Consider the following 144,179-nt stretch of genomic DNA (forward strand, 5'->3'; position numbering starts at 1 on the left):
GTGAAGGATGACGGCTTGACCTGACCCTACTAGGCCAGTGAAGGATGATGGCCTGACCTGACACTACTAGGCCAGTGAAGAATGATGGCTTGACCTGACCCTACTAGGCCAGTGAAGAATGATGGCTTGACCTGACCCTACTAGGCCAGTGAAGAATGATGGCTTGACCTGACCCTACTAGGCCAGTGAAGAATGATGGCTTGACCTGACCCTACTAGGCCAGTGAAGGATGATGGCTTGACCTGACCCTACTAGGCCAGTGAAGAATGATGGCTTGACCTGACCCTACTAGGCCAGTGAAGAATGATGGCTTGACCTGACACTACTAGGCCAGTGAAGAATGATGGCTTGACCTGACCCTACTAGGCCAGTGAAGGATGATGACTTGACCTGACCCTACTAGGCCAGTGAAGGATGATGACTTGAGCTGACCCTACTAGGCTAGTGAAGGATATAATGGCTTGACCTGACCCTACTAGGCCAGTGAAGGATGATGACTTGACCTGACCCTACTAGGCCAGTGAAGGATGATGGCCTGACCTGACCCTACTAGGCCAGTGAAGGATGATGGCTTGACCTGACCCTACTAGGCCAGTGAAGGATGATGGCTTGACCTGACCCTACTAGGCCAGTGAAGGATGATGGCCTGACCTGACCCTACTAGGCCAGTGAAGGATGATGGCTTGACCTGACCCTACTAGGCCAGTGAAGGATGATGGCTTGACCTGACCCTACTAGGCCAGTTCAGCATGACCCTGCTAGGCCTTTGTAGGATGTTGACCTTACCTGACAGCCAAAATCGATCGAGGGGACCAGAATGATCTCGTCTCAGTGAGCAAATGAGTATACTGCTCCACTATGAGCTCTTCATATGATCTCTCTCACATAGGGTCCGGATTTATTAAGAACTTATGCATCTATTTACGAAACCTATACATCTTTCCTCAACTACTTTGGCTTTGTTAATATTTATTAAACAGTTTATGAGATCTAAAGCACTACAAGATTGTTTATAAGAATAATACCTTGGATTATTTCGTTTACAAGCTAGTAAACCGTTTCGTTAAATGTAAACAAAGCTGCCATGTTTGAAAACGGTTTACAAGTTTCGTAAGTGGCTGTGTAAATGCTTGATGAATCCTGGCCGTGATTTATATTAACACTTATTGTTAGTTACAATAGTGGTCCGGGTCCGGGTCAACCTAGGAACCTAGACTACTACTGACTAATATTAATTTACTTTTTTATGTTTATTTTAAATCTCTTGTTTAATTTTTGCATAGCACACAAGTGATATCTATGCCACATTACAGTCACTTTGCCATATGTATACTGGAAAATTGGTTTAGGTTGTAATGTTTGTAAACCAAATAATCGATTCGACTTGTGATTTTCTCTTCATGCACAAATCTCTCACTAATCTTGTCCTGAAGTTTCTTCGTGTATATTTGACTCTGGGCTTTTATTTTCCACTTGCGGCGGCCCCTCGTCCTTGTCCTTGGCTATTCCATATTAAAACTATACTATGGATAGCAAAATAAGCGATACTGTAGCAAGTAGCATCACCTCTTAGGTTTTCATCATGCCATTCCTATGATAAAAATGAGGAATCTTATGCATAGAGAACATCGGTCGGCTAACAAATATTTTTACACTGTATAGAAGCAGAAAAGTTCACCGAAAAGACAAATTGTTTAGAAGATTATGTGCCTATTGCACGAGCTACATAAGTCTTCCTAGTTTGGTGCCTTCTTTTGATAATTAAAATGGTACTTAAATTAATGATTCACTTAAAAGTTTCTTAATGTCTTTTCTACATCCAACCTATTGCAAATTTATTATTTCCTGCATGAGCAGCACTAATAAATCCTGCTACAAGCAAAGTCTTCAAGATTTTCAAGTAATTTGTTTATACAGTATGGAAGTAATTTATATTATTTCCCCAATCATCCATTGTATAGCATTAAAGTTGACAAATATTTGAAGCTTAACATGTCTTGCAAGAATCACTTTTTAATGAATATGCAGTACTGGTTCCCTCAGGACAACTGGAACTTGTGGCATAAGTTTCATGCGGTAAAGCAAATGATTAGAGGCCTTGGGGACAAAACATCCTCAATCTATTCTCAAATGTATTACATATTATAAGGTCAGGCTCAATAAAATATAATAATCATGTTTTAAGGAGGATTTATTTAATTTTGCAGTTTTCTTCAAAAAGTAGATAATGTGCGTGAAGATAATTTAGATATTCATACAATTTCTCAATCTATATACTCGCACACCTTCTTAATTTATATTATTCATACAGCTTTTCAGGAAACATGTATTATTCATATTCAAAATAGACAAACATAAATTATTTACCAAAGAAGACCTGCTCAATAAATCTAAGATGCATACCAATAAAATTACTATAACAACTTAAGTTTGACATGATAAATCATGCTATTATTGACAGTTTGACATGATAAATCATGAAAATAATGGAGAAATCATTAGAAATATTATTAAAGGAAAAACTTTCTTCTAGATGTTTCCATTTCATGTCTCTTGAGGGCCCACTCATAGTCACCTTCAAACGCCCCCTGCTGTAACCACTGGAGCCGTAAGGTGAATCTTGGTCCAATTTCTCTTAAGTTGACCTTCTCTAGATTCTTAAACTCATATCTATAAAACAAAATTAATACTCGAATTAATTCCCGAGATGCAATATCATGTATTTTCATAGAGTACACGGCTGTATATTTTCCAGTAACAGGACACTACAATTTTCAGTTAACATTCAGTTAACACACCTGAAACCATTTAAATTCATATTACCAACAAACCCTATACTGATTTCTCCCAGAAACCTGGGGCCAGATTCACGAAGCAGTTACGAAAGTACTTACGAATGTGTACATCTTTCCTCAAACTTTGATGGCTTTAGTTACATTTATTAAACAGTTTACAAGCATGAAAACTTCCCAATGAACTGTTGTTATTGTTATAAACAGCCTCCTGGAGCTTCTGAGCTCAATAACCGTTTAATAATTGTAAACAAGCCGCCAAAGATTGAGAAAAGATGTACAGGTTCATAAGTGCTTGTGTAACTACTTCGTGAATCTGGCCCCTGCTCTTTGAATTAAACCTGAAAGGTCATATGCAATCATCTTGAAATAATTAACACTCAAGATATGATTTATCATATTTGAGAAAAAAATGAACCTGAGCACAATAATAAAAATTCATTGTTACTGGTCTAAGATAGGAGTGCATCATTTAAATATATCTAGCTAACGAGCACATCTGACAGCACTATTACTACAGAGTTCATCAACAAACCATTAATTAATAACCACATCAGTAAAACCCACCAGTAAGCATGAATTCTTCACAAAACTATCCACCATTGTGAGGTACTGCCAGCTTTTACTCCAGTTAGAGACAATGTGGTTGTGTATTATCTGTGGCAATGCATGTTGCATGTCTTATACAAAAAAATATGGGCAAATATTATAAACTCTGGTTACATATTATATACTTAACAAACCGTGAGTTGTTATTTGGAGGTTCACATAAAGTATTGAATATAAAAAAAAATGCATCACACTAAGATCAACTTTTTAGCAAAAGGAACCTTACCTATGGTGCCGGAAGAATATGTAATCTCTCTGATTGTGGAAGGTACAAACTCTTCGTCCTTTGAACTCGGGTTCGTAATGAAAAAGGGCTCCCAACATGCGTGCCACTACACGTCCTAGCCGTGTTTTGAAATTATTTAGAATAACCTCAGGTCTGTTGAAAATTCAAAGGAAAATATATTGTAATAAAGTGCATATGAAACTAACATGTAGAGAATTAAGCTCAATGATGAGCATTGTTGGATGATTTCACGATGACTTAAGAACTTAGAAGTGAATAATAAAGTATGCAATTTGGAAGGTGCTATATTATTAAATCATTTCAAGTGGTAATTTAGGACAGTGTTTTTCAGTATTTAACAGGTTAAGACATTTCTTTAAACGAAATATTTTTGTAATTTTATTAACAGTAACCAGTCTTTATATAAAATTTTCAACAAATAAAGACCTCATGGGCACATCAACAATAGCACACAAAACAACATTCAATATTTATGCACATCGAAGACAATGGTAGTATGGTTATATTAACTAGCTAGAATCAAATTAGGAACAATCGTTTCTGCCACAGAAGAAATTTTAAATTTAAGGCCACTAAATTCCCAGCCTGTAATATAGATTCTAGGTACTGCCCAAATATTAACATAACTGAAAAATACTGCATTTATAATAAAAACAATCATATGGGTTACAATTAGAGACATTTAAATACTATATCATGGTTCTATGCTAAGAGAGATATAAGCATGGTTGTGATATATGTACATTCAAAATTTCCATTGATGGAGAAGCAGACTTGAATACTTAGGTGTTGAACTGAATAACCTTAGAACCTGCTGAACATGAAATAGAGGATCACTTTCCTTCATTTTGACATTTTCTTTCACTTGTTCATGTTCACCAGGTTCTTGATCTATGTGAATGATCTTCCCGAGGATGAAATTCTAACAAAGTTTGCAGAGAATGTACAACTGAAGAGAAGGGTTGGAAGAAACGATTTGCATGATTGGTCAAACAAGCAGCTACAACAAGGAGTCAATTCTTAGTAAATGTGAAGCAATGAAGTCTTGTAGTAAGGAAAGGAGGCCAGAAGAGCAATTACAGTACAATGTAAGAGGGATTTAGTTTAAAGTGGTGAGAAAATGAAAGACTTTGGTAGGGATCCACAGAAAACCTTAACTCAGTAGGTGCGTGTTAACAGAATAACACAACAAATGCAAAAATCGCGCACACACACACATGAAACTTTGAAACCAGCTCCGGGACAGGGCATATATCCCAGAGCTCAAATCCCAGGAGACCATGAACCAAGCAGACAGCCCAAGGCCCCATAAGGTCTTAACACACAGTCTTGAGGCCTCACAAGGATCCAAGCACACATCCCTGGGATCCCCATGGCACACAACCACATGTATATATATGTATGTGAATTGGAAATATAGTTTAAGTACTATTTAAGTACCTTTACTATTGTACAAACATCACATCTTACCTGTGAGCTGTGATTTCATGGTGATCTCTATGGATTTCTTTACAGAGTTTTGGATTGCTTATTCTGAAAAGTGCTGTGGGTCCCTCTGGTAAGTGGACTACTAAGAGTCCATCTGTAAAATTATAATACACAATTTAAAATTATTTTTATACTAATACATACTTAAATATTAAACATATTTTAATTTCCACTACTTTGCACCATACTCTTGAGCACTCCATTCTTTTCTAAACACAAGTTTCACTTCCATATGACAGGTGCTGGGAGAAGTATACTACAGAATTTCTAGAGTTCTTTTTTCCTTCCTTACTAAAATTCCTATTTTTCATATGCAATTCATCTATCCCAACACTCATTACTTTCTTAGTTGACCTTTCATTACTCAAATTTTTATCTAATACATTCCCCAAATATCTAAAACTCATCGACAGCACACATCTCCGGTGCCAGGTAAGTCCACTACGGGCTCACCATAGCCTGTGCTGCTTGGAACTTTATGTTCCGAGTAGCAGAATCTAAAAACATCTAAAACTTACAATATCACTTTCTCATTTTATCAAATAGGTCAAATTAACCTTTCCTTGTCAAAATACAGTACATACATAGAATTGTTAAGATCCTTAAATGACAGGGTTGAGACATTAGCAATAAATGGAGAAATAGAAAATATTATGATATCCATAAATTCATCTTGCCTGCGCAAGAATACAAGATTCTCGCCTTGTGTTTGGTAGCTTTTTCGAAAGTCATGAAAGGCCTGTTTATTACTGGCGGCTCCAATGAATCAGTGCTACAAGCCAAGGAGTGCCACTGAGGGGCTCAATAGAGAAAAGGAATAATTTGTTATTGAAATGTGCATGTAAAATACATAAACTTCCTTGGTGATTATGCTTACTGACTATATTCATGATGATATCCTATGCACCAAAAATGTATGGCCTGGCATTGAGCTATCTAGTACTTTTTAATAATTTACAATCAATGTTTTTTCCACTATTAAATCTGATTTTTGTTTAAGGAATTTTAATAGATTTGAAAAGAGCATGCTAGCCACTAGATAGCAATGAGAAATAATAAAAATTTTAGGAGAGAGAGTGTTAAGCTACTTTATATGCAGAAATTATTTGGGGTTTTCATTCTAGCATAAACCTCTAATACAGGTGATGGATTTGTACAATATTTTGAACATAGCACATTAACATTGCAGTGGAAAAAATCATATCTTACTTGGTAACCTCTTATCCTCATTAACAATCACCACATCCGTAAAGCCGTTATCTTTGGCACTGTTGATCATCTTTTTAATGCTCGATCTCTTTCTCCACATTGGTTGTGAATCGGGGATCATGCGACACAGCTCACGAATAAAAGCTATAGTTTTCTGAAATGTTAGAAAAGCCAGGTCAGTACAGGTACAGTGTAAAAACATTGAGAAAATGCAATATATAATTAACCTTAAAAGATGTTGATGGTTAAAATTAAAGAAAGCTGTGAATGGAAGCAAGACATTTTATAATTTCAAGTGTCAACTTATAACATGAATCTACAGTACTTGAATACTATAATTCCAAATCATCTTTAGTAATATAATATTCAGTGAACAAACATTATTAATTTCATCTTTTGCAGGGCAAAACACCTTCCTCCCACCACCCACCCAAAAAAATAAAAACAATCGCATGTTGTGTTCTCATCTTGTATTACACATGAATACATGTTAATACCTAAAGATTATGAACTCCAGTGTTTAGAGCACAAACATAAAATACTTTCCAAGCAGTATTTGCATTAGTGTGACTGATATGAAAATAAGCAGTTATCCAATAGCTTAAAATCACACCAAAACATGTTGAACACTTACTGTGTGTGGATTGTCACTGCAGGTAACAAGTACTTTGGGAACATAGGATTTAGTAAAATAAGAAGAGAAGGCATCTGTTGCTTCCTCATGTTCCAACTCCTCATCCTCTTCCTCGACCATAGTTTCATCCTTCTCTCGCAACGACTCAATGGTGTGAGGCTGTTTCTTTGGTGGTGCATCATCTCCAAGTCTTTCTAATTCTTTCCGTTTTGCTTTCTTCTCTATTATTTTTTGCTGGAAAAGACAAAATAAAGACAAGTTAAACTGAGCAAGGACAGAGTAGATGAATATTAAACAAAATATTAAATACAACATAAATAGACGAAACTTAGAAGTTGACTAGATTACTGAAAATGGAAACTGCCAAAGCTAATCTAATCAAACCCAACATAGCAGAATAAGATTTATTATTCACTTAAATGATTATACTGAATGTAAATTTTGGAGATATGCTCACTGGTTGATTCTTGTATGCACTACAAAGTAATAAACATTTAAAAATCTAAATTACCCCAGGATAGTAAAAATGCAGCACAGACATTTGTGCAGTGATTAGTATGCAAAATAACGACATATGTGCGTGTACGATAAAGTATAATGCATATATAATAGTGGTTATTTATGATAACCAGACTACACACTAGAATGTGAAGGGACGACAACGTTTCGGTCCATCCTGGACCATTCTCAAGTCGATTGTGATTATTTAGTAATTGTCTTAGGCATAAAGTAGTGTTCCAGGCATACTGTATAGGTAAAGTTACATTAAGTAACATTAGTTAAATAATTATTAAAATCTGTGTATGTGACCTGGAAATGGTAATTTCATACATTAAATAGTTCAGAACATTTTGGCTGTATTAATACTTATCTAATCTAACCTAGCATAATTTGTTTTTAAATAATATACAATACTATAAAGATCATATTAACAAATTTACATGGGAAAATACTACATTTATATATACAGTAGTTTATACACATCTCGGTAAACAATATCTGTATATCGATTTAAGTTACGCCCTTGTACATCCCTCATATTCCATAGGAAGAGGACAGGAAGCCGGCAGCTTGTCAAAGGTTCAGGTTATTTGTCCTGAAGATTTTATCAAGCTGATTGTTAAAATGAAGCAGTGTTTTGGCATCTACGGTCTCGGCGGGTAGGCGGTTCCATGGGTTTATTTTATTTTAAATTGTGTATAAGATACAGTATATAAAATTATGAATTATGTATTAATGACTTATAGTGTCTATAACAGCAGTTATGAAATTCCGTTTCTGCCCGAAACGCTATGCGTATTAGTGGCTTTCCAAGAATGTAACGCTAAAATACCAAATATTATATACTCTTACAACCCAATGGAACTTTTTGTATATAAATAAATAAAATAAAAATAAATGACTTCCCGACCCTATGCCACCCCAAACAATACCTTGTTCCTCTCCTTCTTAAACTGCGCGAAGGCCTTTTGCCTCCCGATTTTGTTCTTGATCCGGCTGATGCCGGAGTGCTTGGGCATACAGGGCATAGGCTCATCATCGCCATTGTCGCTGGGGCCGAGGTCCACCTCGGGCACGTTGTTGTTGCTGCTGGGCGCCGCCATGATGCTCTTGCCGGACATGACGTCACCTGTAAATATCATCTCAAAATATAACTGGAACCTCCCATATGAAACAATTTTTTCCCCTTGATTTCTATTAAACGACCTATTTATAAACTAGGGAAATATGTACGTAGACTCGTGGTATAATTATTCGTAGGCGGTATGGGTTTAGAGCGTTGTATATAAGGTAACGTGGAGGAGGATTGAGGGGTGGTGAAGGCTTCTAAAAGGTCAGAGTGGTGGAGGGTGAGGACGCTGACATCCAGCAGGAGCATTGTGCCAGGCGCTGTTCTAAACATCATTCACCATGCCTAAAGGTAAGGCCTAATTCGCTACACTCTCTCCTTATCATTGTTCTTAGCCTTTCAGGAGTATTGTGGTCTAGTTTGGTTTCACAGGCGCCTGTCGATAGACCCGAGGTGGAAACGTGTAATTTTGTGCAATCTTGTAACAAAAATTTGTGTTTTATATATTTTTTATTTTTATTTTTTGGTGCAGCATTGAACATGTATGAATGTTTATTGTATCTCGTCTGGTGCTGTTTTCGGCAGTATAATCGATGAGTCCTCGGATTATCGAGTCTGGTTGATAATTTCCACTGAAATGTGTCCATTAGTGGTCCTAGTACAAAATATTGGGTTATAATAATGCATTAAGTTGCTAGCATGACTGTTATTGTTATGACTACAGGACTGCATGAACGCAAACAAGCGGGCCGTGTAATTACCTAAAGCTCCTAGCATTGTTAGTAATGAAGAAATATGATATATTTCCTTGATATAATGGTGCTGAATGTAGAACATTGAAAGAACATGCTACTTAGCATGTTCTTGGCATAAAATATTTAGGAGTAAACATCTGTTTTTTCATGTTCTACATTCAGCACCTAAAATTATAGCGAGTGAATGTCATATTTCTTAGTTTCTTACCTAATACAATGAAGGCTTTTGAGTAATTAGACGGACCACATACAGGCTACCTAGGCCGCCGCCTCCTGATGGTCACGTTATTGTACTAATTGGCATAGTACCCTTGTCTTACAGTCTACAATGTATGATGCTTGTACGCTCTGACTCATCTTCCCACTGATTGCTATGTTCCACCATTAATAATAATAATGTAGCAGATGAGGAGTCATAACGTGGCTGAAGAATGTTGATCAAACCACACACTAAAAGATAAAAAGACTGTGTCGTTTCAGTCCGTCCTGGATCATTATAAAGTCGATTGTGTTATCACAATTGACTTGATAATGGTCCATGACGGACCGAAACATCTTCTCGTCATTTAGTGTGTGGTTTATTCAACAATAATAATAATAATGTTTATTTAAGCAAAAGGACATACAAAATCGGGTACAAGAAGAATGTTGGATTTCTAGATAGAGCAAGTACCATGCCTAAAGCCACTAATATATACACACAACATTTTGGACATTAAGGAAATATACTTTCACTGTCTTGTTGAACTTCTAACTGGCAAGATATTTTAACTTTATCTCCAGCTTTATAGTTAGACATACCTTTGGCTTATTTGTGGAATAATCCAAAATAACACTAGCATGATCCTCTTGCTTTGCATAAAGTGTTTTTTTATGGTAGGCATCTGTAAGGGATAATTTTATTTACTTAAATTTGGAGAAATTTTTACCTGTGTACTGTACACTAAAAACATTTTTAAAATGTAAACTGGGCTATGGCATGAAACTTGTTTTTTTAATTGTAATAAAAATTTTGTGAATTAATGTTTATTGATAAGTCATTGTACCATAGTGTGCATATACATTGTGAATGAAAAGTGACAGTGTATTTCTAGGAAAACATAAGGGTGGCCGTCGCCAGTTCACCAACTTTGAGGCGATGGAAGCACAGAAGAAGAAAGAAGAGAAAGAGCGTCAATGGAGAGTGAGTTGACAGTGTTTCGTGTTGAAATTTAGATTTTTAATACAGTACTTAAATTTTCTGATATTTTTCTTTAAAATATTTTCAATTAATTTTCCACTAGAAAATATGACCAAAATATCAAAACGAGACTATGCCTGTTTCAAAAACATGTAATAACTAATATTATTACATGTTAAAAATGACCAGTTGGCACAACCATAAAGAATTTTATATTTTGGTTTCGTGGTTTTCTTATAGGTTTCATTTGTATTACAATTCTGTTTTCATAGTAAAGTGCAAATATCAGGAATCTTGTATAAACTATATATGGTAAAAATGTGGCTAATGTAAATCATTATCAGGCGATGCATGTTCCCAAATTTTAATAAAATATAGTTTTAAGAAATGTGTTTTATATATTTACAAAAAAATCACTTGTATTGTTTATTTATATATATATATATATATATATATATATATATATATATATATATATATATGTATATATAAAATCTTATTTCTCAAGCTTATTTTCTTTATTCGGGTTATTGCTTCTATAACAAAAATTTTGTGACGTGCTGCCTGTAATTTTTGGCTGACAAGCTATCAATGATTTATGCACCAGAAAGCACTTATTTATGGATAATGGTTTAATGTGTAGGTAGTCCCTCTGAAATAAGGGTTTGTTATGCTTGGTTTGAATTTTTCAGAAAGATCAAGGAGAGACGGATAGTGAGGACGAAGATAAAGAGTCGGGGAGCGGCTCGTCTTCAGAAGAAAGCAGCAGTGATGAGGGCGAGACGAAAGAAATTAAGGCGAAAGGTGTTGGGGGATTGATTGAATGCGAAAACCCCAACAGAGTAATCAGTAAGCCCAAGAAAATTTCGAGTTTAAATGCTGAAAGTTCAGGTGGTGCAGCTGCGGCTGCTGCTGCCCCTGCTCCTACTAGCAAACCCCAGCTATCACGACGTGAAAGGTAATATACTGTATAATGCATGTTACTTTGACTGTTCTTACCTGTTCAGTGCCCTGAACATGTTAAAAATTGTATTTTGCATCCAGAAATTGATAAGTCAGTCATTCTGTTGCTTAAAAATGTTTTGAGTTTTATTAATTCTAATAGTGTACTGTTATTATGTTTTGGAAAGACAAAATCTTGTATGAATGAAGAGAGATGATGCCATAGACACCAATGACACCACAGTTATTTTGTATATTATATAATGTACTGTCCAACATAAAAAAAAAAATAACTAAGTTGTTGACTATAGCATTCGATAAGTTCTGCTGGGTAATAATTAGAAAGTATATACTATTACTTGTATTGATACAGCATCTTCTGCAGAAGAATTTAAATTACAAACATTATTTGGCACTACTGTATTACAAAAAATTCCTTTCCCTGAGGCATTGTAGACAAAAATTAAATATTGACTATAAGAATAACTTGATTAAGCTTGAGGAAACATAAAATTTCTACACCTACAAAATTCTAGGTGCAATCTAGAATCAAAATTCTAGATTGTCTGTGGTAACTGGTTGAAAAGGAAATCTTACTCCTTAGTGAATATAAAAAAAAGTAGGAATTATGGTCAAATTTATTTACAAAGTATTGACAAAATTTGGGACTTGGGAGTGAAGGGGGGGGGGGGTGTTGAAAAAGTTATGTACTATAAATTACCAGTGAATGAATAACTATTTTAGGAAAAAAGTTTTTTCAGGTTATAAAAATGTAGACAAACCTATTTGCTACCACTCAAAACTGTTGTATTGTCCAGTATTTCCTAAAGTTGCAATGAAGGCAATCCTGTTGTCATCATTAATAATTTATAAATCACTAATATTGAATAATTTGTGAATATCACTCTCCAGGCGATGACAAGGTAGTGGGGTGATGTAGCAGCAGGTGACATGTTACCTTTGCATAGGTTCTATAGGTACAGAGGGCTTAAATATTTTTTTCGTAACATGGTCTACTCTGTCCCACGAGAGACCATTGGTGGTTGGAGGCATATCCTTACGTCTGCTGAATAGTGTTCTAGTTTTCCACATTTCATGTTCTTCTAGTGATGTTGCCAACAGCAGAATTGCTCAATTTACAAACCTGTTGGTTCTCATTATTTTTGAGTAAATTCACATTATGTAAAATGTAACACCTTTACTGTACTGTGTATTGATTCTGAATATTTTTCCATTCTTAGTGGTGACTAAATTGAAGTTTTAGATTGGTATATGTGGAGTTAATTTGGGCAGAGAATTTACAAGTAAGAAATGTCTGTTGCATGATCTCTCATTTCTTTGCAGAGAGGAGATAGAGAAGCAGAGGGCAACAGCTCATTATCGTAAGCTGCATGCAGAGGGCAAGACTGAAGAGGCACGGGCTGATCTTGCTCGTTTAGCTCTAATTCGACAACAACGTGAAGATGCAGCTAAGAAAAGAGAAGATGAGAGGAAAGGTGTGCATTTCTTTGTTGCAAATTACTTAACGTTTCATTCTGTACATTATTCTCATCTATATAAAATGTGGTAGATCTATTATACTACAATAATTTTAACGTATATTTAGCACAGATAATGTAGAGAAGGAGAAATACAAAGTGAGATAGATATATACTAACATTGAGGAAAGAGTATTTAAATGGACTTGGCATGATGAATGTATGGATGATTGTAGACTGGTGAAGAGGATTTGAGTGAATTTAAGAATAGGATGAGGAAAGAAATCCTTGGATGATTGGTGGACATACTGAATGAAACTAAGCGTAGTTACAGCATGAGAGCTACGCTCTTGGTGTCCCGTCTTCCCAATACTCGTAACGCTTTGAAACAATTAATGTATTTTACCCTCCACGGCCACTGTACACACACAACTCCTAAAAGTGAATCTTTTATGTGCCATGTGTTACTGCCTCTTGCCCATGTCCAAAACATTTTATTATTAAATCCATGTTGAGAAAAATGTGAAAGTTGCTTGGCTGGGCAATGTACATCAATGCCCAGTTCAATAATCTTGCTCTTCTGTTAAATATTGTATTTGCAATGTGTGCCATTTTTTATTAACAAGATGACTTCACAGTAGCAGTCAATGCTGAATGTGGATAGAGAAAGCAGAAATGTATGTATTGAACAGGAAATTTGATACAAAATGAGGTGAAACGGCTAATACACCCATGACTTGTCCTTGCTGAAATTTCTTTAATAATTTTTTGGATATTAGCCCAATTAAGATCGTATATTTAGTACATAGGCACAATTGATTGCTGTCAATTGCTCTTATTGTGTGCAACAATCAGTCTTTGCTCATTTTCCAATCATCTAGATTATTTCCTCATTTGTCTAACATTGTACTCTGCCATGTGAATTTCTTTGCTTTCTGGAGATTGATTTATAAATTCACCCTAGTGAAATTTGCATATGGTTCGCAATACCCAATTGGAAAGTTCAGATAAAGCTAGTGAACCTACACACACATACTCTGGCATGCTTTCCAATATTGCTTGTTGGTATGGGAGGATTAGCTCTTAGTTTCTCATCTTCACTGTTGGGTATATGGTTTGGCACTTAATTTCCAATGGTGGTTGTATCTACTGTACTTGTATAGCTGCAGATTGAATTTGAATCGGGCTACTCTTCCTGTGGTTCACATGTTCACTGCTCATACATTGAAGGAATATACTGGTAGTTTAAATTGATTCTTTGCAGGGAGGTAGGTATCTGGAATATTGGCTTTATTTAACCAGTCATCTTTATCACTTATGCATTTTATTTATTTACAGCTAAAGAGGCGGCAGCATCTGTGAAGAGAGAACAAATAGCTAAGGCACTGAATAAGAAGAAAAGCTGATCATATATCGCTTTTAGATACGACCATGGTATAGACAGTCGACGCGTAAAAGCTCTTGCCAAGTGGCTTTGTGCAAGAATCGGTAACCTCCTACATATTATTGACCAGTATTTGGTGTTTGATCTTCGCTTCCACTTTTTCCTCCCTTTTTAAGAACATTCTTACGTTAAACCCCTGTTTTTGTCCAGAGCCACTTTGTAATGTTAAAAATTCCTTACTGAGTTTGGATTTCTTTCTATATTTTTCTTCCATTTTATAAATGATAAATATATATATATATACTCTTTTTACATGCCAGTATTGGTAGTGAAAATGTTTGTATATAAATTTTCCCAAACTTAAGTTTAATATACTACGGAAAAATTATTTATAATGAATAATGTGTTATTCAAGCTGCTTATTTAATTTTTGTTACCAAGAAACTTTTGTAAACTTACGAAGAATCCATTGTACGGTAAATTTTCCATGTTCTTGCTCAGTGTTGCTGATAGAATTCTTTTAATAAGGTTTGCCATGATGAATTGGCACAAATTCTTCTCAAAATAGTTATTTTTTGTGTTCCCACTTTTTTTTTTCTCCATGGTTTGAATTTCATTCACTATGCATTAATAGTGTGATAAATGCTGTCGTTAAGTAACTGATCACCATAAAATGCTCTTCTGTGCTTTGATATTAAGTGTCGGTACTTAAAGGAGAAATAAAATCTGCAATAAACTAGACGTTTGTATGTTTTAACCCTTAGAGATTGGGCTGTGCAACTGATTGTAGTAGTTGTAAGACGACTGGAACAGTTTATTTAGATATCGTTCACCTTCTGCGCTTTTGTTTTGGTATTGGCGTCTTTGGTGATCTCTAGTGCCTTTTGAACATCGAGCAACTTGGATATTGCTATTCACCAGGCATTAGCTCCTTGTTTTGATAATTACTTGCTTAATAGAAAATGTTTGCAACTTATTTGTCAAAAAAAGTGGAAGTGTAGGATACTATTTACAATCAGTGGGTCATAAAAATAGTATTTTTGTACTTTAAATTTTTGAGATGTATTTCATATAATTAAATAAGTATGTTGGTTCCAGCATCATTCATACTTAATATCTTGACAAGCAAAGATAAGTATTGATAACTGCTGCTGGTAATGTACCCCTTTCTTGAGGCTTATTGTGATCATTCATTTCTTTTTATATCCATCTTTGGTCAAGAATAAAACTGGCTTAGGAGGGGTTATTGTGGTTTAGGTTTGATTCATCAATGATGCTTACATAGTTGTCGAAGAGATGTGATGTAAAGTTCTTGAGCTCGGCCTTGTAGCAATGATACAGGTGCAGCATACCTGCAGATGCTCCAGTACTGTTGCTAATTGAAGCTATGAATAATACTTTCTACTACTACCATTACTGTTCCAGTCGTGCATCTCCCTTTGTTTTCCTCTTGCCACTTCTACTTTGACTCCATTTGCCAGTCCTGATACTAAAGCCCATATTTCAGTTGCTTTACTGCGGTCAAGGTGTATCAGGCCACATTTTTTCTAATGCCTGTTATCTTTGTAAATCTACCACACTAAAGGCACTCTTCTCCGTGATGTCCTGTGGTGGCATAGAGCTTCAATTTTGGAGGTCCCAGAGGACCAGGAATGAGCAAATATAGTAGATTAGTAGCTGGAAATTGTTAAGACTTTAATGTGAATACACACTGGCTGGGAGGGGGGGGGGAATTTCCGTTGTTTTCCTAGCATGCATTAATATAATTCACAAAAATCACAATACCATGATATATAAAATGAACAAATCCACAAGGGTCCTTGCCGAGGGTTCGAACCTAAGCGCTGGATATTCCCAGATGCACTCTTTAAGTCAACTGTACAACGATATGGTAGAGTTGTCTGGTAATTTCCAGCTCATAGGTTCGAACCCTCACCGAGACTCCTTGTGGATTTGTTCATTAATATAACTGGTGGAGACAGTTTGAAATCTTCCACACTCCAGATAGAGAATTTCGATCTGTATTAGATAATAACAAGGGGGTAAGTAGGATCTTGCTCTACAGAGGACAGAAGTGTCTTATTCATATTCAGTATTTGTACATATAAAGCGTGATATTTTTTTTTACATTGGTTATTTGCAAAGAAAACACTACCTAGTGATTTGGAGTAAGTCATGTAATATGTTTTCTTCGCTTTTTGTAATTGGTGGTACCCCCAATGTTGAACGTTCTAACAAGTTCAATATTACAGCTAGGCACAACAGGGATATTCTTAATCACTTCTTGTGTAAGGAAGACACTGTAGAACACTATACACCCCAAAATAACTAACGAAAAGGCTCATTCAAATACCGTAATTCAGAGCCCTTCGAATCACTACTTGACGTTGCAGGAACCACCAAGCAGCACTCGTTAATTGCTACCTTTGACCACCATTAGATGGCAGCACCCACACGTAACTATTGTTTACAACAAGATCTACTCTAGCTGCTTCTCGGAATCCTGGTTCACCCTTGACGTCGAGCAGACATTTTGTCCCCAACTGTTCCGCCTTGCGTCCGTCGGACAACCCGTGCAACGCGACGCGATGTTTATAACTGGATCCCGATACTGTCCCGTCAGTCATTCGTTTTTAACAGCACAGATTGATACGCCGCCTGGCGAACATTCGCCTTAAATCATAGGTAAGTTGATAATTGTGAGTTTTCCGGTTGGGTCTTTCGGCGGGAAAAACGGTGTCCGGCGACGGCTTGGCCCAGGAAGTTTTCTGTGTCTGGTTGGTTGGTGTTTGGCGATTTTCTCCCCTGGGGACGCCAGGGGTCATCAAGAATTAACTCGACAGTGCGTTTATCTACCACAAAGCACAGTAGTTTTCCGCCAACAGCCGACACGTAGCAATTATAGGCTTTACGCGTCTTTCCATATATAGGCCTGCGGTCGATAGGCCGCAGTCCTATCGACCTATCGTTAGGCCAAACGATGTGACATATCGTTTGCCAAAAAGCAAACGGAATCACATTTCTTCCTGACTGGTCTCCACAAGCTGGTCAGACTGGTGGTGACCAATACATCACAATGAAAATATACTTTAAATACAGAAACAAAAATAGTTGTTCTGTCCTTAGAAACTGTTTTATTGGGGGAGAAACTGTTTTATTGGGGGGGGGGGGGGTTAGGCATCTGATATAACTGGACTTTGTATGTAACACTATATAGGGTTCTGTAGTTATCTTTAAGGTTTTAGATCCGTTAATATTTCAACGGTGGTTAAGTCACAGAATGGTGCATAGGTAACATCGCCCGTAAATTAAAATTTGATATATTTTTGGGAGGGCGATTGATACTCGTGCTGAGCTAAATATATGTTTTATATAAGTAAAAGTAAAATTTAATAATTGAAAATAGTTAATAAGTGAATTATAAGGCTTACAATAAGTGTCATTTTAATTGAATTAACTATACCAAAGGAATAATGTATAACCCGTAAATAATGCATAACTATAATTAGCCTTCACGGGTGAACTAGCCTAATTTACAGTATTTAGTCCAGCAGGTAAAATAATATGAACGTCATAAAATTTATATATAACAGAGCAAGTAAAACAAGCCTAACATGAATACTCATAAAGCTTAGATGAGCCTAGTGTAATGTAGAGCGCTGTGAGTGGGGTGTCGGTGAAACTCCCCCCCCCCCCCCCCCAACTTCTTGTTCTTGTAAAACAACAACAGCCCTGGCTGTTGTTTTACATTCAGCTACTCAGAACAAAAAAATTCAAAGTAGCACAGGCTATGGTGAGCCCGTAGTGGACTTGCCTGGCACAGGAGCGGGGCTGTAACTCTACCCCTGGAGTGGACCCCCCCTATATAAGCAACTCGTCCTCCTAATAGCGCGTCGTATTTTGACGTATTCTCAACCCAAGGCCGAAATTTGTACTAGAAAATGGTGGCGGCTCGCGAAATTGACATACTGTCCCGTTTTCTGTTTTGGACCCTCTGGTAGGTTAGGATAAGGGCACTTTAATACGACAATTTCTTGACGTTAGGAAATCCTAGAAGGATGGACTGATATAAGACTTATACACAAAATTATAACGTCAGGATGAGAAGAAATTAATTATATATTTCCATTTCGTAAATTATATTATGTGACTTACAACTGTCAGTTTTTTCACTGCCATTCTAAATTAAACAAAAATATATGTCTGCAAAACAATAAAGTAAATTACTTTTAGCGGAAAATTTGATAGCCGAGCATCCTTCCATGGCGCCTCAATTTGACACAGCCTTCTCATGTGTAGGTTTCCGTAAACGTAAAGAATAATAACATTGACAGAGTATGATCACATTTGCATAGAATTGTATTCATAGTTATATTATGTAATAACTGAAAGATGTAGTTGTTGTACATGCTGGCCGGATGCCTCGTGGTGGTATTGTGACCCTCGGAATCCGGTTTGGCAACACCTGGAGCAGAGCTGGAGTGGGTTCATGGAGTTGTTCCACTCCCCAAGTCTGGCCTCAGCCCAGGTTTGCCTTGTGATAATTTGGTCCAACAGGGTGTTGCTTGGAGGCGGCTCACAGGCCCACATATCCAATACAACCTAGGTTGGGCCTGTACGTCTTGCAAGAACAGTAATACTGGATGGCACTTTGGTATCGCCACCTGGCGGCCAATTTGGTAATGGTACCTGGCTGGCCAGTTTGGTAAGGCCAACCAGCTATATAAAACCTCGACTTGAAACCAAGACAATTGACTTGAGAATGGTCCAGGACGGACCGAAACGTCGTCGTCCCTTCACCTTCTAGTGTGTGATCTGGTCAACATATAAAACCTGAACACCAACCGTTTCACTTGGTTTCGAAATCGTAAACGTGAAACTGGATTAACAATCTGCCAAATAGATGGCGATACCTTCGGGGGTTTGGAATGCGCCCCAGGTGTGTATATATATACGCATTCAGACAATTTTTTTTTTTTTTTTTTTTTTCTTCTTCACGGGAGACATCTCCCGTCACGCAGGGTGCAGTCGCACCTCCACAGATCTCCAGTATTATCTATTGATGCTGGTAATGGCTCAAAAGGGCCACCACTTACGGGCTATTCATGCCCGTGCCACCTTTCGGGTGGCTTAATCTTCATCAATCAATGTCTTTTTCACGAACACAATTCTCTTCATTCCCTCCAAACAAAGTGGCTCCTCTGATTCGTTCAGTGCTGCTGCTCAGATGTTAGCGTACTTTCTGTTTCTTATCACATCGCATCTGTCTTTCTCTACAATACTCATTAAATGTGCCAGAATATATGTACTCTTTACACTATATTATTAACCTTCGTAATGCTCTCTTTCAGGATATAAATGACATGCAAAATACATATTTATTTAGTATATTTTATGAAATCCTACAACTAAGTACAAATACAAAAATATAAGATTGCGTATGTAACGTAAGCAAAACAAGACTCGGATACAGTATTGATCTGTACCCCCTTGCGCGTTCAGCATAAATCTGTCCTCTACCGTCCCAAACTTAGACACAGTCAAGTTTCCAAGCCGTGATATAATAAGTCACACTGCCTCTCCCACAAGCACAACTGTTCGACATAATTTGGACTTGGTTGACTAAATAGGCGAAGAGGTCGAGGGATAGGAAACGAAAATGCAGGAAATTCCGTGTAAAAAAAACTGATGCATCACAGTTTTAGACAGAAATGTATCTAATGCCCCGAGGAGCATAATGACCAACATAGTTGCGATTGCTGTGATGGATTAAGCGATAATAAGGGAAAGGAGATTGCGCTTGGGAAATGTCCCCAATGGAAAGCAAGAAAGGATTATTGATGCTGTAAACTCTATAAGGGAAGGTGGATGTGTACGGAGGTGAAAATGCTCTGTCTAGGGCATAATAGTAACCCGAGAACAGAGGAAGTGAACCGTCGATGCCGGACGGCCTTACAGCAGGTACGTCGTCCCTCGATTGAATTTCAGTCCCTGAATCGGCCAATTTTCCAGCGTCTGCAGACGGAGATGGAACATGTCCTGTGGAAGGCTCTTCAAAGATTGCAGGTGTTCGAATAGGATCAATGGTTTGTGGAACACTCTGAACATCTTCGGGGGCCGTGTCCTCGAAGCCCTCGCCAAGAGCTTCTGGCGCACTTTCAGGCACTGCGCCAACTTGTGGATCCTGGTCAACTTTACTGTCAAAGACTGGTTCTTCGGGGACAGTTTCTTCAACGACTTCACGAAGAGTGCCTTCAACAGGGACACCTTCAACAGGGACACCTTCAAAAGGGACACCTTCAAAAGCGGCGCCTATATCAGGAACACCTTCAACAGGAGTACCTTCAACTAGAGCGCCTTCAATAAGAGCCCCATCAGCAGGAGTACCTTCAAAAGAGGCGCTTACATCAGGAGTGCTTTCAACAGGAACATATTCAACAGGAAAATCTTCAACAGGGACATATTCAACAGGAGGATCTACATCAGGATGATCTTCAGCAGGAGTGCCTTCAGCAGGAGGGCCTTCAGCAGGAGGACCTTCAGCAGGAGGGCCTTCAGCAGGAGGGCCCTCAGCAGGAGGGCCTTCAGCAGGAGGGCCCTCAGCAGGAGGGCCCTCAGCAGGAGGGCCTTCAGCAGGAGGGCCCTCAGCAGGAGGGCCCTCAGCAGGAGGGCCCTCAGCAGGAGGGCCCTCAGCAGGAGGGCCTTCAGCAGGAGGGCCTTCAGCAGGAGGGCCTTCAGCAGGAGGGCCTTCAGCAGGAGGGCCCTCAGCAGGAGGGCCCTCAGCAGGGCTTTCAGCAGGAGGGCCCTCAGCAGGAGGGCCCTCAGCAGGAGGGCCCTCAACAGGAGGGCCTTCAGCAGGAGGGCCCTCAGCAGGAGGGCCCTCAGCAGGAGGGCCCTCAGCAGGAGGGCCTTCAGCAGGAGGGCCTTCAGCAGGAGGGCCTTCAGCAGGAGGGCCCTCAGCAGGAGGGCCCTCAGCAGGAGGGCCCTCAGCAGGAGGGCCTTCAGTAGGAGCGTCTTCAATAGGAGCATCTTCAGTAGGAGCGTCTTCAGTAGGAGCGTCTTCAGTAGGAGCGTCTTCAGTAGGAGCGTCTTCAGTAGGAGCGTCTTCAGTAGGAGCGTCTTCATTAGGAGTGTCTTCTGTAGGAGCGACTTCAGTAGGAGCGACTTCAGTAGGAGCGACTTCAGCAGGAGCGACTTCAGCAGGAGCGACTTCAACAGAAGCCCCTTCAAGAGGGGCACTTTCAGCAGGTGTGCCCTCAAAAGGGGCGCCCTCGGAAGGGACTCTTTCAGCAGGGGCGCCCTCTAGTAGGGCGTTTTCAGCAGGGACACTTTCAAATGGAGCGCTTTCGGCAGGGGCGCCTTCAAAAGGAGCGCTAACATCAGGAGCACCTTCGAAAAGAGAGCTTACGCCAGGAATGCCTTCAGCAGGGGCATCTTCAAAAGGGGCGCTTTCAGCAGGGACACTTTCAAAGGGGGCGCTTTCAGCAGGGACACTTTCAAAGGGGGCGCTTTCAGCAGGGACACTTTCAAAGGGGGCGCTTTCAGCAGGGACACTTTCAAAGGGGGCGCTTTCAGCAGGGACATTTTCAAAGGGGGCGCTTTCAGCAGGGACACTTTCAAAGGGGGCGCTTTCAGCAGGGGCGCCTTCAGAAGGAATACCTTCAAGAGGGGAGACTACATCAGGAATACCTTCAGCAGGGGAACCTTCAAAAGGGGTACTTTCAGCAGGGATACCTTCAAAAGGCGCGCTTTCACCAGGAGTACTTTCAAAGGGGGCGCTTACACCGGAAACACTTTCATCAAGCGCAGCTTCAGGAGATAATGTTTCAGGTACTTCAATATATTCTGGAGCGTGACCTACAGCTAGGGTATCCGGCCTAAGGACTTGTGCATCCTCTGTAGCTGGTTGAGTGTCTTGTCTTTCTATGGCCAATGGAGCGTCTTTAACTCGTTGTGGAAAATCAATAGCCAGAGATGAGAACTCAGTCGGAAATTTGTCCAGGCTGCATTGAAATGACAACGTCCCTCTTCAGCTTTATCTGTTGGCTTAACTTCGTCTATTTCGGATGCTGCCTCGACCTCTGCAGCATCGCCAAGGACAACGGCAACAACATTATCTGCGTCGTTAGAGTTGAGTTTGATAGCGGTGACCTCGGGTGTGACTGGCTGAGAAGCTCCAGTGCTATAAGCAAGGGGCTGATTGTCATTCCTCACCTGGAAGCCATCGTGGCCGGCCGTGTATTCGACGTGTACGACCTGCTTGTCGGGGTCGATGTAGGTGTAGACGCCGGCCACGTTACCGAAGGCGTCGCGGATTTCGTTCTTGGCTTGACCAGGGTGGGTAAAACCATAGTTGACTTGGCCTAGCTCATCCTGGGCGTGGTGGCGGGTGATGTACGTAGTGGGAGGGACTGCAGGCGACGCTACCAGAGGGTAGGGGAATGCTGATGCTGGAGCGGCCCAGACGGCGCTCACGGCCACCAACACAATCTGGAAGGAGGAGACTGCTTTGTTATTCAGTATATTAATTAAGCTGCAGCTTTAGCATTTTTTTTTCTTTATTTGTCGCCATATAATTCTTTCCGCGTGGACAAAAATATGTATCAACACGCACTAAAGGTTACCGTAATCTTTATATTACTCGGGAAATACCTGTGGAAATATTAATGAATGGAAAGATTAAGGATTATGACCTCGATCAGTTCAATAGCAAAACAAACAATTTCCTTTTTAAAATTAGGTGTATACACATACAACAAAGGACAATTAAACCTGTGGTATTGTCATCCCAATTCAAATTTGTCCACGAGCAACTAAACATACGCTTGAAAACACCTCGCTATGTAAGATAGTTCTGACATTTATTACCGGAAATACTAACAAGGAACACCACGTCAGTTTGACATAAAAACATATTCGTACGAGTCTACCTATGTGCACCCCAATACAAATCCTTACGTGCATTATTAATTTTTTGGTTTACACTAAATGCAGTCATTCACAGCATCCTGCCGTGAGCACACGGAGTCTGCTGTTGTCACGGATGCCTTGCAGAGGCATATGCAGCACCTGATTGATTGATGAAGATTGAACCACCACAAGAGGTGGCACGGGCATGAATAGCCCGTAAGTGGTAGATGTTTTGGAATGAATGTGATCTTTGGTCGTGTAAAACATCTTGAGTGTCTCTGGGCCCTGTGCAGCACCTATTTAACACTGTACACTTGTAACAAGGTGGTACATCACTCACCACACTCCCCCTCATGACTGTACACCAGGGACTTGCCCTCCAGCGCCAGGCACCAGGCTTATATACCCCTGGCAGGCCGCAGGTGCCGCGAGTTAAGATTCATGCTTATTGTCACTCGAAGTTCTGATGATTTCGCGACGAAAATAATTTAAAATACATGCAACAGGATCCACTAAAACAATCGGGACTTCATTGCAATCGATTGGAAGCAATACGAATGAGCTAAAATAAATCTGAGTGAAAGTTAGGTCGTTGATATTTGTTGAGAGACGTGATGTGGTGTGTCACTACCTGCTGGGCAGCTGGGGGCAGCGGGGACAGGAGGCGTATGCCTTTTGTGGGAGCATGACAGCTGTTTTTATAATTCAAAGTAGACTGCGTCATCATACAACCTTTACTCAACACTAGCCGTCTAGTGTTGAGTAGTGAAGGAAACTGTTGTCTTTCTGAAATGGCAAAATTTCCCCAAAACGTTATAGTTGATACAAATGAAGATTTTTGGTGGTAAATTGTCAGCATATTGAGAGATGCGCATCAAAAGTCATAGGTCACGGTCCACTAAGACTAACTGGCTATATATATTTTTTTGCATTCAGATGTGAACAAGATGCTCATCGTTATGGAATCCAGTAGATCTGGACGAACCTGCGTCACAGACCCGGGTTTTAAAAAACTTGCATATTTTGCAGAAAAATATTGGAAACCAAAATAAGTTAACGTGTGTGAGTGTGTGTGTGTGTGTGTATATAATATATATATATATATATATATATATATATATATATATATATATATAATATATATATATAATATATATATATATATATATAATATATATAATATATATATATATATATATATATATATATATATATATATATATATATATATTATAATTGATTATGCCTTGCCTAAAAATTGGTGATTTAAATTTTAAAGATAGAAAGTTTATCTGCACACTGGTGTGTGTATGTATATATACATGTATGACCCCCTCCCCCCTCTCCTTCACCGAACGGTGAAGGAAGGTTCATCACTCCTGCGAGGGGTGTAGGGGGCGTGGTTCATACTATTATGAGTGCAAGAAGGGAGGTCCAGGTCCTTCCTCGAAGGGGGTGACCTTCGTGTCACTCCTCGACACCCGCACTCTCTCCCTCCTAGTACATGCTCTTCCTTTAGGGGCAACTCTTCCTTGCTCGACCCTTTCCCCCTTTTGCGTCAGTTTGATTCACCCCCCCTCCCCCTTCCCTCCCTCATGGCTCCTAGACACTGTCATGGCCCCTAAACACTGTCATGGCCCCTAAACACTGTCATGGCCCCTAGACACTGTCATGGCCCCTAGACACTGTCATGGCCCCTAGACACTGTCATGGCCCCTAGACACTGTCATGGCCCCTAGACACTGTCATGGCCCCTAGACACTGTCATCGTCTGCAGTGAAGCTCGTATATAATATTTAGGTTTAAGTCTTGTCTTCACGATGCTTCGTTTCTCACCAGTCCCTGAGTCCTCTTACTCTGAGCATCTAGTCAACCACTATTGTGGATATTTTGTTGTGAATATTTCGCTGCCTGGAGTAAGTATCCTTTCAGGGGTCATTACCTCCCGAAGGTTATTATCACCGAACACTTTTGGTGTCGACGTCGGTTGAGTCACGACGTCTGAGAACAACGACTTGTTCGTTGACTTGACTTAATTGACTTGAGAATGGTCCAGGACGGACCGAAACGTCGTCGTCCCTTCACCTTCTAGTGTGTGGTCTGGTCAACATACTTCAGCCACGTTATTGTGACTCATCGCCTGCGTCTGAGAACAACGCTCGCCATATTTATACTACAAGCTAAGTGGTTCTCACTCGCAGGTAGTAACGTCACGCCGTTACTCCCGGAGTAATTATTCCCTCTTGAGACGAGGAGGATTTTGCTTTTTAGGGGAGTTATGAAGCTGTTGGGGAATATTTGAGAAATTATGTCTAACAGCGGCTACTTCCATGCTCTGGAGCGACATGATAAGACTGCATGGATTACCAGGCGCGCATTTAGTGGGAGCTCCCTGTTGTTGTTTTGTTGTTTTGTTGTTTTAGATTCAGCTACTCGGAACAAAAGTTCCAAGTAGCACGGGCTATGGTGATCCCGTAACTTACCTGGCACAGGAGCGGAGCAAATAGCACGGGCTATGGTGAGCCCGTAGTGGACTTACCTGGTACAAGAGCGGTGACGAGCTCCCTGGTCTGTGACAAGTTATATCACGTTAAAAGCAGACTTTCACGACACTTGACCTAGCAATCGTCTGGGGAAAAGGCGAATCATTCAAACTCTCTCACCCCTGATTACCCTAGCCCGCCCATCCTACGCTAACATAAGAGAACCATTCTAATATTACTAATTTTAATTTGAGAAACGGTGTTTATATTTTTACACCGTACTCAATATAACATAATTGAATGCCGCTGGGATCACTCTGCTGAGATAAATAATTATTGTTCCTTAATGCAGAAAAAACTCTAGCGACAAATTTAATAAACCCGCGTCGTCATCAGTTTTGTTTGTGTTCACCTGTAATACAAAATGCAATTGTGCGATGCAATACAAAAATACCTGAATAATACCTATATCTTCCTCGAACTAACCCGGTTTGGTGCCTTCTTTTGATAATTACTTACTTACTTCCTCGAACTAATATATCACATAATAACATATTTCTTCCTATCCGCACCCACGTTGTTCCAAAGAGAATGAATATGCAAATGTAACCTAATAAAGTCCAGAATATATGTCTGAGTCAGCGAGGAGGGGCGGCAAGGATGACTCACTTACCTACTAAGGTGAGTAACAGCCCCCCCCCCCCCCGCTCCTGGCGTCACCCTACGACCGGTCGACGCCAGGCGCCGGTGGTCAACCCGACGTTGAACAGCGACGCCTGTTCAACGTTCATATTTCCTAGTAGAGCGTCGCATTTTGACGTAAACTCTACTTAAGGGGAAAAATTGTCGTACTAGAAAACGGTAGCGGCTCGCGAAATTGACATACTGTCTCGTTTTCTGTTTTGGGGCCTCTGGTAGGTTAGGATAAAGGGCAGTTTAGTACGACAGTTTCTTGACGTTGGGAAATCTTAGGAGGGACGGACTGCGCTCTTGCTCTGAAAATCTTTCAGAAGTGGTAGAATTCTCGCCTGCCGTTGCCTAACTCCCGGGTGCTAGGCGAACAGCTGCATCAGGTGAAAGGAAACGTGCCCAATTCTCTCTGTCCTGCCAGAGGATTGAACCCGGGACCCACCCTTTGCTGTCAGTCGATGACATATAACTGCGCCACAGGGTCCTTTGCGTCCCTAGTGATAAACATGATCAAATCCACCTTGAAACACATCTTTCTCCTCCCTGCCGCTAGGGGCCTGGTCGGGGACCGGGCCGCGGGAACGATAAACCCCGTAATCCTCGCAAGGTAACCTCAAGGTAACTGTCCTTTTCCACCTTGAACCTTGAGCATCTTGAGCCTCCGTTGAACAAATCCACAAGGGCCGTGAATAGTGTTCGGTGGCACAGTATCGAAAGCTTTGTTCAAATCGAGGTGCTCGGAGTTCATTAAAACACGAGTCCGAGAGAAGCAGCGTCTGCAGGGATGGTGACTTTTTTTTCAAGGATATTCCTGCGCGGGCCCTAAGCCTCTGGCTGGCCCACTACGTGTTGCTTGTTTCTGTTTTACTTGGGCGGAGTATGAGTATTTATGACTCGTATGGTCGCTTCAGTAATATTTTGTCCCATGTGTTTAACAACTTCTTCTGCTCTGTTGAATCTAAGTTGAAATCTTAACGGGTTTGTAACTGTGCACTGTGTTAGATAATGTTCCAGTGGTCTGTTTATTTTATTTAAGGTGGTTTATATTGCATTTGTTTTAATAGTTTATAAGTTCCGAAGGGCTACGAGGTTGTCTATATCAATAATAACCTTGGGTTGTGAAGTTGCGAATATCTTTCTCTATACCAGAGAACCAGAGATAATATATATATATAAGTTTCGTATGTGGATACTTGGTGAATCGTGCATGTGTCTGGTGGTGTTGAGGGGAACTTAATGTGTTAAGCATGTTGACTCGGAGCTGTGTAGTGTCATCAAACTCGCAAGATTGTATGTGAAGAGCATGTCTCCTCGTGGTGCTCCCTGGAACACACACACACACGGGAGACATGATCACCACCTACAAAATTCTTCGCTGAATTGACAGAATGGACAAAGACAAACTATTTAGAATGGGTGGACCACTAACAAGGGGACGCAGAAGGAAACTGAGTACCCAAATGAGCCACAAAGACACTAAAAAGAATGTTTTCAGTGTCAGAGTAGTTAACAGATGGAATGCATGAGGCAGTGATGTGGTGGAGGCAGACTCCATACAGTTTCAAATGTAGATATGATTGAGCCCAGTAGGCTCAAGAATCTGTACACCAGTTGATTGACAGTTGAGAGGCGGGACCAAAGAGCTAAAGCTCAACACCCGTCAAGCACAACTTGGTGAGTACACAAGCACACACACACACACACACACCACACACACACACACACACACACACACACACACACACACACACACACACACACACACACACACACACACACACACACACACACACACACACACACACACACACACACACACACACACACACACACACACACACACACACACATATACAATACACGCACACTTGGAGTTGAATGACCAAACCGGTTCCAGTACCTTGTTTCTAGTCGTAAATCTTAACACAAACAAAAAAGGGGAAATTTAGTAGTATCGTGTTGTGATAAGCGACGGTCGTCCTGGAAATGAGAACACGTGGCATAATGTGTTAAATATTCCCAGTAGCCAATATGCACTCGACGAGCACGAAAATAGAAAAAAATCGATACATTGCTGGTATGAATATATACCAAATGTCTTGCAGTGGACAACAGTCGGAGTGATCAGGTCGGCATAAGCGAAAGGAGAATAAGAGTTGAGCATTTGAAAAACATTCATATTTATTACGAATTACAGTTTTACTATGCAATTCCAGTTGAAATAACTGTACTAATACGGGGTGAGTTTTTCATGATGATGCTTTCACCGGGCACAGTTCTATACCTCAGTCTCACAAGCGGCACGGGAGCAGGAGGGTATTATTCCTTGGGCTTAGCGACCTGGATGAAAGGGTATCCAGGGTAGCCGAAAGTACCAGGGTAGCCGAAAGTACCAGGGTAGCCGAAAGTACCTTGGAATCCGTAGACACCTGGGAAGCTGTAGGCTTGAGGTGTGCCAAGAGCACTGTAGGTGAGAGGCGCTCCTGTTTTATCCTTCACGCCAACAACAAACGGAGCTCCAGGAAACACAGGGGCGTGCAGGCCGTAGGCGCCGTAGGGGAGGCTGTCGGTGTAGAAGGGGGACAGTTTGCCGTCAATACCGGAGAGGAAGCCGTAGTAGGTGGAGATCTTACCATCCAGGTCGAAATCGGGTGCGGCCTTAGCGCGTGCTGCGGCAGCGTCGAAGGCGGCCTGGAACTCGGATTTGGCAGCGGCGACATCCGCGGTGTCCTTCACAGGGGCGGGGGCGTCCTCGGGTAGCAGCCACTTGTAAAGCGTCTGTCTGCACTACTTGCTCCTCCACAGGGGACGGCGACGGCACATGCGGCCAGAGCTATGAGTACCTGATGACGCCAGAGAACCTCGTAATACTCGCATGAAACCCGGAGAGTGTCTTAAATATTTTACATTTAGAGGCAAGCAAGGGTCTCACCACATATGGGGTGAGGCACATGAGACCAGAGAAGAAAAAATGTGTTCAGTCTTGATGATTACATACACACGGAAGAGATATGGGAACTAGCTTACAAGCTGGGGAATGATTTCCAACCACTTAGACTATTGGGGATGGAACGCGGACCATGCAAGAAGCTATAGGCAGCCACTTTACCGGTCAATCTAAGTAGATAGACATTTAAGACCAGATGTTCTAAACTATGGGCTTGATGGTGGCTTTGAAATCTGCGCTATTATAAATATTTCGCTTTTGCAAACATATTAAGAGTTCTGGATACTACAATGTTACGTGGCCTAGTGACTGATCTTCATAAACTCTTTAACTGTACCTAAGCAATATACCAAATTAATTAAATACCCTGATATAACATGAACAATAAAATTAGAAATATTTATTAATTATAATACTATTAAAACTATTAACATCTAGCTTAAATATTAACCTAATGGCTAAAACATTAACTTTGTACTGAGGCTTACAGCATTAATATTGGCTTAATAATATGAATGTGTTATAGTATATAAATGTTACTGATAATATGTAATAAGTACAAATATACTGAATCGTAACATTAATAATATTTAAAAATAACGTAAATAATAAGCTCCACAAACACAGAACCTATCACGATATATTTTGTGTAAAGATTAACACACAAAACAAGCATATGAGGTTGAGGATGGTGTACCTGGTTGCTAAAACGATTTGGCAGGTCGTATTCCGGGGAAAATTAGAGAACTTGCCCGAAACGCTATGCATGCTAGTGGCTTTACAAGAATGCAAGAACTCTTGTATATATATTAATAAATAAAATACAAATGAGAAGAGACTTACGAAAACCTTCATGTCTGCAGTCGTCTCGCGAGCTGATGTAGAATGACCGGCCTCAAGAATGGACTTAAATAGCGGCCGGACCATAGCGCCTCGACACCGTTGCGTCCCTTCGACGGGAAAACCTTCCGTCCCTACTTCCCATATAGCGTGTCTTACGCTCCGTCTACGCCTTCAGGAAGGTCCTGCCGTTCATGTCAGACATAAGGCGCAAGTTTCTCCCTTTATTAGATGCTGTGCGATTAAAGATATATTAAAGGCAGCATCAATTTAGGAAGATGGTAGCCTATGATGCAGACAACCTTGGTAGCGAGGCGTGGTCAGGGCCGGTTGTCTCGGGGTTGTCGCTAGGGCCGTTGGACACCCATACTGGTAACGGGAAATCTTCAATATTTCCACCCTTAACGCCCAGTGTGTGTGAGAGCCTTAGTTCGTATGAGTAGGTTTCAGTGGATGCTCATCACCCTTCGGGTTGATTAAAGGCGAAAATGTGGAAAACCTTGAACCGTGATGTAACTGAATTAAAATTGGAGTTCAAGTCGGTCAAGTTGACGTGATCCCTCCCCGCCCCCCAAAAAAAAGAGGAAGAAAAAATGCTGATGGCCACGTTAGCTGGAGGATCTTCAACACACACACACACACACACACACACACACACACACACACACACACACACACACACACACACACACACACACACACACACACACAGGCGGGGCCTGATAGCTGAGTGGACAGCACTCTGGACTCATAATCCTAGGGTCCGGGTTCGATCCCAGCTGATGGCAGAAACAAACGGGCAGAGTTACTTTTACCCTGATGCCCCTGTTACCTAATAGTAAATAGGTACCTGGGAGTTAGACAAGTGTTACGGGCTGCTTATTGGAGGAAAAGGGGGGGGGGGGGTTGTGGAAAAAACAAAATAGTTAGTAAGAGTTGAATGATTGACAGTTGAGAGGCGGGCCGAAAGAGCAGAGCTCAACCCCCGCAAGCACAACTAGGTGAATACACACACACTGAAATATGGTAAAAATATAAAAAATTGTAAAATGGAAGAATTGCTGATTTTTTAAGCGTAATAAAGACTCACTATTAGTGACATAACTAATATGAGCTTTATTTATTAAGCACATAATATTGAGCTCGGTATTATTACTATTATTGAGTATAAATATGAGCTGCCTCGTATAGGTCTTCTATATTTCCCTTTATTCTTATATTAACTATTACAATAAAAATACTTATAAAATCAAAGAAAAACTAAAACTAAAATAAAGACAAATTACCTTCATTTTGTGTATATCTTTATTAACTAGAGAATGAGATACAGATTAAACAAATATATTCAGCGAGGCATATTATTTAAAAAAAAAACTCTCGAACAACGAGAGGGTGTTCGTTACCTGTGCCTTGATTAAACAAAAATTTTAATTGTGTAATCGAGTGATTTCGATTACACATTTCGATTAATAATTGTTTCTCTTCTGCTGGGTCATGAAGGAAGCGGGCCTCGGGTGAAAGGGGGCTGTAGCGATCTCTGGAACCCGTAGGTGCGGGACCGGGACGTCCACCTCCTGGGGCTCGTGCGGCCCCCCAGGCTCTGCTTCAGAAGGCTGGGGTCGTTCTTGCTCTTGCTGGGGTGGTTCATCTCCGACCCCGACCACGGCGGTCTCCGGGTTTGGAGTCCCTGTGTTTTCTTTTACCAACTTCGAGGTTAACTCAGGAGCTGGAGCCCACTAGGGCAGTTCGTTGTTGCCTTCAACCTCGTTCTGACAGTTCTTGCGACGGCGCTGGAACCAATCGTATTGGCGTTTGCCTTTCCATTGGAGACTTTCGGTGCCGTGGAGAGGGGTGACCTGCTGGATGGGTGACAGCTTCTCCCCCGTATCCACCTACCCTGGCTTTGCGCCCTGGAGAGGCCACTCCAGACCGACTACCAGAGCGCAACTCCATAGTCTCCCTGAGACTGATCGATGCCTACTACAGTCACCATATTAAATGACGGGTCACATTTTGTTCTATTACTAATTCGTATATACAATATTATCACAACGGGGAAAGACAGAAGCTAGTTTAAACGAAATTTACGAGGTCTTATACAAAGCTAGGGATGACCTGTACAGGACCACCGAACTGGATGGCGTTGGTGTACAGCGCCCCGTCGATAGCTGAAAGTTGGCCGGAGAGTTGGCCGGAGTAAGTGGAGATTGAACCGTCCAAGTCGTAGTCGGGGGCGGCTTCTGCAGCAGCAGCGGCAGCGTCATAGGCCGCCTGGAATTCGGCTTTTGCCTTTGCCACTTCTGGAGTGTCCTGCACTGGCTCAGGAGGACCAACTGGAGCCACAGAGGGCAGCTGCCTTGGGAGCAGGTGCTTCAGGAGCAGGTGCTTCAGGAGCAGGTGTTTCAGGAGCAGGTGCTTCAGGAGCAGGTGCTTCAGGAGCAGGTGCTTCAGGAGCAGGTGCTTCAGGAGCAGGTGCTTCAGGAGCAGGTGCTTCAGGAGCAGGTGTTTCAGGGGCAGGTGCTGCAGGGGCAGCCGCGTCAGCAGTTTCAACAGGAGCTTCTGGAGCTGGGTCTGTGGTGGCAGCGGCAACAGCGGCGTTGTAGGCCTCCATGAAGGCGGCTCTTGCATCCACGACTTCTGGAGTGTCTGTAACAGGTTCTGGGGCAACAAGGTTAGAACCATCAGGCCCAACGGGCAAGTTGTTGCTCTTGAACTGGACGCCGTTGACGCCGGCCGTGTACTCGACGTGCACGGGCTTGTTGTCGGCGTCGATGTAGGTGTAGACGCCGGCCACGTTACCGAAGGCGTCGCGGATTTCGTTCTTGGCTTGACCAGGAATAGCAAAACCATAGTTGACTTGGCCTAGCTCATCCTGGGCGTGGAACTGGCTCGCGTAGGAGACGGGTGGCTAGAGGAGCAGGTACGCCCACTACTGCGCCTGAGTAAGGCACCAAGAAATTGGGCGCAGCGCAAGTGACGCCCACCAGAGCCAAAACCACCTGTGAGAAGAATATCCGAATCAATATAAATATATAAAATACGAAAGATTTTACATTCTTCGTTTCTGGAATTGGAATTGTTAAGTTACCCAAAAAACTTTATTTATTGTAATAATTAAGGATAGCTGCATCTACTCCTTCATGCCTCTGTTTCATACATAAGACCACTTTTCTGACTAAACATATTCTATTATCTATTTTCCAGAGCATGAAATCACGAAAAAACCCATCTTGGTGATAGTGTTCAACTGTGTGTGTGTGTGTGTGTGTGTGTGTGTGTGTGTGTGTGTGTGTGTGTGTGTGTGTGTGTGTGTGTGTGTGTGTGCGTGAGCGCGCGCTTACCTAACAGTGACTACCGGAGAGTGAAGTCTAGCTCTTTATTCCCCGCCTTGCTGCGGCTGTCGCCTTATTATTTAAATCCTCTGACGTTCCAGTTTTTTTTTTTAATCAGGGCTTTTAAGTTGTGGAAGGAGGTGGCTTCTACAACTTCGTTCAGTGCTTTCCACTTGTCGACTACCCATACAGGGTACATGGAAGATTTCCTTATATTTCTACGACTCGTTAGCGTTTCCAGTTTCCATGTATTGGGATTACTCAGTACAAATATCTTGATTATGTTAGTGTGAAGGGACATTTTTGCCAAAATAAAACGTGTTGATCGTGTTGATGTGTAGCGTGCTGAAGGTGTGCAGATTTCTACAGCACCATGATGTGATTTGTTTACAATACTTTCTCCTTCAAGTTGTCTTTACGTCATCTTAATTGAGTGATATAAATTGTGCCAAGATCTGTCTCGCTGCTCTAATGATAAATTACACTTTATTTTACCAATATATATCACTCAAATCGCAAACGAAATCTGTGTGACTTAAATCAAAATCTCTCAACTTACGACAACGAATTTAAGTTAGATTTAAACTGTCATACACCTGTTCAGTTCATTGTTGAAACGATTTATATAAGTTACGAATACGTTTATACAAAAAGTTACTAGTAAAACTATGTGGAAGAAAACGAGGATAAACTTACAAAAGCCTTCATGTCTCCAGCGGTCGTTGTGAGAGATTGAGTAGCTTGGAGTGTCTCTCCTCAGCTTATATATACACTTCCTCAAGCTGGCACTCTCAGATGCCACGCAGGTATTAATGCCCCGACCATTTCCAGGGATTATATTCATGTGTCACTGTGAATTTTATCAAAATTTCACTTCATATTACTGTTAGATTTTAATGCTTTTTATGTCTGTAAGATTAGACAATTTTGAACTTGGTGTTGATTTTGCTCAAATTAATCCCCGAAATACGGAGCAAGATCGAAATAACCTTTGTGTTAGGGTGTGGTCCTGGTATGAAGTGAGAGTTCGGGATAGGGGGGGGGGGGGGGGTTCCAAGGTCGCGTATGCCGCCTGCATGATCAATAGATCTGTTGGTATACGTAATTTCGTTTAAGGCTCTCTGTCCTCACCTCACGTCATCCCGTGTCTCTCTTCACCCCGAGTGCCAGTACCTTTCCTTACTAGTGCGCATATGGACAAATATATATTATATATATATTATATATATATATTATATATATTATATATATTATATATATATATATTATATATATTATATATATATATTATATATATATTTGGTACCGTATTATTATATATAATAGTAGGGTACCACCTCTGGTGCAATTGTAGGGACTCAAAGTGTATTTGTACATGTAGACATACAGTCTGTTTATTTATCTATGTTTTTTACCTTTGCTGGCACACTGTTGGTCTGACGGATCATGTGTTCAGGGACCCGCCAGCCTCACTACTCTCCCAGCAGACAAAAAGGACCAAGTACTGGATTATAAACGCTGATCTCGATACGTTTTTAGCCCACTGTATGTCCTTTGAACTCCTTTGAATAACTTAGTCTTAAATTTTAAATCATCCTTATCTAATTTAATATTGAAGCTAATATTTCCGGTACCTTTGTTCGTCGCTTGTATGTCTATGTTGTTAAGCAACTACAAAATATCATTAGTAAACAATGCAGCATAATGATATGTAAACAGCGGACGTTGAGGCAGTCCTGTGGATTAGTTGAGTGAGGCCTGTCCCTGTTACCCAGGTGGTGGCATTGTGTCCAGAATATGACCAGCATACTCGCAGCGAAATTAAGGTAGGGAACAAGTTGGTAATTGAGACCAAGGTTGAGTAATTCAAGGATATAATGTTCTAATATCCGGGCGGTGGCAGGCTGTGTTTGTATTACAAATGTACTGTACTGGGTGTGCTTTATACTTTCTGATAAGGCTTCCTTTGGAGAGGGGGGGGGGGGGCGTGGTCGGTGGGACCCGTTAGGGAGTGGAGGCTAGTGTGTGGGGGGGGGGGAGGAGGGGGGAGGGATGCCCGGGAGGTTGAGAATAGAAAAAAATGGAGGGTATGACATGGGATGATAATGGTGGGGGTAAGGAAGGGCTGTGGTGGAGAGTGTTCAGGGGCAAGGGTGGGCGGAGGGGAAGAGAGAGACGCTTCTTCTGTCATTACTTTCACCTTTACCAAACTATATATGCTTGTTCACCTGTATACTTTGAACCTTGTGGTCATTTGTTACACCTGCCTGTGTGCCTGCCTGCCTTCCTGCGTGCCTGCCTGCCTTCCTGCGTGCCTGCCTGCCTGAATGCCTGGCTTCCTGTTTGCACACATGGATTCTTACTTTCGACAGCCCCGCTGCTTGCCATTCCCATACATTCACTCGTGTCCTATTTATATTTCCCCACGCAGCCTATTCATACCAATAAACCCAGCCAGCAACCAACCCATAGGCTGGGAGTTGGCCAAACACTGCACAGAAACACTAATGAAAAGCCTGGGCATCTGATACTCCAATGCTGATGGCTTGGCAAATAAAGCAGATGAACTCGAGGAAATGAATGTAGACGTAAATCCCTGATGCAATAACAGGTAGTGATAAAATAAACAATGTAGATTATCCCCACTCCTCTTCTCATCTAAGGAAACAAGATTTTATGTCATTGTTATGGTGGTAAACAATTACACGTAGTTCATTAGAGAAATTGTAATAGCCGAGATTTACATCCCTTAAAGAAACACACAAGAACCCGACAAGGTTGACAACAGGACTTTTTTTTTTAATCCTGCAACTTACATCACAAGAGATCATAAATTAAAAATAAGGTACCGAAAAAAATTGTTCAAATTTTATTTTTGTTTTTTTTTTGGTGCGAACAGTATTATGGACAGTTGGAATAATTTAAGAGAGCGGTGGATCCCCCCAAAAATTCACCTGAAGCTCAAAACATCACATAACGATGATTGTAGGAAAGGCGGGACACCGCGAGCATAGCTCTGGTCCCTCGTAAGATTACACTTAGGTAATTACACTTAGGTAATTGAACCTTTGGGTAGGACGGCCAGCTCTGCCCACTGCGCAACAACCCGAAAGAGCTGTTGCTGCTTTGACTGCGTCTCTGCTTCCATGAGCACGTGTTGGTGAAGGTGTTGATGTAGAGCTGGTGGTGGTGTTCGTTTAGGAGCTGGTGTAGGTCTATCAACACCAACAACTTATCTATACCAGGTGTGTAGGCGACGTTGAGGCATGTGTGAGTGTGTATACAGGTGTAGGTGAGGCGCAACTGTGGTGTAACAGCAAGTGTGTTACAGCTGTGAGTCTCTCTTGGTATAGGGGTTGCTTATCATATTAAGGTGAGCGCGCGTGCGAAATACACACACACACACACACACACACACACACACACACACACACACACACACACACACACACACACACACACACACACACACACACACACACTGTAAGGAAGCTTTTACTAGAGTTGGAGGTGACAAAGGCTATAGGCCCGGATGGATTCTCACCGTGGATACTAAAGGAAGGAGCAGAAGCACTGTGTCTGCCACTCTCCATGGTGTATAACAAATCACTGGTAACAGGTTAACTGCCAAAAATTTGAAAGACGGCTAATGTGTCCCTAATTGCATACCATGCAAGTTGATGGAGAAGATTGTGCGAAAAAAGCTAGTGGAACATCTGGAGCAAAAGAACTTTGTAACACAACATCAACATGGATTCAGGGATGGCAAGTCCTGCCTCACAGGATTAACTTAGTTCTACGACCAGGCAATAAAAATCAAGCAAGAAAGAGAGGGGTGGGCAGACTGCAGATTTTTGGATTGTCAGAAAGCCTTTGACACAGTACCACACAAGAGACTAGTGCAAAAGTTGGAGCTCCAAGCAGGAGTGAAAGGAGAGATACTCCATTGATAAGGGAGTACCTAAGCAACAGAAGACAGCAAGTCACTGTGAGGGGTGAGGTCTCATATTGGCGAGGCGTCACCAGAGGAGTCCTGCAGGGGTCAGTCCTTGGACCTATACTGTTTCTGATATATGTAAATGATCTCCTAGAGGGTATAGAATCGTTCCTCTCATTGTTTGCTGATGATGCAAAAATTATGAGGAGGATTAAGACGGTGGAAGATAGTATGAGGCTACAAGATGACCTAAACAAACTGAATGAATGGTTCAACAAATGGCTACTAAAGTTCAACCCGATTAAATGTAAGGCAATGAAACTAGGCAGTGGAAACAGGAAGCCAGACACGGGATACCGAATGGGAAGATGAAGTCCTTAATGAAACGGACAGAGAGAAAAATTTAGGAGTTGATATCACACCAAACCTGTTTCCTGAAGCCCACATAAAAAGAATAACATCTGCGGCGTATGCGAGACTGGCTAACATCAGAACTGCCTTCACGAACCTGTGTAAAGAATCATTCAGAGCCTTATATACCAAATATGTAAGACCAGTCCTGGAGTATGCGGCCCCAGCATGGAGCCCGTACCTTGTCAAGCACAAGAAGAAACTGGAAAAAGCTCAGAGGTATGCCACTATGCTAGTCCCAAAACTAAGAGGCATGAGTTACGAGGAAACCCTGCGTGGGATGCACTTCACGACACTGGAAGACAGCAGAGTAAGGAAAGACAGACACTACCTACAAAATTCTCAGAGGAATTGACAGGGTAGATAAAGATAAACTGTTTATCACGGGTGGTACGCGAACAAGAGGACACAGGTGGAGACTGAGTACCCACATGAGCCACAGGGACGTTAGAAAAAAAAAACTCCATCAGTGTCAGAGTAGTTAACAGACAGAATACATTAGGCAGTGATGTGGTGGAGGCTGACTCCATACACAGTTTCAAATGTAGATATGACAGAGCTCGGCAGGCTCAGGAACCTGTACATCAGTTGATTGACGGTTGAGAGTCGGGACCAAAGAGCCAGAGCTCAACCCCCGCAAGCACAACTAGGTGAGTACGCATTTAAGATAACTGTCCCAGTTGCAGAAGGGGACGCGGCACTAGTCAAGATGAGGCGGACAAAAACTTGAATCTATTGTTGCAACGACCGAGAGGGGGGAGGGGGGGGGATGAACCCCTTGCAGCCATCATCCCACTCATCCTCATCCTCATCCCTCTCGATTATTACCCCCCCCCCACCCCCGCCGATTATTTGATAAGTTTAGATTTAGGAAAGACCTGGGTAAATACTGGTTTGATAACAAGGTTGTGGATTTTTCGGGACAAATTATCGGGTAACACAATAAATGTGAGATCTCTTGATTGTTTCAAGCGTAGGTTAGACATGGCTATGAATGAGTTTGGGTGGGTATCAATAGGAGCTGACACGCATGGGGCCAATAGTCATTCTACACTTAGATTCATATATTGTTATGTTCTCCCCACTCATTCCCAATCGACCCTACGACTTTTTCATTAATATCCAGTAAAAATTACCCCGCTCCAACACGCCCTGCTCTTTCAAAGTCAATCCCAAATCTCTCTTAACACCTCTCTACGGGCTCGCCATAGCCCGTGCTACTTGGAGTTTTTGTTCCCAGTAGCTGAATCTAAAACAAGAACCACTGGATTCATTCCTAGTCATCCCGAGGCGCCAAGCCACACACCTGTAAGCATCCCTATGCTCCACACAACTCAGACTGTTCACACCTGCACTTCATACACCTGTCTTTCCAAATCATGTACAAAACTCGGTCTCATCTTTTTAAGATATGAAGAATATGGGTATTGGAAGTTGATGAGGTGGAGGTACAGGGACATGAGTGGAGGGAGAGTAGTGGATAGAAAGGGACGTAAACAGAGAGAAGCGTGAATAGAAATAGACGTGGATGGGAAGGATAGTGATGGCAAAAATGGGCGTGGATATAAAGGGGTGTGTGGATGTAAAGAGCGTGTGTAGAAAGGGACGTTGTCGGCGAGGGGCGTGGATGGAGATGGGCGTGGCGGAAGAAGAGCTCAGAAAGAAGGGCGTGGCGAGGCGTCGGGCGAGTACCTGATGCGTGGGTAGTCACTCAGGGCCAAGGGCCGTCTCTTTTGTTATGCTCCACTCACCTCGTCCCTGAGACAGAGACAGACAGACAGACAGACAGAAACAGAGACAGACAGAGACCCAGACAGAAACAGAGACAGGCTCCAGACCTGGGAGTCGCATATTGCGTGTCCATGCCTGTCTATTAGTTGACACAGTCGACACTGAACAATCAGAAAAAAAATATTTTCTACTTGAAAGCAATATTATCGTAATGGCTTGGTGCTTTCTCGTGATAGTTTCCTTCCCATTCAACAGGCAATTAAAAAACTTTCGGCTACTCTTCACAGGAAACTTCAGCCTGTGATGTGAACCTCTCCAATGAACTTTATGAACTCTCCTGACAGGCTTACTAAAAGCAGTTCAATGTTGTCGTTTTTTTTGGTAGCGATTTGCACGAGTTGGTACACAGTTCTTCTCATGCACTCTCTTAATTGTGCTTGTGGTGGTTTAGCTCGTTGGTCCCGCCTCTCAACTGTCGTGTGTGTTTGGGTGTGCTATGTCTGCTTGAACAGGCGTGAACATCACCTCTTCGTAACCATTGGACCTTCCCCCTGTTCAGAGAACCAGCTGAAATATAATCTATAGAGTGATGGACTGAGAAAGATAGATAGATAGAGAGACAGAGAAAGAGATATTTATTCTTATCGGGAATAATACGCTCTTCAAATAAATTGAATTCTAGTCAGGGGTTCAGATGAACTGATGTAGGATAAAAGCTCTTAGCTTGCAGTCTATATGACGACATCAACACCATTCCTAATGAATCTTATGACTGTATGTCTCTCCTCTCTCTCTCTCTCTCTCTCTCTCTCTCTCTCTCTCTCTCTCTCTCTCTCTCTCTCTCTCTCTCTCTCTCTCTCTCTCTCTCTCTCTCTCTGGTGGAGGCGAGAGGACATTGCAGGGTGGGTGGCGGTAGGATTGAATGTGGTGTTATAACCTTGGGATCAACACAGTCCGGTTTGTGACCTTGCCTGAGGCTCCTGCGTGGGTTGGGTGTTGAACAGCCGGGACAGAACGCAAGACTATCCCACCTGAGCACGACTCTAGGACACATAAGGGACGGAAGGTATGACTATCCCACCTGAGCACGACTCTAGGACACATAAGGGATGGAAGATATGACTATCTCACCTGAGCACGACTCTAGGACACATAACAAAGGATGGACACCTGGTGGGCAGTGTTGGGAGAGGCAAGACTTAAGGATGATGTGTCATATTAATACAGGTTCGTGTGTCTTAGAGTGGTATTGTGAAATAATCAAGAACGAACGGATATGCACACGTGGGACATGGGCCTGTGATAACATGCCCAGGGGGAATTATGCCCTGGGTAGGGCATATGCCGGGGAAGGAGGGGGGGAGGGGCCGGGTATTTGAGCCATATAATAATGGCAGTATCCCACGGGGGAGGGGGGGGGGGCATTTCACTTTTCTTACTTTATTTTGATTTATCGAACATGTATTGTTTGTGGGGGAATAATTACTGATCAAGAACACACACACACACACACACACACACACACACACACACACACACACACACACACACACACACACACACACACACACACCTGTTGATTGACGGTTGAGAGGCGGGACCAAAGAGCCAGAGCTCAACCCCCGCAAGCACAACTAGGTGAGTACAACTAGGTGAGAACACACACACACACACACACACGATGTGGTGAAGGCAGAATCCATACACAGTTTCAAATGTATATTTGATAGAGCTCAATAGGCTCCATAATCTGTACCCCAGTTGATTGACGGTTGAGAAGCGGGACCAAAGAGGCAAAGCTCAACCCCCGCAAGCACAACTAGGTGAGTACACATACACACTCTCTCTCTCTCTCTCTCTCTCTCTCTCTCTCTCTCTCTCTCTCTCTCTCTCTCTCTCTCTCTCTCATTCGAGGCCTACCAGTTTTTCCCTTCGAATCGTTTGCTCTCAAGATATTTTAATCTTGTTGGTCCTCATCGCCAATATATTATATTTCTTCCCCTACTGCAGAAAGAGATCCTGATGCTATTATTGTCTCTGTATATGTCTATTAGTTGCGTAGCAATTATACAGGATAAATTAACTAGTCAACAAAGAAAGCAGGGAGACCCCTAGCTGGATATATGTAATTATGAAGGAACTACAGTCACAAAGAAAGAGGATTTACTGACAGGCATCTTGAGTCCTATTCCATGTTGTCAGATCTATATTGCATGAACTGTGGGTTTTAAATCACTGCGAACCAGGGATAGTTCCAGAATATGTTGAAGGTAGGATGCTGAAGGTATGAAAATTTACAAAATATTTCATGGTATGATTAGTTCATACCCGTTTTCACTAAGATTGTCTCCTCATTATCTTAATATTTTGAGATAAATTGGGCCAAATATCTTTCTCATCGCTCTAATGGTAAACTACACTTTATTTTCCCGACATACATCACCTTCCAAACTGTATCTAAATAGTTCTCACTTTATGCCAAAAAATATAAGTTACATTTACACTGCTGTATACCTGTTCAGTCCGGCCATTATGGTAATGATTCGTACACGTTCTTGCGCATAAAAATTTCAGAATCTGACTGTGCTTGATCAAAGGAGGTTTGATGTGAAAGGCAAAGCCAGCGATCTACTTTCTTAGCAAGGCTGCCAGGTGCCCCACCCATGCCCACCTTGTCCTGCACTACCTTAGGTTGTCCTGTGCATACTGAACACACGAGGAGGAGGAACCAGAATAATAATGATTGAACATGATGTTAACACCAACAAAATAATAATAAAATTATTATAATTACATTAATGATATATAATAACTATTCTAATACTACTAATAATTACAATAATATTAGTACTAATTATTATTAATAATATGAGTATAAGGTTGACGCGACCACTCAGATTGATTGATGAAGATTAAGCCACCCAAAAGGTGGCACGGGCATGAATAGCCCGTAAGCGGTGGCCCTTTTGAGCCATTACCAGTATCAAGAGCTGATACTGGAGATCTGTGGAGGTGCGACTGCACCCTGCGTGACGGGAGATGTCTCCCGTCGCGACCACTCATGGGTGTCCAGGGTTATATATGACGTCAGGAATATATTCCTCCCTACTGACCTTTCTTTTATCCCTACCTCCCTTCCGCCTAACCTCTCCCTACCCTTTTACCTATTACCCTTTTTCCCATTTCAACTGGCTCTAATTACCGAATATTGACGAATCGTTTAATACTAATTAATATCTTAAAAAATTTACTCGTACTCTTTGGCGTATATTTCCATCAGCTACTGATTGTCGAATCTTAATTTTCAATTTTTTTTAAATTTTTTTGTTAATCAGTATTGTATTGCACATTCTAATTGTGGTTAGGTTTTAAGTCAAACAATCTCTGTAACCCTATTTGAAGCCTTGTTTACGGACCAGCCATTTAGTATACTCTAGTCTTCAACATTGTATAGAGCTAAAGTACTGCGTATGTACACCGAGAAGTAGAATATACATCTTAGGGCGCATATATATATATATATATATATATATATATATATATATATATATATATATATATATATATATATATATATATATATATATATATAATATATATCCCATATGCATGTAATTGTACTGTAAGCCTATATAGGCCTACTGGTTTCACGGAGGAAGTCTAAGGTTATGTTTCGAAATGCTCCTAGATTTCTGTTTGGCGATAAGCATCTGATTTTGTATTTAGTTTAATAATATCGTTATATATAATTATTAATTCTTGCAGTTTAGTCTTAGTTCATTTATCAAGCGTCCAGTACTGTGAGTGTTAGTGGAACCCGTACCCATCCTGTGAGTGTTAGTGGAACCCGTACCCATCCTGTGAGTGTTAGTGGAACCCGTACCCATCCTGTGAGTGTTAGTGGAACCCGTACCCATCCTGTGAGTGTTAGTGGAACCCGTACCCATCCTGTGAGTGTTAGTGGAACCCGTACCCATCCTGTGAGTGTTAGTGGAACCCGTACCCATCCTGTGAGTGTTAGTGGAACCCGTACCCATCCTGTGAGTGTTAGTGGAACCCGTACCCATCCTGTGAGTGTTAGTGGAATCCATACCCCCCTCTTTTCAGAGTTTTCAGAGTTTATGAACCTATAATTCACAGTCTATTCTCCGTTTATCAAGTGTCGTGGTGACTCCAATAGACCCCAAACACTACCTGGTTTAAGGTAATTTAGTTTCTTATAGATTCCTTATTCTTCCTGATGGCGAGGGCCAGAAAGCTGCACTGTCACATAATGCGTACTGGGTTTCATTGGTCTTATAAGTAAGCAGTTTAAGGAGCAATAAGTCACAATAAGGTGGTTGATAATTAGACACTTGACCTACTCAGTCTGTTAGAGTGGGTCAGTCTGTCGGGAGAGACGACGTTTCGGGCCGTCCTGGACCGTTATCAAGTCGTGTAATGGTCAGAATTAATGGACAGAAACGGCGTCACTTCCATTATTTTGAGATTTGTAGGATCCAAACAATCTATATTTGTCGTGAGCTAGTTACATATAATTTTCTTGCTGTTCGATGAGAAATGATACAGTGAACTTAAATCGAACATAGCTACATGTGTCACAGAAAACGACCAAACCGTGGACTTTAATGGCTAACTTCTCTATTTTACTTTATACCAGTTGTTTGTCAAGATAATTTTTCAGTGTTAAATATATTTGGGGGGCTACGTTCCTGAGCTTAATTATGTGCTTCTGTAACCATTTTGCTGTAACTTGTAACCCGCCACATAGTAACCTTAAACTACGTATATTTTGAGGTTATTTTGAGATGATTCCGGGGCTTAGCGTCCCCGCGGCCCGGTCCTCGAGACCAGGCCTCCTTTCTGTTACACCCCCCCCCTCCCAGGAAGCAGCCCGTAGCAACTGTCTAACTCCCAGGTACCTATTTACTCAGGGCATCAGGGTGAAAGCCTCCACCGGGGATCGAATCCGGGACCTCAGGAGTACGAATCTAAAGCGCTGTCCACCCAATTGTCAGGCGCATATACCTCTGAGGATATACAGTTAGCTTCGTTCTCGACTCACAAACATGCATCTTGGGTTCAATTTTCTAGGTGGAAGGACAGAAATGGTCGGAACACTTTTCCTTTTACCTGATGCCTCTGTTCACCTAGCAGCACATAAGTATCCAGGTTTGCATATCCTGCTGAGAGTCGATAGTTCGACCTTCGAGGGACCTCGATGCAAGCCTATAAAGGTGTGTGTGTGTGTGTATATATATATATATATATATATATATATATATATATATATATATATATATATATATATATATATATATATATATATATATATATGCGAACAAGCCTGAATGGTCCCCAGGACCATTAGATATATATATATATATATATATATATATATATATATATAATATATACTCGGGCTTCCTGTCCCCCGGGAGGGGTTCTTCTTCTTGAGATGATTTCTTGAGATGGGGGCGGAAGGGGTAGTTTCCAGCATCCTGGGAAGATAGATACACCCGGGTCTCTATCCTCCTCTGTCTCTTCCCATCCTAACCTTCCCCAACTTTCTGCCCCCCCCCCCCCCTCATCTTTCTTCTCTCATCTTCTCTCCACTCCTCAGAACCCTTCTACCCCAACATCAGACCTGTCGATAACGTTGTTTCAACGTCGATATTGGTAGCTTCAACGCCGATTCAACATCGATAATGATGTTTCAACGTTGATTAAACGTTACTGTAGCATGTTTTGCCTACTGGGAGAGAGAGAACGGAAGGGATAAAAGGAGAGAGAGAACAGGAAGGAGAATGGACGGGAGGGAGGGAGGGTAGAAGGGAGGGAGGTAGGGAGATTGAAAGGGAGGGAGGGAGAATGGAAGGGAGGGGAGGAGGGAAAAGGGAAAGGGAGGAGGGAGAAGGTAGGAAGGGATTTTTAAAAAAAACGATACAGAGGGTTTCCTCGTGACGCCATTAAGGCTGACGGTTCATGAACCTCATTCGCGTCACTGCTGTAGGGCCGGAGGCAGCCGAGGGGGGGGGGGGGAGGGGGATGGGGAAGGGGTCAGCTGTGACCCACTTGTGCATCCGGGAATACAACATCAACAAGGACGAACTGTTATGTAATGATGATCGGCTGAACCAACACAGTGCCGAGGAGACGATGTTTCCTTTCGTCGCCTTAATGAGTCGGGCCGAAATTCCTAGCCGGGGGGGGTGGAAGGGGGAGGAGGGGGGAGGGGGGAGGATGATGGGGAAATGTGCTCGAAGAACATCAATTGAACGTAGAGTCAGGGCTGATTACGTTACATTAACGTCAGTTGCCCAAGAGGTTCGGGACGAGCGAAATTACCCAAGAGTTCAGCTCCCTGACATTTTTGTTGAGTCTACGTTTAATCAACCTCTTGCATTTTAGGTTATGTCCCTTCATTGTTGTCATCTGCCATGCCCCCCCATCTCTTGTTCTTGTTATGTGACTGTAAATATTAATATATTTGACGATCTGTTGCCTTGAGACAGTTAGGTACGCCTCGGCTGCCTTAGTGACAGGATGAGCAACACAGCGGATTTTCTTCCTATACTGAGCGGTCCTGTCCTTGCTCCTCTGGGGCTGTACATGCTCCTCTGGGGCTGTACATGCTCCTCTGGGGCTGTACATGCTCCTCTGGGGCTGTACATGCTCCTCTGGGGCTGTACATGCTCCTCTGGGGGGGAGGGAGTGATAGTAGGGCTTATGGGCAATACTGGGTTGCTTGTTGTTATAGATTCAGCTACTCTGAACAAGTTCCAAGTAGCACGGGCTATGGTGAACCCGTAACTTACCTGGCACAGGAGCGGGGCAAGTAGCACGGGCTATGGTGAGCCCATAGCAATACTGGGTGTGACACTAGTGTTTATAGTAATGGTACTTGGAATGCAGTTGACTTTGTTCTCTATTCACAATCGAGAATCCAGGGTTGAATTCCCAGAATGGACAGAAGGGGTTGGGTACGTTTACTTTTACCTAATATCCCCTTCGTATCTCAGTTAGGCAATTGTTGTGTGGTTGATTCCTGAGGAGGGTCAGTAGTTCGACCATGTTTGGGACCTTGATACAAGCCTAAAGTGTGTGCATGTACACATATGTGTGGTGGTTAGGGCACTACTGACTACTTCTTAAGTAGTTTAGCACAACAATTTGCGATACAATAGTTACGTGCTGTAGATCCCCCCTTGGGCAAATACCGTTGACAAAAACTATGAATCGACGTTAATAATGTTGTTCCAAAGAATGCAGATGAAAAGTCACAATAACGTGGCTGAAAATGTTGACCAAATCACACACTAGAAATTGAGGAGACGACGACAAAAATATCACCTCAGTGATAGTCTTTTCTCATTCAATTTTACAAAACATTATAATCATCAGAAACCTTTGGTGACCCAAAAGGTATGTTACTAGAGGTCACCATGAAGGCTTTGGGTCATTGGCAGTATGATTGGTCGCCAGTGTCCGTCGGTGGCTTTGGTCGCCAGTATCCGTCGGTGGCTTTTGTCGCCAGTATCCGTCGGTGGCTTTGGTCGCCAGTGTCCGTCGGTGTCTTTGGTCGCCAGTGTCCGTCGGTGGCTTTGGTCGCCAGTGTCCGTCGGTGTCTTTGGTCGCCAGTGTCCGTCGGTGTCTTTGGTCGCCAGTGTCTGTCGGTGGCTTTGGTCGCCAGTGTCCGTCGGTGTCTTTGGTCGCCAGTGTCCGTCGGTGTCTTTGGTCGCCAGTGTCCGTCGGTGTCTTTGGTCGCCAGTGTCCGTCGGTGTCTTTGGTCGCCAGTGTCCGTCGGTGGCTTTGGTCGCCAGTGTCCGTCGGTGTCTCAAGTTGGGGTTCACTTGGCCATGGGGTGAAGTGCAGTGACGGAAGCCGTAATTTAGTTACTGCAGCGTGTTGGGAGGAATTGTGTGGGAGCTGGTTGCAACGTCGGAAACCCGATACCAATACTTGAGGCAATGAAGGAGGTCCTGTTGAGGAGTTGAGTGCGTGTGCACGCGTGTGTGCGTGTACGTGCAACACTGCCGGAAGTCAGGTTAATCCTCTCTTTTTTTTAGATAACTCGAAATTAATCAGACGTGTCTCGGGGATTTCTCTTTGAAGATTCTCTATCAATTTCCTCTTGATAGCTTGTATTAGCAGAGGTGTAAATCCCTGAAATCCTGGCAGGAGAAAGAGGAGCACCCAGCTGGCCGGTAAGGGCAGCAGGTGCCCGCCTGTGGGAACAACCTCCCGCCACCATTCTCACAGCTAGTCACTGCCGCCTCTCCCGTAATCCTTCGCTCACCGTCTTGTACGTCTCTCTGGCTAAAACCCGTTTTCTCCAAACTTCGATTTCCCCATATAATCCTCGATTATTTCAGGACCTTAGCATACTGCGAGGTGTAGGCCTCGGTAGTTCCTAAGGGGGAGCTTCCCGATGGGGGAGTCCGTCGCGTGTGGGGCGAAGCAAAAAGGTGCAGGAGCACTGAGGAACGGACGGTGTGCCACAGTTTAACACAATGGCCACGACGTCGCCTGTACTGTTGCCGCCTGGGAGCTGCCGTGATCACACACACACGCCTGCCACCACGCCGACACACGCCCCACCTTCCCCTTGCCCAAGATTCGCCTGCTTTCCGCTTGCTTGCCTCCGCAGTAGAAGCAGTATTCAAAGTGCGACTCGTTACAGATTTCAACAGAATAATTACTTTGTAAATGAGCGTAAATATTAATGAAATATCAACTGACAGGTACCCATCCTCAGCCGCCCATCAACCCCGGAAAGAAAACGGGGGTCGGTAGGTTCCTTCCCGGGCTCCTGATTGACTTCCTCTCCACACGTTTTTAAATTGCTTTCCTTTTATTGCAGCTAAAACAATATTGGGTACAAAATTTTCTCTGCATTATTATACTGCTTGGGGCCCTTGAGTTGTCTTCAGTCGCCCTGGCGAAGGCTCTGAAGGGGGGTTAGGACGGGTTTGAATGACAGTGAGATGTGATGACGAAACCGTACATCACGGAGAGTGGTCACGCTGGCTGACCGCTCCGCCACGGCTAAGATGATCCCTACTGGCCGCAGGAAGCTTCAGTATCCCCCCCTCCCCTCCATTCTCCATCACAGCCACCTCTCCCACTATCTCCTGTCCCTTCCCCACCACGATCTCTCTCTCTCTCTCTCTCTCTCTCTCTCTCTCTCTCTCTCTCTCTCTCTCTCTCTCTCTCTCTCTCTCTCTCTCTCTCTCTCTCTCTCTCTCTCTCTCTCTCTCTCTCTCTCACCCCTGAAGCCTCACTCTATCCTGAAGTCCTGCACTCCATTCATCCTTTCCTGTCTTCGCTTCCCAAGTACCCACCCCGATCCCTGGCTCATCTATCTATCCAGCCATCCCAATCTATCCCAGCGTCACGTTCCTCGCCCGCATACCGTTGTTTATCTTCACTGTGCCTGCTTGAATTACATCACCCTCTTTGTTGAAGTGCGGCAGACACCTTACCCAAATAGGTTGACCCCTAAGGGTGTTTTAAAGGCTCATGTCTGTCTGTCTCTGTCTCTGTCTATGTCTCTGTCTCTCTGTCTCTCTGTCTCTCTGTCTCTCTGTCTTTCTGTCTCCGGTGTAACTTGACAACTGTTTACCGGCTTGATTAAAGCCTCTGCACTAATACGAGTCGAATAAACGAAACGTTCGACCACAGTAACTTGAAATAGTTACTATTAATTTATTCACAGGTAATTGCTTGAAACTTTTGCCCTTTAAGTATTTCTAGGAATAATGAATATGTTCGCGTCTAAATGTCCAGGGTCGAATCCTGACTCCTCAGCCCCGCTTTATCAGTTGTCGGTTGTCTGTCCCGTTTTCACAATCCTGTTTCTTGTCAGAGAGGAATTCCTTGTCCCATTTAGCAAGCCTTCCTATTTCTGTGGTTTAATTCTCAAGTTTGTGTAGTAATCTCTTGTGTGGAACTGTATGAAATACCTTCCGAGTATACAAGGAGAGGCTGTCTGTTCATCCTCTACATTCCTGATGAATCGCTGCAGCCTTGTCATAAAACTCTAGTTGATTCGTTAAGCGATACTTATACCTGTTCTGAAGCAATGTTGGTGCCTGGAGACTAGGTTTGCACTCTTTAGAAACTAGATGATTCATTAATATTTTTCATTATTCTTGCTAGTACTTGACAGGGAATGTATGCGAGTGACACTAATATGTAGTTTAAGGGACTCCTGCCTGTCTGAGTCGGGCATAAAGAGGTTCAAGGCTTCATATATGAGATTGATCTGTTGCTTTAGGTGCTATTACTCCGATGTCGCCTGCTTCTGCCAAGTGCAGTCAAATTAAGTACGATTCAACAAATACCACGAGAGACGCTTTTGGTAAAACCATTGCACGAAGTTTTCTTGTAGTTTCTGGTAGTCGATTTTTATAATTCTTCTAGTTCTCAAGCCCAGTCTGGGGCCCATAGGAGGTGCTAAGCTGCAGTTTCCCCAGACATGCATTGTCAGGGAAAATGACCCCCATCAAGCTTACACTAGAAAAATAAGCATCAAATAAAGACTTTTTGTTATGACACATTTATATGTTATTTTCAATATATTTCTAACTGAATTTTTAAAATTTTCATTAAAACGTGACAAAAATAGAAATTTCATGCTGTACGATAGTGATACATTCCCCCATTTTGTATAATTACTGCATTTACTCATCCACTTACGAAACTCTTAGTGAGTCTTGGAATAGGCTTGTCATGTGATAATTTTACCTGAAAGGCTGTTGCTGGCAGGGATCCATTGCAGGGAGCCAGCAGCTCTGACACTTCCTGCAAGAACTTGTCCAATGCCTTTTGAAAACCTTCACGTGTGTCCTGGCAATATTTCCAATATACGACTGAAGGAGGTCGAAGAGCAGTGGTTACCAATTGAATCTACTATTAAAACCTTATTCAAAATCGACCTTAATCGAAGTTAAGCTAATTAGAGGCTTAAGATCCGTCTCATTATTTTAGAATTGCTGAATAACGTTGGTAAATAATTATTTATTAAATAATTAGTTACCAAAACCAATGGCTGGGACTCTTGGCTGGGACTCGTGGCTGGGACTCGTGGCTGGGACTCGTGGCTGGGACTCGTGGCTCGTTCCATGTCATTATTCCTTCATAGGTCTTCTGTTCGTTCTTCTCCCCCACTGGTCTGCGATGCTGCCTGACAAACAATTACACATATTTTAAAATCAAAATTGGCCCTGAGAGAGAGAGAGAGAGAGAGAATTATCAGGGAAAAGCACCAAGCCACTACGACTATGAAGCACTTGGAAGGGGGTCAGGATAAGTATTTGGGATGGGACGGAAGGAAATTCCCGACCGACTTGGACGGTCGGGGATTGAACGCCGACCTGCATGAAGCGAGACCGGCGCTCTACCGTCCAGCCCAAGTGGTTGGGCTCAAAACTGGGCCAATTTTAATTCTTTGTTATGAGTCTTATTGCGAATATAGCATCAGTCTCTTGATGGCTATTCAGCCTTTTGACTTCATTTCATCCAGTCTTTCAGTCTTTTGATGGCTATGTTGCCATACTTCGAGGCACCAGTGTGTTACTAATGTAGTGTTGCTATATTATGATGCACTAGCGTCTTGCTCTCAAGTCTGTACTTAACATTACTCCAGGAACTGATTTGTTTAATATCAGCCTTTCATTAGTACCTATTTGATTTAAAACGTGCATTGTGTTGCTGCTGATTCCTGTGTTGCTGCTGGTTCCTGTGTTGCTGCTGGTTCCTGTGTTGCTGCTGGTTCCTGTGTTGCTGCTGGTTCCTGTGTTGCTGCTGGTTCCTGTGTTGCTGCTGGTTCCTGTGTTGCTGCTGGTTCCTGTGTTGCTGCTGGTTCCTGTGTTGCTGCTGGTTCCTGTGTTGCTGCTGGTTCCTGTGTTGCTGCTGGTTCCTGTGTTGCTGCTGGTTCCTGTGTTGCTCCTGTGACACTTAGCTGCAAGTCAAAATTTTCAGCTAATTTTGGGCACTACAAAATTAAACGGCAGAGAAGTGTGTTTGGAAAAGGACTTTCTTATTTCAACTGTCAAGAGTAAAGTTTGTAAAAGTTGTAGTTAATAGCTATGATTTTTATTAAGGGGGGTTTACTTTTGATAGTTACTTAGGTTTATTCAGAGGATGAGTGGCATTGCTCTTTCTAGGTTAAGTTTAACCCCTTTGATGAGTGGTGCGAGCCTCATGAGGACAGGTTCACTCACAGGATGAGTGGCACTGTCCTGAAAAGGGTATAGGTTTTACTTAAAGAGTGAGTGGTTCTGCCCATTACTATCCTCATGGGGGGCTTAGTTTACTCATAGGATGAGTGACACTCCCCAACATGTGTCACCTTACTCATGATGAGCAAGGTTACTCACAAGATGAGTGACACTGCTCTCTTTTGGTAAAGATAAGCATAAAAAAATGACAGTTTTCACTTTCACATGAAGCAAATATTGTGAAGGAATGTATATTTTTCTTATGGGTGCCTGAAACACAATTAATTTTAAGTTTCTGTGAGCTTATGCTCACAGAAACGCATAAATGTTCACATCAGGGCGTACATACAAAACTAAATACCGCATTTGCTGGCGTATAAAAGACGCACATATTTTAAAAAGTATATTTTAAGGAAGCAAAATAATTTGAATATGTTTTACCATACATTTATTAGAAGTTATTCTCAATTTGTTTTGTAGGGGAAAAAATGCATGACTTCTTGTATATAAATACTGTATATAATTGGTGAATATGCATCTCTATACACCGGGAAATGCGGTACATATACACGGGCATACACATACGTGCGCATGCGTGCAGTTATGCAGGACCAGCGTAGTGTTCTTCAGGTATAAAAAATTCAAAAAAATATAAACTCGAGCGTCCACCAGACTGAAGAGTGCTCGCGGGCCGCAGACAGGAACGGATTGACGGCACCGAAGAAGATTACCACATAGTTTACAAGTGGAGAAAATATCAGAGATTTGAGAAGAAATACGGACAGGTCAAGGTGGGGTTAGAACTATCCCCCCCTGTGGAACCACCAGGGGATAGTGAGGACGTATTGGTGGTCTGGGGATGGGGGGGGAAGGGAGGAGGGGGGATTGTAGAGGTAGAGTGTGGTTATGACTGGACATCTGCTATAGGAAAGGAGGGGGTTGATTGTGGGATGAGTATGTGGGGGGGGGAAGGTTGTAGGGAAGGGGGGGGGAGGGGGATGCAGCAGTACTGGCTCAGGGAAAAGAATGAGAGTCGAGAGAAGAAGGAAAGACAGGAGGGGAGGTAGTGTAAGGGCCTGGGAAGGGGGGGGGGGTAGGTTTGGAGGTGGGGGGGGGGAGAGGAAGATGGGGCAGTGGTTGGGAACTTCTCACTTACCGTTCACACAGTCGTGCGCACCGACGCACGCACGCACGCTCCGCACTGCCCTCAGTCGCTCCTGGGGGACGACACAGGTGACAGCCACCACACTGCTCGCGACGCCCTCCAGCGCACCTGACGAAGATACAGCGAGCGCAGGTGCGACTGATAACACAATCCCAGGCGCCACTGCGCACTTCTGCAGAGACATTCCCTCGTTTAATCCCGATTAGAAAGCTGGAACGAGGAAGCTTTAACCACATGTGTAATTGACCCGATGACCCTGTATCTGAGATTTACCAGAACTGCCCTGGTAATCGGCGAGGTCAATGACGTATTGGCTTTATCACTAAGCGTTTTATTCCGAGTGTGACCAACTGAGGCGTGAGACGTTCGTAAAGCCGCTGCGAGGAGTTGACACAGAGAGGCGTGACGTACCAGGACGTGTGACACGGAGGTGACGTACCAGGACGTGTGACACGGAGGTGACGTACCAGGACGTGTGACACGGAGGTGACGTACCAGGACGTGTGACACGGAGGTGACGTACCAGGACGTGTGACACGGAGGTGACGTACCAGGACGTGTGACACGGAGGTGACGTACCAGAACGGGTGACACGGAGGTGACGTACCAGGACGTGTGACACGGAGGTGACCCCCCCCCCCCCTATAGGAGCCAGTAAGGGTCCAACGAACCACGGAGAGTGACACGGAGGCCACACACCAAGAGAAAGATGCTGTCTGTGCTGAGTATGACTGAACACTTGGAGGACGACGGGGACGACGGGCCCCTCGCCCTCGACGACGACGAGCACTGCCACGACAACATGCACCTCTCCAAGGCCGAGCTCAGAAAGGTACGTTAGATTCTTTTCATTTCCCGTCAACAACTTATATAATTTATGTAAATCATTAACATTCTCCACATATCACAGCGTTAAGGAACGCGATTCAGACTTCTAATTTGAAGGTTAATTACAATTCAATCTTGTTCACGAGGTATATGGTTTATTGCTAGGTCAAGTTAAGTGTTGACAATGGCCTTCTTCGGCCGAAACGTTCATCTATCTTTTCCGGTTTCTCTGTGGATTTTCCGCATATATATATAATATGAACATTTTTTGGGGTACGACAGCACGTCCCAGGTCATCCCAGACGACCCAGGATGCTGGGGGAATCCCGCTTCCGCTGGGGGAATTCTGCTTCAAATATTTTCCTAATGGGAAATAGCCATCTATTACCACACAGTTCAGTAAACAGTCAATATGCCCCTCCCCCTTAAAAAAATCATTTCATCAAACTCACGATTGCGAATGCAACTGTCATGTGTGTGTCTGCAACTCTCCTTCGTCCCTCTCAGAGCAACAAGCCCATCATGGAGAAGCGGCGACGAGCCAGGATCAACACCTGCCTGAACGAGCTCAAGTCCCTGATCTTGGACGCCATGAAGAAAGACGTGAGTTGATCACAGGGGGATTTTTTTTTTAATTCTCTTCTCTCTTTACCTCTTGCTAGGACACTGAGTCTCTTTTTCACATACATAGAGGACCATATCACACTCATGGGCTCAGTTCGGTGAGGAAAATCAACTGGAGCAATGATGGGGGTTCGATCCCTTTATCTGGTAAGGTGCGCGGCTTGGAAGTATATCCAGGTCGAGGGTTCGAATCCCCGCATTGCTCTAATGGATTTCCTCAGTGATTCTCTTCCACCCTATTGCTAGGATATTATTCCATTAGTCTTCCCTATTGCCAGAATACGGATTATCTTTTTCCCTATTTTTTATATATAGAAAGGAGTAGGGAAATCAGGATTTGATCCCCTCCTTCTTCCCTATCGCTACTCTACATAAAGGCTGATTTTCAACTAATTTTTACCTCCAAATTTCTCGCTTTTTCAGTGATAACTGTATTCATTTCTCTTTTTTTATTTGGATGTGTAAATGGGCTTATTTTTTTTCGTGGACTGGACTGAAATCCTTCTTGGAGTATAGCTGGACTCGGTTCTGGGAGTCCAGAATCCAGTCAATTATCATCCATCTTTCACGAGAACGTTTCAGTGCTATAAAAACATACCAACACTGCTTGTGCTAATTAGAATTTAACTTCTTCAGGATATTACTGGCTTAATGAATAGTATTTGGTCTGCTCTTGCAGGGATAAGACGCCAGTTGTTGCTAACGTGTAGCTAAGACGTTGCTCAATAGGTTGCAAACATCGCCAGGCTCCCAAAACGTGATTCGTCGCCCCTCACCTTGCGGTGCTTCCCCCCTGACCCGCCTCCCACGGTGTGACACCTCCCACGCCCGCTACCGACAAGCTCCTCCTTCTTCCCCCAGGGAGGGCGTGTCACCGCGACTGCCGTCGGCAGCACACAGCTGTAGACTACCACACGCCCACAACAGTAAACACGGACGGTACCACACGCCCACAGTAGTAAACACGGACGGTACCACACGCCCACAACAGTAAACACGGACGGTACCACACGCCCACAGTAGTAAACACGGACGGTACCACACGCCCACAACAGTAAATACGGACGGTACCACACGCCCACAGTAGTAAACACGGACGGTACCACACGCCCGCAACAGTAAACACGGACGGTACCACACACCCACAACAGTAAACACGGACGGTACCACACACACACCCACCACAGTAAACACGGACGGTACCACACACCCACAACAGTAAACACGGACGGTACCACACGCCCGCAACAGTAAACACGGACGGTACCACACACCCACAACAGTAAACACGGACGGTACCACACACACCCACCACAGTAAACACGGACGATACCACACACCTCACAGTGACACACACACAGTAAATATTCAGCTCATAGCTGCAGGCGACCTCCCTCGAGGCTCACAGGTAGTTTCCCATGACAAAGATGGCTACAGGAAGCACCGTTGTTGTCAACATCACGGTGAGCTAAACGCGATAGTCGTGATAGACATAGTCGCCCCGCTGGCAAAATACGCAAGAATAATGTTAAGTCACCGAGGCCTGGTCGACGACCGGGCCGCGGGGACGCTAAGCCCCGGAAAGCACCTGAAGGTAACGTAGCATTAACGTCATCAAACTCATGACTCAATGTTACAATCAACATCATTTGTCCAGATTTGCTCGGGTCGAGGATTTACCTGATTTACCTGAAGACCGCCACCGTCTATCTAGTGTCCTCAATGGGATGGACAGGGGGAGGACAGGAAGCAAGCGGCTTGTCAAAGGCTGTGTATGCCTTCCCCTCGTAGATAACAGCGCAGACGTGTATAGACTAGAGGGTAAAGGTGCTAGATAAGGGTTCCTGGACTAGTGCTTTAACCCGTTACAGGTTGTGGAGGAAACGGAGAAATCTTGTAACGAAGGCAGGAAGACCCCGGATGATGGGGAGGCCTGGGGGAAGGGGGGAGGAGGGTTGTTATGCCCTTGTCGTGCGGAAGGAAGGCGTGGGAACGGTGAGGGGGGGGGGGGGCACCGGACGGATTCCTCCACACAGGTTGGCTTGGCCTCCCCCTCCCTCCCTCTCTCTCTCCACCCTATCCCCTACCTCACAGCCTCCTCCTCCCCCCTACCCTCCCTCCACACTCCTTCAGGAACAACCCTCCTACCCTCCTGTATCAATCACAAACATCCCTCCCTCCTTCCCCCCCCCCCATCTCACCTCTCCCGTAGTTCAGACACCATTCACAGCTACCATATACACAACCAGCCACCATACACATCAACCATACGCAACCACCACCACATTCAACCAACCACTACACTCAACCATCACCACACTCAACCAACCACTACACTCAACCATCACCACACTCAACCAACCACCCCACACAATCACCAAACAATCACCGCCACCTCAACCATCAAACCAATATGAACCTGAAGATATATTTATTTATAATATAGGACTCTGAGAGTATATTATACCAAGGAGGACTATAAGGGTCAAAGGCGATCAAACACTCAGGCTAGAAAATGATTAAGAAAGTGATTAATTAACACTAAAAAGTATAATTATAACGCAGATATAGTCTGCGTTATATTTAACTGTGACCGAGTATAGTAGCTTTTCCTCTAACGTCTTTTTTATTTTCCTACCATAGAAAAAAAAACAAAAAAAGCTAGCCTATAGGACGGTATATGAATTCAAAAACAATTTACTTGCTTCAATAATTTGAATAACGCTATCGGCCAACGCTGACGCGGGGAGCAGTTTACAAAAGACCTAAGCGGAGGGAACCTGATGGCCATCACCTGCTCCGACTCCTGCACCACCACAGGTGACGCGGGACAAAGCAGCCGTGAGAACCGCAGCATTCCTAGCCATTCCCGAGACCATTCCCACCGCATTCCAGGCCGACATTCCGATGCATAAGTCGACACAGTAGGGGGGGTAGGGAGGGACGTTTGCTGACAGGTGGGAGGACATTGTTGTTGTCTGACGCCCCGGGTTAGAGTAATGGCTGCCAGGGCGGAAGGTGCGCACCGGGCATGTGTGTGTGTGGAGCTTCTTTTGTCCAAGACTGTTGGGGCGGGTGTTAAGAGTTGCTGGCTCACGCTGGCAACGTTATCCATGTAAACAAAATTTTAAAGTAGTGTGTAATAATGTAATACGCATATATTTGTGTATATGTATGGGATGTAGGGGGTTTGTTATCGGGATCTATAGGGCCAGGGAGAGAGACTGTCTCCCGCTCTGCGTCCGCTGGTAATTATCCTCAAATCTACTCTGGCTTCTTCACTTCCTCTCGAACATCTGGTTCGCTTCCCCCTTCCCTTTTCTCTTCTCCCTCCTGTTCCTCCTACCGATAATTCTCTTCACTGCACCACCCCTCCTTCCCGACCACCAGCACTCAACCACCTCCCCCCACCCCCCCACCCCCCCACCCCATCCTACCTTTCACCTTTCGCCCCTCTTATCCTGGTGCCACCTGCTGCCCCTCTCACCCCCCCCCCCGCCCCCAACCCCACATACGTCCCCGTCCCCCTCTCTCCCCTCTCTTTCTCCCTGCAAGGAACAGAGGAGGGGAGAGGACCCATTGGGATCTGCACTCTCTGCTAAGCGGGACATACGCAGATTATTGAGCACCATTGTGCGTAGCCGAAGGCGATACGCAGTACGAGGCTCATAGATGCCACAGGGACAACATTGGATCTCAAATCGAGGATTCGAATGTTTGTTCTGAATTTCGTTTGATTTTTACCTATGAGTGGGATTTGATCTCTTTGCTTCGTCGTAATATGTTATCCAGCCTCTGCAATATGTTGAAATTGTATCCGGTTCTTGAGCTCGGTGAGAACTGATGTGTATGTTATCATATATGTTTCTGATGTGCTCTGGCCAGATGTAAACATATGTTGAGTACGTATCTGTAGGTTGCATATAACCCTCATATGATACCTGGGGTGTTGGTTATGTGTCAGATAGGTTGAGTATGTTCCTGGCATGTTGCATATATGATACCCCTGCATATGTGGTTCCTGAGTTCTGGAATGTGTGTGTGTGTACTCACCTAGTTGTACTTGCGGGGGTTGAGCTTTAGCTCTTTGGTCCCGCCTCTCAACCGTCAATCAACAGGTGTACAGGTTCCTGAGCCTATTGGGCTCTATCATATCTACACTTGAAACTGTGTATGGAGTCAGCCTCCACCTGTGTGTGTGTGTGTGTGTGTGTGTGTGTGTGTGTGTGTGTGTGTGTGTGTGTGTGTGTGTGTGTGTGTGTGTGTTGTACGGCTAAAACACCAGTATGAAACAATCCAGAACTGGACGTCTGTGTAATTAATTGTGGTCTGAGAAGGTTGCAGGACCTTGTGGTCAAGTAATCTGCTCGGATGTGAGTCCCATCAGCCACACTCTCCTGACCGTTACCCAAAGACCAAGGGGTGTGGCACAACCACCTCCGCCGCCACTACCACAATAGCCACAACTACCATTTTACAGCACCTTGACCACTGTCACCATATCCTCCACGCTCACTATCTTCTCAGCCACTCCGGCTTTCATTAACTTCCAAGTCACCGTTCATAATACCATCTTCAGCACTCGCCATCCAAAAACCACTACCACCCCCACAACTACCCCCACAACCACCCCCACAACCACCACTACAGCCACCACCACAGCCTCCACAACCATCATTTCCTCCACCGTCAACGAATTCAAACTCCGGTCAGGTCAATCGTATCAAATTCCATCAATCCGGCACACTAACCCTCAACTGAGAATTGTATTCTAGAAAACTAATTCTGTTGTTTTTGCTTCTTCCTCTTTTTTTTTTCTTCTTCTTCTCGCTTGCTTTCTTTGTGGTTTAGTTCTTTTTAATTACTTCATTTATCCTTCTTTGCGTCTTTTTTTTTAATTAGTTTTCCTTGTTGCTTTGATTTTCTATTTTCTTATCATTTTGATTAACAAATCTCATTTATTATTAATAATAATAATAATAATAATAATAATAATAAGTCTCTCATTCTTTTGTATGTCTTCTCTTTTAAATTTTACTCGTGCCTATCCCTATTTGTATTTAATTCTGCTTTAATTTTAGCTTTTTCTCTTATTATTATTATTATTTCTCACCTTCATTATCACCATCAACATTTGCATCATTTTCATCTCATTCTTCGGAATGTTTGAACAAGTCAGCTGTAGTGGGTGGTAATTTGACGACAGCTGCGTGGCACCTACAGGCACTTGGGGTCGACCCTGAAACCTCAGTTGGAAGCCCTTCGCCGGGTCTGAGTGATCAGGGGGGGGGGGGGAGGAATGTAGCTGAAGCGAGACTTGCAAGAATATTTGCATACCGCGGATTTCTGCAACGGGGAACCGTTGTTTAGGAGAGGCAGAGTGAAAATAGCGGGAGAGAGGGAGAGAGGGAGAGAGGGAGAAAGGGAGAGAGGGAGAAAGGGAGAGAGGGAGAAAGGGAGAGAGAGAGAGAGACAGAGAGAGAGGAAAGAGAAGGGGGGGAAGACACGTGAGAACATTCCCACACACACAGTTGGCAGCGAGTTTAGACACACACACAACCCCCTCCCTACCTATCCTTCCCTCTCCCTCCCTCCTTCCCCTGTTTCCTCATCCCCACTCCTCCTACTCTATCTCTCTCCCCCCCTTCCTCCCCCTCTTACCTTTTAGGCCTCGACTATCCTCCCACACCCCTCTCCACCTGCTCTTTCCTTCCCATGGTTTGTTTTTCTTCTCCATATCTCCTCTTCGTTTCCAAAAGCCCAGTATTACACGTATGGTCAACGCCTCTCTCCTCTCGACCCACTCTCTAGGGCTCTGCATTCTCGAATCTTATCAACTTCCCGCTGTATATTTGCATTTTTGTTCCTATACGTTAGAGGTAGAACACATTTGATCATCATACGTCATTCTGGTTCAGTTTTCGGTTCACCTTCTCTTGTTACTCACTTTCCTTCGCTCGTTCTCCTTTTATTCACTATTACTCATGATCTTCCCAAAATGAACTCCGTTTCCTGCGTTTTTCTTTCGCCTCCTGACTGCAAATTTGAGCTTATTTTTAATGCGTGTTTATCAGTGTGTGTGTGTGCCACGTTGAAGTCTATGTATGCCTTGATTCGTAGTATACATATTAGTGTATGAATTATAGATATATTATTTTCTCTGTATGTATATCACGTATATGTTATTTACCTATTGTATTTTTCTTCCCGGTATGTATATCCTGTCATATAACCTAATTTAGAACACACATCGTATGTGTGTTCCCATAGCTGTAGACCTATTGTATTTCTACCTTACATGGTCTGGCAGCAGAACTACAGCTGTCATTGCTCATGGTGGCAGAAAAAATGCAATAGGGCTACAATACCTTTTCAAGTATTGTAGGCCTATCCTTACTCCAGGTATTTGAGGTAGGAAGGGAAGGGAACTTTCAGGGAAATGCGCCAAGCTTTTACGACTATATAGCACTGGGAAGAGGGTAGGGTAGGAACTACACAAAAACAGTAAAGATTACTGTTGCTAATCTAAATACGTGGTTGATTTATTGCTGCCAAATTCTACTAGTGTATCCATTTGCATTTCTAATTTAGGTGGACACAGGAGGAAAAACATAAGATTTATAAATATATAAATAAATAAATAAATAGCCCAACTCACACATGTGAAATGAAGTGAAAATTGCCACGTCTCAGTCCGTAAAGAAATGAATGAAGCGACGTTTCGGTCACTAAAGACATGTAAATGGCGACGTTTCGATCAGTAAAGACGTGAAAGTGATGACGATTCGGTTGGTAAAGAAATTAAACTGACAATGTTTCAGTCCGTAAAGAAATGAAAATAACGTTTCGGACCATCCAGGATCCTTATAAAGTCGTGACGCGTGATTGACTAGCTGAAGGGCCGAAACGTCGTCTTTTTCATCTCGTGTACGTGGGTTGTGTTATCTGTCTCAGCCTCGATATTGTGACTTATTCTGGTGACTCGTCAACTGATTTAGATCTATTCCTTCTCCTCATAGAACATCTTAAGACTTACCCCCGTGCTAGTTTTCCCTGGATCACGATCCGGAAATATGTTTACAACCAGGATCCCAATTCCTGCTGGGTGATGGGGGGGAGGGGCGAAGAGCTAAAGGATCGTCTATCTTCATGTAGCATGTTGTGATATATTTGCGTGCATGCTTGTACAATGCACGTTAGGCAACTTGGGTGTGTGCGTGAGTCATTACGTACGTGCATAAATGCGCACGCAAATTTGACCTGTACGCAACAATAGCTAACGAATTAATCCTGGGTTTGACTCAGGTTAGGGGGCGAGATGTCTGGGCACGTTTCCTTTCACCTAATACCTCTGTTCTCTTAGCAGTAAATAAGTACCTGTGAGTTCATCAAATACGATGGGTCGCATCCTAGAAGATGGCTAGTAGTAGGCTAGGAGGACCTCTCTGAACCTAACACTCTCTCTCTCCACAACAATGTTAGGTATATATGAGGGAATTATATACAATAAAGTACTGTAGTGGAAGAGGTGATTAACACAGCCCTGCGGTCCATAGAGATACTGGTCTGTTAGCCTGTGTGTGTGTAATGATGGGACGGTGTGATCAGTATGCGTGTAAGATGGAGTGTGTTAGGTGTACACGAAGGGTGTAAATTATTGGAATCGTAGGTGGCATATTAAAGAATGTAATGGTCAGGTGGGGAGCTGTGGCATTTTCTTACGCGCGCACGTGTGCGTGTATGTGTGTGTGTGTGTGTGTGTGTGTGTGTGTGTGTGTGTGTGTGTGTGTGTGTGTGTGTGTGTGTGTGTGTGTGTGTGTGTACTCACCTATTTATGCCTGTAGGGGTTGAGCTTTGGCTCTTTGGTCACTATCCACTGCGGCTCGCAGTAGACTAAGGCGCGTCTGGGATCATCCCGGACGTAGGTTCGAACCCTCATCACGGCCCTTGTGGATTTGTTCGAGGTCTAGATCTTTATGCCCCGCCTACTAACCTTGTTGTTCCTGTTGCATTACAATTAACCTGTCCTAACGTTCGAATTCCTTGTTGAAACTAACCTTAAAGTTATAGATGGAGGTGGCTTCCACAACTTCTTTCAGTGCATTTGATAACTACTCTTTTTTGCAATTAAATCTTCCACTTATGTCCTCTTGTACTAATTCCTCTTAATTTAATGAGATTGCCATTGTGCAACTTATCTATTTCCTTTAGTATCTTGTATATTGTTATCATATCTCTTTTTTTTCTTCTGTCTTCAAGTATTGCGATATTTAGTTCCATTAGCCTGTCCTCATGGTTTAACCTTCCTTGCTCTGGTACCAATCTAGTTACAAACCTCTGTATTTTGTCGTTTTAGTATTATGTTTCATAAATTCTGGATTCCATGCCGATGGTGCATATTCCACTATTGTTGTAAAAAATGTTGTGTACATTGCCTTGAAGGAGTCGCTAATTTAGGTTTCTAAATTATGTTCTAATGTTTTCGAGCATTATATATGTGGTCAGTGTTTACGCTATATATATATGACTGCCTCCAGTGTTATTATTGGAATTATATCAACTCCCAAGATCTTTGTTTCAAATTCCTGTAGTTGCCTTTTCATTAAGGTGTAGTGACCTTAATGAAAAGAGACCTCGTGGTCTCTTTTCTCCATATCTCATCTTTATTACCTTACACTTGTTGAGACTGAATTTCAACAGCCACTTATTTGCCAACCCTAGAAGTTTTGCATCATCTGCAAATCATTGACACACACACACACATACATAATATATATATGAACTTACTCCCTCAGCAACCCGTCCTCTCGAGCGGTCACAACGTCACCAAAATGTTGTACTAATTTACCTGAATCGAACCAAGACCCACAAATCGAAAACGGGACATCACATCTATTTGCGAGCCACTATGACTTTTAGCATATTTTCTGACCTTACGGGATTTATACGTCAAAATTAGGAACATTAGTGGTCCCAGGACCGAGCCTTGTGGGACTCCCCACTTATTACATTCCACCAGCTTGAAACCTCTCTCCCTCCCTCCCTCCCTCCCTCTCTCTCTTTCTCTCTCTCTCTCTCTCTCTCTCTCTCTCTCTCTCTCTCTCTCTCTCTCTCTCTCTCTCTCTCTCTCTCTCTCTCTCTCTCTCTCTCTCTCTCTCTGACTGTGATTCTTTGCTTTCCAGCCCTCGGAAGCTTCTTTACTAGGTTCAGTGGGCTTCTAGGTATCCCAGCCTGCTTCTCAATCTTGTACACCAACCTTTCATGAGGAACAGTGTTAAATGCCTTTTGATAATCTACGAAAATACCGTTTACCTAGCCATCGTTTTCCTGTCTTATTTTAGTTAGCCTGTCACGGAACACCATAACACTTGTTAAGCACGATTTTTTTTTTAATCAGTGCCGCTCTTTTGCTAGAAAGTTGGTCTTCTTCAGGTGCTCCTCCATTCTCAGCCTAATTGCTTTCTTCAGCACTTAACAATAGAATACTTATCAGTGACACTTGTCTGTGATTTAGTTCCTCCTGTTTGTCCACTTTTTTAAATATTAGGGCAATGATAACCAGATCACACACTAGAAGGTGAAGGGACGACGACGTTTCGGTCCGTCCTGGACTATTCTCAAGTGAATCGACTTGAGAATGGTCCAGGACGGACCGAAACGTCGTCGTCCCTTCACCTTCTAGTGTGTGGTCTGGTCATCATACTTTAGCCACGTTATTGTGACTCATCGCCTGCATTAGGACAATATTTACCCTTTTTTTAGAATTATTGGGGATTTTCTGTCATGTGTATTTTATTGAAAATTTTGGTTAATGGGTGACAAAGTACATCTGCAGCCTCTTTCAGCAGCCATAGTGAGATTGTCTGGTCCTATTTAATTTTGATGCCTCTAGTTCCTCTAGGTTTTTCCCTCTTGTACAGTAACTACAATTATATTTATTGTTTCATTCTGCTATTCATTGTGCAACCTTCGTCGTCATGTTGGTTCTGCTGTGAAGACTTCTTGAATTATTTTCTAAAGCTCCTCGCATACCTCCTTATCGTTTTCTGTGAGAATCCTGCTTGTCTCTTCAACCTGATTACATGGTCTTTCGCTGTTGTTTTTCTCCTGATATAGCTGTAGAACAGCTTTGATTGGTCCTTAGCTTCTGCTGCAATGTTTAGTCCAATCGTCTCTTCGTTGCATGCTAATTTAGTTTATCTGCGTATGTCATCATGATGACATATCGTATGTCATCATGATATTTGTGTGAGATGATATGCATGCTGAAGAGAATCTAAACCACCAGCACCATCAACCAGCACCACCATCAATCGGCATCACCATCAACCAGCATCACCATCACCACCAGCACCACCAGCACCACCAGCACCACCACCACCACCACCACCACAAAAACATCTCTTAATGACTCTCACGGGTGGCCTGCCTCCTTGAAGACACTCTCTAAGGAGCGTCTCAGACGCTTGGTTATGTAGTTAGCGCTTGAGCGCTTGCTAGTCGTCGCCCACCACTTGAGTGCTTGTTTAGTCACTTATAGGGGCTCTACAATCACAGTTTAAGGTTCTTCATTCACAGTTAACGTTTCTACATACATGGTAGTAGTCACTACTTAAGTGGCCACTTGAGTGCTATGAAGTGCAACCACTTGAGAGCTACATAGTACTGTAGTCGCCACTTTAGCGGCTACTTGAGTGCGAAGTAGCACTGTCGTAGTCGCTACTTAACGCAAACTGGGGAGGTATTTTGCGGAAGATGATAACGGTTATCTCGTGCCGGGGCCAGATGTGAGGGGTGGGGGAAACAGAGACGGAGTCAATGAGAGGTAGTTAGATAAGAGGGAGATAGGGAGGGGATTAGAGAGAGAGGGAGGGGGAATAGGGAAGGGAGTGGGAGGGAGAACAGCCAGGAGGGAGGAAGAACAGCCAGGAAGGAGGGAGGGAGGGAGAGCAGCAAATTAAAGAAAGTGGGTTAACGGTAAGAAAACATTTAGCAGTACGAGAGATTCAATGATAAACGAAGAAGAATGAATTAAGATGAATTGGATAACATCACATGAAACCATGAGTCCTGAACCCACAGCTACACAGGTGCCACAGCTACACAGGTGTCACAGCTACACAGGTGCCACAGCCACACAGGTGCCACAGCCACACAGGTGCCACAGCCACACAGGTGCCACAGCCACACAGGTGCCACAGCCACACAGGTGCCACAGTTACACAGGTGCCACAGCTACACAGGTGCCACAGCCACACAGGTGCCACAGCCACACAGGTGCCACAGCCACACAAGTGCCACAGCCACACAGGTGCCACAGCCACACAGGTGCCACAGCCACACAGGTGCCACAGCCTCACAGGTGCCACAGCCTTATAGGTGCCACATCCACACAGGTATCTCACCAAGCCTTCTGGTTGGTGGTCTGGTCAACCAGACTTAGACGGTCGGGGATTGAACGCCGACCTGCGTGAAGCGAGACCATCGCTCTACCGTCCAGCCCATTATTGGGTCGTGAGGTCTAATTCTTTATGCCCCGCCTACTAGCGTGTTTTTGTATGTACCTGTTGCGTTGCAAATTAACTATTCTGACGTTCCAATTCTTTGTCGAATCTGGCCTTAAAGTTGTGGATTGAGGTGGCTTCCACAACTTCTTCTCTCATCAACGGTGGTGAAGAGTGTGTTCGTGGCAGAGAGAGAAGGAACGTTGGTGTTGAGAATGTGGTAATGAAAGAATACCTTTTGACCAGAATCATCATTTTCTGACAACAAAACCATTTTAGCTACAAAATTCATTAGGAAAATATCCGAATCCCAGGTTCGAGCTCCAGGCGGAACAGAAATGGTTGAACGCGTTTCCTTTCCGTTCATCTGAAGGCACTGTTCACCTAGCAGTAAATAGACCCAGAGAATTAGACAATTGTTGCAGGTTGCATCAATCGAGGAAAGTCAATATCTAGTCCTAGAGTGGGGGTGGGGGCTGAGGGGGGGGGGGGAGGATACCGCAATACGTATTTTAATCCACGCTTCAAGTCGCCGAAAATTGGAATCTTTAATCCACGTGGATTAATCCTTCTTATGCTAACTGTATTCATTATCCTGTTTTACCATAGTTAACTGTGAGACCACTGCCCTAACCCCCTGCCTCCCTCCGCAGCCAGCGCGACACAGCAAGCTGGAGAAGGCAGACATCTTGGAGATGACAGTCAAGCATCTTCAGGCGGTTCAGCGCCAGCAACTGGCGCTCGCGGTCGCGCACGACCCCGCTGTGCTGACCAAGTTTCGCAGCGGCTTCACCGAGTGTGCCCAGGAGGTCACTAGGTGAGGATATACTGGGGGTCAGAGGTCACTAGGTGTGGTCATAGGGGTGTGAAAGGTCACTAGCTGAGCTCCCTCGTGTTATAAACACCCATAAGATCCATGATTGTTTTCGAACGACAAAATAAATGAACAGGCCAGTCAGTCTTGGGAACTATAGGAAGAATAAATTTTAGTTTTCTATACCTTTCAGTGCTCTTTATTGCCTCTGAACTAGTTGATAATTCCTCTCTTCCCAATTGCTTTATATAGTATATGTTGAGTAGCAATTAGTGTAATACTTAAAGCTTACAACTTCATTAGTATTGTTAACAACTCGCGTGTCTCTCTCTACAGGTACGTGTCGAGGATAGATGGGGTTGACAACGCTGTTCGTCAGCGCCTTCTGCAGCATCTTGGTCAGTGCGTCACAGGGCTAACTGCCATGACGCCCATGTCGTTCACTGCGATGGCGGGGCTGCCGGTGCCTCTAGCGCACCTGCAGGGCGGCGGCATGCCCCCAGCGCCGCCTCCAACGCTGCAGCAGAACCCCGGCGACATTAACAACAACCAGGCGAGGCTGCTGCATGGCCTCGTCGCCGCCAGACTAGCAGCTGCAGGGGACGCCGCAGGAGCAGCTCTGCTTCTACATGGCGGTTTGTCACTACTGGCGCGCGCCGCGCCCCACACCTCCTCACACGCGCCTCCCCACGCGCCTCCACACGCGCCTCCTACAGCATCTTCCCTTCCGTCCTCGGCTCCACAGTCTCAAGGCGTAACTCAGCCTTCTCAAGTGCTTCAGCCCGTCAGTAGTCAAAATAAACGACGGTGCTTCTTCTTCTTCTGGCGAGCGCCTTCCTCGTCCGTCTGCGTTCACAGCTGTGCGACGTGCATTATCTCCGTCCAGGGCGCCGCTGGACGTACACACACGCGCCCCAGAACCGCCGCAGCTGCTGGCACCGACGGCAAGGCGGTTCATTGGAGCTCCCGAAGACCATCCAGAGACAGTCGTCCGCGCCCAAGTGGCCGTCCAGCCTGTAAACCTGACGGTATCCGTCCCTCAGGACGCAGGCGTTCGCGTTCCCCTGGACTACTCCTTCAGGAAACGGACTGTAAACAGGCCAACGCCGACTCACCCTGACCCTAGTATGACCGCACACACTACACCCCAGCACACTAACCTGCTACACACTGAGGTCAAACATAGCTGCAACTCACACTTGACATCCTCGGCGTATACACAGGGCCTCCTGCTTGCAAGCAAGTATCAGCTGTCACACAACACACACGTGGTGCAGGCATTGGTCAGCAAGAGGCCTCGGGAAAAGGAGGAGGAAGAGGAAGATAATATGTCCTGTTCCCGCCCGTCCAAGATTCTCAAGACAGACTTCTCCTCTTCAGCCTGTCCGCCCCTCACACTGCACCTCACGCCGCCGGGACAGGCTTCAGACCCATCACACTCATCTGCCTCACACCTGACGCCTCCCTCACAATCCTCCTCATACCCGTCGCAACACACACCTACCTCACACACCACGACCCCGCCCTCACACACGTCCCCTCCCTCCTCACACCTGACTCCTCCTCCGTCTCTGTCATCCTCACACACGTGCACTGTATCGTCGCCATCTGGACCAACCACGCCGAAGAAGGAGACGGCATCAGACAGTTCGCCTGACAAAGCCGCCAGCTCCGCCACACAGGAGGAAAAGGACATGTGGCGCCCCTGGTGATCTGAACACCTGCTCAAAGCCCCTGGTGCTCTGAACACCTGCCTTAAGCCCCCTGGTGATCTGAACACCTGCCCAAAGCCCCTGGTGATCTAAACACCTGCACAAAACACCTCCCTAATGTCTTGGTGATGATTCTATACGACAAAGAACTCCTGTAACTAACTATTGAGACTTACAAAAGCTTTTGTAATTCTGTAACAACTACGTCTTGTTACAAAACCTAAAATGAAATCCCGGTGGTTCTCTACACAGGAGACCGGTAATTAGTAGTCACGGAATATGTTAATTACATGTAGATCTATGAGGCCATCGCTATTATTAAGGTTTAAACCATTTTGAGTGTTTTAAACGAGTGATAAACCAGCTCTCGGTCGTGTGCCAAAGCGTCTCCGTCCTGATCTCAGAGTTTGGAGATAGTGAACAGAACCATATACCAGGACCTCAGTTTCACAGACTTAAGCTGGTCTCTTTCTGTAACCCAAACTCCTGAAAATAGTACATCGAATTTTGACGTATATAATTGCCCCTAGCGGATAGCAAAATTGACGTGATGTCCCGTTTTCTGTTCGTGGGTTCTCGGGTAGGTTAGGTTCGGGCAATTTACTACAACAGTTTAGGGACGTTGGGGACGCTCCAGAGAACGGGCTGCTTCCACAGTTAAACCTTGGGTAACCCCCCCCCCCCCCCTCACCGAATAGTATTGATCCGTGGTCATCCATTATAGTGTTTACCAGGATGAAATGTTGATCTGCTAAAAATTGTCAACTACGCTATCGTGGAAATCAACATTTCCACATTTCCTATTGTGGCCATTTCTAGCACAGTGGTAGAGCTTATATGGCCTCACGCTTATGAGGTTCGCGGGTTCGAATCTCCTACTTGCTCAAGTGAATGAAATTGACCTGGTGAATAGTGCGTTAGAAAGTATCCTGATGCGCCTGTCGCATCCAATCCAACAGTTGCTCCGTTTTGATTCCTTGTAATATGGAGTTGAAACACTTTATTAATGGGGTTATACTCGTCAAGTGTTGCACATACAGGTTCAAGGGTGAATATATCGCTGCTGTCATGCAGACTCTGTACCGATTGTGTCTTAGATCTGTCTTAGACTGTCTGACTGTCTTAGATCTGACTGACTGTCTTAGACAATCAGACAGTCAGAATTGTTCGAGGAAAAATGTTCTGAAATTAAAAAAAGGTTAGAAAAATGCAGTAGAATAGGTGAATGAAAGCTGCTTACGTGAAGTCTCAGGGTTAGTTTGTCCTGTGAAAAAAACTTAAATTCGAAACCCTTGATTGACGGTGTGTAGTTTGAGTATTTCAGAGGTCAGTACAGTATTAGCACTATGTGCCCAAGATTACATGTAAATCAAATTATTTTAAATTATTTTAGCTGTAGCATAGCACACTATATTATACAAGAAAAAAATATTTATAAAAATGCCAAAATAGATAAGCTATTAAAACCAAAAAAAAAATATATATATAGTTACTATTGAATATGATTTAATTTATGGAGTATGAGGCAGATGTTAGTAGTTAATTAATTTTTATACATACATACATACATACATACATACATACATACATACATACATACATACACGCTCACACAACACACACGATGCCACACAAGCATGGCCATTGTCGGCTTGCTAAATGAATTATCAATGAATTTTTAAGTGTCTAACTTAGCACTGCTCTTGTGTTATCATTCACCAAGTTATCGGTTGGATAACAGCCACTGGTATAATGGCTACACTCGCCTCGCAAGAAAGTACGCCTGGATTAACCCGACTCGCCACAGTAATCCCAGAAGTAATTGGGAGCCTGGATGTAAATCGATTTGCAAATCGTGTTCTTGGGAAGACATGACCCCTGGATAACCTAACCGGTTCCAGTACTTGGCTTGAGGCACAAGTACTTGCATTCAACACCAGTCTGTTAACAGTCTCTTGTGTTCTTCTGTATTGTCATATGGTTGTGTTAGTACATGCTGTGTTATGTACTGTGTTGTAAAGGTGTATTATAAAGTACGGTGTTGCCCGGTTGTATTATAAAAGTACGGTGTTGCTAGGTTGTTTTGCCAGATACGGTGTTACGAGATTGTATTATCAAGTACGATGTTCCCAGATTGTATTATTATATACTGTTACCAGATTGTGATATCAGGAATTGTGTTATATCAGAAACAGATTGTTTCTATTGTTTTTTCTGTATAGTCATACAGAATTCAGAGCGCTGGTGTTGTGTTTGTGCGTAGTGCATGCGTACATGCATGTGTTTGTGCGTAGTGCATGCGTGTGTGAGTGGTGGGGGAGCGTCCATGCGTTGGTCACAGGATCATTCTATCTCTGATGTTCCTTAATTGTCTGTCTGTTTCTACAAACTCACAAGTGCCGACTTAATAATACGTACTTAACTCCCTCTCGTCAGCTAGTGCCGGCCATTAACAACAGCCCGAATAGCTACAGAGCGAGTGGGACCGTCTCTTCCATGATTCCATTTAGTGATACAGAAAAAGTGTTTGTTTTTTGCACGTTGGATCGTAAATGAGTAGGGTGTACGAATTTGCTCGGACCAAGAATTTCGCCAAACCACGAATTTGCTCGTGGTTTTGAATGTATGTGTGTGTGTGTGTGTGTGTGTGTGTGTGTGTGTGTGTGTGTGTGTGTGTGTGTGTGTCTGTGTGTGTGTGTGTGTGTGTGTGTGTGTGTGTGTGTGTGTGTGGTGTGTGTGTGTGTGTGTGTGTGTGTGTGTGTGTGTGTGTGTGTGTGTGTGTGGTGTGTGTGTGTGTGTGTGTGTGTGTGTGTGTGTCTGTGTGTGTGTGTGTCTGTGTCTGTGTCTGTGTCTGTGTGTGTGTGTGTGTGTGTGTGTGTGTGTGTGTGTGTGTGTGTGTGTGTGTGGTGTGTGTGTGTGTGTGTGTGTGTGTGTGTGTGTGTGTGTGTGTGTGTGTGTGTGTGTGTAGGGTGTTGCAAGCGAGCGTGTAAATGTAGTTGGAAAGAAGAATTGTACAACAATTATCCTTGTAATGAAAAACAAAGCAAGGTTTGACCTGTGTGTCGCCACTGTCTCGACTCTATCTTAATTGTCTATCGTCATGTCTGTGATATATCGTAATTATGAAATATAATATAAACAATATGACGTGTTTGCCTTATTTCTTAGCCTGTCTCTAACCTGCTACCAACAACAGTCTTTTAGATCAAGTTATCACAAGACAAGCCCCGGAACCCCAGGCGTTCTTCGAGAGTTAAACAAACCCCCGTAACCAATTACAGGTAAATACGGGTGAACCATCCATTGGAATTTCGAAGTAATATTTTTTGTTTTAAATTAACTTTAATCGCAAGTTTTCTGTATTCTTGGGTATGTACAGAAAATAAGGGTATGGGGTATAATTTCCGTTGTATATATATATATATATAATATATATATATATATATATATATATATATATATATATATATATATATATATATATATATATATATATATATATATATATATATATATATATATATGTAACATTATACAATGTGTTATTTTACATTATCACATTTGTTAATGTTAACATAAAACATTCGTCTGTAAAAACAAAGACTATCAATTCTAACACAAGAATCGACATGACTAGAAACTGCACAGCAACTAACAGACCGGGTGATTGATCTCTTGATATTATTCGATTTATAATAAAAAAAGTAAATCAAAATATTAATACATCAGAGCGCTATAGTGAAATTATAGCGGCAGTAAAAAATTAATAATTAAACAAATCGAATTGGCAACCGGGCCGACATGAGGATGAGTAAGGGATACAACAATTAACTCACTCACACATACACAGTAGGTCGGGAATCTGTACATCAGTTGAGAGGCAGGACCAAAGAGCCAAAGTTCAACTCCCGCAAGCACAACTAGGTGAGTACTCATAGCGTGAGTATCGGGGATGTATAGGATGAATTAAAGGTTCGAATATCTATTTCTATAAAAGAGTATCGTCTGTCGGTCTAAGACTGAAGACCAGATGCCTTGGGCTAGCCTCATTAAAACTTTGCAGGGTGACTGGTGGTATGGAAGGGACATTCAATAGTAGGTCGTAGTCACATGTGTTTTTATATTTGAAAGATGCAATAAATTTCAAACTTGCTAAATATCAGACTCCATCCTCACTACGATTCACCCTAACAGGCTATTTTCTGCTTGATGATTTAGTGTTGGGAGCCCCAAGAATCTGTGAACTGCTTTTCCCCATGCAAACACCATAAAATAACAACGGGCTCACCATAGCCCGTGCTACTTGGAACTTTTTGTTCAGAGTAGCTGAATCTAAAACAACAACAACCATACAATAAAAATAGCTTGTCTACTGTAGTTTATTGATGAAAACAGTCTTGTGATGTAGTGAGGAAAGTAGTGAATAATGAAGGTGGTTTATAGTGATGAAGACTTAGCACGACCTCTTAGTTGAGCTGACGCGTTAACTGCGCAGCGCCTGCGGAGACGTGCGGGAGAAGCCGCAGAGAAGGTAAGGAAGAGCCTTGAGAGGTCAAGAGCCTTACGTCAAGAGGCTGATCTTGGAACTGGTCGGCCTTAGAACAGTGGGTGTGGTCGTGGCACGGTGTGGTAGTAGCAAGGTGTGGTCGTGGCAGGATATGGTCGTGGCGGGTGTGTACTGTGGGCGAGTATTTTTAATTATCAGGGGAAAGCGCCAATCCATTACGACTATATAGCACTTAGAAGGGGTTAGGATAAGGATTTGGGATGGGGACGGGGGGGGAAAGAAATGGTGCCTAACCCCTAAATAGTAAATAGTAGTAAATAGGTACCTGGGAGTTAGGCAGCTGCTACAGGCTGCTACCTGAGGGTGTGTAACGAAAAGGAGACCTGGTCGAGGACCGGGCCGCGGGGACACTAAGCCCCGAAATCATTTCAGGATCAGAAGATGCTGTTGGATATTTGGGTGACTCCGGGGGGAGGAGGGGGGGGGGGGGAATTCAACAAACTAGGAAAGTGGTAATCCTTGCAAAGGTCAATCGTAGGTACAAGAGAGTACAAGAGTGGGTTGGTCTACTTGTATTTAGAGGGCAAATCTTAAAAAAAATAAAAAAACAAGTGTACACAAGTGAACAGTGCAGGATATAAGCTAGTATACCCGAATTATAGAGCGGTTGTTGGTGGATAAAGTTAGATAATGTTAGCTGAGGATTTGGAATGGTTGGCAGCCGAGGGCTCTGTATGATGAAACGGGTGAGGTGTCAGGGAAGTTAGGGGAGAATTGGTGAAGTAATAGTGGGTTTGTTGACAGTAAATTCAGTGTTATAACTTCACTCTCTCACATGTGCTATCAGCTCGTGAAATGAACCAATACTTATACTATGTTACCGCTTGGGAATTTTTGTCTGCATATGTATGTGTGACAGATTCTTTGAGAGCGACTCGCCAGGACACTTTCTGCATTAATTGTCGGTGACCATTCCTCCGTAACCGGCGGGGCGAGACTCTCAGTGCCACGCCCTCTCTCTCTCTCTCTCGAGGTCGCCTCAACCACCATGCCCCCACGCCACAAACTTCCAATTATCGAGACTTTGTACGGCCGCTGGTAATTCTATTTTGTTCCTTCTTGATGGATAATCAGTGATGAGGCTTTCTTCTGTAGGTGTTGACCCAGTAGGCGGCGGCGCCAGAGGCGTGGTCGACGCTACAGTTCCTCCCGAAGTAGAGATGTACCAGTGTCGTGTGGCGGCAGCAGTGTCGGCTATATAAACCCATCGAGAGTCTGCTTCCAGTGTACATTAGCTCACACCTCCACACCGCAGACATGAACGCTCTCGTAAGTGCATCTCCACACTCTTCCTATTGGTTTTGGTGAGACCGAGTGTCGCTGCCGGGGAAACTGGGAACCACAAATATGCACAGCTGTTTTTTCTTGCGTCTTAACCAGAGTGAGAACGTGTTCAGAACAGTTGCTTCAGTACATTTCTTCACAATGACTAGATACTTATTTGCTCAACCATTTTCATCGACTAGCCTGGAGCCAAGATATCATTATTGGAATCAACGTCTTTGAGTGTGTCTCGAAGTGATTCAACTCCTTGTATCGAAGCTCAGTGGCTCATCCAGTCATTTTCAACATTTCTCAAGGAGTTTCACCATGTTAGAGCTGAAACATTACTTGCAGCTTAGATGTAAGTAGAGCTTACATTACTCTTCACATACAAACAATGAGAAGGTATTGAGGCCTGTATAATAGGATCGAACTCGCATTCCGAGACACGAACACACTACCATTCGTACAAACTAAATGCTTTGTAGACATAGCTCGCTGTTGTGATTTTATTTTACATATGTTATTATCTTTCTAGAATGCTAAAAGTATTCATAAGGTACTTAAATTATACCAAAGTTCAGGAGTGATTTTAACAACTCATCTTTCAACCCAAGCTTTAGGCCAACTGCTCACTTATGTAGAGTTTGGAAAGTCAGTATTTAACATGCACATGACAACCACTGGGCAGCGTGGCTCTTTCATACGAAATAACAACGATCAGGTTTTCCTCAAATATAAACTAAGACAGTTATATATTGTGTGTTTAGGTAGGGTATTGGGTGACGTTGATGTAGGGAGTGTTACAATATAGGCTGGAAGTGAGCGTATCACGTTTCGAGTCATATATTCCAGTATAATACAATACTGACATGCTAATTTTAATGTCAGTATTTATCTCTTGCGCGTGAACCCGACGTTCATTTGTTTTGTTTTTGATGATGTGTATATAATGAGTGCAACCTAACTCACACTTATGGAAATGAACGGAAAGTGGCGACGTTTTGGTCCGTCCTGGACCTTAAAGTTTGAACTTAATAAGGTCCAAGAAGGACTGAAACGTTGTTACTTCATTTGTGTGGGTTGGGTTCTTTGTTTTCAGACCCGTTGTTACGTTAAAACCAAGATTATTTTTTAACTGCCTTGATGCTTCCTCAGGTGATCATTGCTCTGGTGGGCGTCACGTGCGCCGCCGCCCTTCCACTGGAAGCTCCAGTCCCAGTCACGGACACTGAGGAAGTGGTGAAAGCCAGAGCTGATTTTGAGGCAGCGTACGCAGCTGCAGCCGCCGCCGCCGCTGCTGACAAGCTCCCAGAAGTTATAGTCCCGGAGGATACTGCTGAAGTAACAGCAGCAAAGGCCGAGTTCAAGGCCGCATTCGATGCCGCAGCAGCTGCTGCTGAAGCCGCTCCGGACAACGATCTGGACGGTAAAATCTCCACCTACACCGGCTTCCTCTCCGGCGTTGACGGCAGACTGTCCCCCTTCTACACCAACACCTTACCCTTCGGAGCCTTCGGCGTCCACGCCCCTGTGCTAGCTGGAGCCCCGGTTATTCCCAGTACTCGGGCGATAGCAGGAGCCCCGCTAATTGCCGGAACCCCATTGATTGCTGGAAATGCGCTGGCTGCTGGAGCTCCTCTGGCATACAGCGGCCTCGGCTTCCCTGGTGCCATCGGATTTCCAGGTCCCGTGGGTTTCCAGGGGGCGCCTTTCATTCAGTTTTCCGACGCTCAATAAACTGAGCCTTGGTACCTTGGACTGGATGGTAGAACGACGGTCTCGCTTCATGCAGGTCGACGTTCCATCCACCGACCGTCCAAGTAGTTGGGCACCATTTCTCCCCCACCCCCCGTCCCATCTCAAAGCCTTATCCTGATTTCTTCCAAGGGGTAAATAGTGGCAAAGCCTTGGCGCTTTCCCCTGATAGTTCCCTTCCCTTCTTTGGTACCTGCTTTCTGTTCGTGTGAGAATTTTGTAACCAAAAGTAATAACTATTAATTTTTAAAACCCAAACATAAAATAAGTAATGCATAATATGTCAGAAATTTCTTCAATTTCCTTCATTGTCGCAAAGAAATTATTTTTGTTCAACTGTTTTTGTACTATTGTTCAACAATTATTTTTGATTGTAATAGAATTTTGACGAAGCTACAGTCAAATAAAATATTCCAGTTAATTATTTATTTTATTTGTATATGCAAGAGTTCTTACGTTCTTATAAAGCCACTAGCACGAATAACGTTTCGGGCAGGTCCTTAATCTTAAACTACATTAGTGTAATCAAAATTAGGCATTTAATTGGTCACTTAAACACTGCCAGCTTAAAATATTGCTGAGATTTGGCTATAATATAATGTTACCATCCATTGAACATGGATGATAAAAATTTTGTAGCTGATGGAAACAGATTTACAAACCAAAATATTTAGTATTTTTTTGGGAAAATCTGCAAAGCCACAGTTGAAGGTGTCCAACATCTCTCACTAATGACTGGTGAGAGATGTTGACTCACTTCCCTTCTGGTGATGCCAGGTGGGATAAGTCACCATTTCCCCACTTTGTGGTGAACTGTGAAATTGGATAGAAGTTGGACTTAAGGCCTACCAACATGTGGAGGGTTTTTAAGGCCGGCACAAAAGCCTAACCAGAGGCTTTTGCTGACCAATCAGCAAATATATTTTAGTCCTAAATATAGTTCAAGAATGATCAACACATCTGGTTCACACCCTGGGTTTGATTTCCAGTCATGATGAAGACATTTGGCCACGCTTGCATTCACCTAATGCACCTGTTCACTCAGCAGTATGTAGATACCCGAGAGCTAGGCAACTGTTGTGGGATGCGATCTGTCTCCGACAATTGAAAACTATTACACATACAGATGTATGTGTAATGTAATGCAGGTAGATTCAGGTATCTCTCTCTTTGCCTTCTCTATACCTTCAGAATAGCCTCGTTCGTGTATTTGACAAAATAATAAACAGATTGGTTATGTATGTTATATTTATGTGTTATATTACATAACATGCGCAATTTTATATGTGTCGCAAACTTCCCAAAATCTAAAGATTTATTTTGAGAAAAATGTGAGAAATTACATTTAAAGTAGTCCCCCCTTTTATATTTTTACTTTTCTGTAACTCAAATAATTTTACGTTTTCTAATTGTCGTGTTGTGGGTAACTTCTATTTTACATAGTTGATGGCCACGTACTATATATAATAATAATAATAATAATTCATTGTGTAGGGGATACAGGCAGCCATTGGATATATACAAAGCCATAGAAAAAAAACAGGATGCATAAATCATTTAAGTGGCCACATACGAAACCTCTACATCATTCCTCAACCATGGCAGCTTAGTTTCCAGTTATTATTAAAAGAAAATAATGAACTACGAGGTTGTCTTAAAGAAATAATAACTTTGGGTTGAGAAGGACCTCGCAGCATTTCCAAGCTTGTAAGCTGTTTAATAAATACAGTCTAAGGCGCCATGATTTGTGAAAGTTGCACAAAGCTCTGAAATGGATACGTAAATACTTGATTCCTGGTCCAAGTACAGAAAGTATGGTGATGGACAGGTACAGTGTGTTAATAGACAGGTACAGTGTGGTAATGGACAGGTACAGTGTGGTAATGGACAGGTACAGTGTGTTAATAGACATGTACAATGTGATAATAGACATGTACAGTGTGATAATATACATGTACAGTGTGGCAATGGACATGTACAGTGTGATAATAGACAGGTACAGTGTGATAATATACATGTACAGTGTGGCAATGGACATGTACAGTGTGATAATAGACAGGTACAGTGTGATAATAGATATGTATAGTGTGATAATAGACAGGTACAGTGTGATAATAGACATGTACAGTGTGATAATAGACATGTACAGTGTGATAATAGACATGTACAGTGTGGCAATGGACATGTACAGTGTGATAATGCACAGTTCCAGTAAGAATGAGAAAACCCCGAGGCAATCAGCGTCGTCATTGAAGAATCACACAGTTGAAATTAGCCAGTATGATAAAGGAACATTTACGTGAACGTCGTCTTGATGCATTACACCTAAGGTGTCATCAGTGATCTCAACACAGCTGATGGGGGGTTCGTCTAATTAACCTAAGCTTCCTAGCATAAGTAATGAAGTATTACGATATATTTACTCACTATAAGGTGGGTGCTGAATGTAGCACGTGGAAAAACATACTTTTACTCTGAAATAATACCATTTTTAACGAAATTGGGTCCATCTAATTACCCGTAGCCACAACATTGTCGCTTGGATCGTCGACTTCCTGTGGCGTCACTTGTCACTTAAGTTTCGTCTAATTTCTTTATAAAATTATATTATTTCAGAGCAGAAATATGTTTTTTATATTCTACATTCATTATCAACATTATAGTGAGTAAATATATCATTATTCTTCATTAATTACGTAATGCTAGGAAGCTTTGGGTAATTAGACGGACCACAGCTGAGTTAGTGATCATAATAAGGAACATACACGCAGACGAAATTGTCTTGCAGAAAATTTCCTCCTGGGAAACAAAATCCTGAGTAATTATTTACACAAAAACGTTGTTTATTATTTCAATAATAATAATAATAATAATAATAATAATAATAATAATAATAATAATAATAATAATAACAATAATAATAATATGGCCAACGTATTAAAAGAGGTTAGCGCCTCTGGTGGTGAGAAGCTTAACTTAATAATAGGCTGACAATTTTAACATTATAGCTTGCTACGGGCGAGTCGGGTGTCCGGTCCCCCTCTTCATAAAGTAAACAAAGGTGCCACTTGACGGCCAGGTAGCGGCCAGCAAGTTAGAGATGGATCAACCGAATATAATTCGGTATAACAGCAATAGTTGGCTAGGAGAGTAAAATATCGCCAGTCGTGCCCTCCTCTAAGTCGAATTACTCACTTTTGCCAGAATACAACACCACAGCAGTTAGCTAACCCTTTCAGATTTAGATTCTGTATTCAGGTAAAGGTACATACATTGCAGATGAGTTACTAACATAATGTTGAATTTAAAGAAAGAGCTAGTACATACAATACCTAAAGTCACTAGTACGCATAGCGTTTCGGGCAAGCGTTTTGTAACTCCAGGGTACTTCTTAACGGCTAGGTTAATGGAGGTATTACGGGAGAGGAAACTTGCTAAATCATCTCGGGAAATGAATCTGGGATCCTCGATTGCAAATCGAAATGTAGGCTATTGTAAAGTGTGCTGAACTCTGGCTAACTGATGGAAAGTGTTAGTTTACATACTTTATTATGCATCCCGTGCCCATCCTTTGGGTAGTAGTGGAAAGGTTACAGAGGCACACAGTGGGCTGAATGGCAAAAATCATTTGGCTAAGCACGTTACAGTCTTGAAAAGCTACTTACCGGTATATGGTTCAATGTAATATCAACATAGCAGTGGTTATACCTTCAATGGGTTTCGTTTTCTTTCAATCTCGTCTCAAGGAGTGGTGACGTGGGAAGGTGAAATTGTTACCGATAACTAAAATAAATGTTTATTTAGGTAAGGTACATACATACAAGAGATTTTACAAAGTTTGTTGGATTAATAGATAGAGCTAGTACAACTGTAGAAGACCTCACTACAAAGGCGGTGGACGGGCATATAGGTCTCTTCCTGCATGTATAGTTTATAACTAATAAAAATATTGATAATAAAATAAACGTATGAACTTGATACAGTAGTTTATAAATTGTTAGATAATGCATATTTAACGAAGCTTGCCAGAAACGCTATGCGTACTAGTGGTTTCAGGTATAATATATACCAGCTTAACCTTAAAATCCAACATTCTGTTTGTAATTCATAATGAATGTATGTACTTTTACCTGAATAAACAGTATTATTATATATTAGTATTATTACGTCACTAAACGTTTCTTGGGAAGCGTAGCCAATTTGATCTATTTATTACTGGTATTTTATAATACTTTCCAGAGTCGCTTATATGTGCTGTGTGTAATAATTATTTTTGTTTATGTTACTACTGCTCGGCTGTTGATAGAGTGGAAAACTAGTTTTTCCGAGATAGATTAGACTCGGCTACAAGTATCTCTGAGAATTTACATTATATGCTAATGCAGCCCTTACCAAATGTAAACAGTGTCAACAAAATTATTCGCACACCCTCCGTCACTATGTGATGGAGTACGAAAAGATACGTGAAATTCAAAGACAATTCTATAACAAATGTTTAGGAGATGTGTAAATATTTCATTAAAAATAATCTACTGCTAGAAATCTTACCCAAATATTCTTAGTTTGCTAACTGTAGGTGGTAAGTAGGTGGTAATTAAGTGATTGTAACCTATCCACCGCTGCCCACTGGATGGGGGGCGGTGTGCAGGACAAACATATCAATTGTGATACTAGTTCTCCACATATGGCAGTTGCTTAATTTAGAAACCTTGCTTGTCGTCGGTCTCGAGCCCATTGTTGATGTGACGATGTGCATTGAATTTTGTAACTTTGCTAAAAGAATTGTGAGGTTCAGTCCCTGAGCCCATTACGTGCCTCTTTAACTCCCACTACCGCCCACAGTATGGGTATGGGGTGCATAATAAATTAACTAAAATAACTGATGATACAATTATTTTAACTGCCACAATATACAGTATTTATTTTTATATGTATATAAGATGTTTGTCCTTCAATATAATAGTTTAAATCTGCCTTTATTATTATTTTTCATTTTTGCTCTGGCATTGGGCTTCTGAATAAAACTTAGAACCTTTATTAATATCCCTAGACACGGCCCTGATGTCTGATGTCTTGTGGTTATTATTTAGCGTCGAGGGCATACGTTCCGGTTTTAGTTTGGTGAACAGTTCAACACTACATAATTACGCGTTCCAGAGGAAGTAACATTTGTAGCTAACCTCTGTGAACATTTGTAGTAACATTTGTAGCTAAACTCTGTGAACATTTGTAGTAACATTTGTAGCTAACCTCGTGTCGAACCTCATTCTGTATCTCATTTCATAAAGATGATAGATTGACTTCAGGCTGTTAGGAAGAGCAATCACGCAGTAGAAATTGAGAGACAGAGATTGAGAGATAGAAATTGTTCCTTGCTGTCTGTGTTTGTCTCGCCCGTCCACTCCTTCCTTCCTGTCCAATAACACAATTATTATTATATGGAATAATTCGGTAATATGGAATACTTCCATATACATCAAATTAGGAGAGTTATTTGAGCATAGTGTTGCTACATAGTCTTCCTGGCTACCTGGTTGATGGGGTTCTGGGAGTTCTTCTACTCCCCAAACCCGGCCCGAGACCAGGCTTGACTTGTGAGAGTTTGGTCCACTAGGCTGTTGCTTGGAGCGGCCCGCAGGCCCACATACCCACCACAGCCCGGTTGGTCCGGCACTCCTTGGAGGAATAAATCTAGTTTCCTCTTGAAGATGTCCACGGTTGTTCCGGCAATATTTCTTATGCTTGCTGGGAGGGTGGGCGCCTTCTTTGGATAGTTAGTTGAGCATAGTGTAATTTACGTCTTGGTTGAGTAATTTACGTTACACAAGTATGGACAGAAACTAAAACAAAGTGTAGATTGATTAGTTAATAATGAAATCTAATAAACAAATATAAAACTTGATACTGAAAATAGAGGCAAATAGAATCGCTTCATGACGTCCGCAGGGAGCAGTGCGCCTCGGACCTGTGACCCGAATGTTAAGCGCACGGTAGCCGCCACCCACCACGTCTCCGCGAGCTCCTCAAGCCAGTTTTATGACCTCTGATGATCTCTTGATTGTCCCTTCTCCGGATACCCTGCCTCCACACCACCCGGGACACGACCCTACCCCAGCACCACCCGGGGCGCGGTCCTGCGTTACGAATCGGCGCGTCCCTTAGGGTAGCTGTTCATAGGGATCTGAATCCCAAATTATTGGGCCAAAGTCCCGTCGCACGTCGGACAGAGACGCACGATAGTTAATCTTTTAAGAGCAGCACTCGAGCAGTCAAACATCTTAAGTGACGTCCGCATACAGTGTGGTCACTAATTGTCAAGGAGAAAGTAAATGGGTCATTAAGAGAGATCTCTGGAGCCGGAGAAGACCTTTTCTACTGCCAAAATAACCATTTACATTGTAATTGTTTACGAGAAGATCAAGTTCTTTTTATTTCTTTCCTTTGCTTTTGCTAGAAGATATAATTCTGGTGCAGTTTTCATATTTGGGTTATAAACGAATGCAATAAAGGAAATAGTCTATAGGTACAGACGCTGAGCGAAACCTGCATCTTAAAGCATATGTCGTATTGCGTATTCAGAGATCCGGCCAGTTCCTGCTGCAGACCGCAGGCAGGTCTCTGATCACCACTATTTTGGAACCTTTAAGAGAACAGTTCTATAGTAGTACCCGTCTTGTTCAGAGCAAACGATGCTTTCCGTTTGCTTGCCGTTGCGTTTCATACGCCATCCAATGTGTGTAAACAGAGAGAGAGAGAGAGAGAGAGAGAGAGAGAGAGAGAGAGAGAGAGAGAGAGAGAGAGAGAGAGAGAGAGAGAGAGAGAGAGAGAGAGAGAGAGAGAGAGAGAGAGAGAGAGAGAGAGAGAGAGAGAGAGAGAGAGAGAGAGAGAGAGAGAGAGAGAGAGAGAGAGAGAGAGAGAGAGAGAGAGAGAGAGAGAGAGAGAGAGAGAGAGAGAGAGAGAGAGAGAGAGAGAGAGAGAGAGAGAGAGAGAGAGAGAGAGAGAGAGAGAGAGAGAGAGAGAGAGAGAGAGAGAGAGAGAGAGAGAGAGAGAGAGAGAGAGAGAGAGAGAGAGAGAGAGAGAGAGAGAGAGGAGAGAGAGAGAGAGAGAGAGAGAGAGAGAGAGAGAGAGAGAGAGAGAGAGAGAGAGAGAGAGAGAGAGAGAGAGAGAGAGAGAGAGAGAGAGAGAGAGAGAGAGAGAGAGAGAGAGAGAGAGAGAGAGAGAGAGAGAGAGCAGGGCGCCGCCATGCTTGGTACGCTGCTAGTCATGAATCAGTACCAATATCATTAAGGTAAATAACCAATAGCTGCATGCGCACCTTAACACTGCTATCAACCATAGTACCACGATGCAGCGCAGTACTCTGCGGTGAAGGCTAAGACATACCACATCTCTATTTCCCTCTGCAGCTTCCTGTCTTCGGGCGAGCTAGTTAGTAATTTTCCACCTGTTCATTGCACATGTTGGCCTTGGAGACATCTGCAGCGTGATAACCCTAACTCAGTACCAACATAAGGAGTCAGCAGCCGACTGTGCCCCGTATCCACCTGTGTAGAAACAAAACCCCCATTCACAAGCCCCTAACCCCACTCACCCAGCCAACGCGTGAATACAAAAGCCAAATTCCCTCTGGCCACTCATTTTCAATAACCTTGTATTCATCTTGTGTACAAGTTATCCCTAATTCTGTGCCCACTCTGCCCACCAGTCAGCCCTAATTCTATCATTTCTATGTCCGCATCTAAGCCTTGGCCCTTCTTTAACATCAGCCCCCACCCTGCCACGTAAGAACCCCCCTACCATCACGTAAGAACCCCCCCCTACCATCACGTAAGAACCCCCTACCACCACGTAAGAACTCCCTACCATCACGTAAGAACTCCCCCTACCATCACGTAAGAACCCCCCCTACCATCACGTAAGACCCCCCTACCACCACGTAAGAACCCCTACCACCACGTAAGAACCCCCCCCTACCACCACGTAAGAACCCCTACCACCACGTAAGAACCCCTACCACCACGTAAGAACCCCTACCACCACGTAAGAACCCCTACCATCACGTAAGAACCCCTACCATCACGTAAGAACCCCTACCATCACGTAAGAACCCCCTACCATCACGTAAGAACCCCCTACCACCACGTAAGAACCCCCTACCATCACGTAAGAACTCCCTACCACCACGTAAGAACACCATACCATCACGTAAGAACCCCCCCCTCTACCACCACGTAAGAACCCCTACCACGACGTAAGAACCCCCCCTACCACCACGTAAGAACCCCTACCACCACGTAAGAACCCCTACCATCACGTAAGAACCCCTACCATCACGTAAGAACCCCTACCATCACGTAAGAACCCCCTACCATCACGTAAGAACCCCCTACCACCACGTAAGAACCCCTACCACCACGTAAGAACCCCTACCACCACGTAAGAACCCCCCTACCACCACGTAAGAACCCCTACCACCACGTAAGAACCCCCTACCACCACGTAAGAACCCCTACCATCACGTAAGAACCCCTACCATCACGTAAGAACCCCCTACTACCACGTAAGAACCCCTACCATCACGTAAGAACCCCCTACCACCACGTAAGAACCCCCTACCACCACGTAAGAACCCCCTACCATCACGTAAGAACCCCTACCATCACGTAAGAACCCCCTACCATCACGTAAGAACCCCCTACCATCACGTAAGAACCCCCTACCACCACGTAAGAACCCCCCTACCACCACGTAAGAACACCCTACCATCACGTAAGAACCCCCTACCACCACGTAAGAACCCCTACCATCACGTAAGAACCCCCTACCATCACGTAAGAACCCCCTACCATCACGTAAGACCCCCCTACCACCACCTAAGAACCCCTACCACCACGTAAGAACCTCTACCACCACGTAAGAACCCCCCCTACCACCACATAAGACCCCAGCCTCCCCCCCTCCCCCACAACAACCTCCCATCTGTGACCCCTCGCGAAGGGCTTGATCAAACGACGGTACCACTAAGCAGCAGATCACATCCGCCATATTGTTGTGCTTCCTGGAGCGAGGTACCAGACACCCGGAGCCTCCCCCATCAAAATATCAAACCATTTTTCCCCCCCTTTTCTCTCTCTCTCTCTTGCTTATTATTACGATAAAGTAACGAATACACTAACGTACAGTGTCTTTTCCTTTCGGCCGAATGAGTGTTATGAAGGGGGGAGATTAGAGATAAGAGGCGGAAGTGTCACCCTGGGCGTGTGGAGGATGGGAAAGAGGCGCGTCACGGTAACCTCCCGGAACAGAAGATGACACGACCAGCGCCTTATCTGATGGTCCTCGCTTCATTAGTCTATTTTTTTTTCTTTTTGGTACAGGAAGAGCAGAGACGCCATTGATCGTTGATAAGACACACACACACACACACACACACACACACACACACACACACACACACACACACACACACACACACACACACACACACACACACACACACACACAATGTGCTCCAGCACCTCAGAGCGTCGTCTTCTCTCCAGAGGGGAAAAACACACACATCCTTTTTCCCTCTGTTTTCCCTCCATATGAAGTTCGAGCAGCTTGAGGAGATTCAAAACCTCTCAAACATTTTCTCATTGATGCATCACGATAGTGTGTTTACTCTCTGTATCTCAAACATTTTATTGAAACACTTTTTTTCTGTAATAAAGTATAAAGTAATTTGATGGTAGGAGTTAAGACCGGAGTGTATTTAAGAGGCTGGCATGGATTAAACGATAATTTTTCTCTTCGCTGAGGTTTAGGGTCGTCAAAAATCCAACCAAACGAGGACTCCCTCCCCCCCCCCCCACTCCCTCCTAACATACACAGACACAGCCTCATGGGAATTAATATTATAATATAATCTATGACTAAGCCAGCAGCGGCGGCCACAGTATCAAGAGCAGTACCAGCGCCACCAGAAGCGGTGGCAATAACCAGAATAATTTTGCAGTCGACAGAAATAACACCTGGTATTCTGGACTCCGTGCACGACACATATTGTAGCTTCGTTCCCGGTCTACGCACACGCTCCCGTTTTCTTTCGGCCAGCGAGCTCGCTAAGACTCTGAAAATAACGAAGAATTAGGAGCGTTATTGTTCCCAACATTATCATGATGCTGTCAAAAAACGGACAGTGATTCGTCTTTGATCTGAAGCTGCAGCCTACGGGGACCCGTGACTCAAAAGGTCAAAGTGTGACCTTCACACTATTGACTACTCGTTACCCCATTATCTCGCTTTGCCACTCCGTGAAAAAAGTAACTGTTATTGCCTGAAGATAAACGGAACAAACCCAAACACTTAAGGAGTCGAGGCCGATACGTCAAGAAACGTGAATGTTACGATGCTTTATTTCTTACTAATAAGTGGCATTTGTAACGAATTTGTCCAATCAGTAAAAAAATGCGACGGTATTATGTAATAAATCGTCCTCTTGTTCCAAAATATATAGCTTCATGGATTTGTTCATTAGCTTCATGATTTGTTCATTAGCTTCATGATTTGTTCATTAGCTTCATGGATTTGTTCATTAGCTTCATGATTTGTTCATTAGCTTCATGATTTGTTCATTAGCTTCATGATTTGTTCATTAGCTTCATGGATTTGTTCATTAGCTTCATGATTTGTTCATTAGCTTCATGATTTGTTCATTAGCTTCATGGAGTTTATATCAACCATTCTCAAGACCTTGTCACGTGTTCTACTGTGACTGTGTGTGTGTTTGTATATGTGAGCCTGTTGGGTCAAGCATCAGCTCTTGGGGCCCCGTCTTGACAGCCACAGATTGTCTACACTTATGACTGCAGGTCGACGAACGTGTGTGTGTGTGTGTGTGTTTAATACAGAAATCACGTCCTTACTATTTTTTTTTTTACAACCATGTCCCTGAATGAGGACTGGATCGTTCCCACAGTGCGGTCAAGAGCACAACCACAACTTTTTCAGAACCGGGGAAGAGGAGGTGGGGCACCGGTACTCGTGGGGCACCGGTGCTCCTTGAGAGGCGACCTCCTCATTCTTGAAAGATCACTGAAAATCGAGAAAGAAAAGGAAAAAGCGCTGGAGATTGACAGCCGATACCAGGGAGCATCTTACAGCTGGGATGAAAGACCTTTTCTGGCGGACGTTCCTTATGTCGTCTTTCACGTGTGATAATCACCAGAAAACTGGTTTTTATGAGCATATGAAGTCAGGAATATTCGTAGTAATTGAAGGTTATTTTGGATTATTGCAAGATACGATATAAATCAGTTATTGTACATGTGAATACGTAGCAGCCTACGAGCAGGCCTTTGTACTCGTAAATTAATACATTACGAAGCAATGTCGAGTTGTGATTATAGTTTGTGTGTGTACTCACCTAATTGTGCTTGCTGGGGTTGAGCTCTGGCTCTTTGGTCCCGCCTCTCAACTGTAGAGAGGTATGTGTGTGTGTGTGTGAGCGAGGGTGGGGGAGGGGGGAGTTAGAATCATATTTCTGGAGGCTGTAGAAGCGTCTTGTAAAAGTGAAGAGGACGAGCGGAAAGACTACATAAAGGAGGAGAGATAAGAGGAACAATAGAGTGACATGTGTCAATCATGATGGGTAAGGGTTGTGTGTCTCGTGTGCGTGTGTCTGTGTGTGTATGGCAGTGTTATTGTAGGTGTATGTGCGTGTGTGTGTGTGTGTGTATGTATGCATCTTATGTGTTCTCAAGGAAGACAGAAATTAAACCCATTTGTGAAATATAAAAGTATTGTAAATACTAGACAAAAGATAAAAATAGGTCAAGTGGTGGGTTTGTGTGGAAGCGTCCGCTTTGGCACTGCTGTACAATATCTATAGTTACCCCCTCAGGAGCCTGTACACCAGTAGATTGGCGGTTGATATGCGGGACTAAAGAGCCAAAGCTCAACCCCCCCGAAAGCACAACTAAGTGAGTACAACTAGGTGAAAACAGTAAGCGATTTAATATGGCACAAACATATACATTGTACACTTTAGACGGGAACACGCATACATATTTGTAAATTTGTCACAACATAACAGACTGAATGCCTTATTAATTTAACTCTGTCATTCACCAATTGTTGAAAAAATATATATATAATCGGCAAGTCCAGAGAGAGAGAGAGAGAGAGAGAGAGAGAGAGAGAGAGAGAGAGAGAGAGAGAGAGAGAGAGAGAGAGACAGACAGACAGACAGACAGACAGACAGACAGACAGACAGACAGACAGACAGACAGACAGACAGACAGACAGACAGACAGACAGACGGACGGACGGATAGACGGACGGACGAACGAACGAACGAACGAACGAACGAACGAACGAACGAACGAACGAGAGCAATTATCGGATTCATCGTAACCAACTAGACAATTTCCCACTGTCCCATCCACCACAAGAGACACGGGGCTTCAAAAGGTCCTCCTCGTCCTCATTGGGGCCTGAAATATATGACGCAGGAGTGTATGAAAGGGCGAGGCGTCCTGCTCCCTGCCTGCGTAATCCCGCCATATTCCCATGACTGACCAAGCCAGCGGTCAAGTCCCAGTTGTTGACAGTGTGCGGTCACGACCCCTCGACTCATCAACAATCACACCTTGCACACAGGCAATGCAATTCTACTCCGTCTGCCTCCTAAGGGTGAAAATCTTAGTGTCTTAGCCTCCATAATGAGACATAGAGGCAACTGGTCTTTAGTCCGGTGTTTTGTTTCCGTCTTGCATTCTTCGTGTGAGTGGGGGAGTGAAAGGACAATGTCGTGGGAACTGAAGACAATGAAAGAAAACGGAGAAAGGGGGGGAAGAGGAGGGACTAGTTACTATAAGAGAGAGTGGGAAACTTTAGCTATTGGTTTCCAGTACCACAATAAACTAATGCGAGGCTTAAAGATCACCCTCCCCTACCCCCGGCCTCCTCCTCCTCCTCCTCAACAACTACAGAAGGAGAAATACAAAGTGAGAAAAGAATAATGAGGAAGATTTGAGAACAAACCTCAATCTTGGCTGAGAGAAACGTGGGGAAATTCTTTCGGTTTACGAGAGGATCATTTCTGGTTGTGGATCCTTGGCTGCTGGCACTCCAGGAGGACCTTGGCCCCACACACACACACACACACACCCACACACACACCAGTTGATTGACAGTTGAGAGGCGGGACCAAAGAGCCAAAGCTCAACCCCCGCAAGCACAAATAGGTGAGTACACACACACACATGGAATGCATTAGGAAGTGATGTGGTGGAGGCTGACTCCATACACAGTTTCAAGTGTAGATATGATAGAGCCCAGTAGGCTCAGGAACCTGTACACCATTTGATGGCGGTAGAGAGGCTGGACCAAAGAGCCAGAGCTCAACCCCCGCAAGCACAACTAGGTACTCACCTAGTTGTGCATGCGGTGGTTGAGCTCTGGCTCTTTGGTCCAGCCTCTCAACTGTCAATCAACTGATGTACAGGTTCCTGAGTTTATTGGGCTCTATCATATCTTCATTTGAAACTGTGTATGGAGTCAGCCTCCACCACATCACTTCCTAGTGCATTCCATCTGTTAACTACTCTGAAGGTGAGTACATAGGAGTGTGTTTTACCTTAGGCTTGTATTAAGACCTCTCAAGGTCGAACTACCGACCTTGCACCAGGATGCAACCCGACAATAGTTGCATGAATCCCGGGTATCTATTTCTTGCAAGGTGAAGGGAGACATTAGGTGAAAGAAAACGCGCACAAACATTTCTTTCCCGCTCGGGAATCAAACCCTGGAGCCCCGATTATGAGTCGAAGCCAACAGTGCTACGAGAATTGAAAAAGAATTCAATAATATTCACTAAATACTTCCGTCACCCTTCGCTACGCTAAGAGTGCGTAACGTAACACTAATGACATACTAAATACGCCATGAAGTGTCTCTCTAGTGACGTCACGACCATAGTTACGATCCAAGTTAATGACATCACCTGCTAGTCAGGATGTCGTTTTAACGGTATTTGATTTATAAACTTTGTAAACTGTTGACTTAAGACTGTATGACAGGAGTTTCTCAGTGTAAACCCAAAATTTATGTTATTCATTTGTCAAAATTATGAATGTTATAACAAACGAAATTGAGTAAAAGAGCATTTTGGGCAGTAGTTGGTAATACTAAGATTGAATCCGGATTAGATCGTGAAAGACTTGAATAGTTTCCTCCCCAAACAACGATAAGATTAAACTCTAAGAAACCGGAGTATATGTTATTGAAATATTTCTTTAACTATAATGTTCTCGCATCGTTATTGACTCGCTGGAATTACTGTAAAAAAAAATTAGGAAATAAGAATATATTCTAAAAGTCAGAGCGAACTGCGAGGGGACGCAAGGCCTCGTTCACCTGTGCTCGACTTGTCTGGGTAATGGGTAGTTAGCTCTCTCTTACCCCCCCCCCCCCCCCAGCTCAGAGACGGTCGTTTCTATCGAGGGAGTGAGACAGTGCGACACAGACGATACGAGAGTGAGAACCAGGAGACTAAGACAGGCGTTAGGGCCAGCAAGACCTCCGGCAGGATACAAGGAGCTTCGTCAGTGTGTTGCATGCACTCTACGGGCAGCACTGACCCCTAGCTGGATAGTAGGAAAAACAAGTGGATAGCGGATACTCACTAGGGCAGCACTGAATCTGGCAGAACAATAGGAACGGCGCCGGCATTGTGGATAGGCGCTAGGACAACAGAGGACGTCTCTGGGACAGTTGAAACGACGTCAGGACAGCGAGGCTGATTTTGTGCAGTGGTGGAGCTGCCTGTGCTCTCGTCAGCCACCGTTGTTGTCCTGTTATTTTGTCAGCATTTCACGGAGACGCTCATTTTCGCGGAGAGAATGACAGGCGAGACATAAAATCCGATTTTTATATTTTGGGGTGGGAGCTAGATCAATTATTTTTTTAAATATAAATAGTATGGGCAGGACGAGGATTTATCAAGCATTTGCGCAACTGCTTGCGAAACCTGTACATTATTTAACAATCGTGACGGTTTTGTTTAAATTTAGAAGCTTCGAAACTTCTCACTAACGTTCTCATTGTTATAAACCTCGTAGTGCTTCACATCTCACTAAATGTTAATATAGCCGTCATGATTGAAAAACTATCTACAGGTTTCGTTAGTAGATGCTTAATGACGGAACAGGGCGTTACTAACCCATTATATCTGGACCTAATCAGACCCTTCAGGGAAAAGGGGGGAAGGGGAGGGGGGGGGACAGGAGTGGTGAGGTAGGAACCAATTTTTTTGTTTTAAATGCACAATGTTGATATTGCATTAAAAAATTCCCTTTGTATTGAAGTCCAATGAGAAAATACAAATATTAGAGCATGTATATTTATACAGTTGAAAATATTGACGTATATTTTGTCTTGACACGACTGGTAATGAAGTTGCTCCCAGCTATTGACAAATACGTAATATAGTCGGCACAATAACCGCAAACCACCTGCTTTCGCACTTTCTATCTACAAAAAAGAGGCATCTACACCTCTGTTCTCTCTCTTGACTCAAGTCTTATGTTGGTTGACAGGCGCGTGGTTGTGTGTGTTGGTGGCGTTGGTCGGGCTCCAGGAGGCTGAGGCTGGTGTCAGGGTGGACAAAAAGCCGTGGGATACGGACTACGACGCAGAGTCCGAGGACAGCGGGAGCCTCCATTACGGCAGGAGCCTGGAGATGGAGAGTGACGAGGTCAGGAAACCCGAGCAAGGTGCGAGGGGGGCTGGTAGTGGGCAAAAGAAGCCCGTGCAGGCCGACGTTGAAGACAACAAAATCCACATCCTGTCGCAAAGTAAGAAGGTTAGTGAAGTTAGCCTGTGTGGGCCTGTAGGGTTGTTGTTTAAGATTAGGCTTCTAGGAACAAAACGTTCAAAGTAGCACGGGTTATGGTGAGCCAGTAGTGGACTTACCTGGCACAGGAGCGGGGCTGGGACTTGTAGGGCGGGGTGATGATATTTGTGGGTGGGTGGGAAAGTGAGGTGCACTACCCCGTTCTCCTAATGAGCACGTCGCATTTTGAAGTATATTTTACCCAAAGTCAAAAACTATGGTACCAGGAAATGTAAGCGGCTCGCAAAATTGGCCCAAAATTTTTAATTTGTTTCGTGGGTCCTATGGTAGGTTAGAATAAGTTAATTTCGTACGGCAGTTTCTTGACGTTGAGAACGTTGTGCTGTAGAATTGTTCTGGCGGTGGGGAGTGACGGTGAAGCGGTATTGCTACTCGGGAATGGAAATAGATATATTATGCGGGAAGCGATTAGGCTAGGGAACTTCATAGCTGGGTTTAAACCCTAGCTCTATCCCTCGTACTAAAATATTTCCTCTCGCCTATTCTCCCATCCGAGCTGGACCAATTGCCTCACCAGTGGTACTTGTACTTGTTAAGTTAGGTGAGCTGTTAGACAGCGGCTAAATGCTGGTTTTTAACATGGGGTACATAGTCATCCACGCGGCTCACCTAGACCATATGAAGGGTTGTAATTAATTTTGTCACGGAGGCAGCCTGTGCTTGCGTCCCTCCTTGAGGACCTCTATGTAAGCCCGACTACTGACCCGGCCAGGATGCACCCCATCACCCCCGGGGTACCTATTTACTACTAGGTGAACAGAGGAATTGGTGATAGAAATGAATAATAAACTATCTATTTTGCACCCCATACCCATCCCGTGGCGGTGGTGGAGACGGTTAGAGGCACATAATCCAACCCGTCCTCGACTTGAAGTCCATTACATCCAGCGGTCGACCCCACAAACGCATTCATAATTTTTTGCATACTGTTCATTCAAATTGGGAGTTTTCTCCTAAATTAATATATTAGCATATTGTGCATATATAGGCATAGGTGTTTAGGTTTAGTTGGCGATTATGTGTAGTAAGTTGGTGAAGCATTTGTAGCGTTGTGGTTCGATCAAAAGTCGTCAGTGAAGCACTTTTTCCGGAAATGTTCGAACGTCAGCAGTTGTTAGTCGTCGTGTAAACGGTTTTTCATTCATAAACAGGGTTTGGCCAGCCCGTCCTCCAAACAGACCCAAGTGATTCCATGCACCCGCCAACCCCCCAACCCCCATATTTATGAATGAAAATGGTTTACACGCGACTCTCGATTGATTTCGTCCGAACACATCCGGAACAAGTGGTTCACTGAATACTTTTGTTCGAACCACAACGTTGTAAATGCTTCACCCACGTACTACACATAATCGCCAACAGAACTTAAACACCTAACCTATGCCTATATATGCACAATATGCTAATATAATATAATATTTTATTTGAGAACTCCCACTTTGAATGAACGGCATGTAAAAATTTATAATGCGTCTGTGGGGTCGATCGCTGGATGGAATGGACTTCAGTCGAGGACGGGTTGGTTTGGCGGGTGCATGGAATCACTTTGTTTGGAGGACAGGCTGAATAATTTGATCTTGGTCAGTGGTTTCTAAGAAGCGTCGAATTATGGGTGTCTCAATATATAACATTGAGACCTGGCTATTTGTTCAAAGTTTTGTTTTTTAAATCTGAGAAATATACTTACTTTATATGCATTAAAGAAATGGTATATCCTAAATGCGTTTAATGACTGCATATTCAATCACTACCCACATCCCCTTTACAATTAGCAGTTTTAATATAATAATCTTTTGTATAAATCGTAGAGAAACATTGAAATAAACCTTAAATAGTAACATATTCCAAAGAAAACGCGACCTTGACAAAAAAACATTTCACCCAACCAACATTGTCCCCCCCCCCTGTTGGTGCCAGTGGACCCCCCCCCCCATCCCCATTCCCATCCCCATTCCCATCTTGTGGGTGCCAGTGCACCCCCAATCCCCATTCCCATCCTGTGGGTGGTAGCAGAAAGAGTTAGAGGCACATGGTAGAATCTGAAACTGAACCCCATCACCCAACCACTAATTTCCAGTGTGCATGTATAATTATGGACTTCTTATCATGCAGGAGGCTTTGAAAAAGAAGGCTCAGGACCAGCGGATGAAGGTCCCACTCAAGGCCAGTGAGGTCGCCGTAAATGTTTTGAAAAGGATAATGGGTAATTTAAGTATTTTTAATTTGTGAAATTGTTGATTCAATATATTTTAATGGCAAAAAATTGTCTAAAATTCAGTGTTAAGGGTTAAATCTCTTAGATTGGACAACATTCGTCAAACAATTTACACAGCAACTTGGAAAAAGTTCACATCATTCCTCCAACATGGCAACTTTGGCTACTGCAATCAGTTTAATCTCCGAAGCACTACGAGGTTGTTACAACATTGTTAACAATGGTTTGTGCAAAGTCAATTCTTAAATTAATAAATGTAAAACAGATGCCATAATTGAGAAAGATGTACAGGTTGTGTAAATACTTGACGACTCCTCGCAGAGCTGAATGCACGGTCATAAAGTTACCTTTGTTTTGGCATCTCTGTAACAGAGCCGTTCTTGAAAGAAGACTGTCTGGAGCTCGTCCTGTGCCACATGGGCCGGGCCTTCTCCAGCATCCCGATGGTGAAGATGGGAGTGGGGATAATGGTGGCTCAGGTCCCCGCCCAGTACTACGACTACGCCAACGCCTTCGTCACGGGCGTTATGGACTCCCGTTGCTCCTACCACTGTGCTATGCTCTACCCTCGCGAGGAATTGTGAGGAGGAAGAGACGGGGGAGGGAGATGGTTTAAGGGCTCCTGAGGGGTGGGGGTCAGTGGTTCTTTTTGGGAGGGTGGGTTTCTTGAGGGTGATTTCCAGGTTCTCTAAGGTGGGTGGTTCCCGGGGTCCCTTTCGAGGGGGTGGAGGGAGAGGGAGGGGGGGGGGGTAGTAGTTTCCTGGGGGAGGTGGGAGGTTTCTAAGGCTTTTGATAGTGATATTTTCTTTAGCATTTTTTTATAATGTAATAAACTGATAGATAAGACAGAGGTTTGCTTGACAATGTGATCTGCTTGTGATCAAACAAATTGTGATAAAACTGATGTTGATCAAATTGATATTAATAAAATGTTTAGTGCTGGAAATATTTTCTTTAAAACATCAAAACAAAACTGAGGTTTTAGTAGACATATTGAGCAAGAGTTTTCTGGCTTTAATTATTTTAGTAATAAATTATGAATAATTGCCAGTGGGTAAAATATTAAATAGCAACGCAAATTGAACGTTGAATTGAAGATTGAATGGACGTTGATGGCGTAGTTGACGTCGAACCAACGCCACTTGTAAAGGGTGCCCACTGGGCTGCGTAATTAACTAAGTTACTGATGAATTACACTACCAAGTGGGTCTAAAGGAAAGTTATTTTAACTTGGACTCAACGTTAAGTCAACGATGAGTTGCTTATGGATATTGTATCCACTGGGTAGTAAATTGAACAAAACACTTAATTTTATTTATATATAATAAGTGTTGCTGGCTTCGTTCAACATAGAACAGTGCTGCAAGTGATAGCGGGAAAGCAAACTCGCATTTTAGAACCAGATACCTTTCTGCAGAGGTATCTAGAGCGAGCAACATAAACAGCTGGCAAATATGCAATTATAAAGATGCTTTAAGGCATCTTTATAAGGGTGGATCTTCTGTTCGGCGTTTGTTGGCTACGTGGTATTTTTCAACATGTGTTCGCCCATGTCCATCCTGCGTGTCATAAAGACAAGAATTCGGGTACCTGGAGCTTTGCAGTTATTAACTCTCGTGTTCATGAAGATATCCCCTTAATGCACCCAGACCTCGCCACAGCAGGCTACTGATCACATGGCCCTGGATGACTGACCAGCCTGAGATATATGGAGGAAGGGGTGACGGGGGGGGGGGGGGGGGTGACATTTAAGCATCGTGTAACTAGATACATGCACACTGTCCTCCCTTTTCGTATAGTCTAGGGGAGCTGCACGAATGAAGATGTACTTATGTAATAAAAATAAGTGATAGCGGGAAGTATAGGTACATAATGACTAGTGGAACGCCAGTTCAAAATTAGTTTAGATCTGCAAGTTAGTCTTGCTGAAGGCAGTGTAACAGGTTTGGAAAGGTGTGGGAAGTGTTCCATGGCGTCTTCGATTCTTCTCGCATGATCTTTCTTCCCTTTTTTTAAACCTCTCGAAATGAGGAGGAGCAGTACTATCCGTGGCTCCCTGGGTCACTGCCTTAGTCTCGTCCCTTTCGGATAACTAAGACATCTGGCCTCACGGAAGGATGCGTCTTGGTTTGTGTGCGTCGTATGTCGGCCCTTCACCTGTGTTAAGGGCCCTCTTCAACGACCATCTTTCCAACCCCTCTCAAGGAACTGGTTCACTTGTCCTCGGGATATGATTTGGCTTTTGTGTGGTGTTTACGTATTTCGTTTAGATTTACCTTTGATAAATAGTCAGTCCTCTCAGTTTTTTTAGATCCACGTGTGGCGCTGCTGTCTCGGGTGGGGAAAACTTTTTGTAGGAAAACTCTCCTATAGACGTCTCTTGCGGGTCAAGGAATCGCTCTCGATCCGGTTCCCGACTTGGGGCTTCTTGGATACCGGGCGCCAGATTCACGAAGCAGTTACGCAAGTACTTACGAACGTGTACATCTTTCCTCAATCTTTGACGGCTTTGGTTACAATTATTAAGCAGTTTACAAGCATGAAAACTTCCCAATAAACTGTTTATTGTTATAAACAGCCTCCTTGGTGCTTTGGAGCTCATTGTTTAATAATTGTAAACAAAGTCGCCAAAGATTAAAAAAAGATATACAGGTTTACAAGCGCTTGCGTAACTGCTTCGTGAATCTGGTCCCGGGTCCGTCCGGCAAACTGTTGATGCTTGCAACTGGTGGTTTGAGGCAGGTACCGTAGCCAGATTTGTCACTCCTTGTCTGTTCATTAAGTTGACTTTTGAGTGCATTTAAGTGGTCTGTTGTCAATTTTAGTTATAAGGATCGTTGCTCAATCGCTTTAACCATCGGGAATCAGACTTGCAAAGCAAAGTCGTCGCTGTGCAGTCTAGAGAAATTTTGGCAATAAATCAGCAATTTGAATTAGAATAAAATACACCCTCGGAGAGTGTCTGATTTTATACGAGCTTCTCATTATAAGAGTTCTCGAGACACGGTATACAGTACACCAGAGCCGTACACCTCCCGGTATCCAGGAAGACTGTTAACCGACTAACCAGCCACCCGATACAAGTGCGTCCGCACATCTATCTATATTTTGCAACTATCCTTTCACGAGCATAGATCACGCTTCACTCCAAACATCTCTTCCTTCCTCCCGTCCCATCCCAAGTCGTTATCCTGACCCCTTCCAAGTGCTCTATATATATATATATATATCTATCTCTATCTAAAATAATATACATAGTCGTAATGGCTTGGCGCTTTCTGATAGTTCCCTTCATATAGTGTAAGGGGGGGGGGGGGAGGTGGAGGCTGCATAAATGCAGATGTACTTAAGTATGTTAATAAATAAAAAAAAATTCTCCTGGTATTTCCTCTTGGTCTCTGTGCACCCTCTTCTTCTTGTTTTGCTTGAGGGGGTCCTTGTCATTATCGTCTCCTCCTCTTATTCCTGTTCCTGCCTTTGTCTTCTTTTATAGTCTTCCTCTTTTGAGTTTTATTTAGCTTCTTTTCCAGCCATTTTCCGTTTCCTCTATCTTCTCCTTTTTGTTCCTTCCCCTCCCTGGTTCTGTTCTCTCTCTCCCCTTCTGATGCAGCTCTCTCCTTCTCCCTTTGTTATCGGTTGCTGCTGCTGCTCTTTCTGTAAGAGCATATCAATGCTCTTACAGAGAGCCTTTCAAAATATTCTTCGTGCCTTCCTTCAGACGGTCGTCGTCGATAATAATGTAATGAATGTTATTGATTCTTGTGTGTGTGTGTGTGTGTGTGTGTGTGTCGCTTACATGCCTTTCTATCTTAGTCTCTGCTTCATTTAGCGGTCAAACTAGGCACGGAATCTTGCCACGATAGTTGTCTATGCGATAACAAATTTCAGACTACCCACTGTACATCCGTTTCATCTTGATAACCGACCAAAACAAACGCCACGACCGCTGAAAATAACGTCATTCCAACACGCTGCCTTCAGTGAGGTTGTTCCTGTGAGCCAACAACCCCCAGAGGTTCCTGTGAGCCAACAAGCCACAGAGGGTTCCCAGGGGTCCACGTATAACTGGCCGTAAGGCGAGAGGGGCCAAAATAACCGAAGGAAAGGTGGTATTTGCGAGGCCGCGGAGTTAAACCAATAAGAATCTCTAAGTGTCCTGAATATGGGCGATTAGCGCGGGAAACACGAGTGTAAACAGTGGTGCTTCTTTACCTGCGAAAGTTGACGTGTCTTGTATTTCCTCGCATATTGTATATATAATATTTGTAAAAACATTAAATGTATAGTTAGTCATTTCATTGAATACTAATTTTTTTTTTTAAGAAAATCTGTGCGTGTATACAAAATTAAAATATAAAAAAAATATTACAATATATGGCTATTGTTGAAAGTCACTGTTTATGGCTATTGTTGACGAAGCTGCGTTATTCACTAAGCTGAACCATCATATTCCATCACGTAGCGTCAGAGTTTAAACGCTATTACTCTGTAGTAGAAATAAAAGTATTAACCAGGAGAGACAGGAGGTGGGGTGGGTCAAGAGGACGGCACATCTACGCTATTTTGAGACAGACCTCACCACCACGGCTGTAAATTGTGGGCTGTGTGAGCCCCGCCTTGTAAAGGGGATTTGGGTAAATGTGTAATTAGATATTTAAACATTAGTTTTAGCCAAGTGGACCCTTTTTTGTATGTGGTTAAGGTTCAGTTTGATAATAGTGGGAAATTTGGAGGAGGAGGGGGGGGGGTTGTTCTACCTCGTGTATCTGTTGTTCTTCGTGTCTGTTGTTCTCCCGTGTATCTGTTGTTGTTCTTCGTGTCTGTTGTTCTCCCGTGTATCTGTTGTTGTTCTTCGTGTCTGTTGTTCTCCCGTGTATCTGTTGTTGTTCTCTCGTGTATCTGTTGTTGTTGTTCTCTCGTGTATCTGTTGTTGTTGTTCTCTCGTGTATCTGTTGTTGTTGTTCTTCGTGTATCTGTTGTTGTTGTTCTTCGTGTATCTGTTGTTGTTGTTCTCTCGTGTACCTGTTGTTCAACTTGTACATATTGTTATCCGATCTACTAGGATATATTGTATACTTGTGCTTCTCACTATTACTCCATTCACCATCTACTTCTCACTATTTTGTACCTCTTCCCATCTACCTGGCCTCGCCTATGTGTCTCCGGCGATTCTGACCACCGAGATTCTCGCTGTATCCATCGCTCCCTCTTTTCTACCCTCTCCTTCCTCTCACCACCAGCTCTCCTCTCCTCTCCTTCCTCTCACCACCAGCTCTCCTCTCCTACCTCTCGCAGCCTCTTTCCCCCTTCAACTAACCACTACTTCCGTCACCCTAACTAGCCTAAAACCACACCTCTCAACTAATCCTTTATTCCCCAACACAATTATGGCCTGAATGGCTTGTCTGGTGGGTAGGGTTGTTACCCCCTCCCATCCCCTCCTATTACCCCCCTCCTTCCCCCTATTCTACCCCTCCTTCCTCCCCCCCCCTTCCCATGCCTTTCTCTCTGGATTTTTTTTTCAGAGGTGGGTATAGGAGTAGAGGAATTCTAACTCCCGTTAGCAGTCTGAGAGTTTTCCCTTTATATTGCTTATAGCAAGTCTTGTATCCACTAGTTTTCTTAGTGGGTAAGGAATTGCTTAACAGTTGAGCAATTAACCAGCTCGTTAACCAGAGTTTCAAATTATCTTTCAGCCTGTCTATCCTACTAAGCCTGCCTAACCTACCGAGCCTGCCTAACCTTGCTCGCCTGCTGGCTGGCCAAACTACCAACCCTAACACCTTTATTTATTAACCCTCGACATGATAATTTTAACATTAAAAATATCGAGAGGAAGAGAGTTCAATCATTCATTTTTCGTTTCCAACCTTTCTTCCCCACCTGGGGATCCTCTGTCGTACTGATGACCGTAATTGTAGCGTTTGATATCCCAGCCAGTGGGAAATTTATTCACGAGGTTGCTTAAACCGTTTTGAGAGAGAACTCGGACCCCAGACTGGCTAGGGTTTTCAGAAGTTGCTGTTGTAGGGTTCGAATTCGATTACATTCCTTGGGAGTTGTCTCGGAATATCAAGTGTTCTTGGATGATGATATTCTTTGTGGTGACGGTAGTGTTTACAATGTGAGTATTGAAGTTGGCTAGGCATTGACTGGTTCAAGTATGTTTATTGAGACAAGAAAGAAATACATCTCAAAGGGATAGAGTAGCTTAGGCTATTTCTACCCCCCCCCCTTCCTTCTTGACTGGTTCCCAGTTGCTCAGGTTTAGGCATGACTGGTTCCCCGTTACCTAGATCTAGGCATGACTGGTTCCCCGTTACCTAGTTCTAGGCATGACTGGTTCCCCGTTACCTAGTTCTAGGCATGACTGGTTCCCCGTTACCTAGTTCTAGGCATGGCTGGTTCCCCGTTACCTAGTTCTAGGCATGGCTGGTTCCCCGTTACCTAGTTCTAGGCATGGCTGGTTCCCCGTTACCTAGTTCTAGGCATGACTGGTTCCCCGTTACCTAGTTCTAGGCATGACTGGTTCCCCGTTACCTAGTTCTAGGCATGACTGGTTCCCCGTTACCTAGTTCTAGGCATGACTGGTTCCCCGTTACCTAGTTCTAGGCATGACTGGTTCCCCGTTACCTAGTTCTAGGCATGACTGGTTCCCCGTTACCTAGTTCTAGGCATGACTGGTTCCCCGTTACCTAGTTCTAGGCATGACTGGTTCCCCGTTACCTAGGCGGCCAAGTGAACGTGTGTGACCCTCAGGCTGGCCTCATACATCACACTCCGTTCCTCTTAATACACTGATTATAACCTGTTGCCTCGTTCATCGTGATCTGTGGCGCCTCCCACAGCTGACCTGACCACCTCACGTCAACAAAAGTGACCATCACGGCTGACCATCAACAGGTTGTTGCTGCTGCCTTGATAACAGGCCGGAAACCTGTTTCCAAGGGCTAGCAAGGCGAGAAGACTGACTGGGTCAGTCTCTCCACAAGAGTCTGTGGAGATGATGATGATGATAAAGATTTAGCTACTCAGGACGAAGTGACCATGTAGCACGGGCTATGGTGAGCCCGTAAGGCTATGTGGAGAGGCCTGGGAGGCCTATATACGTCCTCTGGTCGCTCAGTTACTGCCCCCTAGGGGATTGTGTTACTCTCCGCCCCCCCCCCTCCTCCTCCTCTCTTGCACCTCCGACCTTCCCCCCTCTCCGTCTTTGCCTCTCCGTCTCTCTGTATGTCTCTGTCTCTCCCTCCCAACCTTCCACATCATCCCATACCCCCCCCCCCCTCCCAACCCATCTCCTCGTACACCAGTAATGATCTAAAAGCATTTAGAGTGAGCAGCTTTCACGTAAAATGCCTGGTTTATTAAATAACATAATTAAGAGTCGCGTAGTACAGTTGGCTCGATATAAGCGTGACGTATACACATACACAGGCTTCCTGTCCTCGACAAAACGAATTGTATAACCTCGACTTCCCCCAAACATCGCTCTCCCTTTCCCCTGCCTAACCACTTGGGCTGGACGGTAGAGCGACGGTCTCGCTTCCTGCAGGTCGGCGTTCAATTCCCGACCGTCCAAGTGTTTTGGCACTATTCTTTTAAAATCCCAGCCCAAATCCTTATCCTGATCCCTTCCAAGTGCTTGGGAACTTTGTGCTTTGCCCGAAACGCTATGCGTACTAGTGGCTTTAAGTATTGTATGTACTATCTCTTATCTTTGAATCCATCATTATGTACGTAACTCGATGGATGAACCTTTACCTGAATAAAGAATCTGAATCTGCTATATATAGTCGTAATGGCTTGGCGCGTTCTCCTGATAATTTCTTCCCCCTCTTTTTCCCTCAGATCACACTTTAATTTCCCCTTTTCTCATTTTCCCTCATTTCCGCACTCCTTCATTTTCCAAGCCCTTGACCTGCACCTTGCTGTCACATTATGACATCACCTCATTCCTCGTCTCATCTCATCTCGAGCAAACTTCCAGGTTATAATGACTTCTTGCTGCATCGTACTTAAGTAGAAAGCCGGGCCGCGGGGACGTTGAGCCCCGAAATCATCGCAAGGAATAAGAAGCCCCTTGACCTCATCCCAGGATAGTGTTGACTCGGAGGTGGTGGTTGTTATAGATTCAGCTACTCTGAACAAGTTCCAAGCAGCACGGGCTATGGTGAGCCCGTAGTGGACTTACCTGGCACAGAACTCGGAGGCTCTGGTCTGCTTGGCCCGTGGTTGGTACCACGCGACCGGGGGTCATTTGCGGGCCCGTTTAGCGAGAGGTCGAAGGTCATTCCCTAGTGATCTGTCCTGGGATCAGATCTCTGCACCTATGATGTCTTGACCTGACCTCATTCACTAGCCATATCATGTGCCTGACCTGTGCGGAGGGGGGGGGGGGATGACGTGAGGTCATATTTACCCCTAAATATTTTAGGGGGAATAAGAACAATGTTAAGATTTAAAAAAAGGAGGAACACAAAAGAATAGTCAAAATTATACTGCGTAGGCCTAGTGGTTCATGCGAGGCTGGTGCCATTTGTCCTCCCAATCATGTTTTGTCCTTGAAAGTGGCAATGGTTCGCTTTGTCCTGGACGCTTTAAATCGTCATTTTTCCTGCTTTTCATGTTTGAAATGTATATACAAATTTCAACCACATCGTTGTTGGGATATTGTCCGCACTTTAATTCACGTAAGTCTAGTTGATAAACGGGTCCAGATACCTGCCTCACTGATGCTCTTTAACTATTCAACTCCCCAGTGGACAAAATCTATTCGAGTAACATTGAATCAAACGTAACCGATGTTAACCCTTAACAGCGTTACTGTACGATAAGTTGAACATGTTCTGGAAATCGAGTCATTGGAGAATGGGTTACGAGGTTTATTTGGTTGGTGGCGGTGGTTCGAGCCCTGCAGGTGGCCAGGACGTGTGGTGCAGAGGGTCGAGTTCCTTCCTGCAGGTGACACCGGCGGTGTCTTAAGATGTGGGGGAGAGTCGCGCTGGTTTGAAGGGCGACCTAGCTAAGGTGAGAGGGGCGTGGGGGGGAGGGTGGTTTGAAGTGTGAGAGTGGCCATGTGGCCAGCTTCACTGTCCCACACACTCTCTGCCAAAATTTCACCCCCAGGCATTCCTCACCCTTGCGAAAGAGAAAACTAAAGTCTCACTATCACACTCACTCATTCACTTTCACTCACTCACTTATTCACTCACTCATTCACTCTCACTTACTCATTCACTCTCTCTCATTTACTCATTCATTCACTCTCACTCATTCGCACTCGCTCACACTCTCCCCCTATCCACAAGAACATAATATAAGAAGAAAAACTACAGAAGGCCTGTATATTGGCCCCACACGAAGCCGTTCCTATTTATATCCACCTATCCTCTCATATATGTCTTGACTATTCTTGAAATCATTCACTATTCCTACCTCTATTCTGTTACCCGGTAATTAGTTCCATAAGTCTGCAACCCTTGTTCCCAAATAGGTATTTATGCACACGGCAAACATATGTACGTAATTCCTCCTACATGTACGCATACGCTACACTTTCGTACACACAGTGCATCTTAAACGCACCTATACACGCGAAATGAGGATGAAACAGATACGTCTTTTATATAACCAAAAGATCTGTAAAAAAAAAAAAACTCACTATTATATACCCAGGGAACATCGCCTCTGATAGGTGTATTGTGTAATTTATAAAAGTATTTCAGAATGTATATTGTATTGTCCAAACTGCATTGTCCCTCTTACGGTCGTGCATATCCTCGTTGAATGTCCTGATGACCAGGATGTGCTTGTGTCGTGCTTCTATCACCTATCTGTCCCTCGATAGCATCCTTGGTGAATCAGATATCTTTGATATCGTTCGCCTTGGGCGTTTATGTTCTCGTATTGGTATCCTTAAGTGACATTTATCGCCTTTTGAACATCCCGCACATTTGATGGTCCTACATAGTCTCCTCGGCTTGGTGCCTTCTTTTGATAATTACTTCAGAATGTATCAGAAGATGGCTGTGTTCCCTACCTCACTCGGTAGTTAAGTGACTGAAGCAGTTACACAGTTCCAGGTACCACATACCACCAGGTCTAGAACCTGGTGGTATGGAATGTTGCAAAGCTTTAACACCTGGAGTGCTCTGCACAGATTGTTGACCAGACCACACACTAGAAGTTGAAGGGACGATGACGTTTCGGTCCGTCCTGGACCATTCTCAAGTCGATTGTGATGAGGACAGGTAGGGACAGGCAATAAATAGGCGCGAGAGAGCTGAGGAGGAAAGTAAGGTGTGGGGGATAGTAGTAATAATGAGAACTGCAGAGGGCCTATTGGCCCATACGAGGCAGCTCCTCTGCACAGATTGTTGCTTCGTAGAAAGCGCCTATATATACATTATTTTGAACTTGTGGCGCTGCGTGATCGCCACCTTTTTTCTATGCCACAAATCGAATATATTTTGTGTGTACCGTGTGTTTTATAATAAAGATGAGGGTGAAAGTACAAGTATGTGATGATGGACCACCTGAAAGTAGACTTTTGGATCACTGAATTTGGACAAACCTAACTGTTCTATGTCTAAGGCTTAATATGCGCTATATTACTACTAGAAATATTTTTATTTATTTTTTTTTCCGGATTTATATAAAAAAAGATACAAAATAGTAGCTTACTGGGGCTCCATTACTACATACTAGAACGATTGATCAGTTACAAAAATGCCTATCATTTCAGGATGAGGGGTTGGTGTAACGAATCTCATGCTATACAGAGTGTAAGGTACCTGGTCTGACACACTAAGCCTCATACCATCTGGTATGAGGCACACTATACATCATACCACCTGGTCTGACACACTAAGCATCATACCACCTGGTCTGACACACTAAGCATCATACCACCTGGTCTGACACACTAAGCATCATACCACCTGGTCTAAGCATCATACCACCTGGTCTGACACACTAAGCATCATACCACCTGGTCTGACACACTAAGCATCATACCACCTGGTCTGACACACTAAGCATCATACCACCTGGTCTGACACACTAAGCATCATACCACCTGGTCTGACACACTAAGCATCATACCACCTGGTCTGACACACTAAGCCTCATACCAATCAATTCCACTAAGCATCAAACCACCTCGTTTGACACACTAATCGTCATACCACCTTCCATCCAGCTCTTCCGGTTCATTGTTGATGGCTATAATCGCTTTTCTCTGTTCACCTTGCCTCTTTTGACCTGTCCCCTGCCTCCCCAGTCACAAAGGCAACAGGTGTTCGTGCAGGTGTGGTCTCAGGTGGCGTGGCTTACCCTAGCTGCTCGATCAACAGTCTGGCGGATCACAGTCGACCTGGTCATTTACAGACCAAGATTAGTGCCGTGTAATTATTTTTCTATGACAGCTTCCTGTTACTGTAACATCATGTTGGCAGTACGTAGAGTTTTATTGAATTCCCGAGCACCCTCATAATGGATTTTTTAATACCACGTAGCTAGCTTTTTTGACACACTGTACTCCTCTTCATATAGTCTAGAGTAGCTGCATAAATGCAGATGTACCTAAAACTCATAATGCACCCAGAGTTTGCCAGTGCAGACTACAGATCACATGCCTCTGTATGACTAACCATACTGTGTGATGGGGATTTTCAGCATCACGTAGCTAGCTTTTTGACACACTGCACCCTCCTTCATATAGTCTATAGTTTAGGGTAGTTGCACAAATGCAGATGTGCCTAAATGTTTTAATAAAAAAAAATGGGAAACATTATATTTTGTAATTCAAAGTCTGCTGTTCAGGAGCTTGAAAAACTTTCCATGCAAGATCGACAGGAAGGGCCTCATAAGTGCAATGATAAATGATCTGATCGCTGCACAAAATAAAGAGGGGTTAGAGTTTTGAATGGACACCATTTCGTATAATTATAATCTTGCAATGAAAGTGTACTGTGCATAGGAGGAGTTTCATTAAGTTTTAGGTATATCGCTGAAGTGTCTATTATATTTGTTTGTAATGCTTTAGAATCAAATTCAATCCAAGTTAGCTGGCAAGTGTTTCCCATTTCTCGGTTATTAAGATAAAGTATCGACAAGAATAAGTAGTTATGGTCTTGGTTGTAAGTTTTTCATGAAGGTTATATTTTTATGAAGACGATCAGTAGTTATTTATTAAATTAGGGTACAAAACGCGAGGTTATTTTTATTAAAAATATAAAGATAAGATCCAAGTCATGATATTTTGTTAATATTGTTTAATAGGAATTGCTAAATGTTGCAAATTGAACTTGTTAGTCTTGTTACATTACCTTATTATTAGGATATATTATCTTTTAAATCAATATGGCAATATCTTTGTTTTCTTTAGTTATATGAATATATTGTACTGCGACGTGTAATGATAGGACATTAAAAGTATATCGAAGGAAATGTAAACAAATAATTGTCAAATAAAAACAACCTTTATTACACTTTGTACTATGTTAAATCACTGGAATGACTAAGCCTAGGGTATATCACAGAATTTGTATAGGTGCATTGCGGATAGCACTTGGCTAACTATATATTTATTAGTTTCATTTTTTAATAGCTAATTAGATTTTCGTCGTTAAAATAATTTGTCTTGGTCATGTATTTTTTTGTACTGTGGTGAAATCGAGGGCTTGTAATAAGTCCCGAACAGTCATTGGCCGCCAGAGCTGTATGTCTTAGTAATTGTAGTCATACAGCTGTATTGGTCTTTGTTCATTTGGCACTGTTGTTGTATAGCAGAACCTACCCCCTTCCTCTCTGTGTAACTGAAACAGTTACATTTTGTCTACTGTTGTGGTGGCAGAGTTGTTGTACACTCGTGACTGCTGACAAGGGCGTAGGTGCTTGTCATCCCTGTAGCACAGTTTCAGGGCACTACTCTTGCACCAGCGGGTCACCAAGGGCGGCAGCAGGTCACCAAGGGCGCCAGCGGGTCACCAAGGACGCCAGCAGGAGTCATCGTCAGGATGGCGTACCGGGGCGAGGTCTAGCGGCTGGGGAGACGGGCTTCTACAGGGAGACGGTGGCGGTGAAGACATCACGGACAGTGAAGGCGAGTCTGCGGTAGGTGGCGGCGACGGAGGGGCGTGATGCAGCTCTCCTGAAGGGCCTGTTATCGTCCCCGCTGCGCCGTGAGGCATCACAAACGCCACCTGCCCCGTCAGGAGGCGAGTGGGCACTAAGGACACTCCGCGCACCAGCAGGGGATCAATAGTCACTGGATGAGAGGCTCGGTGAAGCTCCCTGCTGTTGACAGTGGTTGAAACATCCGGGGCACTCGGCGTAATGTTGCGTAGCCTGCCCATGGTCTCTGCCAGATGGAGGAGTATACGCGCGCGCTGAGAGCCGCTCAGGGTGGTATCCCGCTCCAGGAACTTTCCGACCTCCGCTGCACACTGTCCGAAACCTGCACGGAACTTGGCGGCGGCGGCATCGACGGGAGTCGGACAGGAGACAGGCACTTCCTGACGGTGGAGCGCCTCCACGTGCCGCACCGTCATCTCCAGGATGTCTGCCTTCTCCAGCTTATTGTATCGTGTCGGCTGTTGGGGGAGAAACTGGCCGTTAGTCATAGCAAATAATCATATATAGTTTTATATATTAAAATATATAATTAAATCACCCCTATTAAAAGAATAGGGGGTGGTACGAGAAGAAAATATCAGTGTTCAGTGAGGTTCCACAAGGTCTTTTCTGAGTACTCTTTATTTTCTTCTTAGAGGCTATGGGTCCCTACATTTGCAACAAAGATGGTACCCCTTTTAGGTTTGAAAAATTTATATATTATATCACGAATTATATCTTTGTTTTATAATCATACTAAGGTCAAGTACTTAAGTTGTTTTCTATGTGTTCGTTATGGAAAGCAGAAATACCTGTAGTACTAATGTTCCTTGTGTGAATCAACTTCAAACAAAAAATTATCCAAAAACTAGACCGGTTGGGTTTTGGGTGGTCGCAAGTTAGCAGGGTGGGTGGGATGGCGCTCGTGTGTGTACAGGGGGAAAGGAATAGGTGTGAACAGGGATAGGGAGGTGTGGAGGGGATAGGTGTGAACAGGTGTGGCTAGCTTAACAGGTGTATGGACTGAGCAACTTAAACACTACTTTATCTCTCTCTTCTTTTTAAAGACTAAACACTACTCAAGCATCCGACATGATGTTTAAACCAGTTTTCTTATCTTTACAAGATCAGACACGTCATATATACATATTTGCTTTTGTGTATATTCTGAACTTTCTAATTAAATAAAAATATTTAGTTTTGAAATATATAGTCAACACTCATAATTCCACTGAACTCAGCGCTGAACACACAACTGGTCAAAGGAAGTGTATAGATGGATGCACATCTCATCTTCCCTTCAGAGTTGATAATGAGATGTGCTATCAAGGTATTAACACCCCCCCCCCCTTTTTCTCAACAGGGACGAAGCAGTTATATCTGCTGGCATAAACAATCTTCTAGAGTTGGTTTGTTTACAACACTATAATAAACTGCTCTTCTCGGTATTGATACCTTAATGGCTCTTAGTAACATCGTGATTGAATACGCAAAGTTAAATACATTTTCTTTGAGAGTACTTACATCTTTCTTGAGTCCTTCCAACACCAGGTTCTTCAGCTGGTTAAGACTGTCATTAATTCTCTGTCGTCTCTTCTTTTCCATGATGGGTTTATTGGTCCGTCTTCGCTCTGCCGCAGCAGTCCTGGCCTCTACGCCCTGCCTGGCTGTTGTGCTGGACGGCATCCTCACTTCTCTCACTACAACTGCACCCCTTGACACTTCTCTCTCTGCTCCTCTACCTTCAACAACCTTTAGGTTACTGACGGCACGCTTGAGAGCGCGTCAATTTATAAGATTGGTGGGGTGGCGAGCTGGCGCCTTGGCCAATGGCAGCGAGTTTCCCGGTGACGTCACGGATGCGTTGGCCATTCGGAGCGGGAGGATTGGTTGATGTAGGCGGCGTGTGGCTGGCGTGGGCGGAGCTAGAGTGTAGCGAGATGAGGTGACCTGTCGCTCGCGCGCCACGTGCTTCCTGGGAGATGAGAAGGAAGGTGTCCACGGGCAAGACGAATTATTTTCATCTTACGGAACCGACCAGACCGTTAAAAATGCTACGTGTTAGTAGAGATTGTAGCACGTTAATGTTGACGTTTTCTATACAACGGCCTTGATAGGTTTAGCCGGGTTGCTTGGGATCGTACATTGCTGGTCAAAACCGTTGTATTTTTTACGGAGTGGCAAAGCGAAAGACAGATATCCCCTTTATAACGTGGAAACGGAAGAATATCCATAGGTATGTTGACCAGACCACACACTAGAAGGTAAAGGGACGACGACGACGTTTCGGTCCGTCCTGGACCATTCTCAAGTCGAATGAAAGTCAATGTATCGACTTGAGAATGGTCCAGGACGGACCGAAACGTCGTCGTCCCTTCACCTTCTAGTGTGTGGTCTGGTCAACATACTTTAGCCACGTTATTGTGACTCATCGCCTGCATCCATAGGTATTACTGTAGTTTTAAGGACGATCTCAGGATATTGTTGTTGTTCAATGAGATTCTCTCACTGGATTGGGACGTCAGTTTGAAGGGGTGGGTGGGGGGGGGGGGGGGGAATCCATGAGTTGGTGTAGCCGAGAGAAGGTCCATTTGATAGTTTAAGGGGGGGGGGGGGAAAGGTAGCTTGCTTTGGGGAGGGGATTTGTAGTGGTCAGTAGCAGCAGAGGGGCCATGGTATGTGTGGGGGGGGGGATATAGGTACCATGGTAGCGGCCTCTTGTGTCGTGTTGTTTTTAATGTTTCTGGTAACCGGCTCGTTAAAGTTGTCTCTCGCCTGGGTTCCCTGCGTTACAGCACAGGAACCTTCTTTTATTATTGAAAGGAACCCCCCACCCCCGCTCTTCCACCCCTGTTAGTAGTCGTAACGGAACCTCTCCGGGGGAGGGGGTGAGGGAGGGTAGTCTTTAAGAGTCTTCGCAGCACGATAAAAAAGTTTTCAAGGAAGACGAAGCTTAGAAGAATTTCTATTGAAGCTTTTACACTCAGAGCCTCGACCCTTTTGTCACTCGATCTGATTCGCTACTAATTATTAATTATTATTACGCGTTATGTCGCATCAATAAAGCTGACATTTTATTTCCAGAACACTATTGATCTTGACTCACCACCGAGATTCCCTCAAACACGTCTTAAATTCACTATCAGCACAGACATATGAGATCTCGCTAGTGGTTGGGTGTTCTCGAGGGCCAAGATATCAACCAGATATCAACCAGGTATCTGGAGTGCCTGGGATGTTTGTCCAAAGTAACTGGGAGATGTTTCGCAGCGCTCCTTATAGCTCATTATTGTGTACTGCTTGTAGTTTTCTTTCACTATATCCAAACCACACGTAGGCGGGTCCAAAGAGCCAGAGCTCAACCCCCGCAAGCACAATTAGGTGAGTACACGTCAGAAAATGAGGAAAGGTGTCTTCATTTTCTAATGTGTGGTTTGGCTATCATGTCTTCTGCCACGTTATTGTTATAAATAACAATAACGTTATTATAATATAGGATTCGTTATTGTTATAAATGGTCAAGGTCTTGTATATATTAAATAACAAGAATTGTGTCTATATGCACATATTAATTTATCTAGCAAGTACAGTTCTTAAAATACCAAATACATATAAGTGAATCATTACAAGAGTAGATTCTAATAAAAGCCCCCTTTTAAATCTACAAAAACTCTGAGAATACCTAAAGATATAATCAGGCCTATAATACCTAAAAAAGACTATAAAAGATGTCCAGCAATTATGTATATGCAGCCAACCACACTGCTATATTACCTGGATGAATGGTATTTATAATTCTTACAATGAAACTACAGAGGTATGACAACCCCCAGGAGTTCCTTAAGGAACTTGTGGAACAACCCCCTTAAGGAACCTATGGAACAACCTCTTAAGGAGTTAAGATGATGGAAAGGCGAACGAAGGAGTTTTAAAGGGGATATATTGTACTAGTTAAAGCAGCCAGCCTGTCCGCCTAGGTGTGTGTGTGTGTGTGTGTGTGTGTGTGTGTGTGTGTGAAGGGGGGGGGAAGAGGGGGGGACACATGGAGCGGCAGATGTGGTGACAGAGTTGACGGCTGGACAACTCTGCTTCGTCACTCTCTAAACAGACTCGACCAACTGACCACCTTATCCACACTTGTTGTCTGCTGACTCCCCTCACTCACCTTCTGACCCCCCCCCCCGACCCTCACTCCAATATGACAGCCACTCATCTAAGATGCTACTTGCTTAATACGCCCACCCCTCTTTCTCTTCCATCTTGCTCTTGTTTCTACATTGTAATCATCGTCGTATCCCACTTCTCCCCTCCCTCTCCCTCTCTCCGTCCATACGATATTCATTAGTATGCGTTGCCCATCGAATTCCTTTACTTGGAGGGAATTTCCTGGTCTTGCAAAAGGCCGGAGTTGCGAAAGCAGGGCTGGCGTTGTCATCCCTTTCTGTCGAGTACCGTCTCTCCTGGAGGACCAGGTGGCAAACACAGTCATGTAGGTAGGTCACTAACCCTCCCCTCCCCTCACTCCCTCACTGCACGCACACACGCAGACACACACACGTGTGCTCACATACACATGCATGCTCTTACCTGTAGGAATACACACGAGTTTGTCTGCACGCGCGCCCCACATTCTGGCGCACAGGCACGCTCGCTCTTCTCTCTCTCTGTCTCACCCACTCACCTACCCCCTCTGACAGTTGAGAGGCGGGACCAAAGAGCCAAAGCTCAACCCCCCCGCAGGCACAAATAGGTGAGTACACACACACAAACCAACCAGACAACCACTGTCACCAATATTCTGTTCTCTTCACGACGGCGACTTGCCAGAGCGGAACACCTCTAATTACCTGGACCGATGTTACGTAACAGGTGGAAGGGGGAGGCTGGTGGAGAATGGTCCCTGGAGAGGTAGTGTTTAACTCTACCTCTCTCTAGTCTACCTTACTCCTATTTCTGTGCCTCCTACTCCTATTTCCTTCCCTCCTCTTTCTCGTCCACCGGTCCTCACTTTTCTAGTTGCATGGTTGTGTACGTCAGAGAATAAGGTATATCAGTATTGCTTTCAGTTTTCTGTCACTAATGTCCAATTTGTTCATTATATACGTCGATGACCTGACAAAGAAACTACAGCCAGAATTCATTAGGCATTTGTGTGTCCACTTACAAGGCCAGGACATCTTTTCCTCAACCATAACCTCAAGATGACTTCATGGCAGCTTAATTTACATCAAGACGACTCCTAATTTCTCTACTCTAAGAAGTAAGGCTTCTTTAATCTGATTTTTTACCATAACTCAAGTCTTTGGTCAGATTGAAAACCTGAAATAAATTATCTATATGAATGTCGTTATGATCTCTCATAATTTAATACAAAAAATCAAACGATAATTTTCTAATCACATTGGTTCAAGGTGATAAGCAAAGTATAATTATTAATTTAAGTATATTATGGAGAGATCTGAAGGTCAAGTTTAAGTTTAAATAAGCCATGAAAAATATCTTGGCTATTATTCAAAGTAATGATAAGATTAAGATAACATGAAAAAAATGCAGGCAAAAATATAAAGCACTCAAATTCAAAGTAATTTACGTTCTGTGAGGCAATATTCCGCTCTCTGTTGCCATATTCCGCTCTCTATGTGGCCCTATTCCGCTCTCTGTGGCAATATTCGACTCTGTAGCAATATTCCGCTCTCTGCGGCAATATTCCGCTCTCTGTGGCCATATTCTGCTCTCTGTGTATTGCGTGTGGGCATTTCTGGACCCCGTGTCCCACTCTCAAGAGTCTAGAATTTCCGTCCTCTCCGTAATACCACCTCCAGGTGGCGTAGATGCTGCACCTGTCGCTACACCTGTGTGCGTGCGTGTGTGTGTGTGTGTGTGTGCGTGCGTGTGTGTGCGTGTGTGCGCGTGTGTGTGCGTGTGTGTGCGTGTGTGTGCGTGTGTGTGCGTGTGTGTGCGTGTGTGTGCGCGTGTGCGTGTGCGTGTGCGTGTGCGTGTGTGTGTGTGTGTGTGGGGGGGGGGGGAAGGGCAGGCTTGTGTACGCTCCCTGGGTCTTGGTTCGTAACTTATTTCAGGTTGCGGGTGATGCTGCGCTTGTGATAAATAGGATGAGTGGATGATGCTGATGATCTGGGGATTATCATGCCCCGTAAATAGTGATAGAAAATGGGTTTTGGGGGAAACAATCCCCAAACTAGCGTATACGTAATAAGCTGGTTTAAAGAAGTAGATATATACGCTATGGCATATATATCTACTTCTCTTATATCTACTTCTCATATATATCTACTTCTTCTTCTTAATCGATCGAGTCTGTATGAAGGATTTATGCTTGGGGATCACAAGGGGATCATCTATTATTACGACAAAGAAACAATTATAAATGAAACAACTTGACAAAGGATAGCTAATAAGTGCAACAGTGAAATCACAATATTGTCTAGGAGAAAGTCTTTGCAGCAAGACCTCATCAGGTTCGATCCCCCCGTGTCTTGCTCGAAGGAATTTCTCACTGCCAATAAATATCTCCATTAGTACCGCAACTGAACATGAAAATTGGAAATGGAAAGGTACGGGGCATACGCCGCACACCCGCAAATAAATAGGTTCTGCAAATTGGTTCTAGTGGATGTTGTTGTTGGTTTCGTACCTCATGTTCTGCCAGAGGTGTGTGTGTGTGGTCCCAAAATCCCGGTATGTATACCTGTAACGCTTCCTCCCGGTATTGGTCCACTGAGGTTACCGGGGGCGCCGGTATTAGCCTACCTGTGTTATTGTTCGTAACTTATGGCGTGTGGGTAATTTTTCTTTAGTGTGGTGGACGGCGGGCGGGCAGCTTGTGTATCAGAATCTGGTGGTAGGAAGATGGTCCACCTCGTGGTGCCTCAGGTATCATTCTGTTGCTTGCTTCGTGGGACGTAAACACTGGTATCAGGGAGCCATATTCCTCAATCAGGACATTGACATGTTCTAAAATAAGGATAGGTTCTGGCATGAGCCCTTGTGGCACTCCTCTCGTCCGTCCTCTCTCTCTCTCATTCTCTCTCACCGTAACCCTTAGCTTTCTCCCAGACAGGTACTCCGTCACCCACTCTGGCAGTCCTTCAGATGCACTAACCGGCTTCTCTAGATATAGCCGAGCGCATGTCAGTTATATTGAAGGTTATTCCAAGACACAAAGTGACTAAGAAACATAATGGTACAGATGAACACATCCACAAGGGCCGTGGCGAGCGTTCGAACCTACGTCTGAGAAGATCCCAGACGCGCCTTAATCGACTGAGCTACGACATGGTAAAAAAAAATCACGGCCCTTGTGGATTTGTTCATTTGATGCACCGCGCTATTGTGATTTCTGTGTGTAATAATGGTACAGTCTTTGGAAACATGAGGGGACATTATGAGGGCCCAAAAGCACATTTACATTACCTAGTTTCCCCTCTTTTACTTGAGTTCATTTATTGTACACCGCAAGGTTACTGGAGGACATTAATGATATTCTGGAACTAAATCTCCAAAATTCCTTTAGCTTGGCAAGTTACAGCCTTGATAAAAAAGAGTTACTTGGTTTAAGACACTCATCCCTCATTTATGCAATTAAAGAATGGACGTTTCGGTTCGTCGTGGACCATTATGAAGTCATGGATAGTGGTCCAGAGCGAACCGAAACGTCGACAGTTCTTTATTTTCAGATGTGCAAGTTGTGTGTGTAATTTTGAGTCACGTTATTTTGACTTACTGTCTAGGCATGGTTTGTTGACATATATGTCAATAGATTATTCACACCTTTCATCAAGCTAAGATATAGCACAATTTGGCTCTAACACTATTAGTGAAGTTAGCTATTTTAATTAGTTTATTACGGACTCTATTTGCATCTTTTGGGTAAGTGCATGAAAGGTCTCAACATCACACAATGGGATCTCGAAGATATTTCATTCTGTCTTGGTCAATCCTCAACCCGTAAAGACCTCATTCTCATACCCGCATTACCAACACTCTCCTATTCAAGGTCACAACCTCAAATAAAAAAAATATAATTCAAACTAAATGACGGAGTTCTAAACAGAACTCCGGAGTTCGAATCCTCGTCACGGCCCTTGTGGATTTGTTCGACGGAGTTCTAGATTAATAGATACAAATATAGATCCAATATTTTCCTTTCGGCAACACAGAGAGCTGAAAATCAGAATATAATGAAAGTGAAATGGTGTTTGATTCAGCTGTGATTCTTAGGGAAGTCTCCAGAGCGACTCAAGGAGGGAACTTTATGCCGTAGCGGCGGCAAACACCAGGGACTTAGGGGATGAGGCTGTGAATACTAATGACTTGAGTACTCACCGGCCGCTCATAGCGCCTAAGGCTCTCCCTCACCTGGGCTGGAGGAGGGGGGGGGGGCTACACCTTCTCACTGGTGTGTGTGTACTCACCTAGGTGTGCTTGCGGAGGTTGAGCTTCGGCTCTTTGGTCCCGCCTCTCAACTGTCAATCAACTAATGTACAGGTTCTTGAGGCTACTGGGCTCTATCATATCTACACTTGAAACTTTGTATGGAGTCTGTCTCCACCACATCACTGCTTAATGCATTCCATTTGTCAACTACTCTGACAATAGAAAAAAAGAAATTATAATGTCTGTATGGCTCATCTAGCCACTCAATTTCCACCTGTGTCCCCTTAGTGCGTATACCCATTGTATTAAATAGTCTTTTTATCTACTCCATCAGTTCCTTTGAAAATCTTGCATGTGGTGATCATGTTCCCTCTAGCTCTTCTGTCTTCCAGCGACGTGAGATTTAATTACCGCGTAGTCTCTCTTCGTAGCTCATACCCCTCAGTTCAGGTACTAGTCTGGTGGGAAACCTTTGAACCTTTTTCCAGTTTAGTCTTATGCTTGACTACATATGGAGTCCATGCTCTAGTCCATACTGGACTCAATGCTGTGTACTCACCTAGTAGTACTCATCTAGTTGTGCTTGCGGGGGTTGAGCTCTGACTCTTTGGGCCCGCCTCTCAACTGTCAACCAATCAACTAATTTTGTTTCCACACACACACACACACACACACACACACACACACACACACACACACACACACACACACACACACACACACACACACACACACACACACACACACACAAGAAGCAGCCCGTAGCAGCTGTCTAACTCCCAGGCAAGTATTTGCTGCTAGGTGAACAGAGGCATCAGGGTGAAAGAAACTTTGCCAATTTGTTTCCGCCGGGGATCGATTTGCCTCCGCCGGGGATCGAACCCGGATCTTTAGGACTACAAATCCCAAACGCTGTCTACGCAGCCGTGAGGCTGCACACTGTGAATTCGCCTGGTTGTATTCACCTAGTTGTGCTTGCGGGGGTTGAGCTCTGCTCTTTCGACCCGCCTCTCAACTGTCAATCAACTGTTTGCTAACTACTTCCCCCCCCCCCTAGAAAGCAGCCCGTGACAGCTGACTAACTCCCAGGTACCTATTTACTGCTAGATAACAAGGGGCATCAGGGTGAAAGAAATTCTACCCATTGTTTCTCGCCAGCGCCGGGAATCGAGCCCGGGACCACAGGATCACGCGTCCAGCGTGCTGTCCAATCAGCCACCGGCCCGTACTCACCTAATTGTGCTTGCGGGGGTTGAGCTTTGGCTCTTTGGTTCCGTGTGTGTGTGTGTGTGTGTGTGTGTACGTAGTTGAGTAGTAGGTGAGTGCGTGTGTGCGCGTGCGCACAGAGCGTGACTGTGTGAGCGCAATATGGTGTTTGCCCAAAAGTTGGTGTGTGTGCGTAAGATGTGCGGGTGTGCACAGAGCGTGACTGTTTAACCTGTGTGTTTGTTATGTGGCTGCTACCCCCCCCCCCCCTCTCTCTCTCTCTCTCTCTCTCTCTCTCTCTCTCTCTCTCTCTCTCTCTCTCTCTCTCTCTCTCTCTCTCTCTCTCTCTCTCTCTCTCTCTCTCTCTCCCCCACCCCACCCCACCCACCCACCCACCCACCCACCCACCCACCCACCCACCTACCTGTGTTCGTGTTTCGACGCGTCATCTTGGTGGGGGTATACCCCCAGAGTGTAAACAAAGTTTACACTCACGTGCTTGTAGTTTGGTTAAGGTGAGAGTGTGAGTGTGTAGGAGCACTTGTCACGTTCGGGGTCTGGTATGTTGTCCCCTGTGTCCACACGCGGTACTCCCTCTTACACAACCGTTCCTGGCGACGCAAGGCGTGGGCGTTTCTGTGGGCGTGGGCGTTTGTGGGCGTGAGTACCAGGTTTCATACGCAAACAGGTGTGTGTGTGTGGAGGAAAAAAAGTAGTTAGTAAACAGTTGATTGACAGTTGAGAGGCGGGCCGAAAGAGCAAAGCTCAACCCTCCGCAAACACAACTAGGTGAACACACACACACACACACACACACACACACACACACACACACACACACACACACACACACACACACACACACACACACTCACACTCACACACTCACTCTCCAATTATCTTTTTACCTATGGCTCCTTTCAGTTAATATGTAGCGTCGCTACAAGAGTATTGGCTCAAATATATACGTATGTTGATTGGTACGTTTCAGTTAGGTTAGGAGGTTGGGTTTGTTTTTTCCGGAGTGGTAAATCAAGATACTGGACTGCTTTACCTGTGGTTTACCTGTGCCAGGTGTCGTAAGAGTTTCTTCTCGTGTAACTGGGACCTGAACGCAACACTCAATAGCTTAGCTAACCAGAGCCAGGATTCATCAAGCATTCCCGTATCCAGCTACGAAACCAGTACATCTTTTCTCCATCATAGCGGCGCAGTATTTATTAAACGGTTTACAACCGCTTTATAAACTGTTTATAATCTTATAAAACAGCTTATAAGATTCGAAGCTAAGCCGCCATGACTGAGTAGAGATGTACAGGTTTCGCAAGTCGACACATAAATACTGGTGTATCTATTCCCTGATCAGTCAAGCTATTGAGGCTTTCGTTCAGGAATGCCGCATAACCATCACGCAGCGATCGCCTTCTGCAGGAATTTGTGGGGTTCCTTAAATATGGTTGAAACTGTATGTTGTCAAAATGATAGACGTCTTAGCTGTGTGTGTGTGTAACTGTGAGTGTGGGGAAGATTGTGTGCATTTGCGGGCGGGTTGCGTGTGTGTTGATTGAAGATGTGGTCGGTTGGGTGGATTATAGGGGAGGGGTGGCCACGTGTTTGATTGTACGGGGCTCGTACTGGTGTGAGAACAGCGTTGTGTGTGATTGTAAATGTTGAGAGCGTGTGTATGAGGGATGAAGGCTTATATGCATGATTGTAGGTATTGTAGGTGAGTGCGTACATGTAGGTGTGGACAGCATGTGTTTTTTTTTGGCGATACCTGACTTGACCTTGAAAGAGAGAGGAAAATATCGAACGCATGGCCATGAAAAATCTCTAGCTAGATTCCTGTCTATACCGCCTCGCCTCCGCGAACCCCCTACCTCCTTACCTCTCACACTTCCCTCATATCTCACTTCGCACCCCCATACACACTTAACGTGAGCCCAGGCAGCGGGTGCTTGAGCTCACTCGAGCGCTTATAAAGACAATGCGAGATCGAGACCCTTCGGTCACTTTTACCCCCAATAACAAGAGACTGCGAAGTGGGGGGAGAGGGGGGGTAAGCTGTGCTATATGGCCCGAATTGGCCCGTTTTTATACCGTACAGGCGGCCACGGGGGATGTATATATATATATATATGTCGCTTGCTGATGCTATCGCGGTGTGTGTGAGAGAGAGATGAGATCCCAGAAGGACTTTATTGCTTCGATGTTACCATAGATATGAAGGGGGTGTATAGTGGTGGTCATCCTCGGCTCTCACTCGAGGCTTGTTCACCGCGTTTCCTGTCGTCTGATGCACCTGTTCACCTAGCAGATACCCGGGAATTAAGCAATTGTTAGTGGGGGTTGCATCCTGGGGAAAGACAGTAGATGGCCTAAGATGGGGAGGAGGAATTGGAGGAACTGACTGTCTTGAAGGTAAGGAGGGTATAGGGAGGATAGTGGGATAGATGGGGGAGGTTATCTTGAGGTTATCTTGAGATGATTTCGGGGCTTAGCGTCCCCGTGGCCCGGTACTCGACCAGGCCTTCCCCAGGAGGGGAAGATGTAGGGTAGAATGGGATAGTGGTGGGGAAAGGGTTAAGGTTAAAGAACAAGAGAGGATAACAATATTGTAGGGGGGGGAAGGGAGGAACTACTTGAAGGGTGGGGGGATTTATGGATTTAAAGAGGCCGAGGGGGGGGGGGATGGGGTATGGGTACAGGTAAAGGGAAATAAGACACCACGTGGGGGTTTAAATGGCCTGGCCATTTAAACACATTTAAAAATCTTGGTTTAAATGTCCCCTCCTCATCTCCCGTTTTTAATTTCTTATGCAGGTGTTTGTATCGTTAAGATTCAATAAATAAGAATTATGCTCTTAATTAGCTTTTGTTTTTTTTCTCTTTCAAATCCTTATGGATTTTTTGTATCAAATTCCGAGTTTTGATGCACAATTCTCGTGCTAATTCACCAGTTTCCGTAGGACTCGAACGATGTTTCCACTTTATGGCTTTGTTCCACCCGTCTCTACGGCCCGTCTCTTATACCCGTCCGTTTACCGTCCGTTGTCATACCGTCGTCGTTAACCCGACGCCATTTGTCATACCCGTTAACCCGACGCCGTTGTCATACCCGGGCCATTTCTGGGCCTGTACCCGGGCCCTTTCTGGGCCTGTACCCGGGCCATTTCTGGGCCTGTACCCGGGCCATTTCTGGGCCTGTACCCGGGCCATTTCTGGGCCTGTACCCGGGCCATTTCTGGGCCTGTACCCGGGCCATTTCTGGGCCTGTACCCGGGCCCTTTCCGGGGCCTGTACCCGGCCCCTTCTGGGCCTGTACCCGGGCCCCTTCTGGGTCTGACCATCACCACCGGTAGTGTTTGTTCCTCTGGGTCCTCCCCCCCCCCCGGGCAGCATCTTCACTACAGCAACACGGAAGCTTCGTCTCCAAGATTGCTCACATATCTGGTTGTGCTCACAAGGAAGTAGTTACGGTTACAACCCTCATAATAGCTGTTTCCCAACTCGCGAGTACCTCTTTAATGCTATGTGAACAGGGAGGCATTAGGTGAAAGGAAACCATTCCCGTCCCTCGGGGGGAATCGAACCCAGGATTCCTGAATGTGACTCGAGAACAAAGCCATCTGTGCTACGAGATCATACCGGGAACGTATTAATAGGGTTAAAATTGTCTCGCTGATTTCAATGAAATTCGTAGCCAAAAAGCGTAAAAGAGCTTCTATAAATTCAAGAAGTTCTCTAAAGAAAAGGTAAAAATTCTTTCATATTTATAACCATATTTTTAATATTAATATAGGAAAAAAACTCTACACTAATGTACTTGAGTATTTTTTGTAAAGACTTACACCAAGTCTTCAACACTCTCCTGAGTTCTTAATCAAAGTCTGAGTGCATGGGACGAGACTTGTATATCAAAGACTAATTCCGTTAAGTCATACACTAAGACCTTCATAAAATCGCTCAAGAGAGTGAGAAAGACTTGGTTTAAATCTTACATAAAATACACAAATACATAAATGAGTTTTTTCTTATATTATATTTGTGAGGCGACATAACAATTACTTGGAGCTGAAATATAAAGTATTTCTTAAAGTTATCTCTCACTTTGGTTTAATAATAATAATAATTCATAGTGTCGGGGGACAGGAAGCCAGAGTGCATTCATACACATTAGACTTATATCGAAGCCTTAAGTAACGCCTTCGATCGAAACCCGACGTTCTTTGTAAAAGGACAGGCTGGTGATGGTTACCTTGAGGTGTTTTCGGGGTTTAGCGTCCCCGCGGCCCGGTCGTCGACTAGGGTCTGGCTCCTGGTTGATGGTGGCCAAAGGAACCGGACCGCAAAAATGCAAAGAACGTCTCCTGCCCATTTGTTATTCAGGCGATGTCGAGTCGAATTAAACAAATAGGTATATACTCTCACTCTGACACAAACATACCATTAAGTAACTCGCCCCCCACCCCACGCCACCCCCTCCCCCCCCCCCGCCTTTCTCACTCTGCACAACACACACACACACACACACACACACACACACACACACTCAGCATACCCCCCCCCCATACACATCATTACCTCCACCCCCTCTATATCCCCCTCTCCTCCCCCTCTATATCCCCCTCTCCTCCCCCTCTATATCCCCTCTCCTCCCCCTCTATATCCCCCTCTCCTCCCCCGACACAAATGAACCAGAGTTATTGTGTTCTTAAGCCCTAACCCAAGCGGCTGTGTCGCTCGTTTGGTGGCCCTCTTGAAAAATTGTAACACCTCGCAGTTGATTAATTACCTAGGGCAGGTATGCTGTGTCTAGGTGGGTGGAGGTGTCCCATCTGTGTGTCTAGGTGGGTGGATGTGTCCCATCTGTGTGTCTAGGTAGGTGGACGTGTCCCATCTGTGTCTCTAGGTGGACGTGTCCCATCTGTAAATCTATCGCTTAATTGTTGCCAACTAAAAACGTTAACCTACTCATATTTTCGAAATCCTGTCAAGACATTTTTTGACAGATTTGTGTTTTTTTGAATAATGTTAAGTATTAGTAAACTACTTGTTACAAGTAGGTACAACACCCCTCCCCCCTTACCTTGAGGCGTTTTCGGGGCTTTGAGTCCTCGCGGCCCGGTCGTCGACCAGGCCTCCTTAGCCCCCTAGACTAAGTTTTGACCATTCGCTATTTTCCCACAAAGTTCCCAAACTTCCTCGACACGAGGTAGCCTGTGATTGCGCAGTTTCATCCATGGTAAAGGAATTCCATAACTTCCACCCTTACCAACCTCTTGACCTCCCGTCATAAACACGTACTTCATTTTGACCAGAGGAGAGAAAACCTCTCCAAGCACGAAGAAAACAAACTCCTTCCTCCTCCCCTCACACACATATACGCACAAGCACACCTTATAGTTGCGTAACGATGGGGGGAAGGGGAAGAGGGTGTGCATAATGCTTATGGTGAGCATGTCTGAGCATTGTGACACAGAGGTGGGTGAGTTGGTGGGGGAGAGGAAGAGGTTATCTTGAGGTTATCTTGAGAGGATTTCGGGGCTTTAGTGTCCCCGCGGCCCGGTCCTCGACCAGGCCTCCACCCCCAGGAAGCAGCCCGTGACAGCTGACTAACACCCAGGTACCTATTTTACTGCTAGGTAACAGGGGCACAGGGTGAAAGAAACTCTGCCCATTGTTTCTCGCCGGCGCCTGGGATCGAACCCAGGACCATAGGATCACAAGTCCAGCGTGCTGTCCGCTCGGCCGACTGGCTCCCGTCGGGGGAGGGGGGGTGGTGGCTGACCTCTCCTCCCCACTTTAGGGGGGCTGACCTTGCAGGGTTCGCGTGGCGTAGCTGGGATGTACCTGAACGCTGTCCTACGGTGTTTTAGTTTTTTCATTATTATTTTCTACCACTGGCGTGGCCATACATTTGCACTGCTAACCAGCATATATACATTTTCTTCTGTCCTCCATGGACAGGGTTAGAGATCCGTTCAGTTCAGCGAGATATTGAACAATCAACCACGGAAGGTGATTGTAGTGCTTTGAAAATGCTAATCTAACCTACATGTATAAATATATTGATTTACGTCTGTCCTACATAAACAGTGTTCGAGGTGTCTTTCTACATCATGTCATTAATGTGCATTACCAAAGGTGAAATACAATTCTGAACAGCTTCCAATATCCTGTATACATACACACACACACACACACACACACACACACACACACACACACACACACACACACACACATATATATATATATATATATATATATATATATATATATATATATATATATATATATATAATATGCGAACAAGCCTGAATGGTCCCCAGGACTATATGCAACTGAAAACTCACACCCCAGAAGTGACTCGAACCCATACTGCCAGGAGCAACGCAACTGGTATGTACAGGGACGCCTTAATCCGCTTGACCATCACGACCGGACATAAGGAAGTGATAGCCGAAGCTATTTGAACCACTTCCCCGCCGGCACTCGGATGGTAATCTTGGGCATAGCATTTTATCAAATCACCTCATTCTTTGGGGCACACGTGAGGAACACAAATGCAAACAAGCCTGAATGGTCCCCAGGACTATATGCAACTGAAAACTCACATCCCAGAAGTGACTCGAACCCATATTGCCAGGAGCAACGCAACTGGTATGTACAGGGACGCCTTAATCCGCTTGACCATCACGACCGGACATAAGGAAGTGATAGCCGAAGCTATTTGAACCACTTCCCCGCCGGCACTCGGATGGTAATCTTTATAGTCCTGGGGACCATTCAGGCTTGTTCGCATTTGTGTTCCTCACGTGTGCCCCAAAGAATGAGGTGATTTGATAAAATGCTATGCCCAAGATTACCATCCAAGTGCCGGCGGGGAAGTGGTTCAAATAGCTTCGGCTATCACTTCCTTATGTCCGGTCGTGATGGTCAAGCGGATTAAGGCGTCCCTGTACATACCAGTTGCGTTGCTCCTGGCAGTATGGGTTCGAGTCACTTCTGGGGTGAGAGTTTTCAGTTATAATATATATATATATATATATATATATATATATATATATATATATATATATATATATATATATATATATAATATATATGCAAACAAGCCTGAATGGTCCCCAGGACTATATACAACTGAAAACTCACACCCCACAAGTGACTCGAACCCATACTCCCACAACTGGTATGTACAGGGACGCCTTAATCCGCTTGACCATCACGACCGGACAATAAGGAAGTGATAGCCGAGGCTATATGAACCACTTCCCCGCCGGCACTCGGATGGTAATCTTGGGCATAGCATTTTATCAAATCACCTCATTCTTTGGGGCACACGTGAGGAACACAAATGCAAACAAGCCTGAATGGTCCCCAGGACTATATACAACTGAAAACTCACACCCCAGAAGTGACTCGAACCCATACTCCCACAACTGGTATGTACAGGGACGCCTTAACCCTTGCACTGCTCACCTATTTTCGGCAAAAATCGTCTTGGTGCAATTGTCAAGGACATATTTTTGTTATTTTTACAAATGTTCAGGTAAATTTAATGTCAAAATGTTTCCAAAGTCAACTATTTCCATTTCAAAACACAAATAGTAATGAAAACATTAAAAAACATTAAAATATAGCCAAATTAAAAAACAAAGAGCACAACTCTCTGAGCGCCTAAAGGCGCTTTGCGCAGTGCAGTGGTTAATCCGCTTGACCATCACGACCGGACAATAAGGAAGTGATAGCCGAGGCTATATGAACCACTTCCCCGCCGGCACTCGGATGGTAATCTTGGGCATAGCATTTTATCAAATCACCTCATTCTTTGGGGCACACGTGAGGAACACAAATGCAAACAAGCCTGAATGGTCCCCAGGACTATATACAACTGAAAACTCACACCCCAGAAGTGACTCGAACCCATACTCCCACAACTGGTATGTACAGGGACGCCTTAATCCGCTTGACCATCACGACCGGACAATAAGGAAGTGATAGCCGAGGCTATATGAACCACTTCCCCGCCGGCACTCGGATGGTAATCTTGGGCATAGCATTTTATCAAATCACCTCATTCTTTGGGGCACACGTGAGGAACACAAATGCAAACAAGCCTGAATGGTCCCCAGGACTATATACAACTGAAAACTCACACCCCAGAAGTGACTCGAACCCATACTCCCACAACTGGTATGTACAGGGACGCCTTAATCCGCTTGACCATCACGACCGGACAATAAGGAAGTGATAGCCGAGGCTATATGAACCACTTCCCCGCCGGCACTCGGATGGTAATCTTGGGCATAGCATTTTATCAAATCACCTCATTCTTTGGGGCACACGTGACCATTCAGGCTTGTTTGCATTTGTGTTCCTCACGTGTGCCCCAAAGAATGAGGTGATTTGATAAAATGCTATGCCCAAGATTACCATCCGAGTGCCGGCGGGGAAGTGGTTCATATAGCCTCGGCTATCACTTCCTTATTGTCCGGTCGTGTTGGTCAAGCCGATTAAGGCGTCCCTGTACATACCAGTTGTGGGAGTATGGGTTCGAGTCACTTCTGGGGTGTGAGTTTTCAGTTGTATATAGTCCTGGGGACCATTCAGGCTTGTTTGCATTTGTGTTCCTCACGTGTGCCCCAAAGAATGAGGTGATTTGATAAAATGCTATGCCCAAGATTACCATCCGAGTGCCGGCGGGGAAGTGGTTCATATAGCCTCGGCTATCACTTCCTTATTGTCCGGTCGTGATGGTCAAGCGGATTAAGGCGTCCCTGTACATACCAGTTGTGGGAGTATGGGTTCGAGTCACTTCTGGGGTGTGAGTTTTCAGTTGTATATAGTCCTGGGGACCATTCAGGCTTGTTTGCATTTGTGTTCCTCACGTGTGCCCCAAAGAATGAGGTGATTTGATAAAATGCTATGCCCAAGATTACCATCCGAGTGCCGGCGGGGAAGTGGTTCATATAGCCTCGGCTATCACTTCCTTATTGTCCGGTCGTGATGGTCAAGCGGATTAAGGCGTCCCTGTACATACCAGTTGTGGGAGTATGGGTTCGAGTCACTTCTGGGGTGTGAGTTTTCAGTTGTATATAGTCCTGGGGACCATTCAGGCTTGTTTGCATTTGTGTTCCTCACGTGTGCCCCAAAGAATGAGGTGATTTGATAAAATGCTATGCCCAAGATTACCATCCGAGTGCCGGCGGGGAAGTGGTTCATATAGCCTCGGCTATCACTTCCTTATTGTCCGGTCGTGATGGTCAAGCGGATTAAGGCGTCCCTGTACATACCAGTTGTGGGAGTATGGGTTCGAGTCACTTCTGGGGTGTGAGTTTTCAGTTATATAATATATATATATATATGTGCCATTAACTACTGAAGGTGATGATTAAGATGCTTTTACAAGCTCAGGTTATAATTACATCACATACATTGTGTAACGGATGCATTACGTGGTCAATCTTGGGAACAAGTCCTATATATCATCAAGTGTTCCAGTATTCATATAGTATTTACAGAGTTCAGTATACCTCAGCCCAGGAGGGCGAAAGTCAGTCAATTAGACATTCTACAATATAATGTTAAAGGGAGTGCATGTTTTCTCTTTCACAAAGTTGACACATGGTGTATTCGACACTTTCACAAAGTTGATACATGGTGTATTCGACACTTTCACAAAGTTGACACATGGTGTATTCGACACTTTCACAAAGTTGATACATGGTGCATTCGACACTTTCACAAAGTTGACACATGATGTATTCGACATTTTGATTTTGAGGGAGCTGCCAGATACGTCTATATCCTCGACGTATTCTGGCTAATATAACATCACATTGCCGAGTTCTTGGTCTATTAATTCCATATGTGAATATCTCCTCACGATATTTATAATAATGCTTATGTTACAACTTTCAGGTCTTTGTGGGAGCAATTTTAAGCCTGGGGGCGACGGGGAAATAAGGGCACAGAGTAGGAGCTTCTCGAGTTAGGAGTCAGTGTGAAGCATACTGGAGGTAATGAGCACTGCAGATGCATCATACTAGCAACTACTTGCATACCGACAGCCCTGTGATTTAGCATGTATACCCGCAGCACTTTTTTGAACACCTGTACTCGAGCAGTTCTCGTAGCACCTGTACACGTGTCTAAATGACACACGAAATGGTCTGACACACGCAGTGAACGGATTGGCGTCTGCCCATGCTTGAAACTTGGGTCACCTTCCAATACGCATCTCGCAATTGTCTATTTCCTTTGCTCACCTGATGTACTCGTCTGAACCCTTGCCCCCGCCCAGCTAAACCGCTGTGACTCGTCTGAGTCCTCTGTAACTTGTATATTAAGCCCACTCACCTAATCTTAACAAACCTGGCTTTCTACACTGACTTCAAGCTCTCTCTTACTGGCTCAAGAGCCTCGATTCACTTGCCATGATCGAGGTACAAGGTACAGCTCTCGTATGTGAACGCAGAGGTGCACTGTGAGTCGTGGCCCTGGGGTACATTTGCGGTACACAGCACGGGTAAGCTAGTGGTACACTAGTAGTACACCGGGAGTACACTAGTGTTACACTGGGAGTGGTACCCTAGTGGTACACTGCACAAAGCTGCGACTCCTTTCCTGCCTTGCTTCTGCACATACTCAGGGTCTATATTTTATTGATCCGCTGCCTCAAGGGGGTAATTCACACCTCTTATGTTTCCTCTGTTTTTCGATATCTCTTTACGACTGTTATCTGTTGGCCTGCTGTCTCCATAACTACAATGTTTGCTGATAAACCATGTTCCAGGAGCGCAGGTTCGATCCCATCGTATTGCCCTAATATTTTATCATAATTAAATCACATTTTTGTGTTGTTTTTCCGACGTTTTGTTACGGGAACGGTAGAAAGGAAGTATTTGGAATGGGACCAAGAATGCCGCAGAACGTCAACAACGCGACAGGTGATGGAGAGGGGCGTCTTCCTATTGCCTGATAACTAGGACAATTATAGAGGCAATTTGGATTGGGCGGTCAGCAGTTAAGTGTACCTTGTGCACTGTGGCAGCCACGGACAGCTGGCTTCCACAACACAAGCTACGCAGTAGATCTGAAGGTGAGTAGAGGACGCAGGTTCACCATGTCCGGGGCCCCTCCTTATGTGCTGGCATGAAAGGTCGCTGGAAGCTGTTCCTGATGGCGTCCGTTGATTGCCTGTGGGCTATTGGTGCCCGTTGGCGTCTGGTATCTGTTGGGGTCCGTTGATGTTTGCTATTTGTGTCCGTTGGCTGCTGGTGTCCACTGACGCACAGACGTTTATTTGCTGCTAATATATATTGACTGGCTTTGATTACTTTTGGCTTGTGTTTGTGGTTATTATTGTAGGACATCCTTCGAAGTCGTTGACGTCCGCAGCCAGCGTGTCGCTAACAGCCGCTGTTGTTGTTACTTTAGATGCAACTTTTTGTTCCCAGTAGCTGAAAGTAGCACGGGCTATGGTGAGCCCGTAGTGGACTCACCTGGCCCAGGAACGGGGCTGTAACTGTTTCCTCTCTGAACCGTTGCCTGGAGGGGCTGCGTATTTACCACATGGGACAAAAGAAGGAACAGCAAATTCACCGTATTGCGGAAGCCTCTCCTCACCCTTAATGCAACACATTTCTTTATTTGGAATAAACTAGGTGCAAATGGAACATTTTACGACATATTATCATTAGATACGAACTATTTTTTTAAAGTTCTTAAGTGGGACGGTGCAAATTCATATTTCGCGCGCTTCTGTAATTTCGGGGGTGAAGATCTTGCGGGAACTCTGCACTCCTGGAGACATACAATACCGATGCATAATAAATGAATTAAACTGAACGCAGCTTTGGTGTGTTTAAAGCGTATTTCGTAAGCTTTGACGCGTATAAAACATGTATAATATAACGCTTGACGCATTTTTAATTCTGGACACGTTAAGTAAATTTATTAATTTATCCTATCCATCTGTCTCGCCTCCTTTTGATAATTATAATAATCTCTCTTATTTTTCTCTACTCCCTAAACTCCTCTCCACGTTGTGTGTGTTGTTTGGTTTCTTGCTTATCATCACACACCCAATACCCATCGTGTGGGAGGACGGGGTGGGGGGAGGGGGGGGGGGGTTGGAGAGGGCACCAGAAGTACATAATGGGCTGAGGAACTGAGCCCCACAGTGCATGGATTAGGGCAGACAATTCAGTTTGAAGAATGGAGATCCAGTTATTTATACGAGCTCACTCCTCGTATAAACAGGAGCTACCTCTCGCTGTACAGTGCTTAAGGCACTGTACTTCGCTTCCTGACAAAGCATGAGTTGTTCTTTAATCATCATTCGTGGCTGGGAAAGGGAGGGGGGCAGTAATTTGGAAAGGTGTGAGCTTCCCTGGGTCAGGAAAGTGTTATTGGCATCGTTGTAGTGTGTGTGTGTGTGTGTGTGTGTGTGTGTGTGTGTGTGTGTGTGTGTGTGTGTGTGTGTGTGTAAGTTACATAAGTCAGGTAACATACGATCAAATGAAAGGCTCAACTGGTAGAAACGACTCCCAACCCTCAATAAAAAGCTGTCCTCATGAGGCAGATCACCTCCCAACTCGCCCCCCATGTAATTGTTGAATAACCTTTGCAAGAATCTACGCAATGGAACAAGAGAGATCACTTTCCTGGCAGGAAAACGTGTTACTAGTGTGGGGGAGGACTGGGTTGCGAGAGATTGATTTTGTATGTACCATTCAAAGGTTCCGTTGGGACACCTTATAAACGTAACTGGTGTGTGGATATCAGTGGGCGGTGTATGAGAGTCTTGCCTGATACCTTACCTTGCGGTTATCTTTGGATGATTCCGAGGATCAACGTCCTCACGGTCCGGTCACTCAAAGGCACTTCAGTTTCACATATACACTAAGTCACGAGAGCCACACCAGCCAGGCCTCCTGGTGTGGCTCTCTGCCCACTGAAACACTACTGGACACACACACGCCTCTACATTAGATTCCTACCAGCTAAAGCTTAACATTCTCAACATACAACCTTTCCCCTCAAGCAATTGAACATACTCAACTGAGACTTGAACACTGGACTTGTAAACTACTTCTACAACACTCGGACTTTGTGCTCTGGGCTATTGCTTGGCTGCCTGCCAGTATCTCTAATGCAATGCAAATCTCACAGGCCACGATTTAACACAACTGAACACTCTTCCTTTCACACCACATGAGTCAGAAAATACACACATCCCAAGAGAGGCTCACAAATGTTCGTGAGCCTCTCATAGAACGCAGAAGCCACGTGTACGTCCTCTCTCACACTTGCTGGGTCAAGCAAGACAAGAGGCGAATCCAGACTACCTGACTGCATCTGACCGCTGCTGGAATCTTAGACAATAACACCCTTCCTCTACCCAGTAATTTTTCTTTTTAACCACAGACGTGGCCGCACATTTACAATGCTAACCATCATATATATTAATTTTCTTCTGTGCTCCATGGACAGAGTTAGAGATTTGTTAAACATATAGTTCAGTGATTTATTGAAAAAATGAACCACAGAAGGCGATTGTAGTGCTTTAAAAATGTTAATCTTATCTACATACGTAAAGACAGATTTACGTCTGTCTCTGGCTTGCTTGCTCTCTCTCTCTCTCTCTCTCTCTCTCTCTCTCTCTCTCTCTCTCTCTCTCTCTCTCTCTCTCTCTCTCTCTCTCTCTCTCTCTCTCTCTCTCTCTCTCTCTCTCTTTTTCTCTTTCTCCTCTCTCTCCCATATATACATTACCACAGGTTGACCCACCAGTTAAGTGCTACTGGCGTGCGCGTTCTGATAAAGGGCGTGAGGAGGCCAGGAGCGTCACACCCGTTCGTGAGCCAATCCAGTACCAGGCGAGGCTGTTGTTTACGTCACCCGACAACAGATGTCTGCGGTATTTCCGACAGACCCGAATAATTACCCCAATGCCACAGGACATAGCATATTTGGATTGGCTCGACCTCGTATAATTGACCAGATTACGCTTAAATCTGCAATTTGCAATTTAAAAGTCAAATTTATAAAGACAATCAGACATAAAGAGAATGCAGCCCGACTAGCAAGCATGCCTGCTGGCATGAAAAGCAGACATGCAGACAGACAGTTATGAAAGCAGACGCAGGTAGAAAGTTAGGAATGTAGGGAGTGAAAGAGGCTATCAGACATGTACACACACACACACACACACACACACACACACACACACACACACACACACACACACACACACACACACACACACACACGAGGAAAGGCTGAGTGAACTGCACCTAATGTCGCTGGTAGACAGAAAAGCTCGGGGAGTCATAATCACCACATACAAAATTCTCGGGGAAATTGACATGGTAGACAAGGATGGATTATTTAACAAAGATGGTATACGTACAAGTGAACACAGGTGGAAGCAGAGTACCCAAATGAGCCACAGAGACATTAGAAAGAACCTTTTAGGTGTCAGAGTAGTTAGTAAATGGAATGCACTAAGACGTGTTGTGATTGAAGCTGACTCCATACACAGTTTCAGGAATCTATACACCAGTAGATTGACAGTTGAGAATCGGGACCAAAGAGCCGAAGCTCAACCCCCGCAAGCACAACTCGATGAGTACACACCCAAAATACCAGTCTTAACCCCAGCTCATGTGACCCTGAGTAGCGGAGACCTCTGTTATACACAATGTGTAACACGCCTGTGTACAGTGGAGTGATCCCTTGCTCAATACAACACCCCACATTTACCCCAGTCCTAAATGACGGGTCACGGAAAAGATGGAAGGGGCAGGAGGGACGTGAAAGAAGGGACAGGGAAGAAGTCTGGACCAGGGGCTGGATGGGTGTAAGGCAATCCCTGTGTGAACTTCTCTTTTATGGGCGTGAAAAAAGCGCTAATTTGTGCTATTCATTCTGACAGCAGCGACACGAGGACCAGTAGTACTTAGAACGCTATTTTCTGCTTTTTTGGGGAGGAGAAATTCTCCTTTTTACCCGGTTATTCTTTTATCCACCCGATTGCCAAGGAATTCCACGCGCACTGAAGGAGACGACTGATCTGATTTTGACGGGAGAATAAGGTGTATTGCCGGGAATGTGAGCGGTTGTGGGGAGTCTTACCCTTGGAGCGTCAACGTCTTGTTGGGTCAGTAAGAAAGTGAAAATACTGTGTGTGTGTGTAAGAGGACGATTACTACTTTCCTCTAAACACTATATTTAATTATATATTATTATAGAATCTGCTCTTTAAAACTTGTTTTTAAGTATCTTACCTTGAGGTTATCTTGAGATAATTTCAGGGCTTAGCGTCCCCGCGGCCCGGTCCTCGACTAGGCCTCCCTTTTGTTACACCCCATCCCCCCCCCCCAGGAAGCAGTTCGTAGCAGCTGTTTAACTCCCAGGTATCTATTTACTGCTAGGTGAACAGAGGACATCAGGGTGAAACAAACTCTGCCCATTTGTTTCCGCCTCCGCCGGGGATGGAACCCTGAACCTCAGGACTACGAATCCGAAGTCCACTCAGCTGTCAGGCCCCTTGCGGGCCTTATAAGTATATTTTCTAGGTATTATTATTGTTAGCATTTAGGAGAGTTTCATCAGCATGCGACTTGTTTACACACACTGAATCCTAACATGATATGGATGCCGTTGTAAGCAGAGATTATTGCTGTAGCGTAGTGGTCTACGTCCTCGACTCACAAGTGAGAATTGTGGGTGCAATGGAGAAGGGCACTTTCTCAAAACTTTTATGTGGAATGCAGCATGTGTTTATTTGTGAAAGAGAAAGCATGCCTTTTCTTGACTACTATATTGTATAATGTCCCATATTGACTGACCTTAGTCGCCCCCTCCACCATCCTTGGGATGAGATATACTGAACTCTGTAAATATTATCTGAATCAATACTGAAATTATTTGATTGGAGTAAAATGTATAATACAGTCATGAGTACAGTCACTCTGTATTCGGACTTCTCATAAGCGCATTTCTTCTCCCTTAAGTTCTGACAGATGCTTTCTGTAACCTTTAATCCCTTTCATGTGTCTCTCTCTTCCCTTCATCTTTTTTCTATCTCTTCGATTTTCATTCTTTCTTGCTCTGGTTTCATTGGCCATCCGTTTCCTTACATCATCCCTGCTGTGTGATTGGCTCTCCATCAGAACGCCTATCATGTTCCATATTCTCGCCTCTCGGCCAATCAATGTTTCCTGTTCTGCTCTTTTATAACCTCTATTTTGTTAGCCCGGTCAGTTCGGTTTTGATTCTTGTTTTATCTGTTCCCCTCCTTCGTTCTTGTTGTGTATCCTACTGAGACTCGTTTCATATTCTCGATTTTTTTAATATTTTTATATATGTACAAGAGTTCTTACATATATAGGGTGTTCGGGCAAGTCCCGAACACCTTATATACATACACTGCACTTAGGTTCTCCATCTCCTCCTCTTAACTAATAAGTCTTAAGCAGACGACGAGTCACAATAGCGTGGCTTAAGATATGAAGTCTAAATCACACACCAGAAAAGGAGGAGATGTCTTAATTTGAGCGTTGTGATCCTCCAACGTACAAATTACACAGCACTATGAAATGCAGCGGCTCGCAGAAATCCTCGTTTTCAACGCGTCAGGTTTGTTAGGTTAGGTGGGTGACTTGGGTTCGTGTGCCTGTGGTGGCAAATCAGAGAACAGGTTGGGCTGAGAGTGGGGTTCAGGGGTGGTTTGCAGTTCAGTGTGCAGGCCTCACCGCCAGAGTTGAGAGTGAGGTTATTATTGGCGGGGAAGGGCGGCCTGGAGTACTAGAACTGAGGCAGGGCATGGCCAGGGCTGAGGCCGGGCATGGCCAGGGCTGAGGCAGGGCATGGCTAGGACCGAGGTCGAGCATATTTGTGATTGAGGAAGGGCCGGGGAGGTGCTGGGTGGACTGACGTAAACATTACATGACCAACGAAACAATCTCGGCAAGGTAGCGTTTCCCGCTACTTGTAATTACTTACACAAGCCTCCGCCAGATGGCAACCGCGTGTTTACCCGCACATCAGCAGCCGGCCCGAAGCGCGATAAGTGAATTATAATTGCTTAATTAATTATTTTTTAGGAGAGGGTCCATTGTGTGCGAGGACCACCCAGAAAACAGAGAGAGTAATCAGCGCAGGTATTAATTATTAGCAAAAGAAATTGAGCATTTAGGGTCGCTACAAAACCTGGAGCTTTCTCCGGGTTGCTGAAATGCCTTCAAATCACTGCTGGCATGATCGATGGTCTGGTATTACAGAGAACAATTTCCATACTCTTGAATGTGACCTTCCTCCTACGACCTTCCTCCTACGACCTTCCTCCTACGACCTTCCTCCTACGACCTTCCTCCTACCACCGGAATAGCCGATAGGAAACGGCTCTGAATAGGTCCAAACGCACTTACAAAGTCATGGACACGTAATGGAACAACACCAACTTGTTCATTACTCAAACTGCCGCAGTGTGTCCCATTTACGGTCGTGCGCCTCCTCGTAGAATGTTCAGGAGGATCCTATGTCTTGCTTTTCCAAATGTTCCTATTGAGCCATTTGTCCCTCGGTTGAATCTTTGTGGAATCCAATTCCTTTGCCTTCCTGTCTCTTTATTCTCGTACTGGTAGCCCACGAACATTTAGGACCTTTTTGAATATCCTGTTAGACGATGCGCCAAGGCTTCCAGGCTTGGTGCCTTTTGATAATTAGTTACTATCAACATTACATATATGTTGACCAAACCACACGCTAGAAAGTGAAGGGACGACGACGTTTCGGTTCGTCCTGGATCATTCTCAAGTCGATTCTGTACGACGAAAATGGTCCAAGGACAGGACCGAAACGTCGTCGTCCCTTCACTTTCTAGTGTGTGGTTTGGTCAATATATTTCAGCCACGTTATTGTGACTCCTCGTCTACATCTCATATATGTTCTTAAATAAAAAACTAGGAATTAACTTACCATTCTTACATAAACTAGTAAGAAATATATTTATATTAACAACGGGGTTTATTAAAACCCTGTTCTGATATAAATTTTAATAAATATATGCTTCTTTACAAAAACGGAAAGATGAAAAAGTTTGATGGTCTGATGGGAATATAATTAGGTGGGAGAAAGTTAAAATATGAAAGTAATGACTTGGATGTATGTTGAAGTAGCTGCTAAAGTGGATGTTGAAGTGGATGTTGAAGTGGCTGCTAAAGTGGATGTTGAAGTGGATGTTGAAGTGGCTGCTAAAGTGGATGTTGAAGTGGATGTTGAAGTGGATGTTGAAGCGGCTGCTAAAGTGGATGTTGAAGTGGATGTTGAAGTGGATGTTGAAGTGGATGTTGAAGCGGCTGCTAAAGTGGATGTTGAAGTGGCTGCTAAAGTGGATGTTGAAGTGGATGTTGAAGTGGATGCTCTATAAAGTGATGTGGTTCATCACACGATTCGGGAGCTGAATGCTTTAGCAAACGTCTCGATGTTATGCTCATTAAGTAACTGTATGAACAAAATTCTTGCAATTGCTAAGATTGTTACAACGGAATAAGGGTGGTAAATGGGGAGTGGAATTGGTGAAATAACACAAACTCTAGAAGGGAAACTTAGAGTCGAGATGAAATGGCGGATATTTCTTAGATATGATGGAACCTCAGACTCCCCTCCCCTCCCCCCTCACCATACATCCCTCAATGCATATCCCAAACTATGTAAATTACCCCCAAAACGAGTTGTTAAAGGGTACCGGCTTTCCAGAAAGGCTTGAGCCCACTGACGGGACCCAAAAGGTGAGGTTGGATCTGAGAATTTACGACCTTAGAGAACCTTTGTCAAAGCCCAGGAGCTGAAGTTCAATGAAGGGAATGGATCGAAACGCCTGAAAGAGCTAGTTTAAAAAGCTTTGATTTGTTTAGATACGGAATCTAAGTATATGGAGGGCAGCACAAAACGACCACCAGACAGTGCAACACAGTGGTTGCCAGATCAGGTTGGGTTACCGTTACCTGTGGCAGGTGGCTACAGGTGACGAATTTCCCCAATCCTGAGCACTGTGGTGCAAAACTCTGTACACAGGAACCGAGTCATGATCTCACACACTACATTACTTAATGTCCAGTTATATATGCCTCACGCATATAACTTCAGGCCTGCTGGCATGAGGACCCTGGAGCCTTATAATCCCTTTATCAACTCTCGTGTTCTTGAGGATATCCTCATAATCCACCAAAACCTCGCGAGTGCAGACTACTGACCCCATGACCGTGCATGGCTGACCATTCTGTGTGATTATGACGTTTTAGCATCAGGTAACTATCTCTTGACACATCCTATACTCCCCTTCATATAGTCTATGGCAACTGCATAAAGACACATGATTCTAGGCAAGTTAATACACAAAAACATGGATCGATTCGCGGAACTAAGGCTCTGTATACTTTGTAAATACATTCGAGTATTTTCTTCTTTGTGATCATTAAAAAAAATCCCACGTTGCAGTGTTGCATCTCTACCAATACGTCAGAAAAACAACGAGCCAGCGCCAACCTTTGTACACCTTCCAGATCATTTCCCAGCCGAACCTGCGTCGTTCCTTTCCCAGCCTCTCCTGTGCGCCGTCCCTCACGCGGCGGACCCCTTGAGGTGACGGGTGAGGTCCTCCAGGTAATATATATCGCCGGTGAGCGGGCTCTCGGCGGCCGGCGGCGACAGCAGGAAGGGCAGACGGCACGATCCTCTGTTTGCTCCCCTGTTTGGTCTGGACACCAGCACCGGACAACCCCCCTAACCCCCTCCCCCCCCCCTCCCCGTGTTTGTTGTTTGTCACTCGCTCAGACACTGGTCTTTACTGCCTTCAGTTGCTCATTAACTAGCCTTCAGTTGCTCATTAACTTCACTCATTAACTAGCCTTTTAAATAAAACACTTGAGACAGGAGAGCTCCCCATAAATCCAAATGCAGTTCCAGTATTAAACAAAACAAGTGACACCGTATAACACTTAGACTTATAGACAACTGTCACTAACAGGCATTTCATACAAAATATCGGAAAAAAGTTATCAGGAAAATAATAGTCGAACGCTTGGATAGAGTCCATTTGGAAACCAAGAAACAAGACATATAATGGCTCACAAAAATGAATTAATTATTTTACGAGTGTCATGAAAATAAGGCAAAAATAAAGAGGAATGTGTCTACTGCAACTTCTTGTACTGACCCAAAAAAGGCTTTTTGATGTAGTTCCTCACGAAAGACAAATACATTGATAAGGGGAAAGATTAAATTGGAAAAGGGAGTGCCTGACGGACAGGAAACAAAAGGATATATCAGTCTGAAAAGAAGTGGAAAGTGAGGTTACTCGGGGCTTTATCCTGGTACAAATTCAGGAAGTCTTGATTCAAACTTAATAATTAACCCGAAGAAGGTAGAGAAAAAGATGTTTAATGACTATATTTAATCAGTGTTTTTTTATGTATGAACAAACTAGAAAAATCACACTATTGGTGTCTTCAATCTGCGTTTAGCAGCCAGCAAGTACACACATCACCTGGCAGGCAACTAACCAACCAACCTGGCAGCCAGGCAGGCAGCCAGGCAGCCAGCCAGCCAGCCAGCCAGGCAGGCAGCCAGCCAGCCAGGCAGGCAGCCAGCCAGCCAGGCAGGCTGCCAGCCAGCCAGGCAGGCAGGCAGGCAGGCAGGCAGGCAGGCAGGCAGCCAGCCAGCCAGCCAGCCAGCCAGCCAGCCAGCCAGGCAGCCAGGCAGCCAGCCAGCCAGCCAGCCAGCCAGCCAGCCAGCCAGCCAGCCAGCCAGCCAGCCAGCCAGCCAGCCAGCCAGCCAGCCAGCCAGCCAGCCAGCCAGCCAGCCAACCAACCAACCAACCAACCAACCAGGCAGGCAGGCAGGCAGGCAGGCAGGCCGGCCGGCCGGCCGGTAGGCCGGTAGGCCGGTAGGAAGGTCCAATCACTGGTACGCCGCCACTACCCTGGTCTCAAGCGAGGTGAGTCGTATCAGCCACATCGCGACTACCGCCAGGTAGAGTGATCACTACCAGGTCCACCTGGCAGGTGCTGATGACTGATAAAGAACACTAACCAAACTTAATAAAGAAACTTTGTTCCTAAAGGATTTTATAATTGATTTTGTTTGCAAACAAAAAACACATGGCAGACGACGAGTCACACCAACGTTGCTGAAGATATGATGACCAAACCACAACACCAGAAGATGAGGACCATTATGGTCCGTCCTGGACCATCATGGTCCGTCCTGGACCATTAAGGTCCGTCCTGGACCATTAAGGTCCGTCCTGGACCATTAAGGTCCGTCCTGGACCATTAAGGTCCGTCCTGGACCATTAAGGTCCGTCCTGGACCATTAAGGTCCGTCCTGGACCATTAAGGTCCGTCCTGGACCATCATGGTCTGTCCTGGACCATTAAGGTCCGTCCTGGACCATCATGGTCTGTCCTGGACCATTAAGGTCCGTCCTGGATCATTATCAAGTCGTGTAATGGAAAGAGAGTGGAGCAGACAGACAGACAAGGGAAGAAATTAAGATGAAAGATGGGGTGAGTAAAAGAGGAAGATGTAGATAAAAAGATGAAAGGTAAGAGAAAAGGTAAGAATAAAGAGAATATGGGAAAGGTTAGAAGTGAGGGAGGGGGGGGGGAGGGAAGAATAAAAAAAGTTGTATAAACAGGAAAAAAGGGGGTGGTATTAATAAGAAAATTAATAAAATAAAAAAGAAAATGCAATAAGCCAAAGTCGAAGAGAACAAATAATCTAGCAATGAAAGAGACAGACAGGAAAGAGAGGAGCAAAGCCAAGTCAGATCACGTTGGGTTAGAAAGTTGGAGCATTTAACCACAAACTGTGATAGGGTTCATGCCAGGACCAAGGTTCATGTTGTGCATCAGAGTCGGTTTCGACAAGCCGGTGTCTGTGAAGCGTAGAAGCAGGAAAGATTATATTAGAAGAAGACCAATCGCGATTCTCTGCGGTTCTTCGTTCACTTTCTTGTACGAATCGCACCTTTCTCTGAATGCTTAACCCCCCTATTTCAAATACAAATAATTGCAATAGAGCAAAAAACACTCTACAAAGGCCCCAACTATGTACTCTCCATATAGGAGAGTACATATTTGTACTCTCTGTAACTATGTACTCTCCATATAGTGATTTTCACCATGCCATTCACTCTATTTTCACCTTCACCTCAACTTGCACTTCACCATGCTAGTCCTTCAAGTCTACGTCCTTCTTCAAGTCTATTGAAGGACGTATGGTGAGGTGTCACTATTCCCTCAGCCACCTCACAAACGTCCCCCTCTCCTTCTCCCCGCCTCATGCGACTCATCCCCACGAACCTCACCAGAGCTGCAGCATCTGTCAGGAAATACAAGAATGTTTTTTGAGGTGTTCTTTTTGATGCAGGTGCGTGCAGTCGTCGACCCCGGCTCCAGCGATGGTTCGTGACCCCCCCGACCCCCCCAACACACACACACACACACACACACACACACACACACACACACACACACACACACACACACACACACACACACACACACACACACACACACACACACACACACACACACACACACACACACACACACACACACACACACCATGCTGTGTACTCACCAAACACAACTAGGTGAGTACAACTAGGTGAGTACACACACACACACACCATGCTGTGTACTCACCAAACACAACTAGGTGAGTACAACTAGGTGAGTACACACACACACACACACACACACACACACACACACACACACACACACACACACACACACACACACACACACACACACACACACACACACAGAGTTAACCGCAGAAGCAACCTGTTCAACGAGGACCAGATGGCCTTAGTGACGAGTCGTATGATTGGCGCGGCGTAGTGAATAATATACGCATCACTTGCTTAGATTAAAGCAAGTGATGCGTATATCATCACTTGCTCTAATCTGGTCAGTACTGGATGGGTGACCACACACACACACACACACACACACACACACACACACACACACACACACACACACACACACACACACACACACACACACACACACAAACGTGGTTTGGGGGTAATTGATGAGATTTACAGGCATCATTCTTCTCGACACAGATATATTGATATACTGAGCTAACCTGAGCAGCAGGAGGAAGGAGGAGGAAGAAAGATTAGCTACAGGAGAAGGAAGGAAGAGGCGGACAGAGACGGAGAATAGCATCACCAACGATAACAAGGAACAAAGCTCTAGACCATCCATGATGATATCACGTTACAGGCTGGTGAAGGACTTTAGCCAAAAACATGATATCTTAAATGACCTTGCTTGATTAAAAGACGCTCGTCAGCCCCCTCCATCCCCCCCCCCTGCCCTCAAGTTATACTTGAGGTGTGATACGATCAACCTGACCACATAGTCAGCCTACGGCATGTGTGGGAGACATGTGTAGTTATCTTGAGGTTATCTTGAGTTGGATAGTTTTGCTATTTTTTTTTAGATCTGACGTTTCTTTTATTGGTAATAAATCCCTGTTCATGTAGATTTTTTTTTTTTACGTTTGACCTCCAATAAAGGATGTCGATTGATTGGGCACCATTCCTTCTCAGTCAGTCCATTCGTGTAAGGCGTTAAATCGTTTCTTCAGACTATGCAAGTATCTTAGTGAAGGAGGATCCACATGTATCATGAGGTAATGATGCGTGTCAGACATTTGGATGTGTCTATGGGATGATGACGAAGATAGCGATATGTATCATACACAGATATGACCTTCCTTGAGTTGCATGATCAATTCTGATTGATAAATATAGAACTGAATTGAGTAGGAAAGTATCTAATGTGTGACCCGGACGGGGGGGGGAGGTTACGAACTCATCATCCGTGACCTGTGAGGCTAATAACGCCACCTGACGTGCCAGGACAATAAGGATGATATGTCAGCATTATCATGCACGCCACGAACAATAATTCAGGCCGACACTGAAGCATTATACACGCGACGTGAGAGATGCCAATCGCGTAGATTCCCTCCCCCCCCCCCGGGAGCATAATTCTCCTGACGTGCCGAGTGCGTCCCCCAACAGGGTGTTCGATCCCAGATATTGCCCCGCCCAATAATGTGTGTGTTCAAACGTCACCCGGATGACACAGGTGGCACACGGACACCCAACACAGTCTATCGCTCGCATCTTAAAAGCACAAACACACAAAAAAAACTGGACGAAACATTTTGAACCGTCACCGCTGACCAGCTGCTGTGTGCTGTCTCCATCGTTCATTGAGTTACGAAATGTTTAAATACGTTTCGTACAGGTGTACTACTCCCACCTTGAATATAGTAGAAGTGGACTTAAGACTTAATTACTGAATAGGTGTTTTTGGTGTAGGTAAATGTTGTATTGTGAGGGGGGAGGGGGCTATAGATAGGGAGAAGCACTCAGAGAGGAGTGAGAGGAGTGAGGGAATTCTTGTGTGAGGGAGAGGGAGGGATTCCTACCTAGACTTATCACTCAAGCACACTCCCTCACCACAAGTTAGCAGCATTATCTGTTGTAGCAAATCCCTGCAGGACATTTAAATGAGACTGTGAGGTTCCGCCTCATCGTACTCTCAGCTCTCTGATTGACTGAGGGAACATAGGCCTATTCAACCCCCCCCCCTCCCACGTCATCCCTGCACACCCCCTCCGCTCCTGCAGATTTTTTTTCTGCTTCTGAAAAAAGCAGAAAACAGAAAAAGCAGATTTTTCTGCTTCTGTTTTGGTGTTGGACTTAACAACCATGTCAGGGTTGTTAAGGCCGTGACACCAGCCTACAGATTAACCAGCAGGTATACTTCAACCCTGTATACCTACCCATTAAATCCTCACTTTATTTCCCCCCGAAAAAACAACATGTATACATAAAAAAGTATGTATACTCCTCCTTATACAGACGAGGTGTAAGAGGACAGAGACAAATAGCTTATTTAAGAATGCATCAGATGACTTTTAAAATATATGAATGAAATAAAATAAATAAACTGAAGAAAAATAATAAAGCAATAATTTTTGGGAAGGGAGATTCTGTGCACAGAAAAGAACAATCGTAAATATATTAAAATTTATGGAAATTCGATAGAGATAAAATACAAATAATTAAACAACTTTTAAAAACAATTCGGTGATATATATATAAGCTCCCACAATAACATAAATGTGAAGGAAAAAACTAGTTTCTCTAATCTCGAGGTTTAATTAAAACAAAAGTCCCCGATTCAAAGTCTGATTTCTGGGTTAAGTCACAATGAGATGAGCTCTGATACTATACACTGCATACCTGGCTGTGTAAAGTGACCACATACTGCATACCTGGCTGTGTAAAGTGACCACACACTGCATACCTGGCTGTGTAAAGTGACCACATACTGCATACCAGCTTGTGTAAAGTGACCACATACTGCATACCTGGCTGTGTAACGTGACCACATACTGCATACCAGCTTGTGTAAAGTGACCACACACTGCATACCTGGCTGTGTAAAGTGACCACATACTGCATACCAGCTTGTGTAAAGTGACCACATATGGCATATTTTATAAAGCGTGTAAAGTTCACTTCTTAACGATGGCTATATATGTACTTGATCACATACAACTACTCGGTAATCAGAATACCGCTGCAATGTCCATACACATCTGTATATTTAATATATCGTATTATCGTTACGAATATATGTAACTCGCCTGTTCTTACGAGATCTGCGTATACCCATGACTGAATCAAGAACACATATACCACATTATGTATCCTAGTGCTCGTAGATGCTTTCAACTCTTCCATCCAAGCACTCCAGAGATCAATTTTAGACTTAGTTACGGGCTCACCATAGCCCGTGCTACATGGACACTTCGTTCTGAGTAGCTAAATCTGAAACAACGATATCTAGACTTAGGAAGCGGCTCTCGCCTAATTGTGCTTGCTGGGGAAGGGGTTGAGCTTCGGCTCTTTGGCCCCGCTTATCAACTGCTGTACCGGTTCCTGAGCCAGCGGGTTTCAAATGGCTAATTTCGGGAACTAAGTCTCGCTGCTCCGGGTTGTACAATTACAGCTACGTGTCTCCGAGGGCCACAAGCTGTACATAAAAACACTGACATCTATTAAGCTATTATAGTTATTGTGCCTGAGAACGCCAGCCGTGTGGACCCTCGCCCTTGTCACGCAATGGGCGTCATTAAGATATACTTGGTATCACTCGTCATTAAGGTATGACGATCGTTATACCCTGTGGACGTAGGAGTCGTTATACCCACCGCTCAAGTGTTGAGGAAAACGTCACACAAATGCAAGCTTGACCAGTGTTGCTGGAGCAGGGATGGATATCTTGAGGTTATCTTGAGATGATTTCGGGGCTTTTTAAGTGTCCCCGCGGCCCGGTCCTCGACCAGGCCTCCACCCCCAGGAAGCAGCCCGTGACAGCTGACTAACACCCAGGTACCTATTTTGCTGCTAGGTAACAGGGGCATAGGGTGAAAGAAACTCTGCCCATTGTTTCTCGCCGGCGCCTGGGATCGAACCCAGGATCACAAGTCCCGCGTGCTGTCCGCTCGGCCGACCGGCTCCCTATAGTGTGATTAGTGTATGTGTGTATGACCCCGTGATAGTGTATGATCCCTGTGTGATCAGTGTATAATGTGTGTATGACCCCCTGTGTGATGGGGTACTCTTATCATCACGTAGCTAGTGCCGAGTAATCAAAAAGGTAAACACGTCAAACAACAACAATCAATCAATCTGTCAAATGAATTAAATGTACGACTTGATCTTAGAAGACCAGAGAGGATAGGTGGGCCTTCAACGTCGATGAGGAGTCGAGGAACTACTCAGGAAAGGACTGGAACAATCAGAACCAGAGAAGAATCAAGTTGGTCCTCCAACGTAAATTAGGAACCTCGAAAAACAAAACAAATAATCAAATCTAAACACATCAAACGACTTCCAACCACACTAACTTTCCAAATAATTTTTGTTTAAGAAAAGAGATTAAGCAGTAGTGGCTAAGAGTGAAAGTAGATATCCAGAGTGAAAGTGGATATCCAGACTTGGTTTCTTCTCCAGTGGTTGACACACACACACACACACAGGACGCGAGCTAATCGATCGAAGGAGAGCAACATGACTCAGAGGTATGGATGACGCAGCTAGAACAGCGCATCTCATTATGTCCGTGTATGAGGGCCAGGGGGAAAAAACACACACACACACACACACACACACGTCTCACTGGTGTTTATCAAAC

General features: G+C 44.1%; 8 protein-coding genes across 8 annotated transcripts; 4 read left to right on the plus strand and 4 right to left on the minus strand.

Moving 5' to 3' along the window:
* Positions 1-2,173: 2,173 nt before the first annotated feature.
* Positions 2,174-8,895, minus strand: LOC123754019 (ribosome production factor 1). Its single transcript, XM_069306857.1, has 7 exons — positions 8,714-8,895; positions 8,413-8,609; positions 6,980-7,213; positions 6,346-6,499; positions 5,119-5,230; positions 3,628-3,780; positions 2,174-2,670 (listed from the first exon to the last, which is right to left on the minus strand). Exons 1-7 carry the CDS (start codon positions 8,883-8,885, stop codon positions 2,511-2,513), a joined length of 1,182 nt encoding a protein of 393 aa, XP_069162958.1. The 5' UTR covers positions 8,886-8,895; the 3' UTR covers positions 2,174-2,510.
* LOC123754020 (28 kDa heat- and acid-stable phosphoprotein) lies at positions 8,761-15,027 on the plus strand. Its single transcript, XM_045736133.2, has 5 exons — positions 8,761-8,900; positions 10,399-10,487; positions 11,177-11,442; positions 12,771-12,922; positions 14,243-15,027. Exons 1-5 carry the CDS (start codon positions 8,891-8,893, stop codon positions 14,308-14,310), a joined length of 585 nt encoding a protein of 194 aa, XP_045592089.1. The 5' UTR covers positions 8,761-8,890; the 3' UTR covers positions 14,311-15,027.
* A 13,507-nt stretch (positions 15,028-28,534) lies between these two features.
* LOC123754022 (uncharacterized) lies at positions 28,535-34,938 on the minus strand. The gene is given in 5 exon segments (XM_069310908.1): positions 28,535-29,149; positions 32,259-32,528; positions 32,530-33,064; positions 33,066-33,157; positions 34,906-34,938. Coding segments are annotated over 5 exon segments (1,389 nt in total). The 3' UTR covers positions 28,535-28,690.
* Positions 34,939-49,990: 15,052 nt separating this feature from the next.
* LOC123753880 (E3 ubiquitin-protein ligase TRIM33-like) lies at positions 49,991-53,142 on the minus strand. Its single transcript, XM_045735830.2, has 4 exons — positions 52,950-53,142; positions 51,256-51,529; positions 50,611-50,757; positions 49,991-50,087 (listed from the first exon to the last, which is right to left on the minus strand). The coding sequence occupies exons 1-4, from the start codon at positions 53,140-53,142 to the stop codon at positions 49,991-49,993; spliced, it is 711 nt and encodes a 236-aa protein (XP_045591786.2).
* Positions 52,957-71,587, plus strand: LOC123754023 (protein deadpan). The gene is given in 5 exon segments (XM_045736136.2): positions 52,957-53,790; positions 54,294-54,389; positions 66,568-66,731; positions 67,065-67,509; positions 67,511-71,587. Coding segments are annotated over 5 exon segments (1,758 nt in total). The 5' UTR covers positions 52,957-53,667; the 3' UTR covers positions 68,441-71,587.
* A 2,425-nt stretch (positions 71,588-74,012) lies between these two features.
* LOC123752983 (uncharacterized) lies at positions 74,013-76,449 on the plus strand. Its single transcript, XM_045734996.2, has 2 exons — positions 74,013-74,276; positions 75,429-76,449. The coding sequence occupies exons 1-2, from the start codon at positions 74,265-74,267 to the stop codon at positions 76,008-76,010; spliced, it is 594 nt and encodes a 197-aa protein (XP_045590952.1). The 5' UTR covers positions 74,013-74,264; the 3' UTR covers positions 76,011-76,449.
* A 14,021-nt stretch (positions 76,450-90,470) lies between these two features.
* LOC123752995 (uncharacterized) lies at positions 90,471-95,087 on the plus strand. Its single transcript, XM_045735007.2, has 4 exons — positions 90,471-90,920; positions 91,610-91,875; positions 94,039-94,129; positions 94,514-95,087. The coding sequence occupies exons 1-4, from the start codon at positions 90,914-90,916 to the stop codon at positions 94,723-94,725; spliced, it is 576 nt and encodes a 191-aa protein (XP_045590963.1). The 5' UTR covers positions 90,471-90,913; the 3' UTR covers positions 94,726-95,087.
* Positions 95,088-106,607: 11,520 nt separating this feature from the next.
* On the minus strand, positions 106,608-109,013 carry LOC123753004 (transcription factor HES-2). The gene is made up of 2 exons (XM_045735018.2): positions 108,785-109,013; positions 106,608-107,739 (listed from the first exon to the last, which is right to left on the minus strand). Exons 1-2 carry the CDS (start codon positions 108,944-108,946, stop codon positions 107,131-107,133), a joined length of 771 nt encoding a protein of 256 aa, XP_045590974.1. The 5' UTR covers positions 108,947-109,013; the 3' UTR covers positions 106,608-107,130.
* Positions 109,014-144,179: the final 35,166 nt, after the last annotated feature.

This window comes from Procambarus clarkii, chromosome 6 (genome assembly GCF_040958095.1).
Source record: "Procambarus clarkii isolate CNS0578487 chromosome 6, FALCON_Pclarkii_2.0, whole genome shotgun sequence".
NCBI lineage: Eukaryota > Metazoa > Arthropoda > Malacostraca > Decapoda > Cambaridae > Procambarus > Procambarus clarkii.

What these genes read in the sequence shown, in the direction of transcription:
- LOC123754019 (XM_069306857.1), bottom strand. Translation starts at nt 8,885, where the DNA reads ATGATGTTTAGAACAGCGCCTGGCACAATGCTCCTGCTGGATGTCAGC. An exon ending in TGAGGATAAGAGGTTACCAA is followed by an intron (nt 5,231 to 6,345) that starts GTAAGATATGAT and finishes ATAATTTTACAG; the next exon opens with ATGGACTCTTAGTAGTCCAC. An exon ending in CATGAAATCACAGCTCACAG is followed by an intron (nt 3,781 to 5,118) that starts GTAAGATGTGAT and finishes AATTTTCAACAG; the next exon opens with ACCTGAGGTTATTCTAAATA.
- LOC123754020 (XM_045736133.2), top strand. An exon ending in CAGCTATCACGACGTGAAAG is followed by an intron (nt 11,443 to 12,770) that starts GTAATATACTGT and finishes ATTTCTTTGCAG; the next exon opens with AGAGGAGATAGAGAAGCAGA. An exon ending in AAGAGAAGATGAGAGGAAAG is followed by an intron (nt 12,923 to 14,242) that starts GTGTGCATTTCT and finishes ATTTATTTACAG; the next exon opens with CTAAAGAGGCGGCAGCATCT.
- LOC123752995 (XM_045735007.2), top strand. An exon ending in TCCTGTCGCAAAGTAAGAAG is followed by an intron (nt 91,876 to 94,038) that starts GTTAGTGAAGTT and finishes CTTATCATGCAG; the next exon opens with GAGGCTTTGAAAAAGAAGGC. An exon ending in TGTTTTGAAAAGGATAATGG is followed by an intron (nt 94,130 to 94,513) that starts GTAATTTAAGTA and finishes TCTCTGTAACAG; the next exon opens with AGCCGTTCTTGAAAGAAGAC.
- LOC123753004 (XM_045735018.2), bottom strand. Translation starts at nt 108,946, where the DNA reads ATGCCGTCCAGCACAACAGCCAGGCAGGGCGTAGAGGCCAGGACTGCT. An exon ending in TGGAAGGACTCAAGAAAGAT is followed by an intron (nt 107,740 to 108,784) that starts GTAAGTACTCTC and finishes CTCCCCCAACAG; the next exon opens with CCGACACGATACAATAAGCT.
- LOC123753880 (XM_045735830.2), bottom strand. Translation starts at nt 53,142, where the DNA reads ATGTCTCTGCAGAAGTGCGCAGTGGCGCCTGGGATTGTGTTATCAGTC. An exon ending in TGCGCACGACTGTGTGAACG is followed by an intron (nt 51,530 to 52,949) that starts GTAAGTGAGAAG and finishes CTTGCAGCTAAG; the next exon opens with TGTCACAGGAGCAACACAGG. An exon ending in AGTCCCAGCCATTGGTTTTG is followed by an intron (nt 50,088 to 50,610) that starts GTAACTAATTAT and finishes TTATTTTTCTAG; the next exon opens with TGTAAGCTTGATGGGGGTCA.